The 126,211-nt window shown below is 35.3% G+C and overlaps 9 protein-coding genes and 1 long non-coding RNA gene across 12 annotated transcripts; 2 read left to right on the forward strand and 8 right to left on the reverse strand.

Annotated features, from left to right (window-relative positions):
* Positions 1–4,787: 4,787 nt before the first annotated feature.
* On the reverse strand, positions 4,788–7,461 carry LOC105976314 (putative pentatricopeptide repeat-containing protein At5g52630). The gene is made up of 2 exons (XM_013001588.2): positions 7,216–7,461; positions 4,788–7,119 (listed from the first exon to the last, which is right to left on the reverse strand). Exons 1-2 carry the CDS (start codon positions 7,306–7,308, stop codon positions 4,933–4,935), a joined length of 2,280 nt encoding a protein of 759 aa, XP_012857042.2. The 5' UTR covers positions 7,309–7,461; the 3' UTR covers positions 4,788–4,932.
* A 22,799-nt stretch (positions 7,462–30,260) lies between these two features.
* Positions 30,261–37,080, reverse strand: LOC105972055 (uncharacterized). The gene is made up of 6 exons (XM_088815196.1): positions 36,964–37,080; positions 36,096–36,388; positions 34,788–34,993; positions 34,489–34,708; positions 34,035–34,371; positions 30,261–30,642 (listed from the first exon to the last, which is right to left on the reverse strand). The coding sequence occupies exons 2-6, from the start codon at positions 36,385–36,387 to the stop codon at positions 30,261–30,263; spliced, it is 1,437 nt and encodes a 478-aa protein (XP_088671322.1). The 5' UTR covers position 36,388; positions 36,964–37,080.
* A 1,927-nt stretch (positions 37,081–39,007) lies between these two features.
* On the reverse strand, positions 39,008–40,631 carry LOC148771721 (protein AGENET DOMAIN (AGD)-CONTAINING P1-like). The gene is made up of 4 exons (XM_088815197.1): positions 40,526–40,631; positions 39,768–39,973; positions 39,469–39,688; positions 39,008–39,351 (listed from the first exon to the last, which is right to left on the reverse strand). The coding sequence occupies exons 2-4, from the start codon at positions 39,927–39,929 to the stop codon at positions 39,008–39,010; spliced, it is 726 nt and encodes a 241-aa protein (XP_088671323.1). The 5' UTR covers positions 39,930–39,973; positions 40,526–40,631.
* Positions 40,632–43,517: 2,886 nt separating this feature from the next.
* On the reverse strand, positions 43,518–46,538 carry LOC148771722 (protein SWOLLEN 1-like). The gene is made up of 5 exons (XM_088815491.1): positions 46,440–46,538; positions 45,572–45,864; positions 44,264–44,469; positions 43,965–44,184; positions 43,518–43,847 (listed from the first exon to the last, which is right to left on the reverse strand). Exons 2-5 carry the CDS (start codon positions 45,861–45,863, stop codon positions 43,606–43,608), a joined length of 960 nt encoding a protein of 319 aa, XP_088671617.1. The 5' UTR covers position 45,864; positions 46,440–46,538; the 3' UTR covers positions 43,518–43,605.
* A 5,016-nt stretch (positions 46,539–51,554) lies between these two features.
* On the forward strand, positions 51,555–58,613 carry LOC105976315 (oxidoreductase, zinc-binding dehydrogenase family protein). Its single transcript, XM_013001589.2, has 11 exons — positions 51,555–51,746; positions 51,816–52,025; positions 52,746–52,841; positions 54,278–54,366; positions 54,448–54,576; positions 55,318–55,438; positions 56,792–56,876; positions 56,975–57,084; positions 57,664–57,815; positions 57,934–58,030; positions 58,178–58,613. The coding sequence occupies exons 1-11, from the start codon at positions 51,666–51,668 to the stop codon at positions 58,478–58,480; spliced, it is 1,473 nt and encodes a 490-aa protein (XP_012857043.2). The 5' UTR covers positions 51,555–51,665; the 3' UTR covers positions 58,481–58,613.
* A 9,469-nt stretch (positions 58,614–68,082) lies between these two features.
* Positions 68,083–92,567, reverse strand: LOC105976319 (phosphoglycerate mutase-like protein 1). 2 transcript variants are annotated; one of them, XM_088815493.1, is made up of 11 exons: positions 92,550–92,567; positions 71,081–71,155; positions 70,150–70,211; positions 69,937–70,044; positions 69,686–69,765; positions 69,279–69,441; positions 69,083–69,157; positions 68,843–68,931; positions 68,642–68,761; positions 68,479–68,523; positions 68,083–68,406 (listed from the first exon to the last, which is right to left on the reverse strand). In XM_088815493.1, the coding sequence occupies exons 3-11, from the start codon at positions 70,207–70,209 to the stop codon at positions 68,313–68,315; spliced, it is 834 nt and encodes a 277-aa protein (XP_088671619.1). In that variant the 5' UTR covers positions 70,210–70,211; positions 71,081–71,155; positions 92,550–92,567; the 3' UTR covers positions 68,083–68,312. The 2 variants fall into 2 exon arrangements, with proteins under 2 accessions (XP_088671619.1, XP_012857046.2); XM_013001592.2 differs by lacking the exon at positions 92,550–92,567 and having other exon boundaries at positions 70,150–70,217; positions 71,081–71,153.
* On the reverse strand, positions 83,050–87,169 carry LOC105964326 (uncharacterized). The gene has a single exon (XM_088815492.1). The coding sequence runs from the start codon at positions 86,655–86,657 to the stop codon at positions 83,385–83,387; it is 3,273 nt and encodes a 1,090-aa protein (XP_088671618.1). The 5' UTR covers positions 86,658–87,169; the 3' UTR covers positions 83,050–83,384.
* LOC105961583 (phosphoglycerate mutase-like protein 1) lies at positions 90,091–92,600 on the reverse strand. The gene is made up of 9 exons (XM_012985812.2): positions 92,469–92,600; positions 91,805–91,886; positions 91,621–91,719; positions 91,369–91,448; positions 91,058–91,214; positions 90,800–90,874; positions 90,586–90,674; positions 90,358–90,477; positions 90,091–90,248 (listed from the first exon to the last, which is right to left on the reverse strand). The coding sequence occupies exons 2-9, from the start codon at positions 91,862–91,864 to the stop codon at positions 90,188–90,190; spliced, it is 741 nt and encodes a 246-aa protein (XP_012841266.2). The 5' UTR covers positions 91,865–91,886; positions 92,469–92,600; the 3' UTR covers positions 90,091–90,187.
* A 775-nt stretch (positions 92,601–93,375) lies between these two features.
* Positions 93,376–98,211, reverse strand: IRX9-L (Nucleotide-diphospho-sugar transferases superfamily protein). Of its 2 annotated transcripts, none has more exons than XM_012985809.2 (4): positions 96,810–98,211; positions 94,340–94,589; positions 94,017–94,235; positions 93,376–93,779 (listed from the first exon to the last, which is right to left on the reverse strand). In XM_012985809.2, exons 1-3 carry the CDS (start codon positions 97,652–97,654, stop codon positions 94,065–94,067), a joined length of 1,266 nt encoding a protein of 421 aa, XP_012841263.2. In that variant the 5' UTR covers positions 97,655–98,211; the 3' UTR covers positions 93,376–93,779; positions 94,017–94,064. The 2 variants fall into 2 exon arrangements, with proteins under 2 accessions (XP_012841263.2, XP_012841264.2); XM_012985810.2 differs by having other exon boundaries at positions 93,376–93,776; positions 96,810–97,938.
* A 16,629-nt stretch (positions 98,212–114,840) lies between these two features.
* Positions 114,841–117,055, forward strand: LOC148771723 (uncharacterized). Its single transcript, XR_016030518.1, has 3 exons — positions 114,841–115,149; positions 115,228–115,260; positions 116,821–117,055. It is a non-coding gene; the product is annotated as an uncharacterized LOC148771723 (long non-coding RNA).
* Positions 117,056–126,211: the final 9,156 nt, after the last annotated feature.

Consider the following 126,211-nt stretch of genomic DNA (forward strand, 5'->3'; position numbering starts at 1 on the left):
CTCGACGCAGCCGCGACGTTGCAACGGAACTGGAACGGCAGTGTCCGCGACAATGCACTGTTCCGTTTCGGCGAACCATGATTCTGTATGAAAATTATTTTCAGTGTTACATTATGCTGCTTACCGTCATTTATTGACAAAATTAATAACTATCTCCCGATTACTACTTTGATTCAATTCCATCTTAAGTTTTTCTGGTGGTTTGTGAGATTAAAGTCCTAAATGGAATAGGTAAAGTGCAATTTTACATAAAGAACATTTGGACTGTGAGGCCAAATATGTGGCTCTAACTCATTTGTGGAATGGCTCAAATATTATTATGGTCACTTTGAACTTGAAGTTCTAAAAAGGCTTTTGTTGAATATCGATCGAATACGTTAGACTCAGTCTAAATGATATAAAACACCAAGTTTTGAGTTAATGGGTATTTCTCAATTATGATACTATTTAATTTTTAATTAAGTATCAATTATAGAGGTTTGAGGCCCGATATCGATTACATAAAACTCAAACTCGAGGATATGAGTAATATATTTTTGTACTCGATAATAATATTTTGTGATTCGATGATATAGCAAAAATCACTAAGTTTGAATATATTTTTTGCTCTTTCCAAAAGAAAATATCCGACTTGGATCATTGAAATTGAGATCTATTTGCATGTCCGAAGGACAAATTGTTTCATGTTGTTGATATGTGTCTACAAGACATGAGCAAACTATTTTTGTATCTTGGAGATACAAGTATAAAGAATGGAGGTATATATGTGTCTTGAACACCTAAGTAAAAGTAACTTAAAATAAAGTTATTTATGGAAATATATAAAAGAAAATACTCTACAAGTTTGTGACTTGAAAGGCTACCGTAGTAGCTAGCAATATTTTGGATCTATATTATGATCATGAAGTGGCAACATAAAAATTCAAGTTGCACTCGTACTAGCAAAATAAATAATTTTGATAGCATATTGTACTATAGTACGAGTTATGAGCTAATACAAAGCTCATTCAATTGTTGTTATTCTTTGAAAGTGAAAACAACTATATTAAAAACCCGAAGAGATATATTGGCATGAATAGCTATAATGGTGCTCAATCTTATTCACTATAAATTGTATCTCATCATTAAAAGTGGAAGAGAAATGAGAAATATGAAAAATGATTGGTCATGCATCCATTTTACAATAAAGCATTTTGATAAGCTTTATCGAGCACTAATAGAAAATGTCAAGAAATTACGTCGTTTTATGGAGTTACGAATCAATTAAAAGATTTTGAAGCACAAGAGTTTAATGATTCAAATTTCATTTCCAATCCAGGAGGTATATAAGTGAAGTTTTTTCATACAACTTGTTTAGGAGATAAAATTTCAAACCAAATGAGAAAGAAAAGAAGATCAACTTTTTTTGCTAAAATCACGAACCTGCTGCATATTCTAATTTTCGAAATTTACTGTTCACTCCTTCAAATTTTCAAAAATTTCATTTTAGTCACTTGAGTTTGAAAATTATATGATTCAGTCCAAATAAGTCTTAGAATTTGCAGCCTATTCCCTTTAGCATCTGCAATTATATATATATTCATAATTTCAAGTTTTCACTGAGATTTTTAAATTGCAGCATTGTTCCTAATTTTTTGAAAATTTACAATTTGGTCCCTAAGTTTTCAAAATTTGAAATTTTATCATTTTGATTTTCAGAATCTGTTATAAAATAATTAAATACTCAAACGCAGTTATTTTAGATGTCATGCTATATTACATGGTTTGTTTGTTACTTCTACAATGATTTATTTTGAGCCCATAATGAGAGATATTTCTATGACATATGTAGTCAATTGTCATTTTGATGAGATATTTTTTCCGCCGTTAAGGAGGGATAAGAAGCCGATTCTTGTAAATTGCGTAAAATCATATGAAATAATATTTGTTTTCATCTTGGTTTGTGCTTAGAAAGATGGGGTTATATGAGATAAACCCCTCACTCAATTTCCTAAGAGGGATAAGTCCAATTAATAATTCCATTTTTGAGATAACCCCCTCCCATAGCAAAATACTTATATTACCCTTGTAGTGTATTTTTTAATTTTAATGTTTAATTTATTTTCCCAAAATAACTCCCCTAAAAATCCGCCTAATCCCCAAAATCTCTCAAAAAATCTTATGCCATTTCAATTAAAACAAATTACGTTTTTTTAATTCTGTTTTTAGTTGACTTTTTTTTTTTTTGCAGAAATTATTTTTTAAAATTTTGATTAAACTGTGTGTTTTTTTTTTGCTTTTTTTTATTCTGAAGCGTTTTTTATAAAAAAATTATAAAATTTTGATTTTCTTTAAAAAAAAAATATTTTCGTTTTTAAAAATTAATTTTTAATTTTGATTTTTTTTAAAATTCTCTTTTGACATTTTGATTTAAAAAACAAAGTTTTTAACAATTGAAATCCACTATAAACTTATCGAAACCCACTATGTAATTAACAAAAATCATTATGTAATTAATGTATTTATTCCATTACAAAAAAATCATTATAAATTTATCGAAAACCACTATGTAATTAACGAAAATCGTTATGTAATTAATGTATTTCATTACAAAAATTCATTATAAACTTATCGAAAACCACTATGTATTAACGTAGTTCGTTACGAAAATCCATTATAAGCTTAATATTCACTATTCGTAATCCACTATTCACTGTTTAACTCCGTGAATTTAAAATCACTATTCGAAATCCACTATTCACTGTTTAACTGCCTGAATTTAAAATCCACTATTCGAAATCCACTATTCACTGTTTCACTGCCTGAATTTAAAATCCATTATTCGAAATACACTATTCACTGTTTGAAATCCACTATTCACTGCAACCCCTATCTCTCTAACGTAATCCACTATTTAATGTCGCTTGAGAATTCGAAAACCACTATTTACTATAAGCGCATCGACATCCCCTTCTCTATTGCTCGCGCCTGCATCAAGTATACTTTGTCTGAAATCCACTACAAGTTCATCAAAAACCACTACAAAAATATAGAAATCAACTACAAAAGATCCCCTTTACAATGAGAAAATCCACTAAAAACTTGCCTAAATCCACTACGAAAATCCCATTTAATAAAAAATGTCATTACAGGCAATAGTAGAGTCACCCGAGCATCACCCAACCTCGTCCCACTTGTTGCCATCACTCCACTTGTGCAAGAACTTGAACCGAAAAAAAAGAAGACAACAACGTGTAAATTTAATTCATTCAAAACAAAAAATCAGTTTACAAAGCAAGAATTTTAAATCTACTACAATCTCATCCAAACCCATTACAAAAAAATATTAAAATCCACCAAATTATTAACATATTCCACTACAAAACAATTAGAAAAATATTAATGTAATGGCCCATTGCACTGATCTTTTACCAAAAGATACAAAACCATCATTCAAATTCTCTATGCTCACATCTTTCTTTACCCCTGTCACACCATAATCTAATTCACACACAAATTCTAATTACCATTCATCACCGTACCAAAAAATAATTATATAAAAAAAAGTCATCTTGTCTTAACAAGAGAGGGGCCAAATATGTGTTTAATTGGTTCCTGCTACTACATCACCACCACCTTCCATTAAAAAATCTGAATTGCTTTTATACAAAAACTCTTGATTTCATTTCCAAACTTCTTAAATTCTATATGGATTCTACAACTGTTGCGAATACAATTAAATTTTAACCTTGAAAGTTGATGATGCGCTCCCAGCAAAAAACACTGTATTGAAATAGAGAATTCCAGGGGCTGGAAATTGCCCCAACTTCCGCCGCCGTGATGGAAGAAACATTGCATAGGAAAGAGACGAAAGAGGGAATCGAAGAGAGATTATGGATAGTTATTGAGAGAGAGAAGGAGATTCATAGAGATAATTTGCGGTGCCGGTGTTGGAGGGAAAAGAGAGGGACGGCCGGTGGGAGATCTCGCTTAGGAGGAGGAGGAAGAGGAGGCTGGAGATGATGGGGCGACGAGGTGCGAGCGTGAGTTGTGCAAATTTCAGAGAAGGAAGAGAGAAGAGAAACGAGAGACACGGCTATATGAGAAATGTGGTTAGGTTAAAGAAATTGAGAAAGGGTAAAATAGGTTATTAATAATATAATTTGCTTAATAAAATACAATTGGATTTATCTAAAAAGGGAGTAAAAAAAATGGATCTAGTCTAATGATAAAATGCATATGAGGGGGTTTTCTCAAATAATCCCTAGAAAGATTGAGCGCAAATGAAAAGGAATTCATTCGCAACAATTTTAATGAGTAAAACGCTAGATGCATTTATTGATAAAATGGCAACTTGAAATTAATACATATGTTGCAAATGAGTGCAAGTAAAAATGTCCAAAAAGGACGCATTGCATATTGAATTTTATCGTGAATGTCGTGAAAGGCTTAGAAATAAGATGTTTTTTGAGAAAACTCCCTCAAACCTTTCATTAATAGAGAGAGGCTCAATTCATATTTCACTCTTTGAGATAAACTCATACTCCTTTCACCTTTTCTCTAAATTCAAAATTATCCTTCAAAATTATCCTTCCATTAGCTTCTTCCCACTACTCACATCCCCATTTTTTGTTTTTCCTTTTCTTTTAAAAAGTAGTTTTCGTTTTTTATTTTCTATTTTTTTTAATAACTTTTTTTATTTTTTTAAAGTAGAATTAAGACAAAAGAAAACACTAAACACAGGAAGAGAAAAGAACAGGAAGAAAGATATAAAATAGTTCCCTGCAACAGAGAACCATCCAAGCAAATACCCAGATCAAGATCTCTTCATAACAGAAATTGCTAAATGAGAAATTTTATGCAAGAAATGATGAACAAAGTAGAACGAGAAATCTAGATGAAATTGCACAATCATTTATTAAATAAATGATCACGACACCCGAAAGTAAGTCATCAAACAAGATTACCAAAATCCTTACATGAACACTGTCCATTGTCAAATTTGTGCAGTTTCTTACTATCCCGAATTATTATAGTTCTTGACGTCAGTATCGAGACAAATTTAATAAAATTATGGCAGTCGCTACACATGCTAATACTCTTGATAACCCGAATTTGTGCCTCGTTCGAAGTGTTGAGTAAACCAAACGCAACTGCCAACTTTTCACTGTGATGGGCATGAAGAGGCTCTAAGGCAATTATTGCTTCCTCGTTTTCGTCATGCACCGTCATCTCCAAATTTGTCTCGACTTTATATCCAATGGCCTTTGCTCTATCAAGCAAATCCACCAAAAGCTTAGCAATTTCATCGTTTTGATGTTTCTTCGTGTCAGCCTTGAATGCGTACACTTTGTTCCGGATGCTAATCCAGCTCCAGTCCACTACTTTGTTCACCTTCTCTTCTTTCATCATTTTTCTCACTCTAGAAACATCCTTCCATCTTTCTGCAGATAGGTACATGTTTAACAGTAGGAAATATATCTCCGGATCTTTTGGTTTAAGTTCAAGCAATTGCTCCGCAGCATAAAACGCCAACTCCAATTTCCCCTGACTTTTACAGCCCGCAATCAAGATTGACCATATGAATTCGTTTGGCGCTAAATCCATCTTCTTGATAAAGTCAAAGGCTTCGTCGACCCGACCTAACCTCACAAACATATCAATCATGCACGCATTATGGTCCATCACAGGAATTATTTTGTACTCGTTTTTCATCATTTCGTAGTAGGCTAAACCCTGGTCAACCATTCCAGCTTGACTACAAGCTGAGAGCACAGCTACAAATGTAATCTTGTTCGGCCTAATCCCTACAAATCTCATATCCTCGAAAATCTCTAGGGCTTGTTGTGAGTGCCCGTTTTGTGCGAATGCTGTTATCATTGAAGTCCATGAAATTAATGTTCTTGTAGACATCTCTAGAAAAGCTTTGGTTGCTCGATTAATACTCCCGCATTTATTGTACATGTTAAGGAGGGCAGTTCCGACAACCATGTCAGACAAAAATCCAGTCTTTATTGTCTGAGCATGAACTTGTTCCCCCTGCTCTAAAGCCACTAAACTACTGCAGATAGATAACACACTTGAGAAGGTATATAAATCGGGTTTCAACCCTGATTTCTGCATTCGATGGAATATTTTAAGGGCCTCAATCCCACAAATGTAGGCTGAAAGACCGTCATCTGCATGACTAGTCATTTCTGCATGGCCCGCAATCATGGCATTCCATGTAATTAAGCTGACAGTGTTCATGCCATCGAATAACTTCTTTGCCCCGCTAATGCACCCACTTTTCAAGTACAAATACATAATAGAATTTGCTACGGGTAAATCTGATTCGTACCCAAGTTTTATACTCAAAGAATGGACCTGAGATCCTGCATCCAGGGCTTGCATTGTGCAACATAAACTCGATACACTCGTCAAAGTTATCTCATTTGGCTCGACACCCTCGGCAAGCATTTGAACAAACATATCCAATCCCATAGCAGAATTTCCATTGTCCCCACAAGCAGATATTACAGCTGTCCATGAAATCACATTCTTTTCCTCGATCCTCTGAAATGCCCTAATTGCCATATCGAGGCAGCGGCATTTGGAGTAAAAGCTACAGAGTGCATTCCCGATGCTTGCATCGTACTCAATATCATACTTTATGATGTATGCGTGAATCTGCTTCCCAAATTCAATATCGAACAAAGAAGAGCAAGCATTTAAGATAATTCCTAATGTGTAATTCGTAGGGTAACCCCCGACTTCCACCATTTCCTTGAAAATATCAATAGCGAACTCAGGTTGCGAATTGTGGATATAGCCAGTCATCAACGAAGTCCAGGTGACAACGTTTCTTTTAGGCAAATTGTCGAACACCTTACGAGCACTTGCCATCTCACCACATTTTGCATAAACATTGACAAGAAATGTCATGAGGAATAGTTCTTCACAAAACCCAGTTTTAAAAATGTGGGAGTGAATGGAAGCTACCCCTCTAACAGAATTATTCTCCATACACTCTCGCAAAAGAGGAACATAAGAAGATGATTCAAGTTTTCTGTTACCTTCTCTTATCAAAGAAAGTGCTTCTCTGAATTCCGAACTGAAAGAGCCCAAATCTTTATCCAACTCTTTCGTGCCATGATTTTTCTACACTCGGGAAAAAATTGAGAATAACTCAGTATAACATATATATAACCCACCCACGTATAATGTGAGGATTAACAAAATACAAAAGCGGTCTACCTTTTCAAATGGAAGAGAAGGAGCGGAGAATTTCTTGAATTCTTGATCGATTTTGACGGTGTTGCTAAACGCAACTGGAGGCAGAGATGCCATGGAAAAAAACTGAATCAACTGTTGTACATGTTTTTTTATTTCTTGAGATATTGGAGAGTATCCGTTATCTGGTGTGCTGTGTTTGGATAAAATTTAGTTGTAAATGAACGATAAACGTTTGGATGTGGCGGGACCAGTCACTTCACCCAACCCCCAAAAAATATATTATATTTTTTTTTATGAAATGAGGTCTCGTTAAGAAAATATCCATACCATTTAAATGAACAATTTTTTCTTAGCAATTGCTTCCGGTGTTTAAGCCTTTGAGTTGATCGAGCAAGAAGATTTGGGTAAACAGCATAAAACCCCCCATGTGTTAATGATAACCTGCGCCAAATCCATTTGTATTTTTATTCTTTGCGTAAAATTCCCTTGTGTTTCATTTTAATTTACATGAAATTCCCTTTTCACCGTTAACTATAGAGGGGATTTTATGCAAAAAAACAAAATTATAACAGAAGGGGATTTAGTGCATATTTTCTACAATACAAGGAAATTTTATGCAAAATTAATTTATTCATTTAAATTTCATATTATTTCCTTAAATTAAATCGAACACATTTATTCACTTACAATATGAAAAATAAAAATTTAATAGGTGTCGTGAATGTTTTCCAAAACAAATCAATTTTTATATGATATAACTTATTAATGTATTTAAAATTTTGATTTATTGAAAATATAAAATTATTTTATAAGAATGATTATATATGTTTATAAATTATTCTGTATTAATTTGAGAATTCGTTCCAACTTCCGTTTCGAATGTTAAATTTTTTATTTTCATATTTTAAATTAATAGATGTATTCGACTTAATTTAATAAAATATTTTGAATTTAAATGAATAAATTAATTTTGCGTAAACCCCCCTTGTGTTGCAAAACCATGCACCAAATTCCCCTATGTTACAAACAACTTGCATAAAATCTCAGCTATAGTTAACAATATTAACTATTAACGGAAATGGGAATTTCATGCAAGAAAAAATGAAACATAAGGGGTATTATGCAAGAAAAGAAACACATGATGGTTTGGTGCAAATTTTCCTTAACACGGAAGGGTTTTATGTTGTTTACCCAGAAGATTTGTAACCTTTGCTAGCTGAAAAGTTGAAGTTATCTTTGTAAGTTACTTCCATCTTCAAATTATGTAGGTTTATTGTTTTAGGATTTTTTGCTCCAAAGATATTGTATGTGATTGTTTTTAGAATTGTGCATACACCCACGGTTCTTAAAATTTAAGTATCTAAGATCCATATTTTTGTTTTATATCAAAGTTGTTTCGACAAAAATACATTCATCTTGTTTACAAAATTTTGTATTGATTTTAGAGCATGATACAAAATTAATCTCTAAAATTGCAAAACATTAAAATGTATTAGTATGGTATGTCCAGTGCAAATCATTTCAAATGGAGTTCGTATGAGAAAATTGTGATAAAAAAGGAATTAATAAATTTATTTCATAGTTATTTGTACATTTATTTAATTTTATTTAAATCACACCTATAATTAATATTTGTAAACTTAAAATTGAATTTGAGGTCAACCATAATAAATATGAGAAACTTATGGTAAAGTATTATGGATTACCTTAGTTTACGTAATCTGTAATCTTATTTTCTTAAATAATAAGATTGAGGAATAACATATGTGACCGGAATAATCCGAAGGGGTCATTACAAATAAGCCCATCAGTGGGTACTTATTCATAAAAAGATCCTGACAAAAAACTCCTTTACAAATAAGTCTACACATGGTCCAATTTTTTGTAAGAGACTAAAATAGCCCATCATACTTTAATATGCTCCAATTTCATCTTTAATTTAATTTAACATCAATTTGACCCCGAATTTCACAAATTATTCAATTTTGACCCAATTTTTTTTTTTCAAAAAACATTTTTTTGCCGCCGGATTCCGGCGTTGATTGGCGGTCGACGCCAATCTCCGGCGTTGACTTTTCGATTTTTATTTTATTTATTTTTTCTTTTTTTCTGTAACATTTTTTTTTCGTTTAAACAACAATATTGCTGTGATTGACAGTAATATTAACTATATTACTGTTAAACACAGTAAAATTAACTATACTACAGTTTAACACAGTAATATTGTTATATTAACCTCTAGCACAGTAGTATTAACACAACAATACTCATTATTATTGTGTAATAGAGTAATATTACTATGTTGACCGTTCAACAAATGTAAACATAAAAAAAAAAGCCAAAAGAATTAATATTACTGTGAGTGACAGTAATATTACTATAACAATGGTAATATTACTATAACAACAGTAATATTACCGTCAACCACAGTAATATTACAATAATAGACAGTAATATTATTACGTTACTCCGTGAATAACTCAAACAAACAAAAAAATCCAAACAAAATAATAATATTGATGTGGTTAACAACAATATTTATTATAACAACAGTAATATTACCGTCAACCACAGTAATATTATTGTGTTTACAGTAATACTATAGTAATAGACAGTAATTTTATTACGTTACTTCGTGAATAACTCAAACAAAACAAAAAACCCAAAAAAATAATAATATTGATGTTGTTGACAGTAATATTATTGTGTTTACAGTTATTTTACTATCAACGACAGTAATATAATTACGTTGACTTGTCAACAAATCAAACAAAATAAAAAAAATAACAAAAAATAAAAATAATAATATTACGTTAATTTATAATTGTCAACGGCAGAACAATTACATAAATGTATTGTCAACGGCAGTACGATTACGTTAATTAACTATCATTGACAGTATAATTACGTTAATTTACTATCAGTGACAGCACAATTACGGTCAACGTTTAGCGGCGGAAGTAAAAAAAAAACATAAAACATAAAAAAAAAAGTCAACGACGCAAACCGGCGAAAAAATCCGGAAGAAGAAAAAAAAAATCGAAAAGTCAACGCCGAATACACGCGTTGACCCGCCAGTCAACGCCAGAATTCGGCAGCAAAAAAATATTGAAAAAACAAAAGTTTTTAAAAAAAAAGTCAAATTTTGTGGACAACATTGATTAAATTGGGGTTATAATTAAGAATTGGGTATAAATGGTTGGGGGTAATATTGTCATATACATGAATGTTTCCTTTATTTATAATAAATATTAAAGGGATGAGCTTATTGGTGAAAAATATATAGCCCATAAACCTAGAATAATAAAGATGCTTGGTGGGAGACTTATGCACAAAACCCCTAATCGGAATAAGAGAATAAGAAAATATAATGGATAAGGGCCGTTGTTGAAGCCAAACCAAGCCCTGGGGATCTACAAAAAAGGAGTATCGGGAGGAGTCTCCCGACGTTAGCACTCCAACGATCAAATTAGTCGGAATCTTGAAAAAAGGGTCAGTACGAATAGGTAGAGCAAATGTGTATTGTTGTCGATGTCTATGTCTCTTTCTTGTACCTCAAAACTTATAAGTTACAAAATAAGCAGGGAGAATATGTAATATCTTATTCGTATCTTCAAGTGTGTACAACACACATTACATAGTGTAATATACAAGGAAGACCACTATAAGGTCATAAACTTCAAGAAAATTAAATGGACTTAAAACTCTTTTGATGTACACACTAAATGTTGTTGACCCTTCATGTGATGGTGTCTGTTCATTTGGACATCTACATAAATATTTCATAACATTGTTTTAATTTAGTTGTTTTTTTAAATTTTATGTTTTCATGTTTTGGCCATTGTAAAAAATAGGACAATTAAACCTTATTATTAATTTATTATACAAGATAATTTCTTTAATTTTTTTGGTAACGAAGAATCCATAGCTAACCATATAGCTATATTCTACTTAATGGAAATTTGAACTTAATCATTTGACACTTTTTTCTCTTGTTCGCCACCAACTAAAGACCTCTTGTGGGCTACATAATATAATCCAATTATGTTCTCTTAAAGTCTTTTATATTGATCTATATGTAACACTATATTTTGAAAAATAATTATGATAGTTAATTTGGAATTTAGAGATATTATGGACATTCTATAAATAATCTAATATAATTTTTGTTAATCTATATAATATATAAAGTCAAGGTACACAATTGATGTTTTCACATCTCCAATTTTAACCCGACATTTGTTTCATTTATTTCATTGTTGGACTTCTTCCCTTAATTAATTCTTATTACATTTTGTATTCTTTATTTGTTTACTTTATTTGAAAACATTTATGTATAAAATAAAATTATTTACAATTATGATCTATCTATATAATATATAAAGTCAAGGTACACAATTGGTGTTTTCACATCTCCAATTTTGACCCGACATTTATTTCATTTTTGGACTTCTTCCCTTAATTAATCCTTATTATAGATTTTATTCTTTTTTTGTTTACCTTATTTCAAAACATTTATGTATAAAATAAAATTATTTAAAATTATAATTTACATGGAAACTAGTATGATAACAATACAATTATTTATTTTAGGGTAAATTGGCTAGACACCCTTACTTGGAACTTATATAGATGGAAGTCCATTTCATTAGATGAATATAGGTGTAGGTATTTTGAACAAAAACTCGTATAAATTTGTTTAAATTATTACTATATGGACCTAAATACTCTTAATTAATACTTATATGGAATAATTAAAATAAGGAAACAAATCTCCCATATCACTCTCTCTTATCTCTCTCACTTCTCTCTCTCTCATTCCTCTCAGGGTCTTTTCTATCTTATCTTTCCTCTCTCCTTATTTTTTCTCTCCTCTCTCTCCTCTTTCTTTTCTCTCTCACATCTCTCTCTCCTCCCTCTCTCTCTCCTCACGCTCTCTCTTTCAAATCCCATGATCGCTTTTATGTTGTATTTTTGGGATTTTATTTTTTATATTTTTCTTTGTTGATTGTATGTGAAACACGTGGATTATTTCCACATGGTGTTTTTATCTTTCTTATTTTTTAAACTAAATTTTAGTTATGGAATAAGTAGTGCTTAGTGGGTTAAGTATAGTGCTTAGTGGGCTAAGTAGTGCTTAGTGGATTTAATTGTGGATTTTATTCTAACTTCCTAACTAACCCACTAACTCATTTTCTTGAGTGCTCTTGTGGTTGGTTTTCTTGCAGATCATGGGCTGAGGAGTGGAAGCTTGAAATGTCTATAAATACCGATTTCAATACTCAATGATATTAATCGATTCTACAAAATAAAAAACCGAGAGCTGAAAAGAATACATGAGTGTTTTAGTGTGGTTTTAGAATCGGTTGTTTGTACTCTTCATGAGTACATTCTTTACGTACTTATCTTAAGTACATTCTTTGTAGTCTAGATTGTTTAGTATATATGTTTCTAGGCTTGGTTGTAAGAATGATCAAGATAGTGATTCATTCATAAGTTCTTTACGTACTCCTCACGAGTACATCTTTGAAATCTAGAATTTTTAATATTTTTCTTTTAGTATCTAGATTTGATTGTAAGAATGATCTTGAAAAAGATTCATTCATAAGGAAGAAGTTTTCGCACCTCTTCTGTTTGTATTCTTGGAATACTGATTTTAATATATTTTTTCGTCATGTAAAGGGCAAGTTCACAAGTCTTTACTTGTGAACATTTTTAATTCTGAGTATTGTTCTTTTATCTTTATATTTCCGCTGCATGTTTGTTCAAGTGTCATAACACTTAAGATAACACCTCTGTATTAAACGAATTCGGGACCATAAATTATTTCAATTGGCATCAAGAGCCAACACTTGACGTATACTAAGTGTTTGTTCCTATTTTTTCAGAAACGAATTCGTGATAGATACTCAGATGAGTGCTTCTATGCGACCTCCTGTACTTGATGGCACAAACTACACCTACTGGAAATGGGCGTACATCAAAGCCATTGATGAGAAAGCCTGGAGATCTATTCTTACTGGATGGAAGCCACCAACTATCACAGATACGGATGGGGATGTATTTCCAACACCAGAATTACAGTGGACAGCAGACGATCTATCAAATGCACTCCAGGCAGAACTAGAAAAGGAAGAAGTTGCTACGGCATATGATGATGATGCAGATGAATGTCACAACAATGTGGCATTTCAAATTCAGAAATTCAATAGGGCGTACAGACGAAGTGGAATCAAGCCCAGACAGTTATTTCCAGAAAGCTCTCCACAAAATCGACAAACTCAGCCTCGGAACAGATCTATTCCACAGAGAACATTTCCTCAAACATCTTCTCAAAACACTTCAAAAAATTCTTCATTTATTCGTTCAAATTCTGAACCACCTAACTTGGATCATATTAAATGCAGGGCATGTTCAGGATTTGGACATTATGCTAATGAATGTGCAAATACCTTGAGAAGAAGAGGAATGAGTCTGATTTGTGCAGTCAGTGATGAGGAGGAAGAGCAACCTGAACAGACAGATGAACAACAATCCACTAAACAAGCCCTCTCAGTCAGATATATCACTGGAAATGCTTCTGAAACAGAATCACAAGGAGTCTCTCTGGATGCTGCAACACCTTCTGAAACACTTTCAGTAACTGAAATTTCTGAGTTAAATACTGATCATTATACATGTTTAAACTCTATTTCTTTGAATGCAGCAGAATCCAGTAATGAAGCAGTTAGTGATGAGGAAGAAATGTACAAGAAATTGTTCAGTGACTTGGAGAAGAAGACTCATGCTCTAGATGCAGTCAACAAGGAAAATCCTTCTCTCAAAGAAACAATCACTCATTTGGAGGTTGGTATCACCAAGAAGGATCTTGAACTGGCAAAGGTGAAAGATGAACTCAAAGAAGCGACTCTAGCAATCAAGAGGATGAATACCGACACAACTAAACTCAAAGAGATTGTGTCACTGGAAAAGTACAACAAAAAGGAAGGTCTAGGGTTCAAGAAACAAGTGAAGAAACACAAGCCAGTGAAGAAGAAAGAAGTTGTCGTTGTCAAAGAGAAGAGTTCAGATGGCAAGGAATCCAGGAATTTCACAGTCACCACTTCAGAGTCCAGAATAAGGAGATGCATTTGTCATTATTGTTTCTCACCAGGACATATTCGTCCATTTTGTGAAAAACTCAGTAGTGACAAAATGTTGTACAAAATGAGCCACAGCACTCCAGGGAACACCTCCAAGAAAAAGGTAGAATTTACCAAAAAGGAGTGTAGAATATGGACTCCCAAAGGTAAACTTATGTACAAAGCAGTATACACTTCTTTAAATGCTAACATTTCAGGTTCATGGTACTTTGATAGTGGATTCTCTAGGCACATGACTGGAACTAAAGAATTTCTATCAAACTACCATACACTCAATGGAGGACGTGTAACCTATGGAGGAGGAGCTAAAGGCAAAGTGGTTGGACGTGGAACACTCAGTATTGAGGGACTTCCAAAACTTTCAAATGTCTTACATGTTGAAGGATTGGGGTCAAACCTCATCAGTATTAGTCAATTGTGTGATGATGATCTACGGGCTCAATTTGATAAATACTGTTGTTGTGTGTTTGATAATCAAAATCATTGTGTACTGACAGGTTCCATATCAATGGATAATTGTTATCAAACAGGTGACACCATCTCAAGCAAGAGCTCAAGAGTAAGTGAACTAGAGCTGTGGCACCAGAAACTAGATCACACAAACTTCAAAAATCTGAAGCTGCTCAACAAGTACAATGCCATAAGAGGAATTCCTGATCTCAAGATCAAGGACATTCCTATATGCGGAATGTGCCAGAAGGGAAAGCAAACTAGAGTATCACACAATGTGTTACAACCCGTTGGTACCACCATTTGTTTTGAACTTGTACATATGGATCTTATGGGTCCTATAGAGGTAGAAAGCCTAGGTGGTAAAAAATATGTATTTGTGTGTGTTGATGATTTTTCGAGATATACTTTGGTGTATTTTTTAAGAGAAAAATCTGATCTAGAATACATGCATGTGTTTGGATGTGTTTGCTATGTCCTCAATGATAGAGATCATCTAGCTAAATTTGATTCCAAAAGTGATTTGAGTTTATTTAAGGGATACTCTAATAACAGTCATGCTTATAGAGTATATAACTTAAGAACTCGAACCATTATTGAATCTGTAAATGTAGTATTTGATGATTTTGCTGATCCCCGCAGTAAAACAGCTGAAGATGAAGTTGATGACCTGATTGCTGAAGGAGGAACAACTAAAGAAGACACTACTGCCACAGATGCTCCAGATATAGACAGTCCAGTCTCAAGAAAAGAGGGTGTTGAACCAAGTGTTACCACACCTGACTCAATACAGCCTACAGAGAGCACAAAAGCTGAAGTGCAGCTAATTCATGATGTCTGCAGAAAGGAACCATCAAGTAGAATCCAGAAAAATCAACCCTCTACTCAAGTTGTGGGAGATATCTTTGATGGAATAAGGACCAGAAGAAAAGAGAGAGTGAATTACAGAGATATGGTAAGATTTGCAAATTTATCTTCTGAATGTGCACTAACTGGAACTACTTGTTTTGTATCTTCAGTAGAACCAAGGAATATTGCAGAAGCACTGAAGGATGAGTTTTGGATTAATGCAATGCATGAAGAGCTGAATCAGTTCATCAGGAATGATGTTTGGTACTTAGTTCCCAGACCAAGTCGTATAAATGTGATAGGAACTAAGTGGATTTTCAAAAACAAAACTGATGAAAAAGGTACAGTTGTTAGAAATAAGGCTAGGTTAGTAGCACAAGGTTATACTCATACTGAAGGTATAGATTTTGATGAAACCTTTGCTCCAGTAGCTAGAATTGAATCTATTAGGTTACTTCTTGCTATAGCCTGTTTTCTTAAAATCAAATTGTATCAGATGGATATCAAAAGTGCATTTCTAAATGTTTTTTTAAATGAAGAAGCATATGTAGAGCAGCCCAAGGGTTTTGAAGATTCTGCCAAACCTGATCATGTGTTCAAGCTTAAGAAGGCTTTGTATGGTCTTAAACAAGCTCCTAGAACTTGGTATCAAAGACTCACTGACTTCTTACTTGAAATACAATTTTCTAGAGGAAAAGCAGACAGAACTCTATTTGTTAGAAGAACAAATAACCATATCATTATTGTACAGATATATGTTGATGATATTGTTTTTGGCTCTACTTGTGCTAACCTTTTACAGTCTTTTGTAGATTCTATGTCTCACACTTTTGAAATGAGCATGGTAGGGGAGTTGAATTACTTCATAGGACTCCAAATCAAACAGTCAGGTGAAGGAATTTTTGTAAATCAAAAGAAGTATGCTCTCAATCTGGTCAAAAGATTTGAGTTGGAGTCAGCCAAGCACATGAAAACTCCAATGGGTTCTAGCCAAAAACTGTCCAAGGATGATGTTGCAGAAGATGTTGACAGCACTCTATACAGAAGCATGATTGGAAGCCTTCTGTATCTAACAGCAAGCAGGCTTGACATTATGTTTAGTGTTTGTGTGTGTGCCAGGTATCAAGCTAATCCCAAAGTCACTCATCTTAAAACTGTGAAGAGGATTATTAGGTATGTTGCAGGTACAGTAGATTTAGGGATTCAGTTTTTCAAATACACAAACACAAACTTGATAGGTTTTAGTGATTCTGATTGGGCTGGGGATATTAGTGACAGAAAAAGCACATCAGGTGCATGTTTCTTTTTGGGGAATAATTTGATTTCTTGGTTTAGTAGAAAACAAAATTGTGTATCACTTTCAACAGCTGAATCAAAATATGTAGCTGCTGGAGGATGTTGTGGTCAACTAATTTGGATGAAACAAATGTTGGGGGATTATGGGTTAACCAGTGACACCCTGACCATATATTGTGATAATTCAAGTGCTATTGATATTTCAAAAAATTCTGTTCAACACTCACGAACTAAACACATAGATATTCAACATCATTTTATTCGTTATATAGTTGAGAAAAATATAGTGTGCTTAAAGTACATTCCTACAGAAGATCAGCTGGCTGACATCTTTACAAAGGCATTAGATTATGAGAGGTTTTCTGAACTTAGAAAATCTCTCGGGATGTGTACTCAATAAACATGTCCTGAAAAATGTTGCAGCACCTCATTAAATATCTTAAGCTGCAACATAATTTATTGAAGCTTAGCTTCTTTAAATAATGACTTCACTGTGATGAATTATTTTTCTAAATCAGTAACTGGAAGTCTTTCACCTTGAAACGTGATCATGCTTCATGTAAACATTTGGGAAATAATTACACTCACATAAGTCAAACTCCTCTATTTTGATAGTCATATCTTAGTAACTGAGGAACCTTCAAACTGAACACTTGATCATGTTCCATGTGAATTGTTTGACTTGAAAATAAGAGTTTAAAAAAAAAAAAAAAAAAATTATTAGATATATATATATATATATATATATATATATATATATATATATATATATATATATATATATATATATATATATATATATATATATATATATATATATATATATATATATATATATATATATATATATATATATATATATATATATATATATATATATATAATAAAATCTATGCCTGTTAGCCAATTTATTTTTCTCACACTATTAATCATTAATAAATGTGTTTCTTATTTTTGTGAAAATTTCGTGAGTGCTACTAATTTTATTTTATTTATATTGAATTATCACTATTTATATGGGTCATGGGGTACATGGGTTAGTCTTTTATTTTCCACTAATTCCACTCTTATTATGCCATGTGTCACGTTTTGTTTTAAACTGCCAAATAAACCTTTATTCTCCTTAATCACACCTTCTCCAAGAAAAACGCACACCACTTCTTCACCTTCTCCACTTCGATTTTTTTTTGCAAAAATTAGGGCTTATAAATTTCGTGCTTCTTTTTCGAAAATTCACACTCAAAAATAAAAAGCACAAGAAGCAATTTTTATCTACTGTATCATGGCATCTCCTCCTAGAAATCCTCTTCCAGCTGTTGGTGATGTCCACAAAGATGCTGCAGCACCTGAACCAGCAGACCAGAATCTAGCCATCATCGTTCATCCTGTCAACCTTGAAGCTATGCCGATCAGCTTTATTGAGCCCGGAGACGAGCTGAATCCGATTGACCCAGACAACTTCGAGTACGTGGGTCCCTCTTTCACTGCAGGAAGATCTCCAACTCGCCGGTCCAAGCGCATGAATCCTTTCCCAGATCTGAATGCTACTGGGTCACAACGCCGAAGGTAAGACATTCTCCCAGCAGAGGCGGCAGAGGTAGAAGAAGAGGCAGCAGAGTCGGTCGCACTCCAGTTAGGCCAAACCCACCAAGATGCCTTCATTTGGTTGATGAAGAAACTGATGATGAAGAAGGAGATCCTACTTTTGCAGAACCAAGCCCAAGCTCTCTCCTCAAGCTCCACTGAGTCATCTTCCAAAGACTCGATTCCACCAGCATCAACTCAGGGGGAGACATCTCACCCTAACATGGCAGCAGCACCTTCACAACATTCTCTTTCTGAAGATGTTGTTGCACATGTTCCAGAAGATGTTGTTGCACCCACTGTCTCAGCCAATGTTTCTCAGAGTGCTGCGGAGGATGTTGCTCCCTACCAGGATGAAGAAATGCCTGATTCTTCAGGGATGTCCTCTGTCAAGCATGTTGACATTCCCTCTGTTGATGCTCAGGATTTCACTACCACTGAAGAAACACCCTCAGCTCCACATGAAGATCCACTGGAAACTCTGGCCGAGGCAGCTGTTCAAGTGGATGCATCACCTTCCCATGCTGAAGAAGAAGAGAAAAGTGATGATAGCTGGGAAGTTCTCCTTGCCTCATTTCGCAAAAAATTGCCACCCTCAGAGTCAGACAGTGACTCTTCTGAGGAATCCTCTCAGATGCAGGAAGATGTTGCCCCACGTGTTGCATCACCTGAGCCAACATACATCCCAGATGAACTTGAAGACTCAGAAGAAGAGGAATCTTTTGAAGAAGAAGAGCTGAAATTGGATGGGAATGATCTGTCAACTCTTTTGAGGTAAACAATGCTTTCAGTACAACCTTTTATTTTGAATCTGATTCAAATTTGAGTCCTCAAATCATGAATTGCCAATTCATTGAGGAGAAGAAAATTTCCAAGGATGAGTTTAATAGACATAATAGGATTACTGATTTTCGTGATCAAAGAAAAATCCTTAGTCTAGTTGAGATTGTCTGTCCTTATGATCCCTCTGTTACAAACCTCCTTTTTAAAGAAAAATTCTCCAAACTTTGGCAAAGTTTTTGTGCGAAATTCCATATTTTTTTTCTCCCAAAATTATCAACTCTCATTTACGAATTCCTACTGTGATTGATGAGGATAATTATGGTGATTTTACTGAGGTTTGTAAGACTCTTTCTGGCAATCGTTTAAAATGTTGGGCTGCTCACCCCAGAAAATTCAAAGTTTCTCAATTTTATTCTGTCTTGTTCAGACTCACAGTGATGAATTGGATTTCATCCAAAAAATGTCTCTGTGATTACTAAACCTCATGCAGTACTCATGTACAAATTGGGGATGGGATTACAAGTTGATTTTGGCAAACTTTTCTTTAATGATATAGGTCATCTTGCCCAGAAAATTTCATCTTCCACTCATCTTTCGTATCCTTCTCTCATCTACTCCATTCTTTTTTCTCAAAAATTGGGCCAAGATGAATCATAATATCTTCACATTCCATTTGGCATGAAAACTGTTTCTCAAAATTTTCTCAAAACTCCTCATGTCCAAGATCTTCCCTGGAATGGAGATAATTTTTCTCTCAACTGAATCAGGTCAAAATAATCTGGGTACTGAAGGTGTTGCTCCTAATGTTGACAACACTCCTAACAATCTTGTGTCTGTTCCTAGAGATCTTCTATTACAGCAGCTTACTCACTCTTTAGCTCAGATCACTTATCACCAGTCCATGGTGGAAATGCTTCGAAAAGCTCTTTCTGATCAAAAAGGGGGAGAAAAAGTTAGTCATGAAGACAGTGAAGAAGGAGCAAAGAATGAAGGAGAAGCTCAAGGAGCAGAGGAAAGCAGTGGATCCAGTGCTGATGATGGAGGAGCAGCAGCTGATACTGAGGAGACTTTGGATATTCTACTTTAATTATTTTTATGAACATTGTTGACTTTGTTCTGTTTTTTCCTCTGAACGTTCATGTTAATGTTGGTTGTCAAATTCAGGGGGAGTTCAAGCAATGACTCAGGGGGAGTTAAGCTAAAATTTAGTTTTGATCAGAAAGTTAAAAAGGGGGAGTTTGAAACACGTGGATTATTTCCACATGGTGTTTTTATCTTTCTTATTTTTTAAACTAAATTTTAGTTATGGAATAAGTAGTGCTTAGTGGGTTAAGTATAGTGCTTAGTGGGCTAAGTAGTGCTTAGTGGATTTAATTGTGGATTTTATTCTAACTTCCTAACTAACCCACTAACTCATTTTCTTGAGTGCTCTTGTGGTTGGTTTTCTTGCAGATCATGGGCTGAGGAGTGGAAGCTTGAAATGTCTATAAATACCGATTTCAATACTCAATGATATTAATCGATTCTACAAAATAAAAAACCGAGAGCTGAAAAGAATACATGAGTGTTTTAGTGTGGTTTTAGAATCGGTTGTTTGTACTCTTCATGAGTACATTCTTTACGTACTTATCTTAAGTACATTCTTTGTAGTCTAGATTGTTTAGTATATATGTTTCTAGGCTTGGTTGTAAGAATGATCAAGATAGTGATTCATTCATAAGTTCTTTACGTACTCCTCACGAGTACATCTTTGAAATCTAGAATTTTTAATATTTTTCTTTTAGTATCTAGATTTGATTGTAAGAATGATCTTGAAAAAGATTCATTCATAAGGAAGAAGTTTTCGCACCTCTTCTGTTTGTATTCTTGGAATACTGATTTTAATATATTTTTTCGTCCTGTAAAGGGCAAGTTCACAAGTCTTTACTTGTGAACATTTTTAATTCTGAGTATTGTTCTTTTATCTTTATATTTCCGCTGCATGTTTGTTCAAGTGTCATAACACTTAAGATAACACCTCTGTATTAAACGAATTCGGGACCATAAATTATTTCAGTATGTTATTGGTATATTATAAATAGCAAAGTCCATCCCAAATAATGCAGATATTAAAACAACAAATATAAATTTGTTATTTGCATTAGTTTGAGAAAAACAATATTACATAATGCAATAGAAAAACAAACATTTTCATTTGCAATTTGAACTTGGAATTTACAAGGTGAATGCAAATACATGAAATCATTTTATCAACTGAAACTGCAAACTGCAATACATGGACAACAAAACGAGATTAGAACGATAATGTGAACTGGTGTTTCTTTATGTAACGATTAGTGGTTCTTGGGCCTCGACTGTAGTCGGAGTTGATTTTGTTTTCTTCCTTTTGGATGATGTTGAACAGTCATTTAGCGATTTCTCCTTCTTTTTTTTGGCTTGGTTGTTTGAAGAGCAAATAAAGAAAAATAATTCAGAACGAAGGAATTAGCTAAAGAATATTATTGCAAATATCAAACATCAACAATTTATGCAAGTGCATACAAGACTTGCAAAATATAAACTGCAAACAAAAAGCATCATATGTAAGTAACACGAGATTTAGCCAAACAAAAATGGTACTTGAAAATAGCAAATATTATATGCAAATGCAAACAAAGAGTGTAAGATTCAACTTTCAAAATGCAATTACCGAAATACAATCATGTATTGTAAGACTATAATTATTAATTACCGAAATAATAAGTGTAGTTGCAAACAAAAAAATTCAAAGTGCAATCAAGAAACTGAAAATAATAAATGACAAACAAGAAATTTTAAAGCTCAAACAAGAACATGATGGCTCAATTCAAACAAGCAACAAATTGCAAACAAACAAGAGAATGCACACACTATACAAATCATCTGAAAATCAACAAAATCCAGGATACAAAAACAACATGAAACTACAAACAAGATTTCAAACAAAAAATTGCAAACAAGAAACTTCAAAACGAAACCAAAATCGAACAAGAAATGAGAAATTTTAAAGTGAAATCTAGTAATTGCATACAATAGAAAATACAACCAACACAATGATAACATATTGCAAATAAGTAAGTCTTGCAACTTCCACAGCAACGAGGCGAAATACCAAAATATGTAAATTTCAAATACTTTGCAGAAAAAGACACTCATAATGCATACCACACGAAAAAACAAAAAGAAAACAAAGAGAAAAGACCCATAACATCAATACTTTTAGAAATTGCTGAATGTTTTTACATGTCAGTGGTGTTTCGAATTCATCCTCTTTCTCCGATGCGAAAAGAAATCCCCATAGATATTGGTTGTTAAATCATTACCAAAATTTCTAAAAATATATGAACTTTTAGGTTGTAAGAATGTTACTTACCAAGATTTTTAGGTCTTTGAACCATCTTTTGGCTTTCTTGAGGTATTTCGATGTGGCTGTTCATAGACGTCTAGGTAGCCGAACCTCAAACATCAACCGAAACTTTGCAAATAGCAAATGAATTCAAAGAGCAAACAAAATATTTCTAACAACGAAAGGGTTCAAGATAATTTCTATGGAAGACGAACTGCAGTTTGGTAGCCATGTTTCTGCGTTTACACCGATTTTCTGAGAGGGATTAAAAATAGTAGATTACATAATTATTTTGGGGAGAAATTGTTGGAATTTCAGTTTGAGGAGAAATTTGTGGGATAACGCTTCATACCAAGTGGATTAATTATTTGGTGATTTTCCATATATTATTAAAGGTATTTTTGCCACAAAGTATATAATAAATTTATTTTAAAATCCTATTTATGAGGTGGATTTATCGCTATAAAATCTAATATAAAAGGACCTATAGCAAATTGCCCCTCAATTTTAATATAATTTGATAAAATATTGTTTTTTCTAATATTTTACATTTACAAAATATAAATATAACAATTTATGTTAAAAATCGGATATTTTTCCTTATATTTTATAATTTGTTATTTTGAATTTTCAAACTTTACATTTTATAGTTCATTTTTTTTTATATTTAAATACACGATTCTTTATATTATAAAGATTATACTTCCACTAAATCTGTATTTTATATTTTTTTAAATTTCTGATTTTATGTTTTCTTATGATTTTTTTTCAATAATTTTGGATCATATTTTTATTTGTTTATTTTCATTATTTTGAAAAGAAAATCCAGTTTACCATTCTTTTGTATTTGATTTTCTGTTCAGTTTTAAACTGATTTTAACATTTCAATTTTTTGTTTTTGAAAATCATTATTTTGAAATATTTGTTCCCCATACACGTCATTGGATCATATATATAAAGGGAATTGCTATTTACGATTTATAACAAAACCCCCAAAAAAATATTTTATCTCTCTAAAACCCTAAAACTTCTCAAAAAATATCAACCCCCCCCCCCCCCCCTCCCAAAACGCGTAAAACCCCAACTTGGGCGCCCACCAAGTTGGGCGTGCAAGCTGCATTTGGGCGCCGAGTTGGGCGTCCAGTGCAATTTTTTTTTCTTTTTTTTTAATTGAACGCCCAAAATGGGCGCCCAAGGGGCGTTCGAACATTTTTTTGCGAAAAAAAAGCTATACAAATCGATTTGTAAGATTTTTTAACATGAAATTGGTTCCATAATCAACCTACCCAATGCATATTACACATAAAAGAGTCGAAATTACATCAAAAAATCGAAGCCCAACCCTTCTTCAAGCTTGATTTCGAATTTTCGATTTTTTTTTGCTATTTGCAGTTTTTGGGGGGGGGGGGGGGGGGGGGGGGGGTTGGATATTTTTAAAAGTTCTGGGGGTTTTTGTTAAAAACCGCAAATAGGGCAAATGGCAAAAAGGCCCATCACATGGGACTTAAATGCATTTTGGTCCACAAAAAAAACAGTCTCTCAATTAAACCCATCCCCATGTCTTTAGTCTAAAATACCCTCAATAATATAATTCTTATCAATTCCACCCATTATACTCTAACTTCCTTAATATTACACATTGACCCCGAATTTAAACAAATATTTCACATTAACCACCAAAACTTTTTTTTTTACAGAAAATAATTTTTTTCTGAAATATTTTTTTTTCCGGCCAGATTCCGGGGTAAGCCGCCGGTCTCCGGCGTTGACTTTTTTTTTTTTTTTTTTTGAAACTTTTTTTTTCCTTAAATTTTTTTCTGGCCGGTCAACCACCGTTGACCGCCGGTCTCCGGCGTTGACGTTTTTTTTTTTTTTGGAATTGTTTTTCTTAGAAAAAATATTTTAATTAATATTACTGTCTTGGCTACTAAATTACTGTCTCAGATAGTAATATTACTGTTTAGGACAGTAATATTATAAATATTAATTTTCCGAATAGTAATATTATTAATATTATTGTCTAAGACAGTTAAATTACTGTTGGAGACAGTAATTTAATATCCAAGGCAGTAATATTAATTAAATAATTTTTTTGAACGAAAAAATAAAAAAGTCTATTAACAGTTAAATTACTGTCTCCGATAGTTAAATAACTGCCTGAGACAGTAATTTAGCAACGAATACAGTAATATTTCTTAAAAAAAAATTTAAGAATAAAAAAGTCAATTAACAGTTAAATTACTGTCTCCGACAGTTAAATAACTGCTGGAGACAGTAATTTAGCAACAAATAAAGTAATATTAATTAAAATATTTTTGAAGAAAAAAAAAACAAAAGAGTCAATTAACAGTTAAATTACTGTCTCCGACAGTTAAATAACTGTCGGAGACAGTATTTTAGCAGCCTAGACAGTAATATTAATAAAAATATTTTTTTTAAGAAAAAAAAAATTCAAAAAAAAAAAAAAAGTCAACGCCGGTCAACGGCGGCGACCGGCGGTCTCCGGTGGTGGCGGGTCAAAATTGGGGTCAAAATTAAAATTATGGTTAAAATTGGTTAATTGATGAAATTGGGTTAAATTGGGGTGTAAATCATGAAATTGGAGTTAAATTGGGTTTCAATGAATTGGGGGTAATTTTGGTATATATAAAGGAATTTTCCTTATTTGCAAATAAGTTTGAATGAGGTGGATTTATTTGAAAGACAAAAAAGTTGGATGTCCCCCTTTTAATTAAGTGCCCTTGTCATGGGCCTATTTGCCATTACCCCTTCATTATATAAATCACGTATATTTTTTTATTGACATTTTTCATTGTTGTTTCATTTTTTCGTTTTATTTATATTTTTTACTTACGTTTATTTGTTGTTATTTACTTTTCAATTTATTTATCCCTTCTTATTATTCTGTTTATATAAGGCGTTAATATTGTTTAATTAAAACATAATTAATTTCCCAAAATTCATGCATATCATTGATTTAAATACAAATTCATGCAAATCATTCTATACATGTGAACTTTTATTTTACAATTCAAATTCAAAACACAAATCTTGGCAATCTTTCTTTTAACGTTTTTCTTTGGCCAAAAAACAAATATTATTCCATTATGATAAAGTGTTTTGGGGTCTCGTTAAAATCTTGTGGGCCTAAGACAAGGAAAAAGAGTACCCCTACAATGGTAATAAAAAATGGATAATTAGCAATACCCCTCATCTAGGTAAATGAGTTAAGAAAACCCCCCCCAAAAATAATTAGAGAAAACCCCCTTACCTAATATTCTACCCAAATATTATTTAATAATTCCCAAACCACCCTTATTATCCCTAAATTATAGCCTATTTCCCCAACCAACCCACATCACATTCTCACTCTTATCTCTCTCTCTCTCTCTCTCTCTCTCTCTCTCTCTCTCTCTCTCTCTCTCTCTCTCTCTCTCTCTCTCTCTCTCTCTCTCTCTCTCTCTCTCTCTCTCTTTCTCTCGCACACACAAAAACACACACACACACAAATTAGCGAGAAAGCTCAACAGGAGAAAGCTCAACAGGAGAGTAAGGAGGATTCCGCCGCCGCCGCCGCCGTCGTCCCCGCGGACGCGTCAGCTGCCGGAGTGAGGAATCCATCGCCGTCGCCGGTGTTGCGATGGGTCTGTTGGTGGCGGCGGTTTTGGGTGGAGGATTGCGATGGGTTTGCTGGTGGCGGCGGTTTTGGGTGGAAGATTGCGATGGGTCTGCTGGCGGCGGCGGTTATGGAGAGCGCTGCATCGGACGACGCAAACATCGTCGGAGACGAATGCATTTCAGCGGCGGCGAGCAGCAGGATGTGCCGGAGCTGCGGGAAAGAGGAATCATGCGTGTTGCTTTTGGGATTAAATTAAATTAATTTAAATTAGTTTTCTTAATTGGTGGAGCTGAACATGCTCAAAATCCGATGGGTTCGGCCATGGCAGGAGCTCTGGGTGGTGTGGGGACGATGGGGAGGTTGTTTTTGGGTTTTTTAGTGGATGAACGGAGGACAGCGCGTGTAGAGAATTTCGCGTAGGCTGAAACCTAAATCGACTATGTTCTGGTATTTGATTTAAGGTTGATCGACTCCAGTTTTTTTATTTTTTTTGGATTTCTTGTTTATTGATTTCAATTGTATAAATCATTTACAACGTTTGTATATTTTTCGTTTTTTGTAAAATATAGTTGATTTTGCATTTTTTCGTAGTTGTAAGTTATTATTTTTAGTAGCATATTTCTTAATCGACTATGCTTCATCATAGTCGATTAATATACCTGATATAGAAAAAATATTAAAAAAACAAAAAAAAAATTAAAAAATTAAAGATTTTCCTTAATCGACTATGAAGCATAGTCGAATTAAGACTAATCGACTATGCTTCATAGTCGATTAAAAAAACGGAAAAAAAAAAAAAAAAATCCTGGAGCGCTGACCCAGTGATGAGGTGGCGGGCGGGGGTAAAGCTGGAAAATATAATAGCTGAAAATGGGTGTGGACTTTTCTCAAATGGACTAAAATATTTTGGGTCTCCCTCAATTAAAAAATTAGTGAGGGGGTTTTCTCAAAAAGCCCCAATAAAAAAATCTGAAGATAGAAAGGAAATAAGATAGAATATCTACTCCTATGGTGGCAACAACTACGAAAATTGCAAAAAGGCCCCAGCAGAGGTTAAAACGTAAATCCGCGAAATAGACAAACTTCTCCACTTGGCTCCATGCAGCAGGATCGAAAATGATCAAACATGCGACGCCCCTACTCCACCAAACAAAAAGAGTATAATAAATGTGATTCATGTGGTTCTAGATCGTCTACGAAATTGAGGGATTCCAATTTTATCTAATGTCAATAAGGATTGGATATGCCGAGGAAAATCACCGATCTCTCGATATTGCTTCATCTCTTTGTGATCATGAGCCAATTTAGCTAGACCATCCGCCACTTTGTTCCCCTCTCTTAAAACATGTTGAACATACCAACAATTCGGTAGGAGTTGCCTGATTTTATTAATGAGTACTGGATTTCCCAAGCAATCGAAGCCTTGCCATTAATCATATCCACTACGAGTTTGGAGTCCGACTCCAAATCCACCTGACCCAAACACAATAATTGCCCTACTCATAGAAATGCCCTCCAAAATACCACCTACTGAGGAATACTCCCCTTTATGAGAGCCATCAACGTTAAGTTTACATCTAGGATAGCTAGGAGGAAGCTATCGAATCCACTGCCCTCGCTTAAAAAAAAGGCTCCTTGAGGCGGAGGTGTAAATGCTGAAAAAATGATGTTCCCACAGTTGTCGTCTTACTTGTGGGCACCAATGCGTCGTTTAATGCAGTAAGGTATAAATGAATATGATGAATTATAGAGACGGAGTTCATAGGTTTGCCTTTGAAAATGGCTAGGCAACGACTTTTCCATATTTCCCAACAACCGAAGAATAATATTCCCAGCGAGATTAGGCCTTCTTGCGAGTTAATCGACCCCTCACCCGCCCAAGTTTTAAGGAGATGTTGCATGGACCCATATGAATAGGTTTTTTGCCATATTTTAGCTAGTGATCTTAGTTGTTAGATGAATATAGGTATAGGTCCTTTGACCCAATAAATTATTATAAATAAATTTAAATAATTAGTATATAGAGCATAACACCCTCAATTAATAAGAAAACAGATCATATATATATTCTCTCTCCAATTTCACGTTACTTTCCCCCTATATAATTCCTCATCTCTCTCCTTCTCCATCTCAATTCTCACGCCTCTCTCTCTCTCTCTCTCTCTCTCTCTCTCTCTCTCTCTCTCTCTCTCTCTCTCTCTCTCTCTCTCTCTCTCTCTCTCTCGTGCTTCTCTCTTTTTTTTTTCTTTTTCGTTTTCTTTTTTTTTTAATGAAGAAATATTATAGAGATGAAAAAAACAAGGATCTTTTTAGATTATGAGAGGATTTCTTTGTGAAAGAATTAAAGAGGACGACAAACATCCCCTCCCAAACAAAATTAGAAATCCAAAATCCTAGCCAAATTCGCAGTGTGTTTTCCGTATGTAGAACCTCCCATCGTTCGTTGTTAGCAATTTTCGTTTACAGTTGGTTTAATTTCGTTTGTTGTTTGAAGAATTGCGTTTGATGTTGAGATTCGATTCCTCTGGTTTACAATTTGCAAGGTATGTCTAAAGTTACATTTTACAAACATTTTGTTTAATATTTTTGTTGTTTGCAAATTGTTCTATAAACAATTTTTTGGTTGATATTTTTAATGATGCGGATTTTTTTTTATTTTTTTTTTTCAGTTTGCTGTTTGCATTTGGCCAAGTCATAGGTAGTTTATTGCTTGCAATTCAATAATGCAAGTTTTGCTGAATGTTTTTCTTCAGTTTGCTGTTTGCATTTGGCGAAGTCAGAGGTAATTTTTTGTTTGTAATTTAGTAATACAAATTATGAATTTTGTTTTTTCAGTTTGCTGTTTGCATTTAGCGAAATCATAGGTATTTTTGTTGTTTGCAATTCAATAATATAAAATCTAATTTTCAGTTTGCTATTTGCAGTTCGGGGAGTCACAGACGTCGCATTTCCCGAATCATAGGCGGTGGTGGGGCTGCGGTGACGTTTTTAGAGTATGAGTTTGTAAAATAAATTGTATATTTTTGTTATGAATTAGTTTATTTGTTTTAGTTAATATTTGGAAGAGAGATGTTTGAGAATTTGTTATGATAGAGAGATTTTTGGGGATTTTATTTGATTTAATTAAGGGTATTTTTGCCATAATAAATATTTTTAATTTATTAATACATTAAATTTTGACTTGGATTTACACACATAAATTATAATATAGAGGGACTTATAACAAATTGCCCCAAAATATAAAAACCTGAGTTTATGTTATTCAATGTGTCAAATTCATTTTCCTTTTTTAATAACTCCACTTAAATATTGTTAGTCAAAATCGAAATGTAAATCCATATTGTTTTTGTAATGTTATCAACTCACATCATTTTTTTTGGGCTCTTTGACATAACCTCCCATTACATTTTCTGATGGGGATAGGTCCAAAATATTTTAGACCATTTGAGAAAAGCCCATGATCCAATTTCAGCCATTGTGTTTCCCAGCTTTACCTCCGCCCGCCACCTCATCACAGCTGGGTCACGCGCTCCAGCGATTTTATTTTTTTTCCGTTTTTTTAATCGACTATGAAGCATAGTCGATTAGTCTTAAATCGACTATGCTTCATAGTCGATTAAGGAAATTCTTTATTTTTTAACTTCTTTTTTGTTTCTAATTTTGTTTTTAAATTTTTTTTATTTTTTTAATTTTTTTCTCTATCAGGTTCATTAATGGATAGTCGATTAAAAATTTAACTACTAAAAATAACAAATCACAATTAAAAAAAAATACAAAATCAATTATATTTAAAAAAAATACAAACATTGTATTGATTTATACATTGGAATCAATAAAACAAAAAATCAAAAAAAATAAAGAAAATTTAACAACTAGAGTCGGTTAACCTTAATCGACTACTGAGTCGATTAAGCCTTAATCGACTATTGAACATAGTCGATCAAGCCTTAATCGACTACTAAACATAGTCGATTAAGCCTTAATGCTCTTCTGCCACGCTCCCACCAACCCAACATCCAAAAAACGCCGCCATAACCATCACTACCACACACACATACGCCACCGCCAGCAGACCCATCGCAATCTTCCACCCAAAACCGCCGCCGCCAGAAGACCCATCGCAATCCTCCACCCAAAACCGCCGCCACCAACAGACCCATCGCAACACCGGCAGCGGCGATGGATTCCTCACTCCGACAGCTGATGCGTCCGCTGGGACGACGGCGGCGGCGGCGGAATCCTCCTTACTCTCCTGTTGAGCTTTCTCACTGATTTCCTTCTCCAGCTTCTGCTGATTGGCGAGCTGCTGCAATCCGGCGAGGAATTTATCGTCCCACACCGATCCCGACGAGCCTTGCCTCCTGAACGATACAGCAAGTATATATGTGTGTAATTTGTGTGTGTAATTTGTGTGTGTGTGTGTGTGTTTGTGTGTGTGAGAGAAAGAGGAGAGAGATAGAGAGAGAGAGAAGAGATAAGAGTGAGAATGTGACGTGGGTTGGTTGGGGGAAGAGGCCACAATGGGGCAACTTAGTCAATGGCTATAATTTAGGGGTAATAAGGATGGTTTGAGAATTATTAAATAATATTTGGGTAGAATATTAGCTAATGGGGTTTTCTCTAATTATTTTTAGGAGGAGGGTTTCTTAGCTCATTTACCTAGATGAGGGGTATTGCTAATTATCCCTTTTTTTTTTTTCGGATCATCACATGTATATTCTATTATAATATGGCAAGTATTTTGTCATATAATAGATTGAAACATAAACGTAATACTTCCACGCATTATATTAGATCGATGTTTTAAATGCTATTTTTTTTTATTTATTTAATCATTCAACTAAAATCGATTGCATATCAATTCCGATAATGATATAAGCAACGAACATTCTCACTATTTAATTAGTATTACGCTAAAAACTTGATTTATGATAAATTGCAATATTTAATTACAACCAATCATAAAAAAATATAATGAACAAATTTAGAAAAATAAAACCTAATAAATTCTTTTAATGGAAATTAGTTTACGATTAGGATTATTATTAGGATTAGCATAATTAGCATTAACATTGGCATTAGTATTAGCATTAGCATTACTACTAGCATTAGCCTTAACATTTGCATTAGCATTAGAATCATTATTACTTTTTTTTTTTGAATCATTAGAATTATTAGGGCAAAATACACTTTACCCCCTTGTACTATACCTTATGTAACACTAACCCCCTTGAACTATGGAAAATACACTTACCCCCCTATTTTAATGGTCAACCTATTTGACTCTTAACGGTGTTAGTAGTAAAATAAATTTAATATATTTTTAATAATTCTTACTAAATAACAATTTTGTTATTTAAAAACATAATATATGTACTATGAATAAATTAAATAAATATTTAAGATAATAATATTTTTTAAATTTAAATAAGAAAAATATTATTACTTTTTCAATTCAATATATTTTTTAATAATTCATAAGAAAGGACACCTAATTTTTATTAAAAAAATATTTTTTCATTGTGGATAATTATATTAAATAAGTATTTAACATATATAAAATTTTACATATAGGATTAAAATATTTAATCATTAGATATTTATATTAAAAATTGTAATACTACGGTAGTGTTTTTTTAACGATATATGCTAATAATTTATTTTATTTATTTGTAACATCAAATTTCATTTAAGCCTTTTACATTTAGGATTAACTATACGAAATTTAATGTTACAAATAAATGTTAAAATTCAATGTACACAATGTTTAACGAGTTAAATAATTTAACTCAGAATATGAAAAAATATACTTGCTACTTGGTTGTATAAAATAATACATGAAAAATTATATTGTTTAAATATTAATTTTTTAAAATAAATATTTAACAAGTAAATTATATTTAATCCGAATTTTAAAAAAGAATTGCTATCTTAAATATTTATTTAATATTTTCGTTATACATGTAATATTTTTTGAAGTAAAGAAAATGTGTCGTTTAGTAAGAATAAAAATATATTAAATTTATTTTACTACTAACACCGTTAAGAGTCAAATAGGTTGACCATTAAAATAGGGGGGTAAGTGTATTTTTCATAGTAAGGGGGGTAAGTGTTACATAGGACATAGTACAAGGGGGTAAAGTGTATTTTGCCCGAATTATTATTAGATTAATATTAGCATTAACATTAGCACATTACCATATGAATATTAATATTAGTATTTGTATTTGCTTTTTTTTTATAAAAATTGGGAATCCAGCTTTAAATGTTTAAAATGTATATTGAGACATACTCTGAGATGGCAACCAAGATGATACAAGGGAAGATGATCAGCCACTCGGACGTGATCCCTCCTATTCTTGAAGTGACTTACAATTGACACATTGTTTTCATGTTAAGTCTGTGCCTTCAAGTATAAGTATTAGTATTAGTGTTACCATTCGTATTAGTGTTACCATTCGTATCAGTATTAGTATTAGTATTAGTAGTAACATTAGCATTAGCATTAACATCAGCATTAGCAGTAGCATTAGCATTAGCATTAATTAGTATTAGTATTAGTATTAGTATTGGTATTAGTATTAGTATTAGTATTAGTATTAATATTAGTATTAGTATTAGTATTAGTATTAGTATTAGTATTAGTATTAGTATTAGTATTAGTATTAGTATTAGTATTAGTATTAGTATTCGTATTAGTTTTAGTATTAGTATTAGTATTAGTATTAGTATTAGTATTAGTATTAGTATTAGTATTAGTATTAGTATTATTATTAGTATTAGTATTCGTATTCGTATTCGTATTTGTATTTGTATTCGTATTAGTATTAGTATTAGTATAAGTATTAGTACTAAGAATTTTGTAAGAAACCATGTGCCATTTGTAAGAATTTTGTGCCAAGTTGAGATTTCTTGTTTTGGTTTTCCCTCTTTTAATTTGGAATTACTATTAGGCTTTGTATAGTGGCACACTGGCATGAGTGAGATTATTTTTGAATTAAATTGAAATATACGAACTTTTTATTGACTATTTAATTCTCTAATTATAAAAATATAAAATTCTTCTTTTGAGGAAACTAACAGTAAATTCGTGTGAACCGGTGGTACTAAATGTAGTTTTCTCATAACATACGCAATAAATTTTATCCCATTTTTAGGAATAATAATAATAAATTTTATTTCCCCCCTTTTCCCTTCACCCCTAAAGAAATAATTGCAAGATAAGAACTCATTTATTCCATAATTACACTATGCCAAACAAAATTATCGAATTTCAGCTAAGCAAATATCAAATTCAAATTATCACAAAAATTGAAATCCTTATTCGATAGGGAATAATTGGAGCCTAATTTGATGTGGACAACCTGAAAGAGTAGGTGACAAACGGTCAAAGTTGCTAATCTGAGTAAAACCGCGTTTCTATATACTCCAATTGTTTCTTTTATTTATATTTTCTTTTAATGGGTGTAAACAACGCTTTTTACAAAGTCCTAAACACGTTTATAAGTATCCGTTGTTTATTAAAGAAGCAGCTCACCAAATAACAACACTAGCACAAAAATATGAACACCACCTTATAATTTAATTAAACATTTGATTAATTTCATAATAAACCAAATACAAAACCACTATGAACTTTTTCTCTCTTTCCATTCCTTTTTTTTCCGTGTATGTATTTATGAACTAACTAAATATACATACATAATTCTTTTTTTTTTTGGTAGTAAATAAAAAATGGCAAATAATCTAGTGCCTTTTCTTCCCATCTGATTGGCCTATCTTGCCTCTTCCATCAGCATTACATGAACCTGTAACAGTCCAGTCTTCCTTCTCCTTAATCAGAAGCAGCTCCTTCAAGTGCGAATCTTCCACACTTTTGGAGGAATATTCCCTTGCTGCCGTAAAATTGCTATTCCAGGGCACAGAGGTGCCCGACAGTGGATTCAGCGTGATTTTGGGCATCGATTTGCGGTATGAATTTATCAATGAAACAATGTTGGGCTTCGTTTCGATATCAACCCATCTGCTATCCACCCAATCTCTTGAAGCCCTTACGTGCTTCCTATCCACTGTCGCAAATCTATCCTCACCTGCCACAAGTGATTCATTATATGAATAATCAGCATAAATATATACATATCGTATGCGCTATTTATTTATTGATTATCATATATATAAAATATTTAGGAGTATAGTCATCGTCGTACCGGGAAAATAAACCTGAAGATTGTTCGGTGCATCCATGTCGCATCCAATTAGAAAACCTTCCCACCAACCGTCTGACCACCATGAGTCGACTGCAGCACCTACCCTAAAATTATTGGTCGAAGAATATTCTGAATTAGGCCAAGGCCTCACCGTGAGGCGGCCCCCACATCTTGCACCGAATTTATCCGGAGCTGCCACTCTGGCTGCCGGGATCCACTCCTACAAAATTCACATATATTAAAGTCAAGATTATGTTTTTCTATATAATATATATGTGTGTGCGTGTGTATGCATATACCTCGAGTTTTGCATATCCATCACAGTCGTTTACGTCGCAGTACTGAACTTTGAGACGTCTTTGAGATGAATTGAGAACCTTGCACCTGAACCAGCAGCCACGCATGCCGCTGTCTTGACAAAGAACCTCGATGTGCTCTGCACCACCATCGGTTATGGCCATGGGATGTTGCTGACGTGGCGCTGTTGCCTCAATCTGCTGCTGATCTGGCATAAAATAAATTAGCAGAAAGAAGATTTTAGTAAAATGAGTAGATCTCGAATGCAACATTAAAAGGGAAACGTTAGAATGTATGTTCTTATATCAGCAAAATGAAATTCAGGGAATTACGAGATTAAGCATCGACACCGACTATTTCAAATCGAATACTTTACCTTTATTTTAGTAATTAATTATTTACAGAAAAGACGCGACCGTCAATTTACAGATCTCCGAAAGAGCGAAAGTAATTCTTCTAACGAGACTGAGGATTGCTTGTTTAAAAGCTCGATCGTCAATCATACCGTAAATGAACTTGGAATTGAATCAAATGATGAATGCAAATTCAAGAATAAATTGGTCGAAAACTCAAATAGGACTATCATGTTAGGTTTTCGCCACACAAAAGGCTGAATTCATCATTCATTTCTTCTAAAAAATAAAATAAAAAAAGAATCCGAACGAGATGAAAAACATTTAACTTGTATGACTTGACAAGAAGCTATTATATAAACATAACTCTCGACTGTAAAAAGCTCGAGGCATCTACAATTTTACCTTGAACTCGATAACGAGTGAAGCGGAGATGACAAAGCTCGAGAAGAGGAGGTTTTGCAAAGAATGCATATATGAAAAATGACACACACAAGAACCCCTTTTTATAGCACAAAACACTAAATTGTGGTACCTCAGTCCGACGTCAGCACAAAACACGTGTTTGTTTTCCATACGTTTCAAGAAAAGCACGTATTTAAAGTTCTTTTCCTCTTTTTGTTTTTTCAACAACTTGCAGATTTTCAAAATTAATTTTGGAAAAAAAACATGGATTCGTATCTGAACATTAAATAGCCTAGTATAATCCAAGCGAGGTCGATGAAGCCCGTTATGGATAAATAAGTCTTGGAAGAGATTCACGGAATCCAATCGACATTCCAAAATTAGGAGCGCGCGAAAGAATTGACGTGAGACGGGAAATAACTAATCCAATGCATGCGTACGAACGACATTGTTAGGGAATATGCAAAATTCTCAAACAACAGCTGAAATCATACAATACACTCTAGATTCATATACTGAAAGAATTTATTATTCTATAAGAGCACAACGTACTTGAATTAGCGAATAGCGAGCCTCCTCCCGAGGTTATTGAAATGAGAAATTCGACAACGTATTTCCGAGCTTTCCATGCCGTTCTAGCATTGACTGCTGCCGTTGACCCAAAGACTCGTAGGTAGTCCTCTGTGACTGTGTAGAACATGTGGTTATAACTTCTTTCAATTCCCACCACAACAAGTAGAGAATTTGCAGTTGAGTCCCTTAAGATATAGTGAACTACGCGGCTTCCCTTTTCAGGACAAATAACACGCTCTTCCCACCCCCTCTGGACCTGATTGTTCGACATCCTGATCAAGCAAAATATAAGAGAATTTATAAATGTTGAAGATAAAAAAAAAACATGCATTTTAACAACGAGACAACCCCTTTTTGGTGGAGTAATCGATTCAAAATTCGACTTTTTAGGTATATATCAAGAATGAAGCAAATTGATAAACAAAACATGCATTTAACCATTGGCCCTTTGCATGAAATAAGCTAAGTAATTCCGTAGTCTTCAAGAAACACAGAGTTTTATAAGTGTCAAGAACATAACATGCATTTCACCACATCACCACAGTAGGTCAACCCCTTTGATGCAGTAAGCAAATCAAGATATGATTATCAAGAATTCTTGCAATTATGAGACCACATATATATAATGAAATTGATAAATAAAAAAAAAGCCAAAATCCTAAGGAAATTCGGGTTTCTGCTTAACATAGAGATTAAATACACAACCAAAAATACAAAAATAAATAGAAATTGTATCTTTGTCAGAAAATGAAAATAGGTTTTGCCTTAGTTAACCAATTTAGTTGAACCTACGACCAACACTCACAAACAGGAAACAACTGATCAAAGCAAACACACGAGAACCAACCTTAAAGGGTATGATGCGAGAATTCCAAGAATGGCAAAGCTAAGAAAAAAGAGAACACAAGGCAGAAGATAAATACAGAGGAATAATTATGAACTGGCCTTAAAAAGACACAAAGAAGAAGAAAACAGGTGGGATTGAGTTAGCAAAGAGAAATGGACAAAAGGTGAGTAGGATGTTTGGTGACAACTTTTGGCGGTTAAGGGTTAAATGGTGACAATAGTGGTGAATGAGTAAAGGATGACGGGAGAGTCAATAAATATGAGAGAGAGAGAGAGAGAGAGAGAGAGAGAGAGAGAGAGAGAGAGAGAGAGAGAGAGAGAGAGAGAGAGAGAGAGAGAGAGAGAGAGAGAGAGAGAGAGAGAGAGAGAGAGAGAGAGAGAGAGAGAGAGAGAGAGAGAGAGAGAGAGAGAGAGAGAGAGAGAGAGAGAGATATGGTCTTAATGGTGGGCATACATAGAAAAGGCATGTGTTTTGATGTTCCTTCTATTACACGGACAACTTAATTCTTCTTCTCTTCCATTTTCTCACTTTCTGTTTTTTTTTATTTTTTGTAAAAAATAATAATAAAATGAAATAAAAGTGTCCGAATAAACTTTAATAAAAATATTATGATTAAATTTAGTACAATGTTTTTTTTTCCAAACAATTGTTGAGTAAATCTCTGATTGACCAATAGATATTACGAGTTATTGTAATTAACCCCATAATTTGATTATATGAAAAGTGGGATTAACACAAAATCATGTCTCAATTATGAGGACACATATCTGGTAATGAAAATTTCTTCTGGTCCCATAAAATCCTATAGATTGCCTAATTATTACTTTTTTCGTATAATCCTGGATAGATTTATTAGCATTTTAGTTTATTTCAATTCATTGACTTGACTTATATTCTACAAATCAATTCATTGACTTGACTTATATTCTACAATTTACTAGATTTTTTTTTCTTTCTAATTCCTTAATACGTTATTATTTATTTGTTTTTTCCTGCCGCTATATGCAATACTAATTTCACTTGTGCAAGACTATTAAAGAAATATTCCACAAAATTTTATTTTATTAAGATGAAATGACATATATACCCATAAATTAAAATGGCTTTTGTTTTATCACGCAAGACCAAATAATTAATAATGCAAAAAAAAAGAAAAAAAATAGGAAATAAGAAACGAGGTGTCATTTGTAAGAATTTTGTGCTAAGTTGAGATTTCTTGTTTTGGTTTTCCCTCTTTTAAATTGGAATTACTAGTATGCTTTGTAAAGTGGCACACTAGCATGAGTGGGATTATTTTTGAATTAAATTGAAATATACGAACTTTTTATTCACTATTTAATTCTTTAATTATAAAAATATCCAATTTTTCTTTTGAGGAAACTAATAGTAAATTCGTGTGAACCGGTACTAAATATAATTTTCCCCTAACATACTCAATAAATTTTATCCCATTTTGAGGAATAATAATAATAAATATTATTTTCCCCCATTTTTCCCTTCACCCCTATAAAAAAAATTGTATGATAAGAACTCATTTATTCCATAATTACAGTTATGCCAATAGAATTATAATTTCAGCTAAGCAAATATCAAATTCAAATTATCACAAAAATTGAAATCCTTATTCGATAGGGATGAATTGGACAATAATTTTATGTGGACCAACTGAAAGGGCAAGTGAAAAACGGTCAAAGTTGCTAATTTGAGTAAAAACGCGTTTCTATATGCTCCAATTATTTATTTTCTTTCTATTTTCTTTTCATGGGTGTAAACAATGCTTTTTACAATGTCCTAAACATGTTTATACGTATTTGTTGTTAATTATTATTTATTATTATTATTATTATTATTATTATTATTATTATTATTATCCTTATAATTTAATTAAACATTTGATTAATTTCATAATAAACCAAATACAAAACCACTATGAACTTTTTCTCTCTTTCCATTCCTTTTTTTTCCGTGTATGTATTTATGAACTAACTAAATATACATACATAATTCTTTTTTTTTTGGTAGTAAATAAAAAATGGCAAATAATCTAGTGCCTTTTCTTCCCATCTGATTGGCCTATCTTGCCTCTTCCATCAGCATTACATGAACCTGTAACAGTCCAGTCTTCCTTCTCCTTAATCAGAAGCAGCTCCTTCAAGTGCGAATCTTCCACACTTTTGGAGGAATATTCCCTTGCTGCCGTAAAATTGCTATTCCAGGGCACAGAGGTGCCCGACAGTGGATTCAGCGTGATTTTGGGCATCGATTTGCGGTATGAATTTATCAATGAAACAATGTTGGGCTTCGTTTCGATATCAACCCATCTGCTATCCACCCAATCTCTTGAAGCCCTTACGTGCTTCCTATCCACTGTCGCAAATCTATCCTCACCTGCCACAAGTGATTCATTATATGAATAATCAGCATAAATATATACATATCGTATGCGCTATTTATTTATTGATTATCATATATATAAAATATTTAGGAGTATAGTCATCGTCGTACCGGGAAAATAAACCTGAAGATTGTTCGGTGCATCCATGTCGCATCCAATTAGAAAACCTTCCCACCAACCGTCTGACCACCATGAGTCGACTGCAGCACCTACCCTAAAATTATTGGTCGAAGAATATTCTGAATTAGGCCAAGGCCTCACCGTGAGGCGGCCCCCACATCTTGCACCGAATTTATCCGGAGCTGCCACTCTGGCTGCCGGGATCCACTCCTACAAAATTCACATATATTAAAGTCAAGATTATGTTTTTCTATATAATATATATGTGTGTGCGTGTGTATGCATATACCTCGAGTTTTGCATATCCATCACAGTCGTTTACGTCGCAGTACTGAACTTTGAGACGTCTTTGAGATGAATTGAGAACCTTGCACCTGAACCAGCAGCCACGCATGCCGCTGTCTTGACAAAGAACCTCGATGTGCTCTGCACCACCATCGGTTATGGCCATGGGATGTTGCTGACGTGGCGCTGTTGCCTCAATCTGCTGCTGATCTGGCATAAAATAAATTAGCAGAAAGAAGATTTTAGTAAAATGAGTAGATCTCGAATGCAACATTAAAAGGGAAACGTTAGAATGTATGTTCTTATATCAGCAAAATGAAATTCAGGGAATTACGAGATTAAGCATCGACTCCGACTATTTCAAATCGAATACTTTACCCTTATTTTAGTAATTAATGATTTTCAGAAAAGACGCGACCGTCAATTTACAAATCTCCGAAAGAGCGAAAGTAATTCTTCGAACGAGACTGAGGATTGCTTGTTTAAAAGCTCGATCGTCAATCATACCGTAAATGAACTAGGAATTGAATCAAATGATGAATGCAAATTCAAGAATAAATTGGTCGAAAACTCAAATAGAACACTCATGTTAGGTTTTCGCCACACAAAAGCTTGAATTCATCATTCATTTCGTCTAAAAAATATGATAAAAAAAAAGAATCCGAAGGAGATGAAAAACATTTTACTTGTATTACTTGACAATAAGCTATTATATAAACATAACTCTCGACTGTAAAAAGCTCGAGGAATCTACAATTTTACCTTGAACTCGATAACGAGTGAAGCGGAGATTCCAAAGCTCGAGAAGAGGAGGTTTTGCAAAGAATGCATATATGAAACATGACTCACAAAAGAACCCCTTTTTATAGCACAAAACACTAAATTGTGCTACCTTAGTCCGAGTCCGACGTCAGCACAAAACACGTGTATGTTTTCCATACGTTTCAAGAAAAGCACGTATTTAAAGTTCTTTTCATCTTTTTTTTTTCAACAACTTGAAGATTTTCGCAATTAATTTTGGAAAAAAAAACATGGATTCGTATCAGAATATTAAATAGAGTATAATCCAAGCCGAAGTCAATGAATAAATAAGTCTTGGAAGAGATTCACGGAATCCAATCAACATTCCAAAATTAGGAGCGCGTGAAATCAGGACAAATAACACGCTCTTCCCACCCCCTCTGCACCTGATTGTTCGACATCCTGATCAAGCAGAACATAAGAGAATTTATAAATGTTGTAGATAAAAAAAAAACATGCATTTTAACAATGAGACAACCCCTCTTCGGTTGAATAATCGATTCAAAATTCGACTTTTTAGGTATATATAAAGAATGAAGCACATTGATAAACAAAACATGCATTTAACCATTGGCCCTTTGCATGAAATATGCTAAGTAATTCCATAGTCTTCAAGAAACACAGAGTTTTATAAGGGTCAAGAACATAACATGCATTTCACCACATCACCACAGTAGGTCAACCCCTTTCATGCAGTAAGCAAATCAAGATAGGATTATCAAGAATTCATGCAATTTTGGGACCACATATATATACTGAAATTGATAAATAAAAAAAACCCCAAAATCCTAAGGAAATTCGGGTTTCTGCTTAACATAGAGATTAAATCCACAACCAAAAAAAAAAAAATAGAAATTGTATCTTTGTTAGAAAATGAACATGGGTTTTGCTTGAGTTAACCAATTTAGTTGAACCTACGACCAGCACTCACAAACACGAAACAACTTATCAAAACAAACACACACGAACCAACCTTAAAGGTTATGATGCGAGAATTCCAATAATGGCAAAGCTAAGAAAAAAGAGAACACAAGGCAGAAGATAAATACAGAGTAATAATTATGAACTGGCCTTAAAAAGAAAAAAAAAAGAAGAAAAAAACAGGTGGGATTGAGTTAAGGGAAGAGAAATAGACAAAAGGTGAGTAGGATGTTTGGTGACAGCTTTTGGAGGTTAAGGGTTAAATGGTGACGGTAGTGGTTAATGAGTAAAGGATGAGGGGAGAGTCAAATAAATATGAGAGAGAGAGAGAGGAGAGAGAGAGAGAGAGAGAGAGAGAGAGAGAGAGAGAGAGAGAGAGAGAGAGAGAGAGAGAGAGAGAGAGAGAGAGAGAGAGAGATGGTATTAATGGTGGGCAACGACAGAAAAGGCAGGTATTTTGATGTTTTTTCTATTACATGGGCAGCTTAATTCTTCGTCTCCTCCATTTTCTCACTTTCTATTTTTTTTTATTTTTTGTAAAAAAAAAATAATAAAATGTAATAAAAGTATCCGAATAAACATTTAATAAAAATAATATGATTTAATTTAGTGCAATAGTTTTTTTTTTCTTCAAACAATTGTTGAGTAAATCTCTGACTGACCAATAGATATTACGAGTTATTGTAATTAACCCATATTTTGATTATTGTAAAAGTGGGATTAACACAAAATCCTGTCTCAATTATGAGGACACATATTTGCTAATGAAAATTTCTTCTGGTCCCATAAAATACTATAGATTGCCTAATTATTGTTTTTTTCATATAATCCTGGACAGATTTATTAGCATTTTAGTTTATTTCAATTCATTGACTTGACTTATATTCTACAATTTAGTAGATTTTCTTTTTTCTTTTTCTAATTTCTGAATATGTTATTATTTATTTGTTTTTTTGCCGCCGTTGTATGCATTACTAATTTCACTTGTGCACGACTATTAAAGAAATATTCCACAAAATTCTATTTTATTAAGATGAAATGACAAATATACCAATAAATTAAAATGGCTTTATTAGCTCACGCAAGACCAAATAATAAATAATGCAAAAGAAAAGGAAAAAAAAAAGAAAAGAAAAAAGAAACCACGTGCCATTTGTAAGAATTTTGTGCTAAGTTGAGATTCTTGTTTTGGTTTTCCCTCTTTTAAATTGGAATTACTATTAGGCTTTGTATAGTGGCACACTAGCATGAGATGGGTTATTTTTGAATTAAATTGAAATATACGAACTTCTTATTGACTATTTAATTCTCTAATTATAAAAATATCCAATTTTTCTTTTGAGGAAACTAACAGTAAATTCGTGTAAACCGGTACTAAATGTAGTTTTCCCATAACATACTCAATAAATGTTATCCCATTTTTAGGAATAACAATAATAAATATTCTTCTCCCCCCTTTTCCCTTCACCCCTAAAAAAATAATTACAAGATAAGAACTCATTTATTGCATAATTTCTGCTATGCCAGCAGAATTATCGAATTTCAGCTAAGCAAATATCAAATTCAAATTATCACAAAAATTGAAATCCTTATTCGATAGGTAAGAATTCGACCCTAATTTGATGTGGACCAACTGAAAGGGTAGGTGACAAACGGTCAAAGTTACTAATCTGAGTAAAAGCGTATGTCAATATGCTCCAATTGTTTCTCTTCTTTCTATTTTCTTTTAATTGGTGTAAACAACGCTTCTTACAAAGTTATTAACACGTTTATAGGTATCCGTTGTTTATTAAAGAAGCAGCTCACCAAATAACAACACTACCACAAAAACATGAACACCACCTTATAATTTAGTTAAACCTTTGATTAATTTCATAATAAACCAAATGCAAAACCACTATGAACTTTTTCTCTCTTTAACTTCCTTTTTTTCCTTGTATGTATTTCTGGACTAACTAAATATACATACATAATTCTTTTTTTTTTTTTTTTGTAATAAATAAAAAATGACAAATAATCTAGTTCATTTTCTTCCTATCTGATTGGCCTATGTTGCCTCTTCCAGTAGCATTACCTGAACCTTTAACACTCCAGTCTTCCTTCTCCTTAATCAGGAGCAACTATTTCAAGTGCGAGTCGTCCACACTTTTGGAGGAATATTCCCTTGCTGCCGTAAAATTGCTATTCCCGGGCGCAGAGGTGCCCGGCAGTGGATTCAGCGTGATTTTGGGCATCGGGTTGCGGTATGAATTTATCAATGAAATAATATTGGGCTTCGTTTCGATATCAACCCATCTGCTATCCACCCAATCTCTTGAAGCCCTTACGTGCTTCCTATCCACTGTCGCAAATCTATCCTCACCTGCCACAAGTGATTCATTATATGAATAATCAGCATAAATATATACATATCGTATGCGCTATTTATTTATTGATTATCATATATATAAAATATTTAGGAGTATAGTCATCGTCGTACCGGGAAAATAAACCTGAAGATTGTTCGGTGCATCCATGTCGCATCCAATTAGAAAACCTTCCCACCAACCGTCTGACCACCATGAGTCGACTGCAGCACCTACCCTAAAATTATTGGTCGAAGAATATTCTGAATTAGGCCAAGGCCTCACCGTGAGGCGGCCCCCACATCTTGCACCGAATTTATCCGGAGCTGCCACTCTGGCTGCCGGGATCCACTCCTACAAAATTCACATATATTAAAGTCAAGATTATGTTTTTCTATATAATATATATGTGTGTGCGTGTGTATGCATATACCTCGAGTTTTGCATATCCATCACAGTCGTTTACGTCGCAGTACTGAACTTTGAGACGTCTTTGAGATGAATTGAGAACCTTGCACCTGAACCAGCAGCCACGCATGCCGCTGTCTTGACAAAGAACCTCGATGTGCTCTGCACCACCATCGGTTATGGCCATGGGATGTTGCTGACGTGGCGCTGTTGCCTCAATCTGCTGCTGATCTGGCATAAAATAAATTAGCAGAAAGAAGATTTTAGTAAAATGAGTAGATCTCGAATGCAACATTAAAAGGGAAACGTTAGAATGTATGTTCTTATATCAACAAAATGAAATTCAGGGAATTACGAGATTAAGCATCGACACCGACTATTTCAAATCGAATACTTTACCTTTATTTTAGTAATTAATTATTTACAGAAAAGACGCGACCGTCAATTTACAGATCTCCGAAAGAGCGAAAGTAATTCTTCTAACGAGACTGAGGATTGCTTGTTTAAAAGCTCGATCGTCAATCATACCGTAAATGAACTTGGAATTGAATCAAATGATGAATGCAAATTCAAGAATAAATTGGTCGAAAACTCAAATAGGACTATCATGTTAGGTTTTCGCCACACAAAAGGCTGAATTCATCATTCATTTCTTCTAAAAAATAAAATAAAAAAAGAATCCGAACGAGATGAAAAACATTTAACTTGTATGACTTGACAAGAAGCTATTATATAAACATAACTCTCGACTGTAAAAAGCTCGAGGCATCTACAATTTTACCTTGAACTCGATAACGAGTGAAGCGGAGATGCCAAAGCTCGAGAAGAGGAGGTTTTGCAAAGAATGCATATATGAAAAATGACACACACAAGAACCCCTTTTTATAGCACAAAACACTAAATTGTGGTACCTCAGTCCGACGTCAGCACAAAACACGTGTTTGTTTTCCATACGTTTCAAGAAAAGCACGTATTTAAAGTTCTTTTCCTCTTTTTGTTTTTTCAACAACTTGCAGATTTTCAAAATTAATTTTGGAAAAAAAACATGGATTCGTATCTGAACATTAAATAGCCTAGTATAATCCAAGCGAGGTCGATGAAGCCCGTTATGGATAAATAAGTCTTGGAAGAGATTCACGGAATCCAATCGACATTCCAAAATTAGGAGCGCGCGAAAGAATTGACGTGAGACGGGAAATAACTAATCCAATGCATGCGTACGAACGACATTGTTAGGGAATATGCAAAATTCTCAAACAACAGCTGAAATCATACAATACACTCTAGATTCATATACTGAAAGAATTTATTATTCTATAAGAGCACAACGTACTTGAATTAGCGAATAGCGAGCCTCCTCCCGAGGTTATTGAAATGAGAAATTCGACAACGTATTTCCGAGCTTTCCATGCCGTTCTAGCATTGACTGCTGCCGTTGACCCAAAGACTCGTAGGTAGTCCTCTGTGACTGTGTAGAACATGTGGTTATAACTTCTTTCAATTCCCACCACAACAAGTAGAGAATTTGCAGTTGAGTCCCTTAAGATATAGTGAACTACGCGGCTTCCCTTTTCAGGACAAATAACACGCTCTTCCCACCCCCTCTGGACCTGATTGTTCGACATCCTGATCAAGCAAAATATAAGAGAATTTATAAATGTTGAAGATAAAAAAAAAACATGCATTTTAACAACGAGACAACCCCTTTTTGGTGGAGTAATCGATTCAAAATTCGACTTTTTAGGTATATATCAAGAATGAAGCAAATTGATAAACAAAACATGCATTTAACCATTGGCCCTTTGCATGAAATAAGCTAAGTAATTCCGTAGTCTTCAAGAAACACAGAGTTTTATAAGTGTCAAGAACATAACATGCATTTCACCACATCACCACAGTAGGTCAACCCCTTTGATGCAGTAAGCAAATCAAGATATGATTATCAAGAATTCTTGCAATTATGAGACCACATATATATAATGAAATTGATAAATAAAAAAAAAGCCAAAATCCTAAGGAAATTCGGGTTTCTGCTTAACATAGAGATTAAATACACAACCAAAAATACAAAAATAAATAGAAATTGTATCTTTGTCAGAAAATGAAAATAGGTTTTGCCTTAGTTAACCAATTTAGTTGAACCTACGACCAACACTCACAAACAGGAAACAACTGATCAAAGCAAACACACGAGAACCAACCTTAAAGGGTATGATGCGAGAATTCCAAGAATGGCAAAGCTAAGAAAAAAGAGAACACAAGGCAGAAGATAAATACAGAGGAATAATTATGAACTGGCCTTAAAAAGACACAAAGAAGAAGAAAACAGGTGGGATTGAGTTAGCAAAGAGAAATGGACAAAAGGTGAGTAGGATGTTTGGTGACAACTTTTGGCGGTTAAGGGTTAAATGGTGACAATAGTGGTGAATGAGTAAAGGATGACGGGAGAGTCAATAAATATGAGAGAGAGAGAGAGAGAGAGAGAGAGAGAGAGAGAGAGAGAGAGAGAGAAGAGAGAGAGAGAGAGAGAGAGAGAGAGAGAGAGAGAGAGAGAGAGAGAGAGAGAGAGAGAGAGAGAGAGAGAGAGAGAGAGAGAGAGATATGGTCTTAATGGTGGGCATACATAGAAAAGGCATGTGTTTTGATGTTCCTTCTATTACACGGACAACTTAATTCTTCTTCTCTTCCATTTTCTCACTTTCTGTTTTTTTTTATTTTTTGTAAAAAATAATAATAAAATGAAATAAAAGTGTCCGAATAAACTTTAATAAAAATATTATGATTAAATTTAGTACAATGTTTTTTTTTCCAAACAATTGTTGAGTAAATCTCTGATTGACCAATAGATATTACGAGTTATTGTAATTAACCCCATAATTTGATTATATGAAAAGTGGGATTAACACAAAATCATGTCTCAATTATGAGGACACATATCTGGTAATGAAAATTTCTTCTGGTCCCATAAAATCCTATAGATTGCCTAATTATTACTTTTTTCGTATAATCCTGGATAGATTTATTAGCATTTTAGTTTATTTCAATTCATTGACTTGACTTATATTCTACAAATCAATTCATTGACTTGACTTATATTCTACAATTTACTAGATTTTTTTTTCTTTCTAATTCCTTAATACGTTATTATTTATTTGTTTTTTCCTGCCGCTATATGCAATACTAATTTCACTTGTGCAAGACTATTAAAGAAATATTCCACAAAATTTTATTTTATTAAGATGAAATGACATATATACCCATAAATTAAAATGGCTTTTGTTTTATCACGCAAGACCAAATAATTAATAATGCAAAAAAAAAGAAAAAAAATAGGAAATAAGAAACGAGGTGTCATTTGTAAGAATTTTGTGCTAAGTTGAGATTTCTTGTTTTGGTTTTCCCTCTTTTAAATTGGAATTACTAGTATGCTTTGTAAAGTGGCACACTAGCATGAGTGGGATTATTTTTGAATTAAATTGAAATATACGAACTTTTTATTCACTATTTAATTCTTTAATTATAAAAATATCCAATTTTTCTTTTGAGGAAACTAATAGTAAATTCGTGTGAACCGGTACTAAATATAATTTTCCCCTAACATACTCAATAAATTTTATCCCATTTTGAGGAATAATAATAATAAATATTATTTTCCCCCATTTTTCCTTTCACCCCTATAAAAAAAATTGTATGATAAGAACTCATTTATTCCATAATTACAGTTATGCCAATAGAATTATAATTTCAGCTAAGCAAATATCAAATTCAAATTATCACAAAAATTGAAATCCTTATTCGATAGGGATGAATTGGACAATAATTTTATGTGGACCAACTGAAAGGGCAAGTGAAAAACGGTCAAAGTTGCTAATTTGAGTAAAAACGCGTTTCTATATGCTCCAATTATTTATTTTCTTTCTATTTTCTTTTCATGGGTGTAAACAATGCTTTTTACAATGTCCTAAACATGTTTATACGTATTTGTTGTTAATTATTAATTATTATTATTATTATTATTATTATTATTATTATTATTATTATTATTATTATTATTATTATTATTATTATTATTATTATTATTATTATTATTATTATTATTATTATTATTATTATTATTATTATTATTATTATTATTATTATTATTATTATTATTATTTATTATTATTATTATTATTATTATTATTATTATTATTATTATTATTATTATTATTATTATTATTATTATTATTATTATTATTATTATTATTATTATTATTATTATTATTATTATTATTATTATTATTATTATTATTATTATTATTATTATTATTATTATTATTATTATTATTATTATTATTATTATTATTATTATTATTATTATTATTATTATTATTATTATTATTATTATTATTATTATTATTATTATTATTATTATTATTATTATTATTATTATTATTATTATTATTATTATTATTATTATTATTATTATTATTATTATTATTATTATTATTATTATTATTATTATTATTATTGTTATTATTATTATTATTATTATTGTTATTATTGTTATTATTATTATTATCATTATTCTTATTATTATTGTTATTACTATTATTATTATTATTATTATTATTATTATTTATTATTATTATTATTATTATTATTATTATTATTATTATTATTACTATTATTATTATTATTATTATTATTATTTTATTATTATTATTATTATTATTATTATTATTATTATTATTATTATTATTATTATTATTATTATTATTATTATTATTATTATTATTATTATTATTAGTACTATTATTATTAGTACTATTATTATTAATATTATTATTATTATTATTATTATTATTATTATTATTATTATTATTATTATTATTATTATTATTATTATTATTATTATTATTATTATTATTATTATTATTATTATTATTATTATTATTATTATTATTATTATTATTATTATTATTATTATTATTATTATTATTATTATTATTATTATTATTATTATTATTATTATTATTATTATTATTATTATTATTATTATTATTACTACTATTGTTATTATTATTATTATTATTACTACTACTATTACTACTATTATTATTAGTACTAATATTATACTATTACTACTATTATTAGGGCTCGTTCGGTTACCGCTATAAGGTTCTACTGACTAAATAGTAGGGGCTAATAACATGTCCGGTTGGTAAGATTCACACTTTTTCAAACCTGCTACTAAATTCAAAGCCCGCTATTAAATTCTACTATTTCATTAAATTAGTAGCACCCTTCCCTTGGGATTAATTTAACAGGGGTGACTAAAAAGGAAAAATACAATTTTATCCTTAAAATTATATTTTATTATTATAAACTAAGTGATTTTATAGACAATTCATTTGTAATTACTGATTTTAACAAATTTAATAGAAAATCTAATCTAACAAACCGAACATGCTACTAACTAAAAAATTAATTAGTCAGTAGGGAGTTAATCCAATCTCATGTAATCCAATCTAATCTAATATAGGTAGCCGAACGAGCTCTTAGAACTATTATTATTTCTATTACTACTATTATTATCACTATTAGTATTATTATTAGTATTATTATGAGGAGTTTTTGTGATAAAGTTCCCAACCAAGCATGTTTATTATTCTAGGTTTAGGGGCTATATCTCTTTCACCAATAAGCCCATCCTTTTAATATTTATTATAAATAAAGGAAACACTCATGTATATCCCAATATTACCCTCAACCATTTATACCCAATTATTAATTATAACCCCAATTTAGTCAATTTTGTCCACAAAAATCCAATTTTGACCACAAAAATTCAATTTTGACTTTTTTTTGGAGCATACTTTAATATGCTCCAATATCATCCTTTAACTTAATTTAATCTCAATTTGACCCCAAATTTCACAAATTATTTAATTTTGACCCAAAACTTTTTTTTTCACAAACATTTTTTTTTTCAAAATTTTTTTTTTTTGCCGCCGGTCTCCGGCGTTGACTTTTTCTTTCAGATTTTTTCGCCGGTTTCAGGCGTTGACTTTTTTTTTTTTTTTTTTGCTTTTTTCTTTTATTTTCTTCCGTATTTTTTCGCCGGTTTCCGGCGATCTCCGGCGTTAACTTTTTTTAGAGTTTTTTTGAGTTTTTTTTTGTTTGTTTTTTTTTTTTTTTTATGTCCGCCGCTAAACATTGACTGTAATTGTGCTGTCACTGACAGTAAATTATCGTAATTATACTGTCAATGACTGTAAATTAACGTAATTGTACTGCCGTTGACAATACATTTATGTAATTGTGCTGCCGTTGGCATTATATTAATGTAATATTATTATTTTTTTTTTGTTTTTTTGTTTTTTTTTTTTTTGTTTGATTTGTTGACCAGTCAACGTAATTATATTACTGTCGTTGACAGTAAAATAACTGTAAACACAATAATATTACTGTCAACAACATCAATATTATTATTTTTTGGGTTTTTCGTTTTGTTTAAGTTATTGACGGAGTAACGTAATAATATTACTGTCTATTATTGTAATATTACTGTAAACACAATAATATTACTGTGGTTGACGGTAATATTACTGTTGTTATAGTAATATTGTTGTCAACCACATCAATATTATTATTTTGTTTGGATTTTTTGTTTGTTTGAGTTATTCACGGAGTAACGTAATAATATTACTGTCTATTATTGTAATATTACTGTGGTTGACGGTAATATTACTGTTGCTATAGTAATATTATTGTCACTCACAGTAATATTAATTCTTTTGGTTTTTTTTATTATGTTTACATTTGTTGAACGGTCAGCATAGTAATATTACTTTATTACACAATAATAATGAGTTTTGTTGTGTTAAACTATAGTTTAGTTAATTTTACTGTGTTTAACAATAAGATAGTTAATATTACTGTCAATCACAGCAATATTGTTGTTTAAACGGGAAAAAAAAAGTTACAGAAAAAAAAAAAAGAAGAATTTTTTTTTTTTTGAAAAAGTCAACACCGGAATTCGGCGAAAAAATCCGGAAGCAAGAAAGAAAAAAAAAAGTTGAAAAAGTCAACGCCGGAATCCGGCGGGAAAAAAAAAGTTTTTGAAAAAAAAGTTTTGGGTCAAAATTGAATAATTTGTAAAATTTGGGGTCAAATTGAGGTTAAATAAAGTTAAAGATGAAATTGGAGCATATTAAAGTATGATGGGTTATTTTAGTCATTTGCAAAAATCTGGACCATGTGTGGACTTATTGGTAAAAAAGTTTTTGGTCTTGTCCCGTGTTTTTAACGTATGAACAATTCCGACAATTAAACTTTCTAAAAACTCAAGAAATTTGAGTTTCTCTCTAGTCTTGACAATCTACAATTTGTTCCATTTAGTTTACCCGCTTTAAAACCCTGGTCAAGATCTGGGTGAGGGAGTGATGGTGAAAACCGTAATTGGAGATGAAACCCATCTCAAATTGATCGAAGATCGCCTCACTCGCTCCGCCCTCCAATCTCAGGTCTGCTACCTTATGATCTTATTATGGATTCAAACTTGGTGATTTTAATTTTCCATTTAATTTTGGCAGGTAGGTCTTGTGATTGGGAAATTGAGTTCCAAGTTAGATAGAGGATTCGTGTATGATTTGATTCCTACGCCACCAAATGACGCCGGAGAACCGCCGTGTTCGATAATTGATGACAAAAGTAAGAAGAAGAATCCATCCAAACCTAAATCTCAGCCTGATTCTTCATCTCTCTTCATCGATACCGAATGGGTCTCCGAGCATGCTCGCCAGGTTCAATTTTATCATTATGAAATTATAATTATTGGTGCAGCTCAATGTCTATGTAAGTATGTATATGTTCACTGTTTGTTGTAATTTGAGGATGACTATTTCATTTTCTGAAAGCATCATTTGGGTATGTTTTTTTTTACTGGAATTGGATAAATGTGGTTTACCAAGTAGTAAATTGGAAATACTGAGAATTAGGCGCTATTACATCTGCATTATTATATTTTGCTTTATATTAATTAGGCACTTCTGTTCTAAAACTTTTATGGTTAACCTTTATGCTTAAGTTTTATGACTTCCATAAGTTCTTAGTAACAACAGACATGAACTTGTAGAAAGGGATTGAGAACAGCGTTTCATGATTTGTGAATTTAAATTGTTTCTCTTATTTGACTTGTTTTCATTTGCTGCTGTTCTGTGATCAGGAAATCTGCAGCTCTCTCAATTGTTTAGTTTTCTTAATTTCCTTCTTTCTTGTGAAGGCATTAAAAATGTCGGTCGCTGAAATGTTGACTCTGATCATGATCGCGCTGTATAAATGCCCTTACCTTATCTTAGTAAAATCTCAAACTAATTGGGTGATGGTGTTATTATGGGTCTCATAATGAATTATTGTTGCATGACTGGGATGGACAGTAAATTAATCAGATATATCTCTGACTGCAGTTCGTAGACAAATCTATTTGACCTTAATTATGCCCTTGTGCAAATTTGATCTGTTAGGTCACAAGAATGCTATTGGGTGGCATGAAGGTGGTCGGTATTTACATATGGGTCAATGAAAGCTTGTTCAAGAATTCAACAATGACATTATGCCAGGTCTTTTCTCCTTCTTACTTGAATTTTATTCATTCCCTTGAACTATAAAGAGTATTCAGTGCAATTATCTATTCCCTATCATCTTTATTATATCAGACGAGTCAATAATGATCAGAACTTCGACTCTCTAATTTTCTTTTGTAGACATACATATTTGTTACTGATAATATGCACTTCGTTGTGTTGTGAGGACTGTGAATAAATCCCATCTGTATCATAGTTGCTTGATGCTTCTTTGCAAAATGTCTAAGAATAGTTAATATCATTTGAGACCTCACCACCACAATTTTAGCATTTGCTTCTTTCTCTAACCCAGATACACAATATATGCCTACACCTTCTTTTGGTCTCTCACAAGAGACAAACAGTCAACCACAGTAGCCAAACACACTTTCTCTTAATCTCTACTGGACTTATCATGTGTTGCCATTTGCATAGCATCCACGAGCTGTAAAGTTCCAATAGACTTTTAAGTTATACAGCAGAAGTTGATTCCACTCACTTTTAATGAGTTTTATTCATTTTTATTTTTCTAATTTAAGTCCGTAATATCCTAGACATGCTCATCGGCTGATTTTTACATGTATTTGCCATTTGGGTTATGTAACTTACGTACAATTCGAGTTTAATGTTTTAGTATTTTTAGTGGAACTCTTGGCTTTTTCTCTTTGCACATTTTTATTTTAACTCTTCATTTAGGGGAGAAGTAAATAAACTATAAAGTAAGAAATGGGAATGACTAAGGTTATCTTTGAGAAGATTTATTTCCAATTTGTTTATGGAGTTGAGTATTTTGGACAACTGTACTATAGCAGTCAAATAATATCTTGGAAGGGTATTTGGTCTTTTAGAAGACCAATTTGAAATAAAGTAATATTTATTTGTATTTTAGTGGAGACAATTTTTACTGTAACAGTAATAACAGTAAAAAGCACGAGTTTTAAGGATTCCCAAATCTTTTTGAAAAATAAAAGAGTGGAAATGATTTTGGAAGCTTAACAAACATAGCTAATATATTTATAATGAAAATTTGAACTGTAAAAAGCTGACAAGTCGCACTATAATATATATCTTGTATTAGGTTGTTAATGCCAGCGATCAATGAATATTACTATTACTAGAAGACCACAAATCAGAATTTTCATAGAGAGTAAAACTTGGGTAAATGTCAAATCATATAGTCTTAACAAATCCTGATATATACCCCAAACTTATCCTGAGTTTGGTCTATACAACAATATTTTTTCAATGACCTATTTATTGTTCCCGAAGAAAACCCTACTTGTGATTTTTTAATGATGCCAAATAATTCCTGAATATGATATTTGTTGAAATGTTGGAGACTAATAAAGCATTTGAGTACCAGTGTTATCATTGCTTACAAAATTGTATGCATCTGCAATTCGTTTTCTGTAACGTTTTTATGTTGCTTACAGACTGTAAAAGCTGTTGCAGAAGCAGCTTCCCCAATGATTAGTGATGGGAATGAGAGACTTCTAGTTCACATTAGTTACAGTCCTTTGAGGTAGCCTCCAGATTCTGCTATTCTTCATTTAATTGTTTGCATTATTGATATATGATAAAGTAGCTAACACTTGTATTTTAGATGGACATCCCGCAATTGCTCGCTGGCAGCAAATGTTACTTCAAGCAGCCTACGACCGTGTGATTTTAAAATGGGAAAAGTTTTTGGTTCCCTTCAAACATTCAGATGCACATACAATTTTGATGTAAGGTGATTTCTTGTTTCTTAACTTTTATCTTTCCTAAACCTCTGTTATTATGTTTCATACTAAGTTATCTTTGATAATTTCTTCCTTTATGGATGTAGCATTAGAAATGTATATCAAATGGAAATCTCATGTATTTTCTAGGGAGAGAGCGCAGTTGCCTTATTTTCATATCTTTCTCATTCATCACTTCATAATATCTATTGTTCTCTTTTTCCTCCTAATTTCTTATAAATCATTGTAAGACATGCTTTCCATCCCAATACCTGAATCACATCCGTGTTTACGTTTTTGTTCTTTTTTCCTGCACTTTACCTGTAAATGCGAAGGTTAAATGAAGTCATTAAATTTCGTATAGTACTTTTTTTAAATCATTATCTATTCCGTCATTTATAATTTGATATGTAGCAGTTATCTTAGCCAGAGGTGTTCCTAATATGTCGTGTATTATTATGCCACGATAAATTCAGCTTCAGACACTTTTTGAACAGTATCCTGACTTTTGAGTTGTATAATGTATTCCCTTTCCAGCATAATTAAGTTTCGTTAACTATGGTCTGAGAAAATGGGTATAAAGTTCAAAAATCTTCTTGGAAAACTTTTTTTTTTTTTTTGATAACAAAGTCGCATCTTATTGGTTGATGTTTTGAACTGGGGATATAGTTAACCCAGCTAAATCTTCAATTAAGCTTCATACATTTACTTATATCTGGTTGTCTTAATTATTTTGAGCTCTCTCCTTCCAGGCTGCCTATACCTCACGAGAATGGACTGGATATTAAATCTTTTTCTGATTCTCTTCGTGATGAAATTGCGGTCCATGCTAAGGAACTATCGGGGGCAAAGGCTTTGATCAATGGCAAACTGGTAAGACCGTTGAAACTTGCTAATTCATGTGGTGGTTATGAACTGTAATGTTATGGAGCCCTGAAGAACAATAAGAAACTCCAGTTTTCGTGGATTTTCTTCTTCTTTTCTCTTTCCTCTTAATTCTTGGATGGAAATGGAACTTTAGATGCAAGTCTGAGTTATGCTATTACATATGCCCACCATATCTTTTCTTCTCTTATTCCTTTGATCTTGTAGTGTGTCAGATATGCAAATACAATTGAATAATGTAAATGATATTATGAACCTCCCTCCGTAACATGAACTAGATTGATACAAGTTATATATGTTCAAATAAAGCAGGTTTACTCAAATCTGAAGATAGTATAGCCATGATTAATTGAGCTTAACTAACCAAAAACTCTTTATAAAATCCCATCTTCTTTACTGCATTTGCATACTAATACATGCATTTCAACTTTTATATTTCAATATTTTGTTTTTCTCTTAGAGTATCATGTCTTGTCTTACTGTTCCTTCTCAATCATACTTGAAATCTAAAGTGTTCTATAATCTGTCTCTATTTTCACCTAATTCAGTCTACTGATTGGGTAAATTTGACGTCCATTTTTACAGGAAAAAAAGAAATCGGAAAATGTAATAGAAAGCCTATATCAATACCTTTGACCTTGAATTCTTAAAATATGTCACAACTTCAGGGTATCACTAATAGTCAACTGGCAAAATAAATTATGGTTTTGATAATCTAAATTACAACACATTAGCCCTTTCAAATGTTTGTTTTTGAATATGAAGCAAGCCAGCAATTGGACGTTCATTGACTTCGTTGGAACTTTCTTTTATCGGATACCATCATGCTTATCTGACTGATTATCTCCCGAGTAACTATTAATATATAGATTCTTATATCTTTTTTTGACTTGTTTTCAGCCTGATTATAGTTCTACATGACAAATGATGAACTACTTCAAATTCTTTCCCCATCACCCAAATTTAAATGTAAATAAAGAAAACAAGAAATGATTTGCTGCATATATCTATATTCGTGATCGCTAGTCCAGATGCTTTATTCATATCGTCTTTGCTAATCTGATGGAAGCCTAACAAAACCCAAGTCTTTCCAACTGGTTAAAACTTAAAATTGCTTACCATTTCTTGACAAGTCATTTATGAAGTTAGTAAAGAGATTATTGTCTTGGTTCAGTAGTACTACCATTTATAGGTTTATCATGTATCTTGGGACTTGTAAATCTTTTTTGCTCGACAGTTTAATGAGACAAATGGGTTTGCTTCTGATATTATTGATTATTTAATTAAAGTCTCCACCTAGTACATACATATGTTAAAGATTCTTTATTTTCTTTCCTTCAGGTGGCTGATGATGATCTATGTGTATCAGATGACTTTCATGAAGTTGAATTTCTTCTACCTTTACTGCAAGATAAATATTTAGAAGGTATTATTTGGTTTTACTTCTAAGTCGAATTTTTCAATTCTCTGTATTTATGTTGCTCAGGTTCCCTAATAATATAGTTTTCTTTTTTGTACGTGAAGCGTGCAACCAAAAAGAGGTTCTTGGTATTCTTCTCTTCCGAGGCTCCATATGTTCTCTTGCATACTTGAATTCAAAGGAACCTGTATCACAAGCTTTGGTGGATATAAAGGTGATTCCATATAGTTCTCTGCTTGAAAGGCCTCAAAAGTTGTGTTCTGGATAACTTTTTTGGTTCCATATTATCTGCGACTGTAGGGTTTCAATGATGCATTGCTTACCTTGTTCTGATTTTTTTCCCTTACTACACTTAAAAGTCTCTCAAATATTAGTGGAGATATAATTAGTGGGAAGGGTAGTTTAGTTTATGCGTTCTTTCCTAAAGTTCTTTCATATTTATTAACTCTCTGAATACCTGTGCTTAAAACTGTTATGAAATGGAGGGAGTATGTGTACTGTATTAATGTTAAATATTGTCAGGTGGACTTGCGTCATTTCTTAAAGTTTTTGCATTATGCATTCCTTGTCCCACCGATGATTTATTCATATGGACGGTTGCTACTAAGTTTAAGAATATTTTAACTAATAAAATTGAGTTTATAGCTCAATTGGTTCTGTTAAAAATTTGGAACTCCATTGGGTTCTGTAACATTTTATAGCTCAAATGGATTTAATGGTTTACTAAGTTATTTTCTGATTGGCCTTTTCTTTTTCTCTTCACTGTTCTGATCTTGAATCTTGTTGTGATTAGGAGGACATCACAAGGAGTTTGCAAAGTAGGCTGGATATTATGTGTGATGAGGGTGACAGGGACTTAGAACCTGTTACTGATGGTCGTCAGGAAAGAGACAACCTTATATCATCTGACAAACCTGTTCCGTACATTGACCTTCAAGTGCAACGGTATGATAAATTGTCCCTCGCTGAAGATGTGCATTTTCACTTTTTGCACACAGAATTATCAAAAATACTAGCCCAACACCTTTAACTGACTAGAATCTTCAAATTATGTCTGTAACAGAAAGCAATGCAACCTATCATTTCCTCGAAGAGTGTTTGTTCCATGGCTGGAGGGTACATACATCTGTGATTATATCCAGTCATCCGAGACAATGGAGGTCCGCTACTGTTTACCTATCATGCATCATATAAAAGATTTTTTCTTGCTTCATTATTGCAGCAGATGATATTCTGTTTACCTACTATGATTTTCTTCGAACATGCTTGAATGGCTAAAAAAGCCTGGCCTCTTTTTATGGCTTCAGGTTCTGAAAGATCATTGTGTCGAACTGATGTCGATAGAAGTTCCAACGGATGGTTCCGAAATTTTGGAGCCTGAATCTGAAGCGCCCTCTGTGATAGCTTCTTCAACTACCAAAACCTTTTGGGGGATTGCAACTGACTACTCATCTGCAGCTAAGTCATCATCTAACTCAATCTCAAAGGCCAACAAATTTGGAAATGGAAACAATCCCGCCCATGCGACCGACTTTAAATCGATGTTACCGGTTTTGGTTATCGTCTTTTCTGTTATAATTGGGCTAGTCTGTTACGTTATTGGGATATGACTAGTATTTTGGTTTCCTTATTGAGCCAACATTTGCAGGGAATTTTAGACGAAAGATTCAAAGATTTTTTTCATTTTCGTAAATTTTTTTATATGTAGCACAATGTTCGATTGGAAAAAAACTGTTTGAATCAGAGAGACTCGTAGACACTTGGTAGTCTCAAGTGTCAAAGGGGTGGATGATGATGATGTTATTTTTGGCCCTAAAAACCAGTTTTGGTCTCATTTGGAGGTCTAACTTGGCAATTTTCGGTTTTTATTTGTTAAAAAGATGAAATGTTAGGGTTTCGATTTTCTTTTTACGACATCATTTTAAGAGCATCTCAAACAATTATAGATCTCATATTCAGCTCTAAACTTTAAAGTTACAATTTAGTTGTTCCACAGTGTTTTTATTTTAGCTGTCCACTTTTATTTACTCAATCCAGCAACAGTTATAACTTATTTATTTAGTCATTATAGTTTATTGCTTTTTTAGTTCACTTTCTACTGGGACATGTGATTCCTCAAATATCTCGTTAGGAAAACTTTGATAAAAGTTGTGGTTTGCTATTATTTGAGCGATTTTTTCCAGTTGCAGTTTGAAATAATTTGTTTTTTCCCAATTTTTTTTTGAACTTTTTTCCAATAGTCTCAACCTCTAGATCTTAAAACTTTCCAAATCGTATTTTTTTCTCTTATAATAGCGGTTCGACCACAACAATTATCAATAAGATTTGATTTTGAGGTTTAAAAACACATTTTTTTCTTCGAATTTTGACTTATGTTATGCATTTCGTGTTGCGTTGCGTTGTAAGAGAATGTAGTGCTCGGTGCACTAACAAAACATTTGCATAAGACATGATGGAGAATTCAAAAAGAATTACTCAAAGGCCCCTATAAAAGGCGGTGTTGGATAGCTTGAACAAAAACATACCATCCATTAGCTAAATTTAAGTTTTTTTTGTAATTCTGGTTTCCTATACTCTCTTAGACTAGTAATTTTAATTCTTGTCAATACTTTGTTAACCCTTTGTTTAGTGTACTGCCTGAATACCGGCGGCTATCTTACCATTATGTTCATGCCTTCTACCACCTAACAATTCCGGGGAAGATTGCATCTGCTCTACTTTTACAAAATATATTGTTAAGGTTAGTTTTCTAATAGATTGTTTTAAACTAAACATTTATGGTTGGTTCTACCATCTAACTGTATATATATATATATATATATATATATATATATATATATATATATATATATATATATATATATAGGGTTATACTGCCTAAGATCAGTGGAAACTCTAAACTCGAGTTTACTCGATTTTTGAATTTATATTCCTGCATTTAAATGATGTCTTTTTAATTTATGTCATTTATATTTATGTTTTAAATTTTGATGTAATAAAATAGGTGAAAAGGAAAAGCCTCAAAGTGAAGGAAAAGGTATATGTTATAATCCCAAACAAAAAAGTTACGAGTGATAAGATACTGGTGATCCAAAAGGAAGTTCAACGTAAAATGGTGGAGTAAGTGTAAAACCCCACCAAGCCTTTTCGAGACAAATTTCCATAAATGGGTAACTAACAATGGATCCGCTCCAACTTAGATAACTTAAAAAAAAATCATCATCAACAGTCTGAATTCCTCAACAACAAATCCAAAATGACGGGCCTACTTGCAACAACCACAAGCCTGAAGAAATGCAGACAATATTATTAATGTTCAATCCACGACACCAAGCATCTTCGAGATCAGATAATGACTCGATTAACATGGCCAACACGGATCTAGTTGTTTTGGAGTAGTAGACATTAAAAAAAAAAAAAAAATTTCAGAAAACAACTAGTTCAGTGTTCTCTATGTCTATCGAGTCATTGTCTAAGCAGGAAGATGCTTGTTGTCGTGCAGTGAACTTTAATAATATTGCCTGTATTTCTTCATGACTAGTGGTTGCTGCAAGGAGGGGCGTCATTTTAGATTTTTTGTTGAGGAATTCAGACTGCTGATGATGAATTTTTGTAGGTATCCAAGTTGGAGCGGATCCATTGTCCGTTGTCCATTTATGGACATTTGTCTTGAAAAGGCTTGCTCGGATCTTGAATTTGCTCCAGATTGTACTTTGAACTTTCCTTTGATGACCGGTGTTTTATCACTCGTATATTGAACAGTCCAACCAAGGATCCACGGTAAAATGAATTTTGAACAAAATAAACATAAGGGGTGGAACCTTTCGTCAAATTCAAATGACTTGAATTTTGTCCTGAATATGTTGTGTGAATTTCGGGAGTTGAGCCAAACAAGTTCCGCCATTGATCAAACCATGATGGGAAAATGGTAGAGTCACATATTTTGTCAAAATAGAAAAGCCACCTGGTGTGTTTATGTTTGTGGTTTTGTATCAAGAATGCATTGTAGCAAGCTTGTTGGTAATCCAAATAATTGAATTTTATTTCAAAAAATTGATTAGTTTTGATAATAATCTGGATAGTTGAGAGGGATTGAGAAAGTTCATATTCCCAGTTAGTTGGGGCAATGATTTTGAAAAGAATAGCAAGTAGAAAAACAGGATTATTGTGTTGTTCTTCTAAGAAGAAATTTTTGAAATATGTAGAACCCATTTTTTCAAGAACGGCTTGCTAGAAGTTGGGTGGTTTACGGGTGTCCCAAGGTTTGAAGTATCATTCTTTACCAAATTTATTTTTGTAATGTTTGGAACAGGTCTTACTCGTGGAATCCATTTTCGACAATTATGATATTTTGGAATAATGTTTTTTTTTAAAACGAACGTAGTTGAGTACTGAAAGGTGTCATATGTGTGAACAAACTGGGAATTTCGGTAAGACTTTTTGCGAGGGGCTTTTGAGAGTTTGAAGAAAATATTGGTTTTTCTGGTGTTTCTAAGGGGGTAACTGTATCCTGTTGTGATACGTTTCAAATTCTCTAGGATTCAGCGGAACTTTTTTTTTTTTTTGGGCGAAAGAAACTCTTATTCCATTAGAAAAAAAAAATATATAGGGGCCTCATTAAAAACCTTGTGGCTCTGCATAAGGAAAAGATTACCCCTAAGAATAGGAATGAAAACTGAGTTGTCTATCTAGCGCATAAATGTTACAAAACTCCAAAAGAGAGAAAAAATAGAAAAAAAAACTATCTAAGAGGCTATAAACCGTATAAAATGAAGACATGCAAGAGCTAATGAAGAAACTCACATATCCCTAGATAGTTGGACTGAAGAGCGGCCCACATTGGGCGAGGAAGATCCTCCTACCTAAAAAACTCCTATGAACATGATGAATATGAGCCACCGTCGCCAGCCAATCTGCAACCGTGTTTTGTTGCCGGACAACATGGTTGAATGAGCAAGTGGGATGGACAAGATCCTTACAATCCCGAGCTAAGTATTCTAAACACCCGAGGAATGTGAATGTTGTGATTGATTACGTTAATAACCAAGAGCGAATCGCTTTGCACTTGAACACGAGTGATATCCAAAGAATAACACATTTTAAGACCTTCAACCGTAGCCACAAGCGCACCCTTATTATTGATGCCAAACCCATAATAAAAAGACAAAGCCGCTATAAAACTACCAGAATAATCTTGAATCACACCGTCTCTCGAGTAAATACCATCCTTAGACGATCCATCCACATTAAGTTTATGGCACCATCACAATATTATTTGTTTAAATCTCTAAGATATGAGTGAATAAACATAATTTCTAACCTCCACCAATAATCCTTGTGTCCCTTAACCGCGCATGCTACACTTGCATAGCCACAATATTAATTACCATCACCTCTAATGTTCGTCCACGTCAAGACCTCAAGCACATGAGCAAAGTGTCAACTATGAAAAAAGTCTGGCATAACAATACGTACCGGTGTTGGTCCACTCACATTCGATGAATGGTCAAGACATTTACTGGATGAATAGGATGATGTCCCATGACCTATAGTAAGTCTATCGCATCTATTGGCTCGTCCTCTGGTGCACTGGATGATCCGGTACTAGAATAGACTGGATACTCCCAAGTAATGGATCTTGTTAGTTTATTTACTTATAGAAATCTAATCGTTCTTTTGAGACAAATTAGTTGTTAAGACATTTGATGTTGTAACATAATTCTTGTGTGGATACAAAATTAAACTACTAAAAGCAGAATACAAAACACAAGAATTTAATGTGGTTCGGATACAAATGTACCCTACATCCACGAGGACCTGCAAACAAGATTTCACTAGTTCATAATTATATGTACAATTATTGCACTTAATAAAAGCACTAAAGACTCCATCTTTATGTTATACGCCATTCTTGCACATGACTCGAACTTGTAGATCTCCTGCTTAGTTCCTCCATCCGCCCTCTTGGATGGATCGTCCTCTCCGAGATATTTTAAGCACTTCTCCTAAAATGCTGATCTTCTTTATGACCTGGTAGAAGAAACTCGGATTGTTGCAACACCAGACGACACGATTGGACTGCAACACAAGCTGCATCCTCCAAAGCCTTCAAGCTGGGATTTTTCGATTTTATCTCCAAAGTTGTTCGTTTGGATTACTGAGGGTATACACACACAAATTTGTGCTCCCTAAACCTAACTTGAAGGAAATCAATCATAAGAAATATAATCCTTCATGATCTCTACAACCTAAACTATATAAGGGAAAATCTTTACAATTTCTTTCATAATCTAATACAAATACATGGAAATAAATAAGTCCTACTTAAATAAATCTATATAAATTCGGACTACATATAATTTCCTAACAAAAAACATGGAATAAAATCAATGACAATCTTCTGCACAAAGCAAGATGATTCTGTAAACTTATTTCGAGAATATGGTGCCAACAGATCTCTCTATGTAGGGGTGTCTAAGAAACGTGTCAAACATATGTCAGCATCCCCCCGCCACAAATTAATGACAATGAGATAATTCAATGCACGAAATAGATACATACTTATAGTTGAAAAATAACATTAATTACTTGTTAGTCGTCATATTTCTTAACTGTAACATCCAATTTGTCCGTTCTTGCACGCACAAATTTTTCCTTGTATGTGAGCCAAGTGGTCTGTATATACTCTAATAAATTGGGATAATGTTTGTATTCATCTATCATCGCCACATAGTTACTATCGAATCACCACAAACTGAAGCAACAAGCATTTGCCATGACCCATAAATGCAATTCCTCGCAACTTTCTCTTATAGCAATGTATTGCACCATGTAGTCTCACATTCCTATCGTTATGGAATAGATATAATAGATTATATGTGTTTGGAAACACAAGTTTTATCGTATTATGAAGTCCTAACTCCCTAACTATCACAAATGAGTTTGGTCCACTACCTTGAGGGAAAAGCCTTCTCACTTGGTTCAATACCCATGTAAAATGTTCTTCGTTTTCATGTTGCATGCACTTCTATGGTATTTATTTTTGCCACTTAGGTAACACCGCTAATCTCAAACAAATATATTGGATACCAACTTGTCTTATAGAGTACATCAATAGAACGCATGGAAACAAGTTTAACATTTCAATGGATTGAGGGTTAGTAAATGTCTGATCAGTAACTTCGTGGGTAGTTTGATCAGTACGATTCAACTGCACATAGTTGTGTTCCTCAACTAACACCATCAAATAGTGGATAATTCTATTGCCACCCATATGTTGACTTTCAAGTTTTGACTTTTAAATTTCACCTTTGCATTCTCAACGATGTTACAATGCTCTCATGCAACAAGTGATCTTAAATCATCTTCGAATTGACATATTTTTTCGTCAATATGTCAATAACCGCATATTGTTGTTACGAATAATTACTAATCATTAAATGCCCAAGCCTATATGTGGGAGCATGATTACGTTTTCCATCTATCCCATTAATGATGGACTCCTACCACCTAAAAATAACAATAGCCTTTTTTTTATATCAGTTCATATCGTAATTTCAACATTTAAATTTGTTCACTTTTTTCATTTTGTTTTTCCTGAATCGATCACAATTGAGATATATTTTATTTCTTGGACTACGACATATAACACATCTCTCGAGTTAAACTAATCCATTACTAGAAAATACTCACTATAATCAACTTCTTCAAAAGTCTCAAGAAGTGACTGGAGAAAGAAAATAAATAAAAAAATATATTAAATAAAATAAAATGGACAATGGAATTCCTGCCCAAAACATGCACTAGAAGTTGGACTTGACGCCCGATTTGGATGCTGGAAAATGGGCTTCATGCTCAAATTGGATGTGAAACCCATTTTCCAGCTCCAAATTGACAGTGAAGCCCAACTTCCAACACTAGTATTCGACCTATGTAAATTTCATTTCTAATATTGATCGCTTGAAAGCGTGTAAACTTTTACCTTCATGTAAAGTGGATCCCGGTCCACATTTGATGAACTTATTTTCATTTAAGCATCATTTCAAGAAGATGGATATTTTTGAAGATTTTTTATTAAATAAAAAAGGTTGAGAGTAACTTTTTTAGAGAGAGGAAAGATAGTGAATTATTGAAAATGGTTATCGTAAAAACGAAACAACGTAACTTTTATCACCTCCCTTAATTTGATCAAAACTTTTGGTCAAACAGTGGGAGTCATTGGTCCACAACTCGCTACATTAATCAATTATAAAGTCCATGGGGTTACGTTCTGATCAAGTTTAAAATTGAGGATTGTTGCGCGATTTGAATGCCAAGTCTGAATAAGATATCCCACGGTGCAGCGAAGCAGTTGCTTATTGTTGATGCTCGTTGTTAAGATAATTAATATCACTTGGTTTGGTATGGAGTCATTTTATAAATTTGAGGCTCGAAGTTTACCGGTTAAGTGCAATGCTTGCTAATTAATTATTCGAAGCTTCATGTATGGGAGAATTACACTTTTGGTCCCTCGTGTTTGCTCCGATTCCACTTTTGGTCCTCGTTGTTCTAAAGTGAACAAAGTTCACCTCCAAAATTTAATTTTTAACACTTTCGACCCCGCCGTCACATGCCCATTAGCATGTAACAGAAAACACTATTTTGTGGCCAAAATTGACATTTTAAATTTTTTAGTGTTGGAAAATAATAAAAAAATTACAAATATACTACTTATAATTAAATTTTTAATAATAAAAAAATTAACTAAAACAAGTTATTTTTAATAATTAGAAACTCTCTCTGATAGCATAAAAAAAATACCCAACCTTAAAACTCCTTAAAACCAAACCACATAAAAAAAGGGAAAAACAAATCCCAAACTGAAAAAAAAATAATGAAAATATTTTGAGGCTGAAAAACAATTAGAAATTTCATTTATACTTAATATTATTAATAATTTAATTATAAGTAGGATGAGGGAGGAGGCCGATGAATCGGAGGAGGCTGACAGTGGAGATAAAGAAAATGATTTTGGAAAGAGAGTTGTTACTGGCGGAGGAAGCGGATAAGGGGGGCGAAAATTATTTTTTAGGGGCGAAAAAAGTAAGCTATGGTCTTTAGGTTGTAGAGGGCTTTTTTGAAAATATCAAGGATTGAATTAAAAATTTTGTAAACTTCATTTTGGGCTTATAAATATGGGGTAATGACAAATAGGCCCATGACAAGGGCATTTAATTAAAAGAGGGACATCCAACTTTTTTGTCTTTCAAATAAATCCAGCTCATTCAAACTTATTTGCAAATAAGGAAAATCCTTTTATAGATACCAAAATTACCCCCAATTCATTGAAACCCAATTTAACTCCAATTTCATGATTTACACCCCAATTTAGCCCAATTTCATCAATTAACCAATTTTAACCCTAATTTCAATTTTGACCCGCCACCACCGGAGACCGCCGGTCTCCGGCGTTGACTTTTTTTTTTTTTTTTGAAATTTTTTTTTCCTGAAATTTTTTTCCGGCCGGTCAACTGCCGTTGACCGCCGGGTCTCCGGCGTTGACTTTTTTTATTTTATTTATAATTTTGTTTTTTCTTAAAAATAATATTTTAATTAATATTACTGTCTTGGCTGCTAAATTACTGTCTCCGGCAGTTATTTAACTGTCGGAGACAGTAATTTAACTGTTAATCGACTCTTTTGTTTTTTTTTTCTTCAAAAATATTTTAATTAATATTATTGTATTCGTTGCTAAATTACTGTCTCCAACAGTTATTTAACTGTCGGAGACAGTAATTTAATTGTTAATTGACTTTTTTATTCTTAAAAAAAATATTTTTAATTAATATTACTGTATTCGTTGCTAAATTACTATCTCCGACAGTTATTTAACTGTTTGAGACAGTAATTTAACTGTTAATTGACTTTTTTTTTTTTTTTTAAATTTTATCCTTAAAAAAAATTATTTTAATTAATATTACTGCTTTGGATGTTAAATTACTGTCTCCAACAGTAATTTAACTGTCTTAGACAATAATATTAATAATATTACTGTTCGGAAAAATAATATTCATAATATTAATGTCCCAAACAGTAATATTACTGTGTGAGGCAGTAATTTAGTAGCCAAGACAGTAATATTAATTAAAATATTTTTTTTCTAAGAAACAAAATTTAAGAAAAAAAAAAAGTCAACGCCGGAGACCGGCGGTCAACGGTGGTTGACCGGCCGGAAAAAAATTTCAGGCAAAAAAAAATTTCAAAAAAAAAAAAAAAGTCGGCGGTCTCCGGCGGTCAACGCCGGAATCTGGCCGGAAAAAAAACATTTTAGAAAAAAAATTATTTTCTGAAAAAAAAAAGTTTTGGGGGTTAATGTGATATATTTGTTTAAATCCGGGGTCAATGTGTAATATTAAGGAAGTTAGAGCACAATGGGTGGAATTGATAAGAATTATATTATTGAGGGTATTTTAGACTAAAGACATAGGGATGAGCTTAATTGAGAGACTGTTTTTTTTGTGGACTAAAATGCATTTAAGTCCCATGTGATGGGCCTTTTTGCCATTTGCCCTATAAATATTTTTAGGTGAACTTGTAATTTTCAAAGTTATAATGTAAAGGACATTTTGGTCTTTTCATGTCATAACACATACTCCCATTAGCATATATATGGCGAGTCTAGTGCTCGGAGGAATAACTTCACTGACTTTGAGTAATTTTCATGGGGTTCCTAATTGCTAACATTTTCAACCCAACTTTTTTCGGCAACTAGAAATTACAAATTACACATGGAGTAGAAAGTGCAAAAGACCCAAAATTATATAACTTTTTTTTTTGTTTTAAACATAAAACATAGATATTATTATTACTTCAAAAACCCCTTTCTGCGGCAGGGATGTTTCTATTGAAGTTCATTTTCCGGAATATTTGCAAACACCCTCAACTTTTAAAAATAAGTACTTAAAACTGACTTAACTCACAATCACTAACTCCTACTTTTAAATAATCATTTGCAAACACGTATCATAGAAAAAGTTGGGATATTTCTCAAAAAGATGATGTTCACCATCGTATCACCTCCTATTTTGGGCAAAATAAATGCTGCTTCATTGAGCGCTATAGGACTTTAAATTAACTGACAAATTAGTCTTTACCTCGTTTGCTAGGATATTCGTGTATCGAAATTGTCCGTGTAAAGTAATCTCACCCACATATAAAATTGAGTTTATTTGTGGCTAAAATTATTTGCTTCAAAAGTTGTCCCAAGTAACAATAAATATCTTGAACTACTCTGTTCATAGCCTCACCCAATGAACCCTAATTAAACTTCCTTGATAGAGAAAGAGTAATAATAAATAATGGATGAACCCTAATTATCAGTAAATAAATAGACCAAGTTTGAAGGAAACTCTGATAATCAAATTCCTATTGGCTCTAAATTAATCATATAGAGAATCCTTCACTCTACTTCTTCTCATCAGCATCATCACTCGGGGCATCAGGCCCGCTAGGAACTTTTCCCGGATAATCGGTTTTTGACGAACTTGAACCGATCATACTGCAATTAGAAAGAACATAAATCACCTTGTTAAATAACGTAAGAGGAATCAATAGTCAAGATTTATGTTACCTTTTGTCAACAATAACCACTGATCGGAGTTCACAATTGCTGAATCTGCAAGTGAAGACATTGCAAATGTTTAATTCGTTCGTTCCTCTGTGTTTGCCAGCCAAATTCATATTCATCACCTAAAAAGCTTTACAAGTTATGAAATAAATAATGATCAACTTACGGTCTGCATATTTCAGCCTTGACGGATGGATGGCAATCATTTCCAAATGCAGCAAGTGTGTGAATTAAGAACCCACTGTGTGTAACAACCGCTATCTCCGTCTCCTCCCTCGTCCACAACCTGCACCTTATACAACAATCTTATTACCAAATAAAATTAACAAACGGTAACTAATTAGTCGAGAGGATTAAAAAAGTTGACCAATTCAAAAACTTGAGACCCCTCTGAGCAAGATGTTCATTTGCCTCTCTCACTTCAAGTTCCCAGAGAGTGTCAGCATCATTTTCTATCTGAATACAAGAATAAAACATTGAAAGAATAAGTGACAAGATCTTGTCGTTCATTTCCGTTTTTTTTTGTTTGTTCAATATGAGGATCCAAAATTTGGTTTTTAGGTTTGTCTATACACGAAGAAGAACCGGAAATGAACATTCGACTTACAAGTGAAAAATCAATTGCGGGAAAAAGTGGCTTGTACTCGGTTACGCTCCTTCTCTTATCACACCAATGAACTCCCTGCAATATTCAATAAACCAACACAACTTTTTTCGGTTTAAATCTTAATAATACTTGAGATGACTAATATGTAACGTTGAGTTAAGCGCAACACTAAAAGTGACAACATAAACACAATTACCAAATGTTCTCGACAAAGTTCCATTGCGACAAAAGGAGGAGAATTTAAACTTGAAATAGCTGGACGGTTACTGTCACCAGTGTTTTCAGCCATTAGAGGAGGTACATCAATTCCATCCGCATAACCTTCTCCACCGAACACCCCAACAGCTGTTTGCATTGTCCTGCAATTCAACTTTCTCAGTTTACCGCTAGTTGGAAAAAATCACTTGTTTATAGTCGATATTTTGTCCGGTTCCTTTTTTTTTTTTTTTCACTTTTTTATATTACAAAAATTAAAATAAAAGATTAAAATCACACAAAAGGGCTCGATAATTATACATTAGAACCATTTTTCGAAAAATAAAGAGTGAACATAGTTTCAAATAACAGAGGTTTGGAGAAAAATGAGAAGATAAGCTTACTTACCTTAACAAAGGGGAAACAACAACAAGTTCAATATTCCTCGAAAGACCTGACGAATGAACATGCTTTCGCAGATTATCTACCTGTTATAATATGAAGCGCACGTCATTCTTTTCTTCTAACAAAAAGAAAAGGTGAGTTACTGGACAAAGATTTGTCTTGATGGTTACTAAACATAAACCTAATGCACACATTTCAATAACCATATATAAGTGATGATCACAGTTGGTTAAAAAACAGAATGAAAAAATGACCTGGTCCCAACCGAGAGGCGTAAGCTGTGCGTCAAAAAGATCAGGAGACATGTATGCACTGTGGTCTTTTTCTCCAGCCACATTGTGGAATCCCTGAGCATGTCTTACCTACATCCATTTATCTAAAATTTACGCATCTTTCTCTTTCAATTCTACAAAATATTTATCTAATATTTATTAATATAAGAAACGGGAATTGGGAAAAACATCAACCAAGTGAATAGTTTTGCAACGGTGCAGAGGGTACAATCCTACGGTCGGTGCAGCATCCATATCTGCAACATTTATAGAGAAAGAAAAGAAAACATAAATAAAAGAAGACGAGCGTACCAGCAACATTTTCAATACCTAAATTTATGCAGAATTAATTGTGCATGCTTAAGATCTCAGAAAGTTGGATTAAGATGTGTCTGTTTTAGCTTATTAAAATGAAACTTGGACGACAGCAGATTAATTAGGTAGACCGTGTCCAATTAATGAACACGTAAACATCAATAGGAAACAGAAAATCAAAATGTCTTTTGGATTAGATCTAAAGCAATTAAATCATGAGAATCAAAATAATGTGATATTAAAAGAGATGTGTAGAAATAAGATGCTATGAAGATTCGGAGACGTAAATTGAATTTGGCAGATTTACAAAAACAAACCTCTTTGTTTGTGTCTTGTAATACAAAGTATTGCAAATACCTCAAGGGGGGTTTGTTTTTTGTCAAACTAATATCAAGTTTGCAATTTAGACAATCAATCATTCACACTCAATTGAAAATATAGAAACAAATGGCATATTCCAGGTATATACCCTTTTTCACCATTCACCAACCTTGATTTTATTCAAATTAAAATTCTATGTAGACTGTAATATTCTAAAAGATTCCCTAATTTTGTGCATTTTTTTGGAGTTTCTGCTGTGCAACTGAAAAATAGGAAATCCGATGTAAGAAAACACATATATTGGTATGAGATTGATATTCATATCCGTCGTCTCTGAAACAAATTCGAACACGGAAATCGAAAAGAAATCGAATCTGCCATATAGATAAAAAGAAATACAACCAAACATTTGAGAAAAAAAAAAAGAAATCGCCATATGTGAAATGAAAACATCAGAGAGAGAGAGAGAGAGAGAGAGAGATTAGGGTACCAAGGGAGAGAGACGATGCTGAAAGAATGGGAAACGCAAAGGAAGAGGAACGGTGATGCTTTGTGTTAGTGTTGTTAATCTGAAAACTGTACGAAAGAGGAATAGCAGTTGTAGAAGAATTATTATAATTGGTTGGACTCATTTAAATATGTATGAAGCCAAAGGTATGAGTGACGTATTCTTCTCTCTTTCTCTCTTTCTCTCTTTCTCTCTTCCCTTTTTGGCATTAATAATCGAAGTTCAGTATTATTTTCTTGGCCTCTGCCCAATATCACGTGCTACGTTACTTACTCTATGCGTTTCTAACATAGATATTTACTTCTTTTTTACATATTATATTTAGGCAAGGTTGATGCTTCATACATTATCTCAAATATTCATATATAGTGCTAACTTTTAATACCTTGCAGTGCCTTTTTGTTCATTTTGCAACTTTTTTCGAAAAAATTCAAAATCCTTCCAAACTCTCTCCGACACTCTTTGAATTTCTGCGAAATAAACGAGCAATCCGACAACGATTTTAAGTATAACTCGAACTCTATTCGTCAATCCAATGTTTTATAGTTGTATATGATACGATATATTAATATATATCGTTTAGTTAGTAGATAGTTAGTATTTTTATTATTAATCTATATAATATATAAAAGTTGAATTCCATAGCTAATTGATTGACACTTGACAATTTCAATTGATGACATGTCTTCAATTTCATCCCAAGTGGCGAATTGATTGGTGGAAATAAATCATAAAAAAACATGTCATCATTTTCCAAAATTAAAAGTAATTAAATATATTTAATTATTTTATTAATATATTTATATCCTACCATTTATAAAATGCTCTAAATATATCAACTTTCTTGGAAATCCTAAATAAATTTATTTATTAATTTAATTTTATAATTAATTTAATTGAATTTAGTTAAATTTGATTTAAAATCTTCCCTTATTATAATTGCATGATTGGTGGTGTTACGAATTTTTTTTTATTTTAATTAATAAACTAGGATTTATTAAAAAAAATATTGCAGAATAAATTATTTGATATTATACATTTTATTTTACATGAACATGACTAGAGAATATGTATTTTTTTACTAATTTAATATTATATATTAATATTATCTGTAAAAAAAAAGATATATGTTTGAATTTACTATCTTGCGGAAATTGACACTCTTTGTTATGCCATGTGTAGATTAATGTACTCCCAATTATTTATCATATTGAAAATTATACTACATGAATATCATGTTATTATTCAAATAATTATTTTTTCTTCACTGAATACAGTGACAATAAATTTTACGATTGATTTAACTTTTTAAATTATATACTAATTAAAATACAAATCTTATCATGATTATACTAATAAATTGAATAACCTAAGTTAAGTTTAATCAAGTGATAAATAAAAGAATTGATTTTATATATTTCAAAATATAATAATTCTAAATTTTTGGTATTAAATTCGTTTATCCACTTTATTTAATGGTTAACATTAAGAATATCAATTATTTTGTTTAAAATGTATACTGATCGTATATACTATATATTGTATTCCACTAATAAGTATTTCATTATAACTCTAATGTATATAATTAAGTAAATATCTACAGCAACTCCAACCCAAAAGTATCAAAATGAGTTTGCAAATATTTATGTGCTATTTAATGTTTAATTTGATATTTATTTAAATGTATTTGCTACAACCATAGATATTAAATAGTTGTTAATTAAATATATCTAATTGCCACATGTTAGTTTCTAAATGGACACTGAGGTGATTAAATTCATAACTCATGTTTGATATTTTATTCTGCATGATAGTATAATGTATTTTTACATTCTGAAAGATGAAATATCAAAATACCTCATTTCATACCTCTATTAGAATTAAAAATTACTATATTGGAGTATAAAAATGGTGGGTAAATGTTTTGATAGCTCATTTAATAATCCCACTCGAAGTTCTCTTGCCGTAAATAGTTTATATTAATAATTCCCCTAATGTTTGTTTCCGTCTTACATCGACCCCCTTATGGTATTAAATTTCAAGGATTTTTTTTATTACGTGGAATATTCCAATAATGCTTATTATACCCTGCACACACGACGTTACTTTATGGTACTTTTTAAAGACAAAAATTACCCTCATGTGAACTTTACACGAAATCTTTATTCTTCTTAAATTACACCTTCACAAATTTTTATTATTACCATGACCACCCTTAAGGTTAATTTTTGAGTTTATAAAGTACGATAAAAGAAAGGTCATGTCTCCAAGGGTAAACTCCATATTTTTTTGGGACATTACATGCAATAAAAAAGATTCCGTAAAAAAATCACACCATAAGGGGGTCGTGTAAGACAGAAACAAACATCAGGGGGATTTTGGTAATCACCGATAAATGGGGTTGTTTTCTGTAATTTAGCCTAAGTTCATGAGGATTTTCATAATTTATCTTATTAACAATGATTATTGTTCTTTTACGTCTTAACGTTTGCTTATACCCTTATAATATTTTAAATTATTTTAATGTCAGTTTGATAATATAATTAAATATTAATTTCTAATATATTTAATATGTGTTTTTTTATGGTTCAACTACCACACATAAGATTATGATTAGCATTAGGATTGGGATTAGCAATGATCATATTTTTATACTAAAGAATAGATCATTATGTTAGATCATATTTTTATGGTTCAGTATCAGTATAAGTATCAATAGTATCAGTATCAATATCGGTATCGGTATCATTATAAGTATCCATATCAATATCGGTATCGGTATCGGTATCAGTATCAATATTAGTATCAATATATGTATATGTGTTATGTATCATTAGCATTAGATCATTAGCATTAAAATTAGTTTTAGCATAGTATTAGTAATAGTATTAGTCTCAATAGTAGTATTAATATTACTATTAGTAATAGTATTAGTATTAGTACTAATATTAGTACTAATATCAGTATAAGTATCCGTATCAATATTAGTATCGATATGAGTACCAGTATCAGTATAAGTGTCAATATCGGTATCAATATCAATATCAGTATGAGTATCAGTATCGGTATCAGTTTCAGTATCAGTAATAATATATTGTATAGTGTGGAAAATGCGTTGATGGATAAGAAGATTCATTTGGATTCCAGCGATGAACTTGATGTTGTGGTGTATATGAAGACGTTTTATGGTTTCACTGGCGAAATTGTTTTTAGTCGTGCGGTGCCAGTGAAAGATGTCCCTAAGATGAAGGAGGTCGCAAAACGTGCAAAATTTGATGAATGAGGCATGAGTGAGACTTCTAAATTTGGAGGCGCTTTTAGATCTGGATATTTATTTCGGTAATTGAACAAAAACTTAATACTAAAATTGGTACGGGTAATAATAATATAGTACTCACATTAATCTTGGGTGGGCCAACTCTTTTTCCTGATTGGCCGATATAAATGTACTTGGATCGACTTTGTTACCGTCGATTAAATATTATTCGACGGCAGATATCATCCTATACTTTGTATTTCTTTTTTGGTGGATTTGGGTGGGCCAGCTCTTTTTTTCATGATTGTCGATATAACAGTACCTAGATCAACTTTGCTACCGTCGAATAATATTTAATCGACGGTAACAAAGTCGATCCAAGTACAGTTATAAAATCTCCCTTGGCTTACGGCATTATAAATACCCCTCTATTAAATCACGTCCTCTGTTCATAAATAATAAATACTCCTCTCTTAAATCACGCAAAACTGATAAATTTCACGTGTTATTTCGTCGTCATGGGTAAAAGCAGCAAGAGATTGGCGTACTTAAATGAGAAGGATATCGTGAAGAAAAATTTGTATGAGTTTATGCGGCTGACGGCTGACGGCAAGCCGCCGTCCCCTCGTGGCGAAAAAACCATACAAGAGTGGTCAAATGCCTGTAGTGTGGCAAATGCGTTGATGGATAAGAAGAACCATTTGGATTCTAACATGGTACCGTGGTGTATTTGAAGACGTTTTATGGTTTCACTGGCGAAATTGTGTTCAGTCCTGCGGTGCCAGTGAAAGATGTCCCCTAAGATGAATGAGATCGCAAAACGCGCAAAATTGGATGGATGAAGCATGAGTGAGGCTTTTAGATTTCGAGGCACTTTGAGATCTGGATATTTTTTTCGGTAATTGAACAAAAACTTTATACTGATACTAGTACCGATAATAATAATAATACTAATATTGATCTTGGGTGGGCCAGCTCTATTTCCTGATTGGCCGATATAACTAGACATGGTCGTGGGCCAGTTTTCGCCCCGGAACCGCCCCGTTGAGGAACTGGCCCGGGCCTTTGACCGGTGAACCGGGCCCAGGACTGTGAACTGGCCCGTGTACCTCGGGTCGGGCCTGGTTCTAGAAATAGGTGAGTCGTGAACCGCCAGGCCGGCCCGGCGGTTCACCCGAATTGAGAACACAAAAAACAAATTTAATAAAAGCTGAAAAAAGCTTTAAAATGTTGAACCGGCCCGGTGAACCGGCCGTTATTTGTTCTTTTTTGACGCTCCCCCCCCCCCCCCCCCCCATTTTTTTTCCTATAAATACCCTCACACCACATTTTTTTCCTATTCAAAAGTAATTATTTTAATTTATATATATATATATATATATATATATATATATATATAAATTTTCGGGCTGACCCGGAACCGGCTAGGATAGGCCTGAAACCGGAGTGAACCGGCGGGCCGGCATGGCCCGTTGAACCGTGTGTAGTACGGGCCGGTTCCGTTTTCAGAAAAATTTAACCGTGAACCGGCCCATGGCCATGTCTAGATATAACTGTACTTGGATCGACTTTGTTAGCGTCGATTAAATATCATTCGACGGTGGATATCACCCAATACCTTGTATTTTTTTTCTAGTGGATCTGGGTGGGCCAGCTCTTTTTCTTGATTGGCCGATATAACTGTACCTGGATCGACTTAGCTACCGTTGAATAAAATTTAATCGACTGTAACAAAGTCGACCCAAGTACAATTATATCGGCCAATCATATCTCCCTTGGCTTACGACATTATAAATAGCCCTCTATTAAATCACGTCCTCTGTTCATAAATAAGAAATACTCTCTTAAAATCACGAAGCTCTTATAAATTTCTCGTTTTATTTCGTCGTCATGGGTAAAGCAGCAAGAGATTGGCGTACTTAAATGAGAAGGATATCGTGAAGAAAAAACCTATATAAGTTTACGCGGCTGACGGCTAACGGCAAGCCGTCGCCTCCTGGCTACAAAACCATACATAAGGAGTGGTCGAATGCCTGTAGTGTGGATAAGGCGTTGATGGATAAGAAGATCCATTCGGATTCCAGCGATGAACTTGATGAAGTGGTGTATTTGAAGATGTTTTATGGTTTCACTGGCGAAATTGTGTTCAGTCCTACGGTGCCAGTGAAAGATATCCCTAAGATGAAGGAGGTCGCGAAACCCGCAAAATTGGATGGATGAGGCATGAGTGAAACTTCTAGATTTGAAGGCGCTTTTAGATCTGGATATTTATTTCGGTAATTAAACAAAAACATAATACTGATACCAGTACGGATAATAATAATAATAATCATATTAATCTTGGATGGGACAACTCTTTTTCCTGATTGGATGATATAATTGTACTTGGATCGACTTTGTTACCGTCGATTAAATATTATTTGACGGTGGATATCATCCAATACTTTGTATTTATTTTTTAGTGGATCTGGGGGGGCCAGCTCTTTTTTTCTTGATTGTCGATATAACCGTACCTGGATCGACTTTGCTTCCGTCCAATAATATTTAATCGACGGTAACAAAGTCGATCCAAGTACAGTTATAACGGCCAATCAAATCTCCCTTGGCTTACGGCATTATAAATACCCCTCTATTATATCACGTCCTCTGTTCATAAATAATAAATACTCCTCTCTTAAATTACTTAAATTATGCAGCTCTGATAAATTTCACGTTTCATTTCATCGTCATAGGTAAAAGCAGCAAGAGATTGACATACTTAAATGAGAAGGATATCGTGAACAAAAAATTGTATGAGTTTATGCGGCTGACGGCTGACGGCAAGTCGTCCCCTCCTAGCGACAAAACCATACAAAAGGAGTGGTCGAATGCCTGTAGTGTGGCAAATGCGTTGATGGATAACAAGATCCATTTGGATTCTAGTGATGAAATTGATGACGTGGTGTATTTGAAGACGTTTTATAGTTTCACTGGCGAAATTATGTTCAGTCCTGCGGTGCCAGTGAAAGATGTCCTTAAGTTGAACGAGGTCACAAAACGCGCAAAATTGGATGGATGAGGCATGAGTGAGGCTTCTAGATTTGGAGGCGCTTTTAGATCTGGATATTTTTTCTGTAATTGAACAAAAACTTAATACTGATACTGGTACTAATAATAATACTAATATTAATCTTGGGTGGGCCTGCTCTCTTCCTGATTGCCGATATAACTGTACTTGGATCGACTTTGTTACCGTCGATTAAATACTATTCGACGGTGGGTATCATCCAATACCTTGTATTTCTTTTTTAGTTGATCTGGGTGGGCCAACTCTTTTTTTCTTGAATGTCGATATAACTGTACCTGGATGGACTTTGCTACCGTCGAATAATATTTGACCGACGGTAAAAATTCGATCCAAGTACTGTTATATCCGCCAATCAAATCTCCCTTTGCTTACGGCATGATAAATAACCCTCTATTAAATCACGTCCTATGTTCATAAATAATAAATACTTCTCTCTTAAATCACGCAGCTCTGATAAATTTCACGTTTCATTTCGTTGTCATGGGTAAAAGAAGTAAGAGATTGGCGTACTTAAATGAGAAGGATATCGTGAAGAAAAATTTGTATGAGTTTATGCGGCTGACGGCTGACAGTAAGCCGTCTCCTCCTGGCGACAAAACCATACAGAAGGAGTGGTCGAATGCCTGTAGTGTGGCAAATGCATTGATGGATAAAAAGATCCATTTGGATTCCAACTTGATGCCGTGGTGTATTTGAAGACAGTTTATGGTTTTTCACCGCCGAAATTATGTTCAGTCCTGCGGTGCCAGTGAAAGATGTCCCTAAGATGAATGAGGTCGCAGAACACACAAAATTGTAAACTTGTATGGATGAAGCATGAGTGAGGCTTTTAGATTTCGAGGCACTTTTAGATCTGGATATTTTTTTCTTTAATATACTGATTTTGGTACTGATAAGAATAATAATAATACTAATATTAATCTTGGGTGGGCTAGCTCTTTTTTCCTGATTGGCCGATATAACTGTACCTGATTTGACTTTGCTATCGTCCAGTAATATTTAATCGACGCTAACAAAGTCGATCCAAGTACAGTATATCAGCCAATCAAATCTCCATTGGCTTAAACCCCCGACCCCTCCACACCCCCCCCCCCCTCTCCACCCCCCGAAGTGCCGCCATTGGGTACCCGCCTTGAAATTTACGGGTAATGCCCTCTCCGCAAATAAATGGAGATGGTGCGGGTTCTATTTTTTTCCCCGAAAACGGGTTCTGGGCGAGTGCGGTTTTGTGTATATCCGTTGCATAGCCATCCCTACAAGTTGTAATGTTTTAACTTGTCATTAACTATTAACTACTTAACTAATCAACTAATTAAACGACTAGGGCATATGAATGGTCGAAGACTAATTTCCATTGACTACAACTGTCCATTAACATATTCATGCATACAAAGTTGTCATGCCGATTTCAGAAGCCGCTCTTTTACACTTTCAAAAGAGTAGGGTAAATATTTATTTATACATCAAATATAGAGAAACTAACAACAATTTGCTGCCGTATTAACCCACTTACGTTCCTGCTAAAATACTTATATTATACGGGAAAGTGCAACATCATTAAACTCCTGATTCAACCATCTATTTGAATTTTACCAATGTTGATATTTTAGAAAGAACAAATATTAAGATGTTTGATGATTTGATATGTGATTAAAATAAGGGTAAAATTCATTTTGCACTCATGTACTATGCGAAATGTATCTGATGATGCTAAAATATAGCTCACCTAGGGTAGTGTAGAAAATGAACTGGGAGAGCAAAGCAGATCAGTGGCTTGACAACTTGATGATCCTGAGGTACCTGCGATCATAGAACACATGAACTAAGCCGGGGGTTGATCCGGCGGAAACCCCTCTGACGCTCAAGTCAGACGTGCTGATCATAGAAATAGTCCAGAGAATACAATTAATAGTATTGCTCAGATAATAGGACGTACCTTAAGGAATGAATTCAAACCTTTATTTATAGTTTAGTTGAGATTGTCGGGCCCAAACCTTGCTTGAAGGTGATTGGGTCTCGGTGATAGTGGTCTTCGATATTGGGCTCGTGGCCCAGTAGGTAAGTAATTTGTAGGCCCATTGGGTTGACCCAATTATGCATATCATTAAGCCCCCCACTCTCGATTCGATGTGGGGGCCATGTTGAAATGGGTGTCGGATCGTGTCGAGAGTAAAATTTGTAGAAGTCGATCGTTGGCGTATGGCCTAATGGTGTGCGAAAACGCATCGGAGCGTGTGTCGGAGGGGCGTGAAGGCGCGTTGGCGCGTAGCGCAACCAAGTTGTCGCGATGTAAGTTACTTGAGTCGTTGGTGTTTTCCCGCGACGATGTAATAGCTCGGATCAAGTTATCTCCTCGTGGGAGTTGACTCGTCGCGAGGTAATAGAGTTGATCGAGTTATCTCCTCGCGGGAGTTGTCTCGCGATAATGTAGTAGCACAGAGCGAGTATTCTCCTCGTGGGAGTTGTTATTTATCGACATTGTCAATGTTGTGACGCGTTGCTTGTATGTGTTTACATATAGCCTTGCGCGTGATGTACTTGAGGAGGGGATCAGGCTCTCAAGATTTTTATATGGGGATCGTGCCCTTTGTTAGACCTCGTGGGTCGTAAGTATGTTTGGACCGTGGCCACGTTTTAATGAAGGACCCATCGAAAACAAGTAGATAAATTTGAGTAATCAAGCTGGCCAGGCTATATAGATTCCCATAATATTTCTAAGTGTTTCTAGGGTTGTAATCGTGATAACTTGAGCTTGCGATTATATAGTGAGTTTCGGGCGAGTTGTCTCCTCATGGGAGTTGTCTCGCAGCGAAGTTGTAGAATCATTGGATGACGCGCGACTGACGAGTGTGCGGATTGATGTCGCTCTGAGCGATTTCTCTCCTCGTGGGAGTTGTCTCGCATCGAGTCTTATTATCGAACGAGGTGGCTGCACGTGGGAGTTGCCTTGCAACGGATTTGTAGTGTCGAGCGAGTTGGCTCCTCGTGGGAGTTGTCTCGTTGCAGGTTGTAGGACGGAGCGAGTTTTCTCCTCGTGGGAGTTATCTCGCTGCGAATTGTGGGACGGAGCGAGTGGTCTCCTCGTGGGAGTTATCTCGCTATGGTTATGAGACCCGAGGGAGTTGGCTCATCGTGGGAGTTACCTCGCAACGGGTTATAGGACGGAGCGAGTGGTCTCCTCGTGGGAGTTATCTCGCTGTGGTTATGAGACCCAAGGGAGTTGGCTCCTCGTGGGAGTTACTTCGCAACGGGTTATAGGACGGAGCGAGTGGTCTCCTCGTGGGAGTTATCTCGCTATGGTTTCGTAGACTCGAGGGAGTTTGCTCCTCGTGGGAGTTGTCTCGCTGCGGGTGGTAGTACTGAGCGAGTTGGCTCCTCGTGGGAGTTGTCTCGCAAGCCCCCCACTCTCGAGACGATGTGGGAGCCACGTCGAAAAGGGGACCGGATCGTGTCGAGAGTAGATCGGTGTTGTAGTGTTTCTTTAATCGTTAATTGCTGGCGTGATGTGGAGAAATAATATTTTTTATTTATCCGTTTGATAGCGAGCGCGATCTGGTAGGCGCGTTGAAAAGCTCGCGCAATTTGGTGAAGTGCGTTGAAATTCTCGTGCGATTTGGTGAAGCGAGTCAAAATCTATGCGCAATTTGGTGGAGAGTAGCAAAAGTTGCGATCAATTGGATGGGAGCGCGCACTCCAAGGAAGGATTGGGAGGTACGCGCGCGTGCATGGGAGGCCGCGCGCGCGTGTGAGATTTTTTTTTTTTTTTTTTTTTTTTTTTTTTTTGACGCGCGCGTGCTGTGCACGCGCGCGCGTCAGGCGCGTGTTCGCCACGCGCGCGTGCTGTGCACGCGCGTCTCTTTCTTTTTTTTTTTTTTTTTTGCTGACGCGCGCGTGCTGTGCACGCGCGTGTCTTCTGTTTTTTTTTTTTTTTTTTTTTTATTTTGCGTCTCGGGGCGCGCGCGCGCAGCTGGCTTGGATGGCGCGCGCGTGGCGGCTTGGCCGGCTCAGGGGCGCGCGGCTTGGCAATTTTTTTTTTTTTTTTTTTTTTTTCTTTTTCTTTTTCTTCTTCTTCTTTTTTCTTTCTTTCTTCTTCTTTTACTCACTTTTTTCTTTTTCTTGTTCTTGTATTTTTTCATCTTCTTTTTTCTTCTTCTTTCTTCTTCTGTTTTTTCATCATCTTCTTTTTTCTTCTATTTTTTCATCTTCTTCTTTTTTCTTCTATTTTTTCATCTTCTTCTTTTTTTCTTGTTTCTTTTTTCTTCGTCTTCTTTTTTTTTTCTTTTTTCTTCAACTTCTTCTTTTTTCTTCTTTCATCTTTTTATTTTTTTGGTTGGTTGATGTTCACCCCCTTGGGGATGTTCTATTTTTTGAGTAGGGAGATTATCCTCGTCCCTTGAGATGAGATGTGCACCCACTTGGGGATGTTCTATTTTTTGAGTAGGGAGATTATCCTCGTTCCTTGAGATAGGATGTGCACCCACTTGGGGATGTTCTATTTTTTGAGTAGGGAGATTATACTCGTCTCTTGAGATGTGATGTGAACCCACTTGGGGTTGAAAGGTAAGGGTGATGCCCAACCTTAGGATGGGGATAACTGCCCACTGTAGGATGAGGCGCTCGAGACCTATGGTCTGAGGTAGATGCGCACGGTTGTGCCATTGGTTCGCGCGTGCGCGTCAGACCCTTTTTTTTGTTTTTGAAGTAGGGACGTGAAACACTTGATGGGATGTGAAACCCCTTGGGGTTGAAAGGTAAGTGGATGTACCACCCTTGAGATGAGATGCCCAACTTTAGGATGGGATAGCCCCCCATTTAGGATGAGGCGATCACGAACCACTAGGGTGAGATGCCCAACCTTGGCGATATATGGTGCCACTGATTCAGTGGCAGCACGAGTTGAATCTTCCGTGATCATACGCTGAAGGTCTTCTTCGGTTATCTGAACCGTTCGAGAATTAAGTAGAAATTGATCATGTTGAGGACCCAGTGGGGCCTCACAAGGAGGAGCGTTGGCTCCTTCTATGACGATGTATGGTGTCACTGCTTCAGTGGTAGCACAAGTTGAAGCTCCGCGATTATACGCTGAAGGTCCTTATCGGTTATCTGAACCGTTAGAGGGGGGCGGAAGTAGACCCCAGAGAGTCGATGACCCATGGCGAATGAAATGTTTTGGGGGCACTGTGAACCCCCAGGGAGTCGATAACCCTTGGCAAACGAAATATTTTGGGGGCAGATGTAAGCCCCAGGGAGTCGATAACCCTTGGCGAGCGAAATATTTTGGGGGCAGATGTAAGCCCCCAGGGAGTCGATAACCCTTTGCGAGCGAAATATTTTGGGGGCAGATGTAAGCCCCCAGGGAGTCGATAACCCTTGGCGAGCGAAATATTTTGGGGGCAGATGTAAGCCCCCAGGGAGTCGATGGCGGTGGCGCCATAGGTGGCTCCACATGTGGAGCAGGTGCTGATATCGCGTTGGGAGCATTTTGTCATGGACTTGTTCCCTTAACAAAGAACCGTGCGGCCTTAGCTCCTTCTCGCCCCTCGCGATAGCTAAGTCAGCCTCTCCCGAATTGTGTTGCCCGAATGCTAAGTGATGGAAACGAAGAAAGAAAGTAAGAAGACAAGAGAGTTGGTAGAAGAGTGCTTTATAGTTGGATTTCTTGAATATGTGTTGGATGATTACAAATGAGGACCCTACCTCTATTTATACAAGACCACCTCCTCAACGGACGGTGGAGATCGATATGATCTAACGGATGGGAGTGGAACAATCCCTTGATTGTCTCTACCTACCACCACCTACCTCTACCTACCAAAAATGGCCCTACCTACCACTATACAATTGGGCCAACTTGGGCCTAACCCTACTTGGGCTACAACTTGGACTCTTTGTAACCTCCCCAACCCAAGGGAAATCGGCAAGGGGTTGGGTCAAAACTCGCGGGCCGTGACATCCTCCCCCGCCTAATCCGGCGACGTCCTCGTTGCCTCGAACAAGTGGAGACGATCTTGAAACTGCCACAAGTCTTCCTTCGTCTCCCACGTTGCCTCGGACTCGGGTAATCCCTTCCATTTGATGAGGTATTGAATACTCGGTGGAACTCCCCTACGTCGCTTCAATTGTCGGCCGAGCACTTCCTCGATCTCCTTATCGTATGACTTAGTCATGATGGGTGGTGCTCGGTGCGACTCTCCTCGTCTCGGGTCTTCCTTGTCTTCGTGATAAGGCTTCAACATACTCACATGGAAGACCGGATGGATTTTCAAAGAACTTGGAAGTTCTAGGCGATATGAAACTTTACCGACCTTGGCGATCACCGGGAATGGCCCTTCGTACCTTCGCACAAGTCCCTTGTGCATGCTCCGCAATGCCTTGAATTGTTGGGGCAATAGTTTCACCATAACTTGGGCCCCAACGTCGAACTCCTGTGGTCGCCGTTTGTCGTCCGCCCATTTCTTCATTCGTCGCCTAGCCTTCTCAAGGCACGCCCGGGCTAAGTCGGCTTGGTCCTCCCACGACTTAGCCATCTTCAATGCTCCGGGACTCCGTCCGTCGGTTGCCGTAGCCAGAGTGTGTGGCGTAAGTGGCTGTTGTCCCGTTGCAAGCTCAAATGGACTCCTCCCCGTGGCTTCACTCCGCTGCAAATTGTAAGAGAATTGAGCCACGTCGAGGAGCTTCGCCCAATCTTTTTGATTGGCTCCCACGAAGTGCCGTAAGTAGCACTCGAGTAGGGCGTTCACTCTTTCCGTTTGCCCGTCGGTTTGGGGGTGAAAACTCGTCGAGAAGCAAAGCTCGGACCCCAAAAGCTTGAAAAGCTCCGTCCATAATCGTCCCGTGAAGCGTGGGTCTCGGTCGCTTATGATGTTCCTCGGTAGTCCCCAATACTTGACGACGTTCTTGAAAAAGAACCGGGCTGCCTCCTCCGCGGTGCAATCCCTCGGGCAAGCTACGAACGTCCCATATTTTGAAAAGCGATCTATCACCACCATGATAGATCCGGCCCCCTCGGACTTCGGCAAGGCACTAATGAAATCCAATGAGATCGACTCCCATGGTCGCTCGGGGATTGGGAGTGGCTCAAGTAACCCTGCCGGTTGTTTATTCTCCACCTTGTCTTGTTGGCACACAAGACAAGTCTTCACGTATGCATCGACACTGTCCCGCATGTGAGGCCAAAAGTAGGCCGTCTCGAGCAACGCCATTGTCCGCCTTTGGCCCGGATGCCCCGCCCACTTGGTGTCGTGGCATTCCCTTATGAGGTCCTTCCTCAAGCTGCCCCACTTCGGAACGTAGAGTCGCTGCCCCTTTGTGTAGAGTAGGCCGTCCTCTACCCAAAATTGCCTCGTCTTGCCCTCCTTGATGAGTCGGATTAGCTCCTTGGCCATGGGATCATGTTCGAGCCCTTCTCGGATCATGTCGGCCAAGTTCCCCCTTGTCGAGCTAATGGCTGCGAGTAATGCGTCGGCCACAACATTCACCTTTCTCGGTTTGTACTCCTTTAAAGCGGCTAAGAATGTTGGCTCGCCCCGTCGAACTTCCTTGGCAACTTGCGTGGTCGACAGTTGCCTTGGTTGCGTGCTTTCTTCCTTAGTGATGCCGTTGATGGCCGGCACCATGCAAGGTGTTCCCTTTTCTAATATGCAAACCGAATTGAAACAAGGCATCGGGATAGCCATTACCTTGCGGAAGAAGTCCATGCCTAGCACCACCTTGAAGTCATCCATCGGTGCTACCGAAAAGTCCACTTGGCCCTTCCAAGTGCCTAAGTGTAGCTCCGCGTCTCGGGCTACACCGTTGAGACGTTGTGCCTTAGCGTTAACGGCCTTGAGCCAACCGTCTCGTCTAGTCCACCGTAGGCCAACCCTCTTGGCCTCGTCTTCGGTGATGAAGTTGTGGGTCGCTCCCGTGTCCACCATCACCTTTGTTGGGGTATCGTTGATGCGGGCTTCCACGTACATCAGCCCCTTGCTTGATGTTGCCGGCATCGGATTAGCCTTTAAGGCGTTGAGAAGTTGGAGTGATCCCATGTTGCCTAGCTCCTCGTTTGTGTCTTGCTCGGCCTCTTGTTGTAAAAGTGCCGACAATGACCCCATCTTGGGACATTGACTCATCGCGTGCGGCCCCTTGCACACGAAGCATCCTCCCTTAGGCACAAACGATCTCTTCTTCTCTTCAAGTTGTTGGCGTGAGGATGGCTTGTCTCCTCCCCTCGAGGTTGACGCTCGCCTTGGGTCTCGGTTATCTCGATGTTCCCGTCCATGATTGTCCCGTCTCTCTCCTCCGCCTTTATTCGGGCTCCACTTCTCTTTTCGCAACGGCTCTCTCGGTTGATACTCGGTTAAAGACTCGTCGGCGGCAATAGCTTCATCGACGGATTTGATGTCTCGTCGGTGGAGTTCTTGCTTGGCCCAGCCTTGTAACCCATCAGTGAAGTGGAAAAGGAGATCCTCCTCGGAAAGGTTGGGAATTTGAAGGGTGAGGGTGGTGAACTCCGTCACGTACTCGCGGATTGAACTTCGTTGCTTGAGTTCCCTCAACTTCCTTCGAGCCTCATAGACGACGTTCTCCGGGTAGAAGTGTCGCTTGAGTTCCCTCTTGAACTCTTCCCAAGTATCGATTCGGCAAATGCCTTTCTCGATATCGGCGTGCTTCCTACGCCACCACAACATTGCCGTATCGGAAAGGTAAAGGGAAGAAGTTCTTACCTTAGTCGTCTCGTCGACCAGACCGATACCCTTGAAGTATTGCTCCATCCTCCATAGGAAGTTCTCGACTTCCTTGGCGTCCCTTACGCCGTTGAATCCCGTTGGCTTCGGGCAGTCCACCCTTGGACTCGAAGTAGCGCCAACGCTACCGTTAGCGGCGGCCTTTTTGCACAAGGCCAAGTCGTCGCGCATCCCCTCGATGCTCTCTTGGAGGGATTGGATGATGGCCTCCAATCGATCCAACCGTTCCTCCCGCAACGCCTCATTGTCCCTAGACAAATCGAGTTGCTCGGCGACGTGATTCTCCAACACTCCCGTATCGTGCTCGAGCTTCTCGAATCTTTCGCTAAGCTCCGCTATGGCGATGTTATTCTCGAGCCTCTCGAGTCTTTCGCCATGATCCGTTAGCACGGCCTCGGTACTGGTACTCTCCCCACGAGCCTTGCTGTGGTCCCTCTTCTTCTTGTTGTTTACGTGGGCCTCCCTGCCACGTCCCTCGGTCACGTACGAGATATCTTCAATGTTCGCCATCGTTGAGAATTCGATCAACACAAAGCCCTTAGCCGGGCTTTGATACCACTTGTCACGGACTTGTTCCCTTAACAAAGAACCTTGCGGCCTTAGCTCCTTCTCGCCCCTCGCGATAGCTAAGTCAGCCTCTCCCGAATTGTGTTGCCCGAATGCTAAGTGATGGAAACGAAGAAAGAAAGTAAGAAGACAAGAGAGTTGGTAGAAGAGTGCTTTATAGTTGGATTTCTTGAATATGTGTTGGATGATTACAAATGAGGACCCTACCTCTATTTATACAAGACCACCTCCTCAACGGACGGTGGAGATCGATATGATCTAACGGATAGGAGTGGAACAATCCCTTGATTGTCTCTACCTACCACCACCTACCTCTACCTACCAAAAATGGCCCTACCTACCACTATACAATTGGGCCAACTTGGGCCTAACCCTACTTGGGCTACAACTTGGACTCTTTGTAACCTCCCCAACCCAAGGGAAATCGGCAAGGGGTTGGGTCAAAACTCGCGGGCCGTGACAATTTGCTCCCATCGTGGCGATATATTGGGTCACGGCCTCTGTGGCAGCGCAAGTTGAAACTTCTGCTATCATGCGTTGAAGCGCATCCTCGGTTATTTGAACCATTCGAGAGGAGTAGGGAGTGGTGGATCGGCGAGTGGTGGGTCCCGAGGGGGGATCACCTGAACCTCGCGAGGCGGATCCATAGGATGTGGAGGAGGTGGCAAGCCAGAGCCTCCACGAGGTGGGAGGTCGTTAGCTGTGTCATTTTCTCTCTGAGCAGACGCTTCAGGAGGATCTTGTTGGCTACGTGATCTGGTTTGCATCGTTCCCACATACGGCGCCAAAATGATGATGCTAAAATATAGCTCACCTAGGGTAGTGTAGAAAATGAACTGGGAGAGCAAAGCAGATCAGTGGCTTGACAACTTGATGATCCTGAGGTACCTGCGATCATAGAACACATGAACTAAGCCGGGGGTTGATCCGGCGGAAACCCCTCCGACGCTCAAGTCAGACGTGCTGATCATAGAAATAGTCCAGAGAATACAATTAATAGTATTGCTCAGATAATCGGATGTACCTTAAGGAATGAATTCAAACCTTTATTTATAGTTTAGTTGAGATTGTCGGGCCCAAACCTTGCTTGAAGGTGATTGGGTCTCGGTGATAGTGGTCTTCGATATTGGGCTCGTGGCCCAGTAGGTAAGTAATTTGTAGGCCCATTGGGTTGACCCAATTATGCATATCATTAGTATCATTTAGTCCACCTGAAGTGTAGAAAACATCCAATAACCCCCTGCCGTTAGCCTTTTTCCTAATTTCCGTTAGTTTTTTTTTCATGAAAATTCCCCCAAAAAAAAATCTAAATTAATAAGTTGCTTAATTTTGATAAATATTCACCAGATTTTTCACTTTTTAAAGCCCTTTTTTTCACTTTATTCAATCATTTTTTTTACTATTTTGATATTTTCAGCCATTTTTCTTATAAAAAAACGGAAAAGTTGAATAAATAAGAATGAAGTTTTGCAGATTATGAATGTAAAACCCACAAAAAGGAAAACTAAAAGTCCTGAAATCTAAAAAAAAAACCCTAAAATTGGAATAAAACCATTTGAAGGAATTGCAAATTAAAAACAAAGCTTTTCATATTACAATGGGAAAATCCCCCAAAAAAGAAAACTGAAAATCCCTAAAATCAAATAATAAAATCAACAAAAAGCCATAATTTGAATCAACGCTAAAAATCGTTAACAATCCGCAAAAAAATACACTTCAAAAAATTAGGGATTATATCAGACATAAAGCAGGGTAAACAAATTATTGCGCACTCAAATTTAACACCGTTAAAAGTTTGACAATTGACCGTTAAAAATAGGGGGTGTTTGATATTTTTGATACACCAAGGGGGTAAATCATACCTTTACAAGGGTGCAGAATGAATTTTACCCTTAAAATAATGGGTCTATTAGTGAGAACCCCCTTCTAGCATTATTTCAATGAGGATGGGTCCAGCTCCTTTTTCTTTATTAGTGGGAGACCCATCCTTTTTTTATTCTCAAATTTACCATTCATTTATTCACTACCTATTATACACTACTTTGATGCACTTTTTATTTTATTATTTTATTTTAATTTTAATTTTTGTTATTTATTTATTTCTTATTTAAAAAATAATATTTTTTAAAAAATAATTTTTTTTTTAAAGCTGAAAAATCTTGTAAAACTTATATCGAATAAGCAAGGGGTATGAGAGGTCAGTACCCAAAAAATGAGATGAAGAGTGTGTGCTTTGATTCCACTTATGAAACGGGCTCCAAATAAATGAAGGCTTATTGTCTAATGTTTTGCTTGATTTTTCAAAGGATATCCGAACAAAAATATTTTTTTCTCACACACCAAGTGAACTTACTTGAAATGTGTGTATGTGTAAAAGCTCCCTTGTAAGGGATCTACTCTTATTCCTTATGAAATGATGAAAAGAAGATCTAAAAGGTAAAAGGAGAAGGTCTAAGAGGTAAACCGAGGAGGTAAAGGTAAATTGGTAAAGTTTCTTAATGAAATAACGATTGAGATACAATCGAAATGTTTATATTGTGTATATGTGTGATTTGAGATGGTATACATATATACATATATAGCATAAATATATGTTTGTTTGCCTATGTGTATTCGATACTTCTTTGAAAATTCTCATTTTGTCCAAAAGACTCATATAGGTGTTGAAATGCTTGTAGGTACTTTCATTCCAGAGCACGAGTCGTAAAGTTGGAGTCGAGTTCGAGGATCTAGGGGGAATGTTCATATGGAATGCGTGTGGATCTTGTGTCCTCTTAATTAGCCATGTGGTTCCACTTATATAGTTTAATTTTAAAGACTTTCGATACCGTCTTAGGTATCTATTATCGTACTCTTTCACCCCTTGGGGACTCTTATTAGTAAGAACATTATATTTAATAATAATTAGGATTATGATTACCTCCTTTTTATTAAGGGTAAATGTAATCCATAAGTACTTAAGTAGCTCCATGGGCACCTTTTGCCAAAACTTCTATATAATGCTCATCGGTTTGTTATATGTTGTGTTATGCCTGTTGTTTGATAATACGTATTAAATATACCTTCTATTTAGAATTGCATTTTATATATGTTGGAATTTTTTTTTCTCGATCCTATATTGTTGAATAGTATTTTTTTTTTCCTGAATTTGACATTCGTGCATCGTACGTGTACGATATTAGTTACACTAATTCTTTTACCCCGGATCAGAAACTAACTCAATAAATTAGTTGACCAAGTTGTAGGAACACACTAATAATCAAGTTCCGAAACCGAAATTAATCATGCAGAGAAACCATCACTCGCTTCTTGTCATCACCACCAACACTTGGGGGCATCAGTGTCACAGAGTATTATTCCTCGATAATTAGTTTTCGAAGAAGTTGAAGCAATCATACTTCAATTGCAAAGAACATATAATGGCGGGTGAGATCGCTTGTTAAATAATGCGAGATGAATCATTAGTCAAGATTTCAATGGTTTGTGTACCTTCTATCAACAGTAACAAGTGGTCGAAGTTCGCAATTGTTGAATCTGCAAGTGAAAACTTTGTAAATGTTAATTCGTTCACATCTCTATGTGAAATCATATTCATCACCCGAAAAGCTTTGTAAGTTGTAAATAAATAAGGAAACAAACTTACGGTTTGCATATTTCGTTCTTCACGCAAGGATGACAATCATCTCCAAATGCAGCAAGTGTGTGCATTAATAATGCACTATGAGTAACAACTGCTATTTCTCTCTCCTCCCTAGCCCACAACCTGCACTTCATACAAAATATAAGCATACATCATATAAAATTCGATTAAACATAAAATTAACAGCGGTAACTTATTAGTTGATAGGATGAAAAAAAAAAAAGTTCACACCATTTCAAAAAGTTCAAACCCCTCTTGGCAAGATCTCCGTCCGTCTCTCTCACGTCAAGTTCCCAGAGAGTGTCAACATCACTTTCTATCTGAATACAAGATCTTGTTAATCCATCTTACAAAAGTATAAATTTTAGTTTCTTTTCTTGTTCAATAAAAAAAATTGGTTTTCTCTATGTATGAAGAAGAAACATAAAAAGAACATTTTACTCGCCAGTGAAAAATCGATTGCAGGAAAAAGTGTCATGTACTCGCTTATGCTCCTTCTCTTATCACACCAATTAACTCCCTGCAAATATTCAATATGGGAAGGCGAAACTAGTGCATCAAAATTCTAAAAGCGAGAACATAAACACGATTGGCGATTTATTAAAATTGGCCGAGAATGCATATGAACATTGTCAACAGATGAAAATAATGAGGAAAAGTGAAAATCAAACGAATGCAGTATTTAGATTTAATCATCTCATACCAAACGTTCTCGACAGAGTTCCATTGCGACAAAAGGAGGAGAATTTAAACTTGAAATAGGTGGACGGTTAGTGTTTTCGGCCATTAACGGAGGTACATCAATAATTCCATCCACATAACCTTCTCCACCAAACACCCCAACAGCTGTTTGCATTGTCCTGCAATTCAGTTTAGCCATAGTACTGTTTGAACTTTCGATCTTCAAAATTTAAGTGTTGTGTGAAAATTACATCTTGCAGGTCCTTGTTTTATAGATAACTTAAAGAAATAAAGAATAAACATAGTTTCAGTTCGAAGGTTGAGTATAGTTACCTTAACAAAGGGGAAACAACGACTAGTTCAATACTTGTCGAAAGACCTGACGAATGAACATGCTTACGAAGATTATCTACCTGTTGACATAATGAAGCTGTCATTCTTTTTTCTTTCTCTAACGACAAGAAAAGGTAAACTAAATCCAACGCATAAATTTCTTCTTAATTTGTATATATGGTTACAAAGCTTAGAAAATAATTAAGAAATAATACAAAAAAAATTAAGAAATAATAAAAAAATAATGATGACCTGGTCCCAGCCAAGAGGGGTAATTTGAGAGTCAAAAAAATGTGGAGATCTGTGGTCCTTTACTCCAGCCACATTGTGGAATCCCTGAGCATGTCTCACCTACATATTACATTATCTTTATTTTGTTAATTTATTTATGTTTGTTAAATTTAATATCCGAAACAGGAATTGGAAAAACATCAACCAAGTGAATTGTTTTGCAGCTGTGCAGAGGGTACAAGCCTACGCCTCGTGGAGGATCCATATATATCTGCAACAATTACGTACAGAAAAAGGAAAAAAAAAAATACGTAAATAAATAAATAAAAGAACATAAGCATAGCAACATCATTTCAGAAGCTAAATTTGTGCAGAATCAATACCTTTTTCTATAAGCTTAAAACCGGAAATTCAGACTCTTTCTCTTATGAACAATCATATTCATATTTACAAAAAGATATTAAAAGGAAAATTGGACGCCCTCCATGAAATTATAATATAATTAACCAGCTAAGATTACTTATCCCCATACGTAAGGTAGGTATATTTAAATGGAAATCAAATCAGCATTTAAAAAAAACGCACAACCAAACAGCGATACTGAAATAGAGACGACCATGCATAAAAACATCACAATTCACAGGCATATATATATATATATATATATATATATATAGAGAGAGAGAGAGAGAGAGAGAGAGAGAGAGAGAGAGAGAGAGAGAGAGAGAGAGAGAGAGAGAGAGAGAGAGAGAGAGAGAGAGAGAGAGAGAGAGAGAGAGAGAGAGAGAGAGAGAGAGAGAGAGAGAGAGAGAGAGAGAGAGAGAGAGAGAGAGAGAGAGAGGGAGGGAGGGAGAGGGGATGTTACCGACCTGTGAGAGATGGTTTCTGAAAGAATTAATTATGGGAAACGCAAAGGAAGTGTTTTCTGTTATTAGTGTTATATGAAGTAATAATAGAAAATTTGGTTTTGGCAATCTCAGAAGTCAAAAAACTGAAAACTGGAAGAAAGAGGAAATATAAAAACTAATAATATTAATTGGTGGGAACCATTTATGTTGAAGCCAAAATCATCAAACCATTCTTTCATTAATGGCCTTTGTCTTATTCTTTTTTGAGGGAAACTATCCAATCCATCCATATGCATTTATTTGCCTTACTTTTTTGGTATATATTATATAATGTTCTTGTATAAATACAAAACATAAGTAACTCCAATAATGTCGAATCAAATTGTGGGTGGACTAAAAACAAATTGGTAACCGAACCCGTTTTCATATATTTGAATTTGTACCAGGCCACTGTACATATATATATTTGTATTCACCTACACTGCATAACAAACTTATCTATCACCTATTAAGTATGCGACATCCGATCAATGTTGCAATGCTCTCAAACATTATGCTGATTCATGCCGCATAATGGTTATTATACCCCCCATGATTGGGCAAGGGCAGACTCAACCCCACCCTCGATTGAAAAATTATCCCTGTACCACTCAATTTTCTTTTTTTTTTTTCTTATTTTGTGGTTTGTCAAAAAAAACAGTCCGTAAATTTTTTCAGCCGAATCTCCATGCTAACAACTTGAAACAATGAGAGAACAAGGCTACTGTTAATACAATTAGAGAAAGGCTAGCAAGCATCAAGCAGAAACAATAAAAGATTTTATTCGTTTTACTATTTCAAAGAATAAAAGAAGCTAGTTTCTGTAAAATTTCTGATCTGCTATTATAATAAAATATGAATAATAATAATAAAGGGGGCTACAACAATATGAACAGGCAACTTTGGTTACCTCATTATATTTGAGGATATTCCTATAGTAGAGTATGCTGCAGTTGTAAACAAGTGAAATTCATACATACCCACAAAAGTAAATCCCCAATTTTATAGGGATGGATGAAAAATCCTCTCTCAACAGTTGAAGGGGTACTGGTAACTCTAAACCTGACCTCTTACCCACAAAATATTTAAACTATACCACAAAAACTCAACTTCGATTCTGCAAAATAAAATAAAAATCTAAAAAAGAAAAATTCAAATAGTAACTGCTTCTGCTGATGATTGCTCCCTCCCTCTCTTTCCGATGCTGCCCTACAAGCTCTCTACATAAAACTGGCAACATGCTCGAATCTTTTGGTCTCAACTCAATAATCGTCTCTTCCAAAGAATGCACTTCTGCCCATTTTTATCATTAGATTAATTTTCAATTGGCAGGATAAAATCTCAGAACGAACAAGTGTTACATCTCCTTATCTAAGAATTATACACGAATATGTATTACAAGGTTTTATCGTACTTATCAGTGATTGCTTAAGACATCTACCTTAAGCTCTTTCACGCTGAGTTCAAACCACTCCAAAATAAAAGTATAAAACCAAAAACAAAAAAAACTAAAAAAAAAAAAAAACATACCTCACGGATCCAACATGATATTAAGCAATCTGATAAGATCAAAATACATCACTTTGCAGGGATAACTACATCGAGATTCTTTTGAAGCAACCAGCCTGTGGGATATATAAGTTCAGAAGCTTCTAGATGGAGGTGCCAGTTCATTATCCTATAACAACTTTGAGGAATGCCTTCCATTTGACTCTCATCTTCCACAATCTGCTCTATGAAAGTTGTCTCCTGAAAAACGAATAATGTCCAGATTGGATTAAATAATAGTTTAAGCTCAATAAAAACATATCTACAAATTTATTGCAGTAAATATGCACGACATAAGTGCATACCTGGAATCCTTCCTTCACTGTGTCCAATTGACGAATTGGTTCTGAAGTTGGGCGGTGCCATCTCTTGGGGTCCCACAGTATGGTGCTATTAAAGGCAAAGCCAGACATATCAACGTGGAATCGACGAAGTCTTTTACTCTTCTCATTTGTGTGCCATCCTACTACTCTGCTTCCATTGCATACAGGGCCTTCCAATGTCGCTTTATTTTTGCTTTGAGCAAGCATCGCGACAGGCCAAGTGCCAAAACGACTGAATACAACAACGACAATAACAAAATCAGAAGTCATAAAGTCCAGGCAGTCTCAAGCTAGAAAAGATATTGAGAGAGCTATTTCTTAATGTAACGAGATTGAGTAATCGGTCAAGAGTCCACCAAGAGATTGATATAGTGCAATCTTAAATTCATATGTCACTCTGATCATAAAAAAAACATATAATTCATCGCAATCAAGGGGAAGGACTCAATCCTGCTATGTTCTTATATAAACAAATAATCCCGCTAGAGAAGTCGTTCAGAAGTTCTGATTTCCTAAATCATATGTTATAGGTTGATGCTAAAAATATATATATAAATTGACTGAAAGACGGGTATTCATAAACTAAAATATCCCAATAATGTTTGCATCGCATGTCCACAATGGAGATGGCATCTACAAAAGTAGCCAAACACACAAGACTGAGAGTGTGTTTAAGCCATGAGACATCATAGCAGAGCATAATATTGTAACTTAGTTGGATCATCCATCAATTATGTTTATAAGCAAGTGGGAGAAGTATATGAGAACAAAATTACATCCTATAAATTTGCAGAAAGGCATATAATCTTGTTTTCATGTAAATACAGAAAGACGATGAAATAGATAACTAGGTGGGAACTAGTGATTTAGAAGAATAAATATCTTACAAGGAGCTAAGATCAGTATATAGTACTAGTGGAAAAATTTTGACCTCAAGTAATGAGCACTCTCTATCTAGTAAACTACAAGTCTACAAGTAATGCAAAGAAGACAGGTAAATTGCACTAATATTTTTTAAAGCTATAAAGTATATTTTCCGAGTTTCTAAAAGTGCGACAATCTAGTCCAGGTTTAAATCTGTTGTAAGCACTCTCGATATTGCAAACTTTCTAGAAAAGATGCATCTCAAGGTGTCTTGTACCATTGGAAATGTATATTCACAAATACCGAGTATGGTTAGTTGTGCAATCTGCATGAATTTTTTTGGAAGAGTACTCTTGCATTAGAAATATGCTTTAATGTCTCTCTACATAAAAAGATAACTGGGGACTTGAGTAACAAACATAACAAGATTGAGCTCTGTCTTTCCCCAATAAACACCACCAAAAAACTTAACGGTTTAGGGCTTACAAACTCTTTTACTAAATCTTTAGAGATCAAGAAATGACCCGGAAGATTGAACTATATGTTAAACAGCTTTAAGTTCATTAAAAAGAATAGACAAAGAACAACTTTAGAAAGGATAGCTGGATGGAAAATCATATCAGCCTTTTTAGCAATTTCATGACATTTAATTGTGAAAAAGTATTCTAACAAATAAAACTTTTGCCACATTCCAAAATCCCGAGATTCATAAAAAAAAATGAAAAGAAAAATGAGATTTGAATGCGAATGTCTAGTTATTTGTTCTAAAATCAGATTTAGTCAGGTTCTTTTTCGCAAAATTGTTGAATACATTCTCCAATGTTAAAACAGCAACTCCAGCACAAAGGCACAATCAAAAGGAATACGGAAACAAAGTGAACATGGGACAGAGTAGTCATTCAGTTCCATTCCAATCAGTTTTGCAAGGATGGTCTATGCTTCAGCAAATCCAAAAATAACATACTGGAATTACAGGACAGTAACTCATACCGTCTTGTATTAGGTCAAATCTCCAAAACTAACATCTGTCGAGACTTGACTCTTTGGAACAGCAACGCAGGGATTTAGAAACCAACAGATTGACATAAGGATTAGTTCTCTACATAGACCTACTCTCTCCCTCGAAGCACACAGAAGCAATGATAACAATAGTAATTCACCTCAAACTTTATATACAGTTCCCATAAGTAAAGCAAATATTGACATGAAAGATCAACTGTAAGTAGAAGGTCAAGTTTTAACTGGAGAATTCACGTGGCAAAGAACAGTTACTACATCACCTCAGTGCATAATAAAGGCTTAGAAGGTCAAATAAAGATAAAGATAGCCCATCCTGTTAAACATCCACATAATTATCTGAAACAAAAATCTCCAAAAGCTAAACACTTGCACTCACCCTCCTCGATTTATGTTATGTGTCTAAAATACAGCCCAGTGACATGAAAATATTACATGATATTACTTTGAATCACATAAATGCAATAAAACAAACATTTTCACGCAACACTACTATATAAAGTCATTTTAAGCAAGCAAATTGAAATAGTAGATGATACTCCATGAAACAACTGATTCATGAAAAACCAACCTGATTTCTCTTAAACTCTCGAATAGCTCCAGCGAGTAGATATTATCATCATCTGCAAAATACACAATGCCATCAAGTTTATGCCTCTCAATATGCTCGATTGCAGTATTCCTCTGGTGCACTCCCCTGTCTTTTGCACTTGTGGAATTTTTCTTACACACAAGATGTCTGTACATAATACCCATATTCCTCAAGATATCTGCAGTCTCCATTGTTGCGGTGTTCGTCTCCACCACAATCCACAATAGTGGCGGTCTGACCAGTCTCAAAACCTGCCCTAACCTATTCAAATAGTACGCCTGCATAGCCCTGTTGTAAGTTGGTGTCACCAAAATCAATTGCTTAAGAGGCGGCACAAAATCCAAATTCAACTTAATTTCATTTCTGCCACTGCTCTCAACAACACCCAGTTCAACAGAATCCACCACAATATTATTATTATTATTAGTATTATCCTTGGGTATCTCTACAAAACCTAAATCCCCATCACTCTTCTCAGCATTCACCACCCCTGACTTCCTTTCGAACGAGAAATCTCTGTTTCTCAAATCTTCGCGCTTCAATTCGTTAATGTCATTATTAAATGGCGCCATGCCAAGCAAAAACCCAAGGAAAAAGAACAGAAAGCATCGGAGAAGCGACTTTTTCCAGGAAAACTGATTGCTTTTTCGAGAGTAATGCTTCTGGAGGAAAATTCCAGTTATAAATCTGTGGATTGGGGAGAAAGTTGTTCTGCCATGGGAAAGCAGCTTCTGCGATGGCGATTGCGCTGCAAATGGATTGTTGGATCCGTTCTGGTACGATCGATCGTTGAAGGGCGACAGAGTTCTCCGAATCGAAGCCATTTATACAGTAGAAATTGCATCCAAACAAAAGGTCAAAATTAAAAAAAAAAAAAAAAACAGGAATTTGTGGTGGGGTGAGAAAAGGGATGGGTATCAAATCCAAGTTGAGGACGGAAAACAAATTTGCAATTGAAATAGAAACCCTAAAGATGGATATGGAAAGGAGAATAAGAGGAAAAATTACCCAATTTGTTGAATTTGGGTTTTGGGGAGAGAAATTGATTTTCAGGGGGAAGGGGGAAATAACAAATAAATTCCGGGTGGAGAAGATGGGGAGTGCCAACACTGGTTCCAGAAATGCACCTGGGGAGGTTAAGCATAGCTAAACTTCGCTGTCAACCGCCCAGTTACTCACTGCCACGTGTGATGTCCCGACCAATTAACCTAATCCAAAGGGGTCATATATGCCAATGCCTTTTCTTTTTCAACTTATTTCTCTAAATTTCCTATATTCCTAACAATACACTCTAAATTTCATAGTGGGACGGAATTAGAGCAACTTCAATGCTAAATACCAAAATTGAATTATCAAATATTTATTTGATATTTGAGATACTATTTTAGTATTGATTAAAATTCATCTACTTCAACCATGGTTATCAAATTAGTTATCATTGGATGTTTATGGGTGATTTTATTTGTAGGGATTATTTCACAAAACCCCCTCATCACAAGAGTCCAATTACAATGAACCCAAATTTATTTCTTATTTTTAAGATAAATCCAAAACACCTTTTATTAATAAAAATTAATTAATTATCACAATTAAACCCCTTACCTTATTTATAATGTATTAGGGTTGAATATAAATAAATGTAATATTTGTTCCATTAATATCACGTTTTCAATCTCACTCACAAATCTCGCCCATAAATCTCGCCCTTAACATAACGTTTTTTTCTCTCCCGATTTTCTTTTCCTTTTCTTTTCTTTTCTATTCACCGTTGCAGATCTCCTTCCGTACACCTCTTCTTCTCTCCCCACCGGCGCTGCCCCAACTCCCATCCGGCGAAGCCCCAGCGCTGCCCAGCCGCCCCGCGCCGCCCCACCCCCCGCCCCAGCGCTGCCCAGCACCGCCCCACCCCCCGCCCCAGCGCCGCCCAGCACCGCCCCACCCCCTGCCCCAGCGCCCCCCAGCACCCCCCCACCCCCCGCCCTAGCGCCGCCCACCCCCGCCCAACCACTCGCCCGACGCCGCCACAGTCCCCGCTCCGCGCCGCCTCAACCCCCGCCCGGTGCCGCTCCAACGCCCACCCCTATTTCCTCTCTCTTCACCGTCGCCGAACGATATCTATGGTCGGTAGAAAAAGGTAATTATTTTTTTTCGCTTCACTCATCTTTCAGTGGTTTTAGGGTTTGTAGGGAAGGTTCCTATTTGATAACGATATTTGTGAAAAAGACTATTAATTCTTATAAATTAATTTTTTTTTCTTGATCAGATTGATACAGTGACCCTCGTCGGCCTTGTTGGTGGTGGTGTACTGATCTTGCACTTTTTCCTGGATATAGTAGTGACTTACATTTTAAATAGCGGATTTTTGAATAGTGAATTTATGTTTTTTTTAGTTGTGTTAGTAGAGTGGATTGATGTATGTTTTTAGTGGATTTCAATAACTTTGTTGTTGATTATGTTATTATTAAAGTGGATTACGTTAACTTTTTGTAATTGGTCTTGCACTTTTTTCTTGGGCATAGTAGTGGCGTTTCTAATAGTGGTTTACGTTTCAAATAACGGGAAGAAGATGATTACACGGACTATGCTCTAGGGTTGATTGGAGAGAAGATGGTGTCTTTTATAGTGGGTTTATAGCTTCTTTTTTCGCATAATTTTAATGTTTTCTTGTTAGAATTCATAGTGGTTTTCGATGTTTATATAATTATTTATACATAGTGGTTTTCATGTTTATATAGTTGTTTTATGCATAGTGGTTTTCATGTTTATATAGATGTTTTCATAGAGTGGTTTTCAAAGTTATAGCGGATTTCGAAGTTTATAGTGGATTCCACTTTGATAAATTTGCTGGATGTTTTTTTAAATATTAAAATAATAAAAACTCATCGAATTAAAAAATAATAATAAAAAAATAATTAAACAAAATATTTTTTATTCAAGAAAAATGGGAAAAAAAATAAAAAAAAATCATTTAAAAAAAAAAACCGGAATTAAGGAAAAAAACTATTAAAACTGAAAATAAAAATAAAACTATTTAAAAAAAATCAAACTGGAAAACATGAAATATAAATAAGAAAAAATAATATATTAAAAAAACCAAAATAAAAAAAATATAAAATAAAAGAAAACCATTAAAAAGAAAAGAAAAGAAAAGAAAAAAATAGAATTTGAAATGCCGTAATATGGGAGATATTAAGGGAATTGGCATATTTTAAAAAAATAATTAATTTTCCTTAATAATAAATGGGGGTATTTTGGATAATTCATGTCCATTGGATTTATAACAAATATCAATTAATAAAAATGGATTTATCATTAAGTCAAAATTGAATGAGGGGTGTTTGTCATATAGCCCCTTATTTGTAATTATCACATGTCACTTATGATTGGATGTCTAAATGGTTACACTTTTGATAACTCACCAACAAGTATTTTTGCATCCAAAAAGTTGAATTATCAAAATAGAACATTAATTTGATAACCCCATTGGGACTTAAAAATTTCTATTTTTGTGTGTCTAAATAGTGGCTCGTGGTTTGAATCTCATGTTTGATAACTCCATTGGAGTTGCTCTTAATATCATATTTTTTCTCAATTCAATACCATCAAATTTAATACTATGTTTTACATAATTTTTTTACATTTTTTTCTTAGATTGATGCCACAAATAATTTTTTTATTAACAAAGTACTAAAATACCCCTCGTCAAACAAAATACAATTTATACAAGTAATTTTTTTTTTACTCATTTCAATACCAAAGATAAAAAACTTTCTTCTTCTCCCCCAAACTCAAACTCATTAAACCCTCTCTTCTTCATCTTCTTAATAACCCTCCAAAAAATCTCAAATTCAAAAAAATCAAAATCTCACAAAACATATAAAATGGAGTCACAAGACAACAAAATGGTAGTTTACACTTTACATGATAGGAGAACCCATTAAAGTATGTATTAATGTAATTTTTTATGTTTAAAAGTCTATTTGAAGTTTTTTTTTAAACCCCGTCGACAGTTTTCGACACATACATGTCGATTATTGTCAATTTTCGACACCACCATGTCGAAAAATATTAAAAGAAAGAAAAACAAATTTTGACAAGTATGTGTCGAAAAATCACTGCCTTAAAAAAAAAAGCAACAATGATTTTTCGACACATACATGTCGAAATTTGGGGGGGGGGGGGGGTTTCTTTTTTTGTTTTCGACAAGTTGGTATCGAAAATTGACAAAAAAATCAACCTGTATATATCTAAAAATGTAGGCGGGTTAAAAAAAACTTCGAAATTAACTATGAAGCTCAAAAAAGACACGGATACATATCTTAATGGGTTCTCCTTGGTCGCAAACTACCATTTTGTTGTCATTTAACTCAATTTTGTAAGTTGTGTGGGGTTTTGATTTCTTTAGTTTTGAGATTTTTTATGAGGGTTTGTTGAGGGGTTTGTGAAGAAGGAGAGGGGTTTTATGTGTTTAGTATTGAAGAAAGAAAAATGAAATTTTAATGTTTATGTGACAATGATTTTTATTAAGGCTATTTATGCCATTACCTATTTATTTTATAATTTTTATTTTGTTGGTATTGAAGTGAGAAATATTTGATATTAGTTTTAGTCATCCTTTTTGATCCGGCTGGATTCGTGGTGGGTTGATTTAGAGAGTTGTATAGGCCTGAACTTGGACCGGAGCCCACAATAGACCTACAAGAAAGAAAAGAACCGGAGTTAGCACTCCGACGGCCAAGTCAGTAACTTCCTGAAGAAGATATTTAGGCTTTTTTATGTAATTGATGTGCAAGATTTCGTGTGTCGATACATGTATTTACTGCCCCTATTTATACTAAAGAAAGGGACGGACGTCAAATATTCTTCAATTTAATTTACCTGTCCAATCGCGATAATTAGGCATCCGGACCCCAAATTACCTTCAATGTAGTTTAATCCGTCATTTCACTGGCGGCTGCAGGTGCAAAAAGTAGGGGCTGAAACGACATTCCTCTGCGCCTTGTCAGTGGATTGGACGTGCATTAAATACCCCCATGTGCAGCTAGAATTATCTCCGGCAGGCCTGGCGAGGAGCTTGGCGGGAGGGTGAGTCAGCGAGAGGCTTCTCGCTCTCGCGGGTTACTCGCGACCCGCTGCTTGGTCCCTCCCGTCTAACGAGCACCAGTTTAATGGGCCTTCTTCTCTTAGTGGGCTTAATGGTGCCCTTTTGACCTTGCTTGGGCCTTTGGTCTTACTGGATCTGTCAAACGGTAACGGACTAGAGCCACCTTGATGAGCCTCTGCTCCTTATTGGGCCGTCTGGATGGCACTGGCCGGATCACTTTTCATAAATGCAAAGAAGTTTAATCTATTTTTTGAAGTTTTTTTTTTCAAATAATAATATTAACGATTCCAAAATTTATTACGATTTTGATTACGAATTAAAATTATGATTCTTTTTACCAAAAATTGAAATTTTGGGAAGGAGTTTTTGTACATGTACCCTAAATTATTTAAAAAAAAAAAGGATTTTTCAATACAACCTCTCAATACTTTTACACGATCATGTACCCAAATTATTGATTTTATTCTTAGAGTTAAAAATTTAAACATAAGACGATGCATTTAACAAATAAATTCATATAATATTTTAATGCAGATTCTCCTAAAATAATAAAATATTATTTTATTAAATACACTATCCAGCTGCAGGGGGAGGTTCGACTCCTAGGTCTCACTAATTTTGCAATTTAATCCTTTATATTTGGATCAGTTCTCAAACTTTTTATTCCCAAACGCTTGAGGCATATCCCAATATTTATACTAGTAATTGTACTCGTGTGTTGCACGGGGTTACATATTCCAATGAAATCATACAATAATAAACACACTCATTAGATTGGAGGAATAAATTATAAATTATTACGCTTTGAATGCATATTTGCTGATTCTAACACTTAAAGATCTCACTTTAACTACTAAAAAAATACATGTATTTATCAGTGCCTAAGATATACTGCAAGTTAACAATTCAAGATAGCATTAGATATGAGTTCAAATAATACAAAGAAATGTTATTGAAAGGAAAAATATGAAACAAAATCGTGGAAAACAATAAGGTTTGATATTGTGTAGCAATTCAAACTGAAAGACAATACATTTATTTTAATGATATTGCATCTTCAATTTCTGCAAAAAAATAAGAACATGTTATGCATAGTTGAATATAAGCCTTGCATAAGTAATGTGAAAAATTGTGAATAAACAATTACTTTAAATTTTGAAATACTTCTTTATAAACAAAGTTTGTTGTGTTTTTTGAAGTATTTCCTTCTTTGTCAACTATAAGTATCTTCAAACATTTTAGACTCGTAACCCTCGAAATAGCTACGTAGAGAAAACAGACTTTTCAAGATATAAACAAACATTTTGGAGAGATTGACCTTGCCTTTTATCTATTGTCATAGCGAACGTAAGAACAATGGGAAATTGCCTCTTCTGAAAGTGAAACGAAATTATATTGTCTGATGGTGTTAATGACAATTTTGGAATGAAGACCTTATGTCCGACATTAGAGCCTGATATTATTTTTGCTTCCAAAACGCGATTTGCCAACCTGAGTAATGGTCAATTATGTACCATTACACAATCTATTGCACTATTCTATATTTCTCAACAACATAACAGGAACATCTCTCTTCAGCTTTAATCCATGGTTTTGTCGACCTAAAGATGTAACATGAAAGAATTTATGGTCCCGAATTCGTATTATACAGAGATGTTATCTAAGATGTTATGACACTTGAGACAACATGCAGCGGAAATATAAAGATTAAAAACCAATGCTCAGAATTGAAAAATTTTCACAAGTAAATACTTGTGAACTTGCCCTTTACAGGACGGAAAAATATATTAAAATTAGTATTCTAAGAATACAAACAGAAGAGGTGCGAAAACTTCTTCCTTATGAATGAATCTTTTTCAAGATCACTCTTACAATCAAATCTAGATACTAAAAGAAAAATATTAAAAATTCTAGATTTCAAAGAATGTACTCATAAGGAGTACGTACAACAGATCCTAGAAAACACACTAAAATTCTCGAGATTAAAACTTCAGCTCTATATTGTTTCCTCGAAATCTGTGTAGTTCTTGAGTCTTGAGTTTGGTATTTATAGACTTGCCAAGCTTCCACTCCTCAGCCCATGATTTGCAAGAAAACCAACCACAAGAGCACTCAAGATAATGGGTTAGTGGGTTAGTTAGGAAGTTAAAATAAAACCCACAATTAAACCCACTAATCACAACTTAACCCACTAAGTCATAACACTTAGCCCACTAAGTAATAACTAAAATTTAGTTTGAAAGTAAGAGAGTTAAAAAACACTTTTGTAAAATATAACAACGTGTTTCAAACTCCCCCTTTTTAACTTTCTGATCAAAACTAAATTTTAGCTAGAACTCCCCCTGAGATATTGCTAGAACTCCCCCTGAATTTGAAAATATCAAAAATAATATAGAAAGATAAATTCAACACAAATTCAGTAAGATAGTCCAACAAAAAAACTTAAACAAGAATTAATCAAAGTGCAATCCTAATTAAAGGTTCAGGGGAACAACAGAACAGAATCAAAATATTGTTCATGAAAACATTTAAAGTAGAATCTCCAAAGTCTCTTCAGTGTCAGCTGCTGCTCCTCCATCACCAGCACTGGATCCACTGCTCTCCTCTGCTTCTTGATCTTCACCCTCATTCTTTGCTCCCCCTTCATTGACTCCTCCTTGCCCTCTGCCTCTGGCATCCAAAGGGTGAGAAGTTCCAGCTTCAGCCTCATGACCTTTTTCTCCCCCTTTTTGATCAGAAAGAGCCTTTTGGAGCATGTCCACCATGGTCTGGTGATAGGTAATCTGAGCTAGAGAGTGAGTAAGCTGCTGTAACAGAAAATCTCTAGGAACAGACACAAGAAGGTTAGAAGTGTTGTCAACATTGGGAGCAACACCTTCAGTACCCAGATTATTTTGACCTGATTCACTTGAGAGAAAATTATCTCCATTCCAGGGAAGGTCTTGGACATGAGGAGCTCTTAGAAAGTTTTGAGATACAGTGATCATGCCTTGTGGAGTGTGAAGATACTCAGAGTCATCTTGGCCCAAGTTTTGAGAGAGTAAAATGGAATAGATGAGAGAAGGATAAGGAAGATGAGTAGAGGGTGAGATTTTCTGGGCAAGATGACCTATAGTATTGAAGAAGAGTTTGCCAAAATCAACTGGTAATCCCATCCCCAATTTGTACATTAGTACTGCATGAGGTTTAGTTACCACAGAGACATTTTTGGATGGAATCCAATTAGTCAATGTGAGTCTAAACAGGACAGAGTAAAAAGCAGTGAGTTGGGAAACCTTAAATTTTCTGGGGTGTGCAGGCCAATTTCTTAAACGGTTTCCAGAGATAACTTTACAAACCTCATTAAAATCACCATAATTATCCTCATCTATCACAGTAGGAGTTTGTAAATGAGAGTTGATAATTTTGGGAGAGAAAGAGAAGATTGAATTTCTAACAAAAACTTTGCCAAAGTTTGGAGAGTTTTTCTTTAAAAAAGAGGTTTGCAAGTTGGCATAAAACTCCTTCACAACAGTGGGATCATAGGAGCAGGCAATTTCAATTAGGCTAAGAATATTTCTTTGATGAAGAAAAGCTGTGATTCTATGCCTATCAAACTCTTCCTTAGAAATTTTCTTTTCCTCAATGAATTGACGATTCATGACTTGAGGACTCAAAATGGAATCAGATTCAAAATAAAAATTAGGACTGAAGGCATTGTTTACCTCAAAAAGGGTTGACAAGTTCTTCCCATCCAAGTCTGGTTCTTCTTCTTCTGAGGTGTCTTCATCTTCTGAATCTTCCAGTTCATCTGGAATGTATGCTGGTTCAGGTGATGCAGAAGGTGGGACAACATCTTCTTCTTGCTGAGAAGAGTCTTCAGAAGATTCACTGTCTGAATCTGAAGATGGCAAATTTTTGCGAAATGCAGCTAGAGGAACCTCCCAGCTGTCATCACTCTTCTCTGGTTCTTCAGCTTGAGGAGGAGATGTATCTGCTTGAACTGCTGCTTCTGCCAGATTTTCCAGAGGGTCTGCATGAGGGACTGATGGAGTTTCTTCAGTAGTAGTGAACTCCTGAGCATCAACAATGGGAATGTCAACATGCTCTGCAGAAGACATCCCAGAGAAATCAGGCATTTCTTCATCCTGATAAGGAGCAGCACCCTCAGCAGCATTCTGAGGAACATTTGCTGAAAGAGTGGGTGCAGCAGCATCTTCTGGAACAGGTGCAGCAACACCTTCAGAAACAGGTGCAGCAACACCTTCTGGAACAGGATGTTGAGAGGCTGCTGTTGCCATGCTGGGCTGAGATGTCTCCCCCTGAGTTGATGCTAGGGGAGGTGAAATGTTGGATGATGACTCGGAGGAGCTGGAGGATAGAGCTTGAGCCTCTGGTGCTGCAAAAGTAGGATCCCCTGCTTCATCATCAGTTTCTTCATCTACCAAATGGAGGCCTCGTCGTGGATTTGGCCGAACTGGAGTGCGGCCACCTCTGCCTCCTCTTCTTCCACCTCTGCCTCCTCTTCTGGGAGAGTTTTCTCCCCTCCGGCGTTGTGGTCCAGCTGTATTCAGATCTGGGAAGGGGTTCATGCGCTTGGACCGGCGAGTTGGAAATCTTCCGGCAGTGGAAGAGGGACCCACGAAATCGAAGTTGTCTGGGTCAATCGGATTCAGCTCGTCTCCCGGTTCAATGTAGCTGATAGGAAGAGCATCAAGGTTGACCGGATGAACAATGATGGCCAGATTTGGGTCTGCCGGTTCAGGTGCTGCAGCATCGTTGTGGACATCATCTTCGGCTGGAAGGGGATTTCTAGGTGGAGATGCCATGATACAGTAGATAAAAATTTCTTCTTTGTGCTTTTGATTTGAAGGTGTGAATTTTTGAAAGATTAAGCACGAAATTTATAAGCCCTAATTTTTGCTGAGAAAAATCGAAGTGGAGAAGATGAAGAAGTGGGGTGCGTTTTTCTTGGAGAAAGTGTGATTAAGGAGAATAACACTTCCTTTGGCAGTTTAAAGCAAAACGTGACACATGGCACAATAAGGAGTGGACTTAGTGGAAAATAAAAGACTAACCCATGAACCCCATGACCCATATAAATAGTGATAATTCAATATAAATAATAAAAATAATATTTATCACTCACGAAATATTCACAAAAATAGAAAAACCGATTTATTAATGATTAATAGTATGAGAAAAATTGGCTAACTGGCATAGATTGTATTGTGTATATATATATATATATATATATATATATATATATATATATATATATATATATATATATATATATATTTTTTTAAATATATATATATAAACTCTTATTTTCAAGTCAAACAATTCACATGGAACATGATCAAGTGTTCAGTTTGAAGGTTCCTCAGGTACTAAGATATGACTATCAAAATAGAGGAGTTTGACTTATGTGAGTGTAATTATTCCCTAAATGTTTACATGAAGCATGATCACGTTTCAAGGTGAAAGACTTCCAGTTACTTATTTAGAAAAATAATTCATCACAGTGAAGTCATTATTTAAAGAAGCTAAGCTTCAATAAATTATGTTGCAGCTTAAGATATTTGATGAGGTGCTGCAACATTGTTCAGGACATGTTTATTGAGTACACATCCCGAGAGATTTTCTGAGTTTAGAAAACCTCTCATAATCTAATGCCTTTGTAAAGATATCAGCCAGCTGATCTTCTGTAGGAATGTACTTTAAGCACACTATATTTTTCTCAACTATATCACAAATAAAATGATGTTTAATATCTATGTGTTTAGTTCGTGAGTGTTGAACAGGATTTTTTGAAATGTCAATAGCACTTGAATTATCACAATATATGGTCAGGGTATCACTGGTCAACACGTAATCTCCCAACATTTGTTTCATCCAAATTAGTTGACCACAACACCCTCCAGCAGCTACATATTCTGATTCAGCTGTTGATAGAGATACACAATTTTGCTTTCTACTAAACCAAGAAACCAGATTATTCCCCACAAAGAAACATGCACCTGAAGTGCTTTTTCTGTCACTAATATCCCCAGCCCAATCAGAATCACTAAAACCTATCAAGTTTGTGTTTGTGTCTTTGAAAAACTGAATCCCTAAATCTACTGTACCTGCAACATACCTAATAATCCTCTTCACAACTTTAAGATGAGTGACTTTGGGATTAGCTTGATACCTGGCACACACACAAACACTAAACATAATGTCAGGCCTGCTTGCTGTTAGATACATAAGGCTTCCAATCATGCTTCTGTATAGAGTGCTGTCAACATCTTCTGCAACATCATCCTTGGACAGCTTTTGACTGGAACCCATTGGAGTTTTCATGTGCTTGGCTGACTCCAACTCAAATCTTTTGACCAGATTGAGAGCATACTTCTTTTGATTTACAAACATTCCTTCACCTGTTTGTTTGATTTGGAGTCCTAAGAAGTAATTCAACTCCCCTACCATGCTCATTTCAAAAGTGTGAGACATAGAATCTACAAAAGACTGTAAAAGATTAGCACAAGTAGATCCAAAAACAATATCATCAACATATATCTGAACAATAATGATATGATTATTTGTTCTTCTAATAAATAGAGTTCTATCTGCCTCTCCTCTATTGAATTGTATGTCAAGTAAGAAGTCAGTGAGTCTTTGATACCAAGCTCTAGGAGCTTGTTTAAGACCATACAGTGCCTTCTTAAGCTTGAAAACATGATTAGGCTTGGCAGAATCTTCAAAACCCTTGGGTTGTTCTACATATGCTTCCTCGTTCAGAACCCCATTCAGAAATGCACTTTTGATACCCATCTGATACAGTTTGATTTTAAGAAAGCAGGCTATAGCAAGAAGTAATCTAATAGATTCAATTCTAGCTACTGGAGCAAAAGTCTCATCAAAGTCTATACCCTCAATTTGGGTATATCCTTGTGCTACTAACCTAGCCTTATTTCTAACCACTGTACCTTTTTCATCAGTTTTGTTTTTGAAGATCCACTTAGTTCCTATCACATTTACATGATTTGGTCTGGGAACTAAGTACCAAACATCATTTCTGATGAACTGATTCAACTCTTCATGCATTGCGTTTACCCAGAATTCATCCTTCAGAGCTTCTGCAATATTTCTTGCTTCTACTGAGGACACAAAACAAGTGGTTCCAGTTAGTGCACATTCAGAAGATAAATTTGCAAATCTTACCATATCTCTGTAGTTTACTCTCTCTTTTCTTCTGGTCCTCATTCCATCAAAGATATCTCCCACTACTTGAGTAGATGGGTGATTTTTCTGAATTCTACTTGAGGGTTCCTTTCTGCAGACATCAAGGGTTGGCTGCAATTCAGTTTCTGGATGGTGTACTGAGTCCGATGTGGTAACACTTGGCTCAGCACCTTCTTCTCTCGGACCTGGACTGTCTGTATCTGGATCATCTGTGGTAGAAATGACTTCTTCGGTTGTTTCTCTTTCAGCAATTAAATCATCAACTTCATCTTCAGCTGTTTTACTGCGAAGATCAGCAAAATCATCAAATACCACATTTACAGATTCAATAATGGTTCGAGTTCTTAGATTATATACTCTATAAGCATGACTGTTGTTAGAGTATCCCATAAACAAACTCAAATCACTTTTTGAATCAAATTTAGCTAGATGATCTCTATCATTTAGAACATAGCAGACACATCCAAACACATGCATGTATTCTAGATTAGGTTTCTTACCATAAAGAATTTCATATGAAGTCATCATAGATCCTAATCTTAGATACACACGATTTGAGATGTGACAAGCTGTGTTGACAGCCTCAGCCCAAAACCTCTTAGACATATTTTTTGCACTCATCATCACCCTAGCCATTTCTTGGATGGTTCGGTTTTTTCTTTCAGCAATGCCATTTTGCTGAGGAGGTTTTGGAGCAGAAAATTCATGCTTTATACCCTTTTTATTACAAAATGCAAGAAATAAAGCATTCTCAAATTCTTTTCCATGATCAGATCTAATTCTATGAACAGAAGCTTGAAATTGAGTTTTCATAAACCTGTACAGATTTCTGAACACTTCAAAAGTGTCTGATTTTTCTCTTAAAAAATACACCCAAGTATACCTTGAAAAATCATCAACACATACAAAGACATATTTTTTACCACCTAGACTTTCTACCTCTATAGGACCCATAAGGTCCATATGTACAAGTTCAAAACACATAGTGGTACCAACGTGTTGCAGCACTTTGTGTGGTACTCTGGTTTGCTTTCCCTTCTGGCACATTCCACATATAGGAATATCCTTGATCTTGAGGTCTGGTACTCCTCTTATGGCATTGTATTTGTTGAGCAGCTTCAGATTTTTGAAGTTTGTGTGTCCTAGCTTCTGGTGCCATAGCTCTACTTCACTTACTCTTGAGCTCTTGCAAGATATGGTGTCACCAGTTTGATAGCAATTATCCATTGATCTGGAACCTGTCAATACACAATGATTTTGGTTATCAAACACTGAACAACAGTATTTATCAAACTCTACACGTAGATCATCATCACACAATTGACTGATACTGATGAGGTTTGACCCCAATCCTTCAACATGTAAGACATTTGAAAGTTTTGGGAGTCCCTCAATACTGAGTGTTCCACGTCCAACCACTTTGCCTTTAGCTCCTCCTCCATAGGTTACACGTCCTCCATTAAGTGTGTGGTAGTTTGATAGAAATTCCTTTGTTCTAGTCATGTGCCTAGAGCATCCACTATCAAAGTACCATGAACCTGAAATGTTAGCATTTAAAGAGGTGTATACTGCTTTGCACAAAAGTTTACCTTTGGGAGTCCATATTTTACACTCCCTTTTGGTACATTCTACCTTTTTCTTTGAAGTGTTCCCTGGAGTGATGTGCCTTATTTTGTACAACATCTTGTCACTGCTGAGTTTTTCACAAAATGGACGAATATGTCCTGGTGAGAAACAGTAATGACAAATGTATCCCCTTGTTCTGGATTCTGAAGTGGTGACAGTGAGATTCTTGGATTCCTTGTCATTTGAACCCTTCTCTTTGACAAAGACAATCTCTTTCTTCTTTACTGGCTTGTGTTTCTTCACTTGTTTCTTGAACCCTAGACCTTCCTTTTTGTTGTACTTTTCCAGTGACACAATCTCTTCGAGTTTAGTTGTGCCGATATTCATCCTCTTGATTGCTAGAGTTGCTTCTTTGAGTTCATCTTTCACCTTTGCCAGTTCAAGATCCTTTTTGGTGATACCAACCTCCAAATGTGTGATTGTTTCTTTAAGGGAAGAATTTTCCCTGTTGGCTGCATCTAGAGCTTGAGTCGTCTTCTCCAGGTTTCTGATCAGCTTCTTACATATTTCTTCATCATCACTGACTGCTTCATTACTGGATTCTGCTGTATTCACAGAAATAGAGTTTAAACATGTATAATGATCAGTACTTAACTCACAAACTGAAAGTGTTTCAGAAAGTGTTGCAGCATCCAGAGAGACTCCTTGGGATTCTGTTTCAGAGAAACTTCCAGTAAGATATCTGACAGAAAGAGCTTGTTTAGAGGATTGTTGTTCCTCTGTCTGTTCAGGTTGTTCTTCCTCCTCATCACTGACAGCACAAATCAAACTCATTCCTCTTCTTCTCAAGGTGTTTGCACATTCATTAGCATAATGTCCAAACCCTGAACAAGCCCTGCATTTAATATGATCCAAGTTAGGTGGTTCAGAATTTGAACGAATAAATGAAGAATTTTTTAAAGTGTTTTGAGAAGATGTTTGAGGAAATGTTTTATGTGGAATAGATCTGTTCCGGGGCTGAGTTTGTCTGTTTTGTGGAGAGCCTTCTGGAAATAACTGTCTGGGCTTGATTCCACTTCGTCTGTACGCCCTATTGAATATCTGAATTTGAAATGCTTGAGACATTCTTCTGCATCATCATCATATTCCAGAGCAACATCTTCCTTTTCTAATTCTGCCTGGAGTGCATTTGAGATAGCCTTTCCTTTCTCCTTTCTTTGATCTTCGAAGTTCATCTCTCTGGACTTGAGACTACCAATTAATTCGTCCAGCCGTAGAGATGATGTATCTTTAGCCTCCTCAATAGCAGTAACCGTCATGCTGAACCTTTCTGGAAGAGTTCTCAATACCTTATTCACCAGTGTCTCGTTGCTCAAAGGACCACCTAAGGATTGAAATTCATTAGCCAAATCAATCAATTTCTCATTGTACTGAGAAATTGTTTCAGTTTCCTCCATTCTCAGTCTCTCAAATTTGGAAGAGAGTAGTCTGAGCTTGGTTCTTCTGACACTATCTGATCCCTCACAATGTAGCTGAAGAACTTCCCAAGCATCCTTCGCAGAAGTGCATACAGAGATTAATTTAAACATTGTTAAATCTACTGAATTGAAAATTGCATTTAACGCCTTTGAATTTTGGTTAGCATTTGCAAGATCATCTGGTGTCCACCGTAATTCTGGAGTTGGAAAAACATCTCCGTCCACATCTGTGATAGTTGGTGGCTTCCATCCAGTGAGAATAGATCTCCATGCTCTCTCATCAATGGCTTTGATGTATGCCCTCATCTTGACTTTCCAGTAGGTGTAGTTCGTGCCATCAAGTACAGGAGGTCGCATAGAAGCAGTCATCTGAGTATCCATTACGAATTATTTTCTGTAAAGAATATAAGAACAAACACTTAGTATACGTCAAGTGTTGGCTCTGATACCAATTGAAAGAATTTATGGTCCCGAATTCGTATTATACAGAGATGTTATCTAAGATGTTATGACACTTGAGACAACATGCAGCGGAAATATAAAGATTAAAAACCAATGCTCAGAATTGAAAAATGTTCACAAGTAAATACTTGTGAACTTGCCATTTACAGGACGGAAAAATATATTAAAATTAGTATTCTAAGAATACACACAGAAGAGGTGCGAAAACTTCTTCCTTATGAATGAATCTTTTTCAAGATCACTCTTACAATCAAATCTAGATACTAAAAGAAAAATATTAAAAATTCTAGATTTCAAAGAATGTACTCATAAGGAGTACGTACAACAGATCCTAGAAAACACACTAAAATTCTCGAGATTAAAACTTCAGCTCTATATTGTTTCCTCGAAATCTGTGTAGTTCTTGAGTCTTGAGTTTGGTATTTATAGACTTGCCAAGCTTCCACTCCTCAGCCCATGATCTGCAAGAAAACCAACCACAAGAGCACTCAAGATAATGGGTTAGTGGGTTAGTTAGGAAGTTAAAATAAAACCCACAATTAAACCCACTAATCACAACTTAACCCACTAAGTCATAACACTTAGCCCACTAAGTAATAACTAAAATTTAGTTTGAAAGTAAGAGAGTTAAAAAACACTTTTGTAAAATATAACAACGTGTTTCAAAAAGTATTCAAAAACTCTGGAGTATGAATGCCATGATGTGAGTCGACATTCTCATTCTCCATGCATGGACTATTGAAACTCAGATAGACTCTTTCATCTTTCGGAACCTAACGGACTACATGTCCTTATAGTTAAGAGTCTCCTTTAAGTTTGGATTTATGAGCAAATTTGATCCGTGATAGTGAGATATTTCTTTTTACATGTGATATAATTTAATATATATTATATTGACATGTTTAATATGGAAATAAGTAAGACGTAAACACGAAACGTACGTTTGACCAAAAAAAGATATCTTCCTTTAAAACTCTTTATTTTGCAAATTTGCAAATTAACGATAATCGATTTTGTGGGTCGTGGTTGACCAAGAACCCATCCAAATTATCAGTATATGAGTTTTCACAAAGCACAATTGATTATGTTGCCATTGCCCATTTAAAAATAAAGAACAAAATAAAAACATTCAACATATAGTTAAAAGACGAATGAGGAAAATTGATTAGAAAATTTTCTTTTAGGTAAAACTTTAGTAATTAAAATGAATTAGAAACCACAATCATTCTTACTTCAAGTCTTGAAGAACTACATCCAGTAGTTTACTAGTCCTTCTTTTCATGGTTATCTCCTTTGTTGGATTTGTTACGATCACATGCCCAATTACATCTAAGAAATAGTCAATTGAGTAAATAAATAAATAAGAGGTTGAAAATAAATATTTTACCGATTAACCAATCTTCATTGTTGTTGTTCGGAATATATTTAAACTCCATATAGTCAAAGTTGACGGTAGGAATTTCTTCAGCACCAAATGATGTGATGGTGGTTGTTCCAATGCTCGTAATATACTGATGGTAGTGATTCGAGCGTTCCCACTATTTGGACCAACCATGAAATTGCATAACATGTATGTTTTTCCTTCCTTCCTTCAATTTAGCTTTGAACTTATTCATATGTTGTTTTTTGATTCTTGTAACACCCCACATTTTCGAAACCCTAATCCCTAACAAAAATTCCATAACCCGAAAATTCTCACATAGAAACCGTTAGGAATTTTACTAACTTCAAATCTATAAGTGCCTTATTTGCTTAGATTAATAATCATTATACGCCGATTAGATAATTATGTGCCGTATGTGCTAGGAATTTATTGAATAATTATATGCCAACTTTATTTCGATAATTATGTGCTTATGGATTAATTATTGATAATTATGTGTTAGATTAATTTATGTGACTTATGTGTATAATGAATTTATTTATGTGATTTCATGATTTAATCTTAATTACATGCGTAATACATGCATATACACATACATATACGCATACATATATGCATATGCTATAACCTACTCTAGACTATAGGTAATATAGGTACATGTACATGTGTATATGTGTGTGTTAGGTTTTATGTACGAGAGAGATTAATAATTTTATTAATTAAGAAATAAAAAATTAGAAAAGAGATGCATGGTTGTCCACATGTCAAAATGTGATGATTGACACTAATCCAACACTCAATGTGGATTAGTAATGTGAAGAGACACTCTTCCTTCTTCTTTTCTTTACACCTACACTCCCACTTGTCCTCTCTTCACCATCACCACCGAAGCACCACCTCCTCCATCGGCCACCACCTCAAATTTCTTCAAGAAAAAAATATAGAAATCAAAATGCAAATCCCCTATATAAGCTTCACCCTTGAATATGCCAAGAACACCATAAAAAACACTTGCCCTCTTACGGGAGATCTAAACTCCTCCCAACTTGATATCAAAACTCTTACGTTCTCCATTCAACTAGCTTGGTTCAATCTTGGAGCCACTTCTTGAAGGAGGTAACATTGTATCTTCGTTTTCTTCATTTCTCTTCATCCTCCTTTTCTTCCTCTAAAAAACCCCCTTTTCTTTTGAAGGTTTTTCTTTCTTCGGCCAACACTCTTTGATAGGTAAGAAATCTCGAATTTCTTGCTTCAATTAAAGGGTATCATAGTATGGAAAATGATTTTCAAAACTACTTAAAAGATTTCCTCACTTTTCGAAAATTAGGGCTTTTTGTGTAAAATTCGAAATCTTGTGCTAATCTTGGTATTTGTGTTCTTACATGTCTAATCCATGTTATAATCTGTGAATCTAAGCATTTTATGTTTAAAGATTTAATATTTCGAATTTTTGGGAATTTTGGTAAAAGAAAACGAGTTTTCAAGATTTTTAGGGTTGCATGTGTAGATCTATGAATCTTTAGGACTAATCTGCAATTTCTTGAAGTTTCAGCATGAAAAATGTTTTGACCTTTAAAATCTCAGTAGGAGTAAGTTAAATTTTGTTATTTTCTATTTGGCCATATTTTGGGATTAATAATTGTTGGAAAAATCACTTTTTGGCTTCAACACTACTTGCCGAGCATTTTAATTTTTATAAATCCGATTTTTGAAGAAACTGCAAAATTCTTTTTTCATCTGTTCATTTAGTAAGTTAGGTAGCCTATAATTAAATTTGATAATTCTTAGATGTCAGTTGCTATTATTTCGAAATATTGGTTGTGCATGTGTCATAAATGGAACTTTTGTGTTTTAATCATTATGCCTTGTGTATTAATTGTGAGAATGTGAATTGATGGTTAAAAATATGCAACTAAACTATATTAAGGGGCTGTAAGAATTTTAATTCATTTAATGAATAAAAGTGGGAGAAATCCCATTAATGAAAAGATAAAAATGTTGGTGCTTTAAGGGCATGGAGTGATAATTGAATGCTAATTAAAGTGTGTTTTGGGGGCTGCATGTCATATATATGTGTGTGCCGTGTGTGTGTGCTGTTGTGTGTGTGTGTGTAATTTATTATATATAAATATATAACATGATGCTATAATCATTTGGTGAATTATATATGTGCTATACTTAAGTGGTTATGTATATATATGTGTATGATATGTGTGCGATTGCCGTGTGTATGTGTGTATTATGTGGATAGTTGAATTTTTTTTGTATGTTGGTTGATTGATATTTGTAATGTCGTAAAGTGGTCATTTTTGTATTAGAGTCCCATTCGTCTCATGGTCTTGCATAAAAAGAGATTTCATTTTTACGAAAGGAAAGGTTAATGGAATGCTTGGGTTGGATAAGTCGGGATACTGGGGTCCGGTATTCCAACCATAGTTAGTATAGATAAATGGGTGGTTTGATTGCACCAAAAGAACGGGCTCAGAATAATATGCTTATCATCAAAGTAAAGTAGTTAATTTTTCACGGATCCGAACAACAGAAAATGTTTTCATTCATGCATTTGCACGAAAAGGGTAATTTGGCAATTTCCCGTATTTGAGTCGATTTACGTGCTTACATGAAATTAAGTATTTGTGTGTGTGTTCGTTTGCCGACGAATGGCAAGATGTGATGCTTATGTGTATATATTAATATAAGTACGTAGAACCATATTTTAAAATCTCGTTATCCATTCGCATTTCTTACTCGGCTTAATAGCTCATACATATACTTCTTTGATTGCAGGTAGTAGTAGAAATCCCTCGCCGGAATGGACCGAGTAGTGGATCGGAGTCTTGGCCGGAGCTTTTGGATGGTCGTACGAAGGGTCTATAAATTATGCTAATTTTATTTTGGTGATGTAAACTAGAACCAATTCTCGTATTTTCGTTTCTCTAAACTCTAGTATTTCCTCGTTAGGGGAATTAAACTCTTATTTAGTATGGGCCTTATTTTGATATTAATATAGTTGGTCCGCCTATTCTAATAATTGCATTTCTTACCCGAAAATCCTTACTCACCAAATGCTTTTTTATCTCTGATTTCTTCTCGAACGAAAAATTAAACCTATAGTTAGATAAACGTAGCACTCGAATAATAAATCTCCCTTTCCAAAGTTATTTTGAAACGAAAAATCTAAACGACCAAAATCACCCATTAAGTTTTCGAAATTCTCAAGGTTTTCCAAAAGATTTCCAATGACCCAAAAAGAGATTTTTAGAAATTACATTTTGGTCCTACTCGAAAGTTCTAAAATTACAAAGAGATCCCTTTTGCTTCCGCTATCTAAATAAAGTTTTCCGATAAACCGGTTCGATTTATCGCCCGACCCGAGGGGGGTGCTACAAGAGTGGTATCAGAGCATTATTTATAGAAAACTCGTACGAACCGAAAGTTGGGCTGAAGACTAACAAGACACGATGACTCGTCCATTCGGTAACGTTATGTGTATTTTATGTTTTATTTATTTATGTGCTTTAATTATAAATTGCATAATAGGTTATAGAAATTATGGCAAGAGGACTAACCCGGAGTTCTCAAGGCACTCCCACTAATGAACCAATCGACCTTAACCAAACCATTCATAACCTCTCGAACCTTATTCGAGAACAAGCCCAAACCCACCAAAGACAAATTGACCAACTTCTCCGACGAAACCATCCTCCTCCGCCTCCTCCTCAAGCAGCACCTCACACCATTTACGAACGATTCCTAAAAATGAACCCCTCCGAATTTCATGGTGGAACCGATCCGACAATAGCCGAAGAATGGGTCAAATCCCTAGAAGTGATCTACGACTACATGCAAATGACCGATCGTGATCGTGTGCATTGCGCTCTATTCCTACTTCGAAACGAAGATCGTCACTGGTGGGAAGGAGTTAAAGAAGGAGTCGACCTCGACACTATACAATGGACCAACTTCAAACTACAAATTTTCGAAAAATATTTCTCCAAAGATGTACGTGCCCACAAACTGAAGGAATTTCTAGAACTTCGTCAAGGTGAATTGCCAATGCTCGAATACATCCGTCACTTCGAACGTGGATGTCTCTACGCCCCATTCGTCGCTCGAGACCCGGAGAGAAAAAGAATCACTTCATCCGTGGCCTACAACCTGAAATCCGACGAGATATCCGTATGTTCGACGCCTCGACTTTCAGACAACTGATGGACAAAGCCCTGATGGCAGCCCAAGGCGAAAAGGAGATCCAACAGAATCGTCGATCCCAAGGCACGAGTCAACGCCCAAGGAAGAAGGCTAACTTCGGCAACCACAAATTCAAGGGTAACCGAAGCCAACCATCGAATCAATCTGGACTCCCACAGCCTCCCAAACCAACTTGCTCACAATGCGGGAAATCACACTTTGGAGCTTGTGTACAAGGGACGAACACGTACTTCAGATGTAGAAAGACCGGACACATTGCAAGGGATTGTCCGAAAGCTCATAATCGTGCTCAAGGCCGTGTGTTCGCTATGACAAAGGAGCAGATTGAGCAAGATCCCTCAATGATAACAGGTACTATATACATTTTCGACGAACCCGTCTATGCCTTAATTGATTCCGGTTCTACTCACTCTCTCATATCAGATAATATGATTAGAAACCTTAATATCAGACCTAGTCACTTGAATCACGACTATAGTATACTCATTCCCTCTGGCGAAGAAATGATCTGAAACCTAGTGATAATCAACTGATCAATCCGAGTTCATTCACAACCTATGAATTTCGACCTTATCGTCCTATCGATCTGCAATTTTAATATCATTCTAGGAATGGATTGGTTAACCGAATATAAAGCCCAAATTGACTGTGCCCCGAAAACAGTTATCTTTCCTCTTCCAAACGGCCAAACCCTAGAATTCCAAAGCCAAACCAAAACTTTGATTCCAATTATCTCAGCCATAAAAGCCGCCAAACTCATTCATAAAGGACATTTCGGTTATCTAGTAGATGTCGTGAATCCTGAACCCGACGCCAAACCTCAACTATCCGATGTCCGAACAGTGCAAGAATTTCCAGACGTATTTCCCGACCAAATTCCCGGACTTCCACCCGACCGAGAAATTGAATTCGAAATCGATCTAATTCCCGGAGCCGCACCAATTTCCAAAGCCCCATATCGCATGGCCCCACTTGAATTGAAAGAGTTTAAAGATCAGATCCAAGAGCTGCTCGACAAAGGTTACGTTCGACCTATTCACTCACCATGGGGAGCCCCAATGTTGTTTGTCAAGAAGAAAGACGGATCCCTTCGTCTTTGTATCGATTACCGAGAGCTCAATAAAATCACTATCAAGAATAAGTACCATCTTCCTCGAATTGACAATATGTTCGACCAACTCCAAGGTTCTTCTGTCTTTTCCAAGATTGATCTTCGATCCGGATATCACCAACTCAAGATCAAAGAGTCTGACATTCCAAAAATAGCCTTCCGAACGAGATACGGCCACTACGAATTCATTGTCATGCCTTTCGGTCTAACTAATGCCCCCGCCGCATTTATGGACCTCATGAACCGAGTCTTTCACCCGTATTTAGACCAATTCGTAATTGTCTTCATCGATGATATTCTCATTTACTCCAAGAGCGAAGAAGATCATTACTCTCACCCCCGCACCGTTCTCCAAACTCTTCGATCTCATCGGATGTACGGCAAATTCAGGAAATGTGAGTTCTGGCTATCAAGTGTCTCTTTTCTTGGTCACATCGTCTCAGCAAGTGGTATCTCCGTCGACCCCAGCAAGATAGAAGCAGTTTTCACCTGGTCAATACCGAAGAATGCAAAGGAGATAAGGAGTTTCCTCGGTCTAGCCGGTTACTACCGCAAATTCATACAAGATTTCTCGAAACTCGCCTCGCCGCTCACTCGGCTCACTTGAAAGGACGTCAAATACCAATGGACCCTAGAATGCGACGCTAGCTTCACCGAACTCAAGAATCAACTCACCTCTGCCCCAATTCTAGCACTACCGGAAAGAACTGGAGAATTCATAGTCTACAGCGACGCCACCGAACTCAAGAATCAACTCACCTCTGCCCCAATTCTAGCACTACCGGAAAGAACTGGAGAATTCATAGTCTACAGCGACGCCTCGAAGCTAGGGTTAGGAGCCGTACTCATGCAGAATGGAAAAGTTATAGCCTACGCTTCTCGTCAACTCAAGGAGTACGAACGGAACTACCCGACCCATGATCTCGAATTAGCCGCCGTCGTCTTCGCACTCAAAATCTGGCGACACTACCTTTACGGCGAAAAGTGCACCATCTACACCGATCACATGAGCCTTTAGTACTTTTTCACTCAGAAGGAATTAAATATGAGGCAAAAAAGATGGCTCGAACTAGTCAAGGACTATGACTGTGAAATACTCTATCACCCTGGCAAAGCAAATGTCGTGGCAGACGCTCTTAGCCGCAAATCAATCAACACCCTTGTCGTTCAGCCAAATCTGACAGAAGCAATCAAGACCGCTCAACAAACTGATCCTCAAATTCTCAAAGTTCGCGACAACCTCGAATCCAATCCGAATTTCCGAATCTCTGATGAAGGAATTGTCCGATTCCAAAGTCGAATCTATGTACCTAACGACCCTAAGATTCGCCGACTAATCCTAACCGAAGCCCATCAGACCGTGTACACTTGCCATCCTGGAGCAACCAAGATGTACCAAGATCTGAAGAAACTCTACTGGTGGCCCGGAATGAAAAGAGAGATTGCCCAATTCGTCGCCGAATGTCTAGTTTGCCAGCAAGTCAAAGCAGAACACCAAAGACCCGGAGGTCTACTGCAGTCCAATCTAATTCCAGAATGGAAGTGGCAAGTTGTCACAATGGATTTCGTTCAAGGGTTTCCAAAGACCCAAAGAGGATCCGACGCCATTTGGGTAATTCTCGACCGATTAACCAAGTCCCTCATTTTCTTCCCGTCCGAATGACCTTTAGCCTAGAGAAACTGGCCTCTACGTCCGAGAAATTGTCCGACTCCACGGTGTTCCAGTCTCTATCATTTCCGACCGAGACCCTCGATTCACGTCTAAATTCTGGAAAAACTTACACGGAAGCCTGGGAACTCGCCTCAATTTTAGTACCGCTTTTCACCCGCAAACCGACGGTCAATCCGAACGAACCATCAAAACCCTAGAAGATCTACTCCGCGCATGTATTCTCGATTTCAGAGGAAATTGGGAATCACGACTTCCACTAATCGAATTCGCCTACAACAATAACTTCCAATCATCTATCGGAATGGCACCATACGAAGCTCTCTATGGTCGCAAGTGTCGATCTCCACTCCATTGGGATGAAATTGGGAAAATAAAATTCCTCGGCCCAGAGCTAGTCCAACAAACCGTCGAAATAATTCAGAACATTCGAGAAAGAATGCGTATCGCCCAAGATCGACAGCAAAGTTACGCCAATTCTCGAAGAAGAGATTTAGAATTCGAAGTTGGGGACTCTGTATTTCTTAAAGTGGCACCTTTCAAAGGAATGATGCGATTCGGAAAAAGGGGAAAGTTAGCGCCTCGTTTTATCGGACCATTTGATATTCTCGAGAAAATCGGCAGCCGAGCCTATCGTCTAGCCCTACCGCCTAACCTATCCAATTTCCAAAATGTATTCCACGTGTCCATGCTCCATAAATATATCCGTAGCCCAGATCATGTTCTAAAACCCGAACCTATCGAATTAACCCCCAACCTAACCTACGAAGAAAAACCCTCCCAAATCCTCGAATACAAAACCAAAACCCTACGTAACCGAAACATTCGCTTTGTTAAAGTCTTATGGCATAATCATACTTTAGAAGAAGCCACGTGGGAACGCGAAGAGGAAATGCGTAAACACTTTCCGGAATTATTCGGGTCAGGTAACAATTTTGGGGCCGAAATTATTTTAAGGGGGGAAGATTGTAACACCCCACATTTTCGAAACCCTAATCCCTAACCAAAATTCCATTACCTGAAAATTCTCACGTAGAAACCATTAGGAATTTACTAACTTAAAATCTATAAGTGCCTTATTTGCTTAGATTAATAGTCATTATACGCCGATTAGATAATTATGTGCCTTATGTGCTAGGAATTTATTGAATAATTATATGCCAACTTTATTTCGATAATTATGTGCTTAAATGGATTAATTATTGATAATTATGTGTTAGATTAATTTATGTGACTTATGTGTATAATGAATTTATTTATGTGATTTCATGATTTAATCTTAATTACATGTGTAATACATGCATATACACGTACATATACGCATACATATATGCATATGCTATAACCTACTCTAGACTATAGGTAATATAAGTACATGTATATGTGTATATGTGTGTGTTCGGTTTTACGTGTATGAGAGAGATTAATAATTTTATTAGTTAAGAAATAAAAAATTAGAAAAGAGATGCATGCCTATCCACATGTCAAAATGTGATGATTGACACTAATCCAACACTCAATGTGGATTAGTAATGTGAAGAGACACTCTTCCTTCTTCTTTTCTTTACGCCTACACTCCCACTTGTCCTCTCTTCACCATCACCACCGAAGCAGCACCTCCTCCATCGGCCACCACCTCAAATTTCTTCAAGAAAATAATATAGAAATCAAAATGCAAATCCCCTATATAAGCTTCATCCTTGAATATGCCAAGAACACCATAAAAAACACTTGCCCTCTTACGGGAGATCTAAACTCCTCCCAACTTGATATCAAAGTAAAGAAGTTAATTTTTCACGGATCCGAACAACAGAAAATGTTTTCATTCATGCATTTGCACGAAAAGGGTAATTCGGTAATTTTCCGTATTTGAGTCGATTTTCGTGCTTACATGAAATTAAGTATTTGTGTGTGTGTTCGTTTGCCGATGAATGGTAAGATGTGATGCTTATGTGTATATATTAATACGCCATGCTTGCTTGCTAACAAAGCTTGGTTAAAGCAATTTAAGTCTGTGAAGCCAAGTCCTCCTGATTCCTTAGGTCTGCAGAGCTTTGGCCAAGACAACCATGGCATGGATTTAGGTTTCCATTGTCCCACCAAAAACATCTAATAATTGATTTCTGTTATCGAATAAGGTCCCGAGGAAGTACAAAACAACTCATGATATATGAGGGTATTGCTTATAAGACGGCTTTGATCAAAACTTTTTTCCCACCTCTTAATAATTTCTTCTCGCTCCACCCTTTTAACTCTAGCCCATAATCTGTCTCTCAAGTAGTTGAATATGTCTCTTCTGGATTTTCTAATGGAAGCAGGCATACCCATGTACTTATCATGCCGCTCAACAGTTTGAAACCCTAAATCATGAATTTCTGCCCACTTATCGTGCGGTGTAGACGGACAGAAAACCATCGTGGACTTCTCCAAATTGATCTCCTGCCCCGAAGCCAAGGCGTAATCCAATAAAGTGCGCAGAAGTGCTTGGGCGTCTCCAATGTAGGCTTGACTAACTATGAGTGTGTCGTCGGCGAAGCGAATTGTCGAGACAGTAGGTGCAGTAGGGGAAATTTTCGCACGCCTTTCAAATTTCCACGATCAACTGCAGTCTCCATCATTGCAATTGGAGCATCAGTGCAACAAATAAATAAATCTGGTGATAAGGGGTCCCATTTTCGGAGCCCTCGAGGTGACTTGATTGAAACACGTGGATTATTTCCACATTGTGTTTTTAACTTTCTTGTTTTTTAAACTAAATTTTAGTTATGGAATAATTAGTACTTAGTGGGTTAAGTATAGTGCTTAGTGGGTTAAGTATAGTGCTTAGTGGGCTAAGTAGTGCTTAGTGGATTTAATTGTGGATTTTATTCTAACTTCCTAACTAACCCACTAACCCATGTTCTTGAGTGCTCTTGTGGTTGGTTTTCTTGCAGATCATGAGCTGAGTAGTGGATGCTTGGAATGCTTATAAATACCGAATTCAATACTCAAGGAAGATTATCGATTCTACGAAATAAAAAACCGAGAGCTGAAAAGAATACATGAGTGTTTTAGAGTGGTTTTAGAATTGGTCGTTTGTACTCCTCATGAGTACAATCTTTACGTACTCCTTATGAGTACATTCTTTACGTACTTCTCATAAGTACATTCTTTGTAGTCTAGATTGTTTAGTATATATGTTTCTAGACTTGGTTGTAAGAATGATCAAGATAGTGATTCATTCATAAGTTCTTTACGTACTCCTCACGAGTACATCTTTGAAATCTAGAATTTTTAATATTTTTCTTTTAGTATCTAGATTTGATTGTAAGAATGATCTTGAAAAAGATTCATTCATAAGGAAGAAGTTTTCGCACCTCTTCTGTTTGTATTCTTGGAATACTGATTTTAATATATTTTTCCGTCCTGTAAAGGGCAAGTTCACAAGTCTTTACTTGTGAACATTTTTAATTCTGGGTATTGTTCTTTTATCTTTATATTTCCGCTGCATGTTTGTTCAAGTGTCATAACACTTAAGATAACACCTCTGTATTAAACGAATTCGGGACCATAAATTATTTCAATTGGTATCAAGAGCCAACACTTGACGTATACTAAGTGTTTGTTCCTATATTCTTTACAGAAACGAATTCGTGATGGATACTCAGATGACTGCTTCTATGCGACCTCCTGTACTTGATGGCACGAACTACACCTACTGGAAAGTCAAGATGAGGGCATACATCAAAGCCATTGATGAGAGAGCATGGAGATCTATTCTCACTGGATGGAAGCCACCAACTATCACAAATGTGGACGGAGATGTTTTTCCAACTCCAGAATTACGGTGGACACCAGATGATCTTGCAAATGCTAACCAAAATTCAAAGGCGTTAAATGCAATTTTCAATTCAGTAGATTTAACAATGTTTAAATTAATCTCTGTATGCACTTCTGCGAAGGATGCTTGGGAAGTTCTTCAGCTACATTGTGAGGGATCAAATAGTGTCAGAAGAACCAAGCTCAGACTACTCTCTTCCAAATTTGAGAGACTGAGAATGGAGGAAACTGAAACAATTTCTCAGTACAATGAGAAATTGATTGATTTGGCTAATGAATTTCAATCCTTAGGTGGTCCTTTGAGCAACGAGACACTGGTGAATAAGGTATTGAGAACTCTTCCAGAAAGGTTCAGCATGACGGTTACTGCTATTGAGGAGGCTAAAGATACATCATCTCTACGGCTGGACGAATTAATTGGTAGTCTCAAGTCCAGAGAGATGAACTTCGAAGATCAAAGAAAGGAGAAAGGAAAGGCTATCTCAAATGCACTCCAGGCAGAATTAGAAAAGGAAGATGTTGCTCTGGAATATGATGATGATGCAGAAGAATGTCTCAACAATGTGGCATTTCAAATTCAGAAATTCAATAGGGCGTACAGACGAAGTGGAATCAAGCCCAGACAGTTATTTCCAGAAGGCTCTCCACAAAACAGACAAACTCAGCCCCGGAACAGATCTATCCCACATAAAACATTTCCTCAAACATCTTCTCAAAACACTTTAAAAAATTCTTCATTTATTCGTTCAAATTCTGAACCACCTAACTTGGATCATATTAAATGCAGGGCTTGTTCAGGGTTTGGACATTATGCTAATGAATGTGCAAACACCTTGAGAAGAAGAGGAATGAGTTTGATTTGTGCTGTCAGTGATGAGGAGGAAGAACAACCTGAACAGACAGAGGAACAGCAATCCTCTAAACAAGCTCTTTCTGTCAGATATCTTACTGGAAGTTTCTCTGAAATAGAGTCCCAAGGAGTCTCTCTGGATGCTCCAACACTTTCTGAAACACTTTCAGTTTGTGAGTTAAGTACTGATCATTATACATGTTTAAACTCTATTTCTGTGAATACAGCAGAATCCAGTAATGAAGCAGTCAGTGATGATGAAGAAATGTACATGAAATTGTTCAGTGACTTGGAGAAGAAGACTCATGCTCTAGATGCAGCCAACAAGGAAAATCCTTCTCTCAAAGAAACAATCACTCATTTGGAGGTTGGTATCACCAAGAAGGATCTTGAACCGGCAAAGGTGAAAGATGAACTCAAAGAAGCGACTCTAGCAATCAAGAGGATGAATACCGACACAACTAAACTCAAAGAGATTGTGTCACTGGAGAAGTACAACAAAAATGAAGGTCTAGGG

This window comes from Erythranthe guttata, chromosome 3, assembly GCF_056151865.1.
Source record: "Erythranthe guttata isolate IM_541 chromosome 3, IM_541, whole genome shotgun sequence".
In the NCBI taxonomy this organism is placed as follows: domain Eukaryota; kingdom Viridiplantae; phylum Streptophyta; class Magnoliopsida; order Lamiales; family Phrymaceae; genus Erythranthe; species Erythranthe guttata.

Excerpts from the sequence above, each read along its gene's own strand:
- IRX9-L (XM_012985809.2), bottom strand. The coding sequence starts at position 97,654 with ATGGCTTCGATTCGGAGAACTCTGTCGCCCTTCAACGATCGATCGTAC. Across the intron at positions 94,590-96,809 it reads GAGAGTTTAAGAGAAATCAG|TCGTTTTGGCACTTGGCCTG; the intron begins GTTGGTTTTTCA and ends TGTTGTATTCAG. Across the intron at positions 94,236-94,339 it reads CAGTGAAGGAAGGATTCCAG|GAGACAACTTTCATAGAGCA; the intron begins GTATGCACTTAT and ends TTCGTTTTTCAG.
- LOC105964326 (XM_088815492.1), bottom strand. The coding sequence starts at position 86,657 with ATGGCGAACATTGAAGATATCTCGTACGTGACCGAGGGACGTGGCAGG.
- LOC105976314 (XM_013001588.2), bottom strand. The coding sequence starts at position 7,308 with ATGGCATCTCTGCCTCCAGTTGCGTTTAGCAACACCGTCAAAATCGAT. Across the intron at positions 7,120-7,215 it reads CTTCTCTTCCATTTGAAAAG|AAAAATCATGGCACGAAAGA; the intron begins GTAGACCGCTTT and ends TCCCGAGTGTAG.
- LOC105976315 (XM_013001589.2), top strand. The coding sequence starts at position 51,666 with ATGGTGAAAACCGTAATTGGAGATGAAACCCATCTCAAATTGATCGAA. Across the intron at positions 51,747-51,815 it reads GCTCCGCCCTCCAATCTCAG|GTAGGTCTTGTGATTGGGAA; the intron begins GTCTGCTACCTT and ends TAATTTTGGCAG. Across the intron at positions 57,085-57,663 it reads AAGCTTTGGTGGATATAAAG|GAGGACATCACAAGGAGTTT; the intron begins GTGATTCCATAT and ends TGTTGTGATTAG.
- LOC148771721 (XM_088815197.1), bottom strand. The coding sequence starts at position 39,929 with ATGGCCATAACCGATGGTGGTGCAGAGCACATCGAGGTTCTTTGTCAA. Across the intron at positions 39,689-39,767 it reads ATGGATATGCAAAACTCGAG|GAGTGGATCCCGGCAGCCAG; the intron begins GTATATGCATAC and ends TGAATTTTGTAG. Across the intron at positions 39,352-39,468 it reads TCTTCAGGTTTATTTTCCCG|GTGAGGATAGATTTGCGACA; the intron begins GTACGACGATGA and ends CACTTGTGGCAG.
- LOC105972055 (XM_088815196.1), bottom strand. The coding sequence starts at position 36,387 with ATGTCGAACAATCAGGTCCAGAGGGGGTGGGAAGAGCGTGTTATTTGT. Across the intron at positions 34,709-34,787 it reads ATGGATATGCAAAACTCGAG|GAGTGGATCCCGGCAGCCAG; the intron begins GTATATGCATAC and ends TGAATTTTGTAG. Across the intron at positions 30,643-34,034 it reads CAATCAGATGGGAAGAAAAG|GAGGCAAGGCTCGTCGGGAT; the intron begins GCACTAGATTAT and ends TGTATCGTTCAG.
- LOC105961583 (XM_012985812.2), bottom strand. The coding sequence starts at position 91,864 with ATGGATCCTCCACGAGGCGTAGGCTTGTACCCTCTGCACAGCTGCAAA. Across the intron at positions 91,215-91,368 it reads GTTGTTTCCCCTTTGTTAAG|GACAATGCAAACAGCTGTTG; the intron begins GTAACTATACTC and ends ACTGAATTGCAG. Across the intron at positions 90,249-90,357 it reads AAGAACGAAATATGCAAACC|ATTCAACAATTGCGAACTTC; the intron begins GTAAGTTTGTTT and ends TTTCACTTGCAG.
- LOC148771722 (XM_088815491.1), bottom strand. The coding sequence starts at position 45,863 with ATGTCGAACAATCAGGTCCAGAGGGGGTGGGAAGAGCGTGTTATTTGT. Across the intron at positions 44,470-45,571 it reads CTCGCTATTCGCTAATTCAA|ATCAGCAGCAGATTGAGGCA; the intron begins GTACGTTGTGCT and ends ATTTTATGCCAG. Across the intron at positions 43,848-43,964 it reads TCTTCAGGTTTATTTTCCCG|GTGAGGATAGATTTGCGACA; the intron begins GTACGACGATGA and ends CACTTGTGGCAG.
- LOC105976319 (XM_088815493.1), bottom strand. The coding sequence starts at position 70,209 with ATGGATGCTGCACCGACCGTAGGATTGTACCCTCTGCACCGTTGCAAA. Across the intron at positions 69,766-69,936 it reads CGCCTCTCGGTTGGGACCAG|GTAGATAATCTGCGAAAGCA; the intron begins GTCATTTTTTCA and ends ATATTATAACAG. Across the intron at positions 69,158-69,278 it reads AACTTTGTCGAGAACATTTG|GGAGTTCATTGGTGTGATAA; the intron begins GTAATTGTGTTT and ends TGAATATTGCAG.